Source organism: Corvus hawaiiensis, chromosome Z, assembly GCF_020740725.1.
Source record: "Corvus hawaiiensis isolate bCorHaw1 chromosome Z, bCorHaw1.pri.cur, whole genome shotgun sequence".
NCBI lineage: Eukaryota > Metazoa > Chordata > Aves > Passeriformes > Corvidae > Corvus > Corvus hawaiiensis.
In genome coordinates this window covers 45,496,520-45,640,698 of record NC_063255.1, presented here as the reverse complement: position 1 = coordinate 45,640,698, position 144,179 = coordinate 45,496,520, and the positions used below count along the sequence as shown (strand labels likewise).

At 41.3% G+C, this 144,179-nt stretch overlaps 1 protein-coding gene across 9 annotated transcripts; it reads right to left on the bottom strand.

The window, feature by feature from the left end:
• Positions 1 to 45,112: 45,112 nt before the first annotated feature.
• Positions 45,113 to 138,515, bottom strand: ELAVL2 (ELAV like RNA binding protein 2). 9 transcript variants are annotated; one of them, XM_048291633.1, is made up of 8 exons: positions 138,448 to 138,510; positions 96,631 to 96,721; positions 92,681 to 92,918; positions 71,875 to 71,978; positions 56,371 to 56,524; positions 53,648 to 53,873; positions 48,346 to 48,384; positions 45,113 to 47,867 (listed from the first exon to the last, which is right to left on the bottom strand). In XM_048291633.1, exons 2-8 carry the CDS (start codon positions 96,700 to 96,702, stop codon positions 47,537 to 47,539), a joined length of 1,164 nt encoding a protein of 387 aa, XP_048147590.1. In that variant the 5' UTR covers positions 96,703 to 96,721; positions 138,448 to 138,510; the 3' UTR covers positions 45,113 to 47,536. The 9 variants fall into 9 exon arrangements, with proteins under 9 accessions (XP_048147590.1, XP_048147591.1, XP_048147587.1 ...); XM_048291634.1 differs by lacking the exon at positions 138,448 to 138,510 and adding an exon at positions 135,731 to 135,746; XM_048291630.1 differs by lacking the exon at positions 138,448 to 138,510 and adding an exon at positions 134,381 to 134,504 and having other exon boundaries at positions 45,113 to 47,864.
• Between the last annotated feature and the right edge of the window lie 5,664 nt (positions 138,516 to 144,179).

The following is a 144,179-nucleotide window of genomic DNA, read 5'->3' as shown; positions in this document are numbered from 1 at the left end:
TGAAAAGGGGGAGGGAAGAAGTTAAACCCTCTCCTGCCTCAGTTTCCCCACAAAGCATGCTCAGAGAATTCTGTCTCCCTTCTGTCAGCCCTAAGATGTTCCACAGAATCTGTTTGGACATTTAAAGACTCAGGAGGGTGGCTTGTTTTGTTTTGAAACTGTTCTTGTTATGTTTATCCAGTTATTTTCATTCTCCTTTTATTAAAATAAAACAGGTGAGGTGTTGGGGTCCCTCCCCTGCCATGGAGCCCTGGGAGAGGGGCCCTGAGGGCACAGACACGGGGTTTCCTGCCCCTGCTCAGCCTCGTTCCCATTGGTTGGTTTGTGTTCCCTGCGCGGGGGCAGAAGGACCCTTGGTCCCGTGACTGGAACAGTTCCTGGGCAGAGCTCCAGCCATGCGGCTGGAGAAATAAACATCTCTGAAACAGCTATCAAGAATCTGTCTGTCCATATATATTTCCTTTCCACGGGACTCCTGGTTTGATAGATGCGTGTTGCAGGATCCCCACTGCAACAATTTTACACACTTGGGTAGCATTTTAGTTGTAGGAGGCAATTTCATTCTAATTTAATAGAGAAGAGGTATGCCTAACTTAAATACCCATGAAACCCAATCTGGAGCTTGAAGTAAATTGCTTATTGTGAAGAGAGGTAAACACGTCTGTGCTTGTTAAACTGTTAAAATTAATGTATTTAAACTTTATTTACTGTATACAATTTTATGTATTCTCCAGGGATCCCTTAGCAGATGTTCGATTTTAATGATTGTTTTTAATATCTGTTTTAGAGGAAGTGGAACATGTAGCATTCCTGATAAAACCCACAAATCCAGCCACCCCTATGAAAGTCACTGCAACTCTCATTCATCACTAAAGAATCCTACACCAACTCATAGTGTTTCTACCTTTACATCCAGCTACTGTGCTCCATTATTATATAATTATCTATTGAATTCTACATTTATTCATCAATTTCCTTAACACTATAACTGGTGTTTCATCCTTAATTGCTTGTTAGAAAGCAGTAGTTACAGAGACACATTGAGATAATGGCCTGCTTATACTAAATGCTACATGTGCTACAAGAGATGTCTGAACTTAAAGAATTCATAGACCAGATCACAGGTTTTTCTAAGGAGAGTCAAGGCACTGTATAGAAGCTGCTGTGATGGACAGTGTGATCAGAAAACAGCGTAACCTTGTATTTGTGAATGCACTTTGCTGTGTATATGTTCCTAGTAATGTCAGGTAAGTAGCTTCTTTCATCACTATACTATTATATACCCAGCAGAAAATCTATAAGCACTCTGCAAACTTCCTAATTCCCCTGGAAAGTAGTCTGATGCATAAAGGCACCAAAATTTACCCAACACACTTGGTTGAAGTCAGTCAAACTGGTAGCAATAAAGCTCTCTATTTCCTTAGACAAAGACCACTATCTCAAACTAAGAAATTCCCCATGAGGAATATACTGCCTTTGTCTACAAGGCAGGTGTTTTAAGCACAACAAAACAACAGTGGAGTAAGTGGGTTAAGCAAGTATTCAAGCTTCTTCATGTTTGCCTTGAATATTCTAGTTCTATACAGAGAAGCTGGTATTTCCAATCAGGTCTTAAAACTGACTCATCTGGTAAAGTTTTATCACACTAGCAGATAGAGATCAAAACATTTACCACCATCTACCCTTTATAGCTTCTTTTGGAGACTACACAGAGCAGAAGTTAATACTAAGTAGATACACTATTTTTGAAGAAGAAGCTCTCTGCTTTGACTTCATTTGTGTCACTATGTAGTCAAGAATGGCTCTTAACAGTGCTTGGAGTCACTCTCCCCAGACCAGCTGCCATTTCTACATGTGAAAAATATGATTTTCTTTGTCTTTTTGTAGGTTCTCCTTCATGCCTATAAGGCAAGAATGAGTAGCATCCTGGCCAGCTACAAGCAGCTCGACATCCAGTTACCACAGATACACATTCAACTTTCCACCAGCACAGAGTGCTGTCATTAGCTACATGGTGACTTCAATTTTCTTCTGTGCTCACTGTGAAAATTCATACTTATAAAAATATCTTAAGCCAGGAACAAAACAGATGTAATTACAAGTAAGTGACTGCTTCTCTCTGCATGTGTGCGCACTGATGTAAAAGAAAATATTTTTTACTGCTTCTGGCAGGCCAAAAATTATGACTTTGGTCATGATTAATTTGAAATTTTTACCTTCCTTGAAAAACCACATAATAGGCCAAAGATAACAAACTCGGTCATAATGACATTATTAAGGGCATGCCTATGTGGCACAAAAAATTGTGTAAACAAGTGACATTGAGTACAAGTACCATACTTTAAAACAGGTTTCTATTCCTAATTCATCATCTATGCTAAGAAGCTGGCAATTCTCATGGGTGTAATGTAGAGCTAATTCAGACAATTGTTTCAATTATTAACACTCAGTTTACCTCAGGATATGAGATGGGATGCATGCTATGTGAAATCAGTTTTAGAGATCTGTTATATCCAATAGCTTTTTTTCCTTCTTGTCTAGTCAAACATAATACACAAATTTCCGTAAAAAGTCAATGCATTATGGAACAACCCTACATTGTACTGAGCGGGTTTTGCAGTTGTCTTCTCTCTACCCTTGAATGTATTTTGTTTACTCTTATACTATAACTTGAATATTTTTAATTCCCTTAAAATACCATATACAGATTCATGCCACAAACAAGCTTCACACTATGCTTTTTAGCAGCATTTTCTCTTGCCCTCTTTCAAAGCCTCTCACTAGGGACCAAATAACATCTCAATGTTATTAAATAAACATCATAATACTATTAAATAAATGTACTTTTTAAACATACAAAATTAACTCATTGGAAGTGATAGAACTCTAATTATTCAAAAGGGAAAAAATAGTCAACAAGATGCATCTTTCTTTTCTCTGAGGTTAATGGAATGAATTCTCATTTAAAAAGAAAATTTTTGTCTTTCTAGTTAAGGCAGTTGTTGGGGTTTTAGTTTAGTCTTAGGTTTTCCTGTTAAAGGAATTTTCTCCCATATGCATGTTGCTAGGGGACAAATAGCTGTACTTAAGAAAGACAAAAAGGGGAGTGGGGCGGGCCTGGCTACTCCTTTGTCTACACCTGGGTGTGGGGACAGTTCGCTCTGAGCGTCCGGAGAGAGAAGCTGCAGAGAAAGGAGCTGCTGCTGCTTTCTTTTTGGCCGTTCTTTCTTCCTGCTGGAAGCAACGCCGGGACCCCAAAAGCCGCTTTTCCCTGCCCTGCTGGAGACCGAGCTGTGGCTGTCCTGCTCCGCTGCTGCTTCGAGCTTTCGCTACGCTGTAGCCCTGCTCGCCCTGCCTGCCTGGGCCTCCGTGGTTTTTTCCCATCTGGATACATCTCGTCTGCCACCCGGGATTTGCGTTCGTCCCTGCCATTCCAGCCTGCTGTTCCTGAGAGTCCGGGATCGGCTGCCCAGCGGTTTGTGAAGCCTTTGTTCCATCCTTCCCGGGATCCCAGGGCACCAGAGCCGCGTGCTCCCCGAGCTCGCTCCGGAGCGCCCCCTGCAGCCGCGGGGGAACCATCGCACCTGCCCTGCTCACCGGGAGCCGCCAGCGCCCCTGCCGGCTGCGAGCGGAACTGCACCCGAGGGGAAAGGGCCTGACAGCCGAGAAGGCTGGCACTGGGTTTGTGATTGCTGTTACTGCCAGAGTTGTTGTTGTTTTGTTTGACTGGTTATATACATATATATATAGAGTAAAGAACTGTTATTCCTATTTCCCACATCTTTGCCTAAAGGCCCTTGATTTCAAAATATAATAACTTGGAGGGAAAAGGGGTTATATCTGCCACTTCAAGGGGGGCCTCTGCCTTCCTTAGCAGACACCTGTCTTTCAAAACCGAGACAGATCTTGGCGCCCAATGTGGGGCCTGAGGGCATTAAGAGATAGAGGTGAAAAAGGAATAACAGTTCCTCGATAACTTTATTTTGTGTGCTGGATATTGGAACCTTGTTAGGCAGCACTATGTGGTCTAGTTTACCCTGGTTTGGGTGGCATGTGGCCGTGGCTATATTCTTCCCCTTTGCAGCTCCTTACTTGAATATGGGTCCTCTGACTAAGGCTACCATTGCTGTTATCCAGCTTGCGTTATGGGTCGAGAAGGTGAGGAATTCATGGGTTTTTAACTTCCTCCGGAATGTGGGCACATGGATAAACAGCTATCACACACTGAGCACATGTTTTTGGGGTTATGTTAGCAATGGTACCTTCTGTGAGGAAATGACACCAAGGGAAGTTTTCTCCCAACCCCTCAACCAGTTCTTTGGGCCCACCCCATCAATTTTCGAAGGGTTTAAATTCCCTCTGAATACTAACCATCTGCTGCTGATAGGCCTACTCTATTTAGCATTCAAGGATAAGTTGAGATTGGCTTGGATATCTACCCGGACACCAGCCCCAGAGACTAGAGATCCTGCCCCAGAACCTGACATGACCCCAGAGAGTAGAGTTCCTACCCCAGAGCCTGATCCTGCCCCAGAGCCTGACACGGCCCCAGACACTAGAGATCCTACCCCAGAGCCAGAGCCTGCCACAGCCCCAGACACTAGAGATCCCGCCCCACAGACTGATACTGCCCAACAGTCCACCTCAGAAATGGACTACCCAAACTGGGTGGGGGTACTGGCAAAAGGGATGCAGGAGATGTGCCAGGAGATGGGCCAGGTGCGCAAGGAGATGTGCCAGGAGATGGGCCAGGTGCGCCAGGAGCTATGCCAATTGCTAAGGGAATACACCTCCTCAGCTAGTGAAAAACCCTCTCCCTGCCCCAAAGAGGGTGAGTCCGATGGTGCAGCAGTGGAACCCACGGATGTTACAACCGTCCAGGCTTCAGCTGAACCACAAGGACAACCACAGCCAGCAGCAGTCGCCCCTGTGCAAAGGAGGAAGTATAAGACCAAATCAGTACGACCAGTTAATGATGATGGGCAACCAGGGCCCTCACAACCAGCAGGAGAGCCAGAGCCAGAAGTCATCACTGAGTCCCTGTCGCACGACAGTCTCCGTGCTATGCGAAACGACATTGTGCGAAGGGGGCGTGAGCCTTATACCACCTGGCTGCTTCGGGTTTGGGACCTTATGGGCACAAGCGTGCAACTGGATAGTGGTGAGGCAAGGTATCTGGGATCGTTGACCCAGGACCCAGGTGTGGACCAGATATTTGTGAGGGAGCCAGGGCCTCTCTCTCTCTGGGAGCGGCTCTTAATGAGTGTGAGAGAAAGGTTCATTCACAAAGAAAGAATGCAGGAGTATCATCATAGAATGCAGTGGAAGACACTCGAGCAAGGGATCCAACAGCTAAGAGAGGTGGCAATATTAGAGGTACTCTTTGGGAAGGATGGACAGCATGATAATGACCCCGATAAGGTCAGGTGCACAGGACAGATGATGTGGAACCTGGCAAGGCTAGGGCCATCGCAATACACCACCTTCATTGCAACGATTGATGCTGACAATACCCGAGAAACAGTGGGCTCTGTTGCCAACAGGCTCAGGCATTATGACAGCATGATCAATGGCCCGCTGAAAGCTCATGTCTCTGCTGTGGTCCAGGACCTCAAAGAGGAGATGAAGGAGATGAGGAAGGAAATGAGGGAGGAGATGAGGAGGGTCAGTGTGGCACCAGTGCGAGTCACAGGCCCCCAAGTCAGAGCCCGTCGTCCCCCTGCTAGAGAGAGAGGGTACACCCCACGAGCTGAGCTGTGGTTTTTCCTGTGTGAGCATGGGGAAGACATGAGAAGGTGGGATGGGAAACCCACCTCTGCCCTGGCAGCGCGGGTGCGTGAACTCAAGGAGGGAGGCACTAACCGAGGGGGTTCCGCTAAGGTGAAGGTAGCCTCAGCCTCCCGTGACCGAGCTGCCAGGTATCACAGAAGGGAGGATGATATGTCGGATCCCCTTGAAGGTACCTCGAGCATGTACGCCCAGGGAAAGAATGATAACCAGGGCTAGAGGGGCCCTGCCTCTAGCCAGGAAGAGGCACGGGAGAACCGAGTTTTCTGGACGGTGTGGATCCGATGGCCTGGCACATCAGAGCCACAAAAATATGATGCATTGGTTGATACTGGGGCACAATGTACTTTAATGCCATCGGGACATGTGGGGGCAGAACCTGTATCCATCGCTGGGGTGACCGGGGGATCACAGCAGTTGACCCTTTTGGAAGCTGAGGTGAGCCTGACTGGGAAGGAGTGGCAAAAGCATCCGATTGTGACCGGCCCAGAGGCCCCGTGTATTCTGGGCATAGACTTCCTCCGGAATGGCTACTACAAAGACCCAAAAGGACTCAGGTGGGCATTTGGGATTGCTGCTGTGGAGGCAGAGGGCATTAGGCAATTGAACACCCTGCCTGGACTATCTGAGAATCCTTCTGCAGTTGGGCTCCTGAAAGTGGAAGAGCAACGAGTGCCAATTGCCACCTCGACAGTGCACCGCCGGCAGTATCGGACAAATCGAGATGCTGTGATCCCCATCCACAAGATGATCCGCGAGCTGGAGAGTCAAGGGGTGGTCAGCAAGAGCCACTCACCCTTCAACAGCCCCATCTGGCCTGTGCGCAAGTCTGACGGGGAATGGAGATTGACTGTGGACTATCGTGCCCTGAATGAAGTGACTCCACCGCTGAGCGCTGCCGTGCCAGACATGTTGGAGCTCCAGTACGAGCTGGAGTCCAAAGCAGCAAAGTGGTACGCCACTATTGACATTGCCAATGCATTCTTCTCCATTCCTCTGGCAGCAGAGTGCAGGCCTCAGTTTGCCTTCACCTGGAGGGGCGTGCAGTACACCTGGAACCGACTGCCCCAGGGGTGGAAGCACAGTCCCACCATCTGTCATGGACTGATCCAGACTGCACTAGAAAAGAGTGAGGCTCCAGAACATCTGCAGTACATTGATGACATCATTGTGTGGGGGAACACTGCAACCGAAGTGTTTGAGAAAGGAGAGAGAATAATTCAAATTCTCCTGCAAGCTGGTTTTGCCATCAAGAAGAGCAAGGTCAAGGGACCTGCCCGAGAGATCCAGTTCCTGGGAGTAAAGTGGCAAGATGGACGACGTCAGATTCCCACTGAGGTCATCAATAAGATCACAGCAATGTCTCCACCGACCAACAAGAAGGAAACACAAGCTTTCCTAGGTGCTATAGGTTTCTGGAGGATGCACATTCCCGAGTACAGCCAGATCGTGAGTCCTCTCTACCTGGTTACCCGCAAGAAGAATGATTTCCACTGGGGCCCTGAACAGCAGCAAGCCTTCACTCAGATCAAACAGGAAATTGCTCACGCCGTAGCCCTTGGCCCAGTCAGGACAGGACCAGAGGTGAAGAACGTGCTCTACTCTGCAGCCGGGAACAATGGTCTGTCCTGGAGCCTCTGGCAGAAGGTGCCTGGTGAGACTCGGGGCCGACCACTGGGATTCTGGAGCCGAAGCTACAGAGGATCTGAAGCCAACTACACTCCCACCGAGAAGGAAATCCTGGCAGCTTATGAAGGAGTCTAGGCTGCCTCAGAAGTAATCGGCACTGAGGCACAACTCCTCCTGGCACCCCGACTACCGGTGCTGGGGTGGATGTTCAAAGGAAAGGTTCCCTCCACGCATCACGCCACCGACGCTACTTGGAGCAAATGGATTGCCCTCATCACGCAGCGCGCCCGAATTGGAAACCCAAGTCGCCCTGGGATCTTGGAAATAATTACAAACTGGCCAGAAGGTGAGACTTTTGGGTTATCTTCTGAAGAAGAAGAGGAGCAGGTGACACGTGCCGAAGAAGCCCCACCATATAACGAGCTACCAGAGAGAGTAAGACAATACGCCCTCTTCACTGATGGTTCCTGCCGAATTGTAGGCGCTAGCCGGAAATGGAAAGCCGCTGTATGGAGCCCCACACGACAAGTTGCACAGGCCACTGAAGGAGAAGGTGGATCGAGCCAATTTGCTGAGCTCAAAGCTGTCCAATTAGCTCTGGACATAGCTGAAAGAGAGAAGTGGCCAAAGCTCTACCTCTACACCGATTCATGGATGGTAGCCAATGCTCTGTGGGGTTGGCTGGAAAGGTGGAAGAAGGCAAACTGGCAGCGCAGAGGAAAACTAATCTGGGCTGCTGAAGAGTGGAAAGACATTGCCACTCGGGTAGAGAAGCTATCCGTGAAGGTCCGTCATGTAGATGCTCACATCCCCAAGAGCCGGGCTAATGAAGAACATCGTAACAACAAACAGGTAGATCAGGCTGCGAAAATAGAGGTGTCCCAGATAGACTTGGATTGGCAACATAAAGGAGAACTGTTCCTAGCTCGATGGGCCCATGATGCCGCAGGCCATCAGGGCAGAGATGCCACCTATAAGTGGGCACGAGACCGAGGGGTGGATCTAACCATGGACAGTATCTCCCAGGTTATCCATGACTGTGAGACATGCGCTGCGATCAAGCAAGCCAAGCGGGTGAAGCCTCTGTGGTATGGCGGGCGATGGTCCAAATACAAGTATGGGGAGGCCTGGCAGATTGATTACATCACACTGCCTCAAACCCGCCAAGGCAAGCGCTATGTGCTCACAATGGTAGAAGCCACCACTGGGTGGCTGGAGACCTACCCTGTGCCTCACGCTACTGCCCGGAACACCATCCTGGGCCTGGAAAAGCAAGTCCTTTGGAGGCATGGCACCCCTGAGAGAATCGAGTCTGACAATGGGACTCATTTCAAGAACAGCCTTATAAACACCTGGGCTAGAGAACATGGCATTGAGTGGGTGTACCACATCCCTTACCATGCACCAGCAGCTGGGAAGGTTGAGCGGTGTAATGGACTGCTTAAAACCACCTTGAAGGCACTGGGTGGGGGGACTTTCAAAAACTGGGAGATGCATTTAGCAAGAGCCACCTGGTTAGTTAACACTCGAGGTTCCACCAGCCGAGCAGGCCCTGCCCAATCCGAACCCCTACAAACAACAGATGGAGATAAGGTTCCAGTGGTGCACATGAGAGGTATGCTTGGAAAAACTGTTTGGGTAAAGTCTGCCTTGAGCAAAGACAAACCCATCCGTGGGGTTGTTTTTGCTCAGGGACCAGGTTGCACCTGGTGGGTGATGCAAAAGGATGGAGAGACCCGATGCTTACCTCAAGAGGACCTTGTTTTAGGGTGAACTACCCATGGCTCTGCACTTGTATCAATATCAGCATGTATATTTGTATATAATTTGGGTAATGCATAGATTTATATGGTTAAAAAAAAAAAGTTAAGTTTCATGTAACATGTTAGTATGGGAAAAAATTCAGGGTGGATAATGTTGGGGTTTTAGTTTAGTCTTAGGTTTTCCTGTTAAAGGAATTTTCTCCCATATGCATGTTGCTAGGGGACAAATAGGTGTACTTAAGAAAGACAAAAAGGGGAGTGGGGCGGGCCTGGCTACTCCTTTGTCTACACCTGGGTGTGGGGACAGTTCGCTCTGAGCGTCCGGAGAGAGAAGCTGCAGAGAAAGGAGCTGCTGCTGCTTTCTTTTTGGCCGTTCTTTCTTCCTGCTGGAAGCAACGCCGGGACCCCAAAAGCCGCTTTTCCCTGCCCTGCTGGAGACCGAGCTGTGGCTGTCCTGCTCCGCTGCTGCTTCGAGCTTTCGCTACGCTGTAGCCCTGCTCACCCTGCCTGCCTGGGCCTCCGTGGTTTTTTCCCATCTGGATACATCTCGCCTGCCACCCGGGATTTGCGTTCGTCCCTGCCGTTTCAGCCTGCTGTTCCTGAGAGCCCGGGATCGGCTGCCCAGCGGTTTGTGAAGCCTTTGTTCCATCCCTTCCCGGGATCCCAGGGCACCAGAGCCGCGGGTTTCCCGAGCTCGCTCCGGAGCGCCCCCTGCAGCCGCGGGGGAACCATCGCACCTGCCCTGCTCACCGGGAGCCGCCAGCGCCCCTGCCGGCTGCGAGCGGAACTGCACCCGAGGGGAAAGGGCCCGACAGCCGAGAGGGCTGGCACTGGGTTTGTGATTGCTGTTACTGCCAGAGTTGTTGTTGTTTTGTTTGACTGGTTATATACATATATATATATAGTAAAGAACTGTTATTCCTATTTCCCACATCTTTGCCTAAAGGCCCTTGATTTCAAAATATAATAACTTGGAGGGAAAAGGGGTTATATCTGCCACTTCAAGGGGGGCCTCTGCCTTCCTTAGCAGACACCTGTCTTTCAAAACCGAGACAGCAGTTTATACCTGTGTCCTGTCAGAGTTTTTTCCCTTCCAACTTCATTTAGATCACAAAGTCTTTGATAACTCGTTGCTAAATTTTTGGTTGGTTTGTTTAAGTATTTTTAATGGGGATCTAATAGACAATCCTATTGTCCTGGGGTGATTTTATGATAGTACTGTATTTCCCTCTTGTCTGCTTTATGCCCAGAAATGGGTCCTGCAAGTTTAAGCTGGGTCCAGGAGAGGCGGGAGAAGCCAGGAGTATTCTTCAGCGCGGTTTTTGTTCAAGGATTCACACACTACCCCACGCTCTCACTGCTGCGGAGCCGAGGGAGCAGCTTCCTGCTTTTAGCCAGGCTGTTAGCTGAGGCAAGAAATTTTTCCTGGGACGGTGGATTCCTCTTCTTCTTCTTCTTCTGGAACTGTTCAGCTTTGCTCCAGTCCGAAACAACAGAACATCGCCAGGACCCCCAGGCCGTGGCCTGGAGGGGAGGCTCTGGGGCGCTGTACCCCGGCTCTGGACCTCAGGAGAAGCTGAGCAGAGCCTTAAAAAAATCCACCATCTTTCTCCACAAGAAGAAAGTTTATGATCTGATGCTATTCATTTTTTCTTCCCTCTTGTGCCTGTGTGCACCCTGCTTGTTAAATAAACAGGTTTTTTCACTATCCCCCAAGAAATTCCTTTTGAACCTGTGAGGGAGAGGCTGCCAAAACCCGCCTTCCATTACAGGACACATTTATCTTAGGATGTCTCCTTCTAATTTGTTCAAACTGAGACAACTATCTCTAGGGACTTGATTAGCTTCTAATCATTGGCTTGCCTTTGCTAGACTAAGGTCAGAAAACGACTAAGGTCATAAAACCTTGTAATGCTTAGAATAGTTAAGCAAGAAGAAAATGACTTCTTACTGGTTTGACCAAGTGGGACCAGACTACTTCGTCATAACCTCCAGAGAGATCAAAACAAGAATTCAATGTCAGAAATCAAATACAAACAAACTATGGTTTTCATATTCTTCCTGATTTGTGAATTCTCACTGCACTTTTCACTCATCTTCACAAATCCATAAACAAAAATGTCTTCAGACTTGCTGTGCAGGGGAAAGGCAGTGTAGACTAATCTATCCTACCACCTCTGGGTTGTGCAGCCCTTTCCAGATAGCTCTGGCCTCAGACTCCATCTTCACATGCAGCTGGGACATCACCCATGTCAGGGCTTAGCAACAACATGAATGCAACTCCACATGTTACTTGTTCAGTATCCCTTGAAAGTGGCATTGATTTTGTACTAGAAAGTCCTCCAAGAAACAGGATGACAGAGAGGCAGCCAGCCAGCCAGAGACACGTGCTCCCTCTCTACTCAGGGAGAATAAAAGTAGTTTTCAGTTTTCCTGGTGCTGTAATGGCACATGGAGTCCATAAGAAGCAGTGTTTGAGCTGCTACTCTTGTCTCCTTTCAAAGCACTTCATCTGGGAGAAAAGGTGGTCTCAGGAGAGCAAGGTACACAATCCTGCTTAGGACTGTGGCCAGCTGAGGTTTGCTCATATTGATAAGCACGTGGAGCATGCAATCCCACTGACTTTTGTGCATCTTCATAAAAGAATAGAAAATGGCATTATTCTCTCTCTTTAAATTTCCGTTTGTGCTAATTCATTTTTATGTGCCACACAGGAAAACACAAAAAATGGAAACAAGATTAAGCATTATTCTCTAATGGAGGTCCTATGCTGATGAAAAACTCTTTCTGAAGAAAATGTAGAATCCATCAGACTTATGACTTACTTTTGCTATTCACAGCACACTTGGAGTTTTGAGTCTTTATGTATTCCATAAAATCTAAGAGTGTTTTCTCGGGTTGCTTTTCTGAGAGCCCATAAAGGGATATAATGAGTAGTGTATTAGCAAGTTACTATTCTTTTACATTTAGGAAAAAGTAATGTGAGGAAGAGAACTACTTGTTCTTCTGCTTTTATCTTGTATACTTCAAGGAAATTCTCCCAGGACAGACAAAGATAAAGAGGGAAATTTTATTTTTTAAGATTAAATAGATTAACAATAATTATCTTTAAAAATAAGTTACTATGGACATAATAATATATAGTGCACAATACAAAACTACCAGAAAATGCCCTGCTTATGATATATAGTTGAAACTGCTTGCATCTGTAGTCCTCTGAATGGAGAAATGGAGATTATAGGGAATGTTAAAAAGTATTTGTTCATCATGTCTTGGAGAAAACCATTTAAAAGAAAGTAGCATCTGAAGTTCTTTGCCTGATGCTGAAGGTCTAAAAGTGTAGAGGGTTAAAGCTATCAAATTCCATTATTAAACACAAAATAATTATAAAAAGTATAATTTCCTGCTAAGTTTCTTCATTTAAATCACACAATAGGGTATTTCTGGTTTCACCATTTCATGCTCATTCTCTGAAAATTACAAATATTACTGTTTATTTAAAATTATCCCTTCTCTATTAAAATGCAGAAAAATTGCATCTCCGTTGGTATTTGCCTTCCTAAACTCATTTTGTTCTGTTAAAGAAAATATAGATTAAGTAAATTTTTTTGCTCCTGCGTCTTTCATGTATTCTCTTTAGCTTGAGAACTGCTCATATTCACACTTTGTGCAAGGCCAGTAGTGCCACTCTGAAGGTGTAGCAGAGAAAGAAGACAATCATCTCCAGAGGACAGTACCCTGACAACTGCAGCATCATTTGACAAAACTCAGTGCATTTCATAATTTAGTCAGGTGGCTGTGCTGGATACCTGTTGACAAACAAACAACTGAGATATCTATGTCCTCTAGAATCAGTTAGTAATAACAGAAACTTTGGAAAAGGAAAAAAGTTATTAATGCAAACAATTGACTAACAATTGTGTGGTTTTAATTTGTGGTTTTCAGAATCCTGGAGTTTCCATAATACAATTTAAAGGGTGTCAAATGGGACATAATTTACAAAAATGAGTTTGTATGTGCGATGTAGCAATCCACAAGGATGTACTTTCTAAAGGGTCTGTGAGTTCCTTTGAATTTATAAAAAAAGTGAAAAGCACTGGCTAGATAAATCCACTGCTTTCAGTATTTGCATTACAATAGATTTAGCTAGTTACATTTCAGTCACAGAGCAAGAATGGAAAACTTCCAATAAATTCTAATTGTTTCATATCAATCAAAATGTACCGTTGACAGCAAGGATGAAGAATTACCAGGTCATGGAGCTAACAGATTGTTATGTATTATTGGAGTTGATCAGATTATTGCAGACCATAAATATTCATGGTGAAAGTGAGCCCATTTTGACATATAGTCACAGGCACAAAGTGACTAAATGTGTGGATTCTTATGGTCATTGTTAGCATTGACGCTTTTGGCAGGTCTGTCTGAAGTAGGATTTGACAAACTTGTCTACAAACTCAGTTGCGATAATTACATAAGTTCCCTTCATTCAAAAAGTTCCTGTTTTACCCATAACCTCAGTCCACATATGGCTGTGCCAAAACCAATTTAGAAACATACTATCTGTGAAATAAAAAAATGTATTAAACTCTACTATTCCTCTCCCTTGAGGTCTCCAAGACTTATCAAAATACTTGCGCTGATTTTAAAACACTAAGTATTGGGCTTTTTGGGAATCAATTTCACAGATGTCTTTCTTTTATCTCCCTTTGGATAGAGAAGGGCTATGGATGTCATCCATCTGGACCTCTGTAGGGCTTTTGAGATGGTCTCCCAAGAATATCATTCTCTCTAAATTGGAGGGAAAAGGATTTGATGGGTGGACAGTTTGGTGGATAAGGAATTGCCTGGATGGTTGCATCCAGAAAGTAGTTTTCAAGACCGCAGTGTCTGGATGGAGAGCAGTGATGAGTGGTGTCCCTCAGGGGTCCCTACTGGGGCCAGTTCTGTTTGGCATCTTCGTTGATGATATAATGGCACCAAGTGCACCCTCTGCAACTTTGCAGATAATCCCAAGCTGAGTGGAAATGTTGACACTCCTGAAGGATGGGATGCCATCCAGAGAGACCTGGACAAGCTGGAGGAGTGGTCCTATGGGAATCTCAAAAGGTTTAACAAGACCAAGTTCAAGGTGCTGAGCCTGGGTCAGGGCAACCCCCAATATCAACAAAGGACCAGGAATAAACAGATCAAGAGCAGCCCTGTGAGAAGGACTTGGGGGTGAAATGTAAAAGCTTCAGCATCAATTCTCATTGTTAGATGTGCTGTTCATATCATACACAAGCAATCCTTTCCTTTACAACTGCTCAGTAATCTGCAGAGGCAGAAAATCTTTCACCATTAATATGCAGCTCCTGTACATCAGTTTAAAAAATCCCAGTATAAGTACTGAAAACCATAAACACTTATGAATAATTCTGAAGGTTGAAGAGTTTATATGCAAATAAGAAGAAACGTTAATTGCTCAGATTTTAAATGAAGATATTTCCTAAGATACTGATCTCTAGGTTTTAGTGCTTCTTTCATTCTACTCTTGATAAGTTACAGGCTGCATCCTATAATTTAATCTGATGTGCACATAACACAGGTTATGTTAAACTGGAATATGCTTCATGTGGGAACTTTAAAAGGCAGAAATGGTGATCCATGGAGCAGCAATGGGGGGTAAGATTGCAGTGTGCAACACTTTACTTTGCATTTCAGACAGGTAATTTTTCCTCGAATTTTAAAAATATTGTGGCCAAAATAAGTGCATTCTTAACAGATGCTAACACTAAATATGAAATTTGCCCATAATGTAACTTAAGCAGAGACCTAACATCAAGCAGCATAGCTTTTGAAGCTTCATAACCCTCTGCTAGTTTGGGAGGCTGTTTTACAAGACTGCTGCCTTCTGTCTATACTTAACATGTATCATAAACAGTACTGTTACATAGTTCTGTTTTCAGGTAGCTGTGGGAAGCTCACTGATTTTCTTTTCTAAGATACAAATCCACAGGTCACAGAGCCTTTATTAGTCTTAGAGATAGAAGCCCTAAGTTCTGCAAACTCTCTGAATCAGGGCCAGCCAAGAATGAGGGCTCTTGCAGGTGGTTTCTGTCAGACTGGGAAATCAGTTGGGGAAATGACTTTTAACAGAGCTGTTTTCCCACAAAGAAGGCACTATGTCCTAATTTGTGGCACATAGAAGGAATCAGCATTTAGGCTAGAGAGACATGCTTAAGCAAAATCTTGTGGCAAAGAAACTCTGGTCTTTCAGGGCTGGACTGTCTTCTATGTCAGCTGGCATTTTTCTCCACTTGTGCTGATTCTTTCTACTTCATGTCCATAAATGAAGCTTTTACAAAATAGTAAAGACTGGCCAAACATATTTTCCAACTATGCCCTGTGTATTCCTGGAGAATGGCAGAGAGAAGTTGGAGCATATAGTTTCTGTAATCAGAACTGACTTATTTTCTACAACTATTTTGAGAAGCTATCACCATCTCCTAGCAATACCCTACAAATCTGACACAATAAAGTGTCCTTTACTCTATGCCAGAAGCAGTCCAATGGAGATTACACTGGTTACAGTAATGTTGAACTCACTCAGGATAAGAACAGGTCTTGATCATATACAAACACAACAGAAGTATGAAGTAATCTTGCATTTCAGTGGCATCTAATTGTATTTACTTTATTAATTACAGTTCCATGTGTAATGAAGAAATTAAATATCATGTTTTCCATTGATTTATAACAGGAATTTCTATCTCTTCCAACTACTCTTTTTGGCTGCTTGAAATATTCTACCATCTGAAACTAGAGTGTTTTGGCACTAAAGAAACCTCACAACTAGAGCTGGAGGAAATGATCAAGGTGATCTTTATGAAACAAAGCTGGGTTTACACTTAGGAAACACACAGATAAGATACTTAGGTTTCAAAAGGAACTAAAGACACTTCTTTTCTCAGTAAAACATGGGTAAAACACACAAAGCAAATGTGAACATTTATTATGAACGTATGTTCTTGAGCATGCAATAACTTGCATGCTCAAGAAGAGGCTGAATTTTGTACCTCCCTTAACAGAGGCATAAACAGAGATACCAAGCAAGCAGCTGAAATATTAAAAAAACTATAACCATTTAAAGAAATAAAATTCAAGCTGTCACATGTCTAAGGCAACAAAGAAGAGAAAGGTTCACTGTATTACCTGGCAGTCCATCAACTACCTGGTCCCCCTCTCTTCTATTACACAGAAAAAATATCTTCTTGTCTCTCCGAGTGTATGTGCAGTACAAATAGTTTCCTCAGATCCCAGCCATTAAGGAAATTATCTGAAAAGAGATAAACTTGACATTTCTTTCAGGTGTCACTTATGGAACTCTATAAAACCATCCTACTGAAAGCAGTGAGTTGCCCAGCATCTCTTCAAAGGGATTGTAACAGCCTAAGTGAAAAACACACCTACACAAGTTTTACTGGTAGTTCATGGAAATATAGGAATTTGAGACTGGTCTGCCAATGCCTCTTTCTTGCACACTGCTCTATAGGGCTTCACAAAGTTGTCTCCAGCTCACAAACAAAACAAAACTTCCAGAATACTTTATAATGAAACTGATTTTAGGACACTGACAATACTCTTGATGTCTCCGGTTCTGTTCTAGCGCCAGGTTTTGAAGTATTTCACAAACAGGATGCAATAAGAAGCACTTGTTGTCTCTGCTCCACAAACACCATTTTGGTAAATCCTTCTGTTTTAGAGATGGTTTTTTGATTACAGAGGACGAGATGTAAACATTACCATTTTTGTCCCCCAATAGCTGCCAGAGAGCTTTGATAACAGCTTTATGTCACAAGTGCTGCCTCTTCCACATCCTACAGTACCAACTAAGGTTGCAAAAAGATTATTTAAATAACTCACTCAAAGCAAAATGCCATTCCATATTTTCCTCAAGAACATGGTACAAATAATCTCAAAAGCACCAAGCAGACAAGCCCAATTGAATGTCAGTAACAGGAAATAATAAAATGACTAAATGTTATACTACAACTAGATCTGCAATGTTCTCCCTCCTTTTACTCAAGAGAAAATCCATGTCACCTACGCTGGTATCCTCATGGTCCTTTAACCAATAGTGAACCAAAATCTCCTCCCAGTATTCAATTCAAAAAAGAGTAAATATATCTTATGTGAGAAGACTGTCTTCAACATTCAGTTATCCTTCCCAAGCTGGGTCAAGATAACTTCAAAGAATTTTAAGGAATTAAACAAACTGGAATGTTACTTATTTGTTCTGGGGTAAAGTGCATTCACACACACCCTCTTTTAAAGGGAATAATTTTATTTATCCCCTAGGTATGGGAAAAAGAGCATTAAATATCTTGATGTAGAAATAATTACAGTTATGACTAACAACAGAACTGCCTCTACTATTATGAAGCACAGTAATGGAACCTGTTGCCTTCATAATTTATGACTAAAAACCACTAAGCATTTCACATCCATTTGGAAACAGAAAAGTAATGGAGCTTTCAGACTCCTTGTATCTAATCCTACACCATTGTTAGCGAAAAGCATTACTCACTTCCTGATCTGTATTTCCAGTATAGCTTCTAATCAGTCTATGAATACACATATAAACTTGTCCATCATCTGTATGGAAATGTTTTCTGCAATAGCATCTTATAAAAAACCCCAAAACCAACAACCAACCAACCAACCATACATATTTAAAGCAGCAGCTGAGACTTTGTAAGCATTTAAGAAAAGAAATTGCAGAAAAAGCATTACCACTTTCCTGGAAACTAAAAGCAAAACTACCGTGCACTGTTAATTTATCGGTTTACCGCATATACTTGCAGGAACAATTAGAGATTACATTGTAAGGATCAATCTTAAACCAACATGGTAATCAAAATTTCTCTGTCAAGAAATTTTCGTCTACAAACTTCTTCCCAATTTACATTCCTGCAGTGGAGAAATAACGAATTGGTCTGTAAAACAGAAAATGGAAAGGGTTTTAAATTGCCACATTTAGCATGATTTCTCTTCTTGCAGGGTACTCAAGCCATTGCAATGACTAAAGTACTGGAAGAAGAATATTTTCACATGGATTGTTTCCCCACATGACCTTAAACAACTGTTTTTACCTCATCATGAAATCTGCAAAAGTTGATCACATATGTTGTTTTGATGTTGTACTTAGGCTGATCAGATAGTTTTTACTTCTAAATATCATTAAGGGTCCAAACACTGTCTAAACTTCTTTTTATATATACACCACATATATATAATTTTAGTGAATTTTTATATAAATTTTAATTTAAAATGTTTTCAATTCTATGAAAAATTTTACCTCACCTTTAATTACTTTCTACTAACATATAAAGGCACAAGAAGTTTCTAACACTACAGTTTGCATATATATTCCTTAAGGAGCCTCTCAGCTTTCCTTCATACACTTAGCCCCTTCTGACAACAGGGAAGAAACCCACAATAACTATGATTATCCACTGTTTAATTTAATGAAAAGGCTGCATGCTTGCAACACAGGAGCACACACGCAAAAAATCAGTGAGTTCCACTTCAGATAAAAATAATGGCTTTCTGTAGTTATGTGTCTTAAATTCTACTTTAACAAAAAGTGATCAAGAGGACCAAAAGTAATTTCACAAAATCTTGGATAAAGACCTGATGCTATCTCCTGTCCTCTTCCCCTTTCCTATCTAAACATAAATATAATTTATCTTTTGTGTCACACATCCTTGTTGCTATACACAGGAAATTAGCCTCCCTTGGAATTCATATTTGAGAGTTATCAGAAACCCAAGAATTCAGACACATCAGTAGATTACATCTCAAACCATACTGAGACATAGAATGTAGAAAGACAATATGGATCGAGTTTCTTGATTAGGTTGTAAACTATTTATGACATCTCAAAAGGCTTATTTCACTGATGTGTGAAATAAGTTACAGTAATGGTTTAATTTAGGAAAGTCAGAAACTGTTCCTGGCCAAATGCACTTTCCTTTTTTTCTCATCTGTGGGAATATCTTGGTGACTAAACTAAATCTTAAGAAGAGGTGTCTGAAGCCCCTGAACTGCCAGCAGTTCTCCATGGATGGAAGTGCTCCCCACAGAGCCCTGATCATCCTAACCCACTCAAAAACATCTTCAGATACCAATTATGGTACACGACTAAATTTTTTTTCTAGTTGACAGATGAGAAAAACACTGTGCTGGGAACACTGGCATGTTTTCTTGGTTCCTGTGCAACCTGTCCAGGGAAGGAATAGAAAACATGCAATCTCACCATTTCTGAAGCAGAGTAATCCTCCTGAAAGAGAAGCCAACTCTTCCCATCTTAGTATTACAAATTTTATTTGCAAAGGACTACCAGAGAAACAGCAGAAAGCCACTGCACATATTTTAGACACACAGATCGTAAGCAGGGTTACAAGCCTCTAGATAGGTCATAGATTGCGTCTCTGGGGTTCCAGCACTTAAAGTGGAAAATACAATACCTAAACCAGTCAGACTCAGGGGCTTTTGCTGTTGGTTTCTTTTTCTCTTGTTGTCTCTTAAAGTCACTGTTTTTCAGAGATATTCCTACATCAACAGAAACTTTCATCTTGGCTAAGACATTAATTTATATATTTTCTTCCCTCTGCCACTCACTTCCTGTAGGTGAGCCTTTAACAAATGCTAGCAAAATTTCTTGTTCAGCTGCACAAGGGAAAACAAAGACCCTGGCAACAGAACTGGAAACACTCTAAGCGCTGTGGTAAGAAAACTGGAACACAGCACATCTCTCACAAGTTTATATAAGCCTTGTATCTGGAGGGCTCTAGTCTTCAAAACATAGTTCATTTAAATATATTCATGTATTTCCTACATAAAAACCTTAATATGTATTCAATTGCAAGCCACTTAATGGCTTGACACAAACCACAACTTAAAAAAAGGTAGTATGTACTACAGTATGAGATTCACCTGCATTGTGTCTGATTGAGCTGGAGTTCATTTCCCCCACAGCAGCCTTCACCTTGCTGCACTTTGCAGTGATAGTTGGAAAGGCGTTGATAGCACACCAGTGTTGTGGCTATTGCTCAGCAGCACCTGCACAGCATCAGCGCTGTCTCTCCAACATTCCTGCCTCCATCAAGGGGCTGGGGGTGGGCAAGGTCCAGGGAAGGGTCACAACCAGGCCAGTTGACCCAAACTGACCAAATGGATGTTCCATACCATATGACATCAGCTCAGATGTAAAAGCTGAGGATGCAGAAGGCATTTGCTGTTTACAAGGCATGTCTTCCAGAGCAACCAGTACTCATGCTGAAGCCCTGTTTCCAAGGGGAAAGTGGCAGGTGGAAGTGGTCAGACATCACTTGCTGATGGTAAGTAGGGAATCAAATATTTGGGAGTTTTGTTGGTTTGGGTTTTTTCTTTTCTTTTGCTTGCATGCAAGCAACTTTCCCTGTTGTTTCAAAAAAATTGCCTTTATCTTCACTCACAAGGGTCTCCCTCCTTATTTTGTCACGTCTTTTCTTGCTGAGGAGGGCAGTGATAGAGAGGCTTTGGTGGGCAGCTGGTGTCCAACCAAGGTCAACCCACCTTAGGTCTTTTTGCTGCCAAACTTTGGGAATGAGGAAGCTGAGATAAGGATAATAACTGGGAGATGTAACTGGCAAAACAAGGACTGAAAAATGTTAGAGTGTAATAATTGTGGGGAATTTCTATTGTTGTGAGTGACAGGAAGGAATAGGTGTTGTGTTGATATTTTGATTTTGGTGTGGGGATTTTTTTTGCTGATGGGAGTGAAGACTGTGCGATGAGTGTGAATTTTTAATGATAATTTTTAAATATGTGTTTCACAGAGGTAAGGGATGGAATATATTTGGGTTGTGTGGCAAGGCTTCAGTAGAGAGGGGCAACTTCTGTGAGAAGCTGCTAGAAGGTTCCCCTATGCCTGATGAAGACAATGTCAGATAACTCCAAGATGGACCTGCCACTGGCCAGGTCTGAACCTATCAGTGACGACGCTAGCACATCTGGGGTAACATAGTTAAGATGAAAAAAAGGTTATTGAATAGAAACAATTGCAGATGGAGAGGTGATGTATGAGAATATATGAGAGGAACAACTCTGCAAACACCAAGGTCACTGAAAATGGAGGAGAAGATGTTCCATGTGCTGGAGTAGAGATTCTGCTCCAGCCTCTGCTGTAGACCATGGTGAGGCAGCTATGGTCCTGTAGCCCATGGAAGTCCATGGCAGAGGAGATATCCACCTGCAGCATGTGGAGGATCCCAGACTGGAGCAGGCCCAAAGGAATCTGTGGCTCTGTGGAAAGCCTGTTCTAGAGCCAGCTCCTGGCAGGACTTGTGACCCCATGGGGGTCATGTGCTAGAGCAGTACATTCCTGAAGGACTGCACCCCATAAGGGGGACCCCCACTGCAACAGCTCATGAAGAACTGCAGCCCTTGGGAAGGACTCACAACTTTCTGCAATGGAGTTCTCTCTCCTGTGGAAGGGCCCCCACAATGGAGCAGGGAAAGAGTGAGTAGTCCTCCCCTTTTAGAGGAAGGAACAGCTGAGACAACATGTGGTGAATTGATTGCAGCCCCATTCCCCATCCTCTTGTGCTCTTGGGGGAAGAAGGTAAAAAGTAGGGAATAAAGTTAAGCCTGAAAAGAAGGAATCAAGGGGTGGGGGCAAGGCGTTTTTAAGATTTGAATTTATTTGTCACTAGCAGTAAATTCATTTGCCCAAGCTGAGTCTGTGATAGTAATGGGTGAGTGATCTCTTCCTGTCCTTGTCTCCACCTATGAGCCTTTTGTTATATTTTCTCTTCCCTGCTCAGCTGAGGAGGGGAGGGATAGAGTAGCTTTGGTAAGCACCCCGTGTCCAGCCAAGGTCAACCCACTGCATCATCAAAAAGTCTTTTTTCTTTAAGCAGTAAGTGCAAAACTGATTTGCTTCTAGACAAATATTGTATTTTTAAGCTGAATTGCTTTAAATGCATCTAAATTGCTCTGTTATGGAATGATTTTTTAATTTTAAGACAAGGGTGCCAGACTTGCTCTTTTTCTAAAATGCCCAAAATAATCTCTTAAATAAAAGTAAGCTTTGCTTCGACATTATTTTAAGTATATCTTCTTCAAATATTGAAATAAAACAATGTTTAAGGTTTGAAAACATATTTCAATAAATCTAAGTTTTTGGACATTGGCCTAAATAATCTAATCTGCACAGACAACCATGGAAAATGCAGGAAGTTTGTACACACATTCCAAGTTATTCCTTGTAATAAAAGTATTTGGAGAACCTACAACAGAATACATAGGTACATAGCATTCCCTTCAACCTCATTTTTGTAAAGAAAAACCTCTTCTTAAAGAGCTCAGTTTAAGGGAATGCTTCAGATATGATTTATTGGTCTTGCTTACACATAACTTTTTAAGGTGTAAGTATTCCTTTTCCTACTTCTCCACTCTCAACCATGCAGGTTAACTAAATATGTGACAAGTAGGTGCTCTGAATATAAGTATCTTAGACAGCAGCATGCAAAGGAAGCACTGCCATTTCAAGACAGCAGAATAAAGCTATATTGGTAGAAAATACCATACTCCTGCATTGCAGTGATCAGGTATGATCCCGTAGGAAGAACATTTCTCACTACTTACTGTTAAAGTTTTGCACAATAAATTATTCAGTTGTTTCATGTTGTCAAGAAAATTCTTTGGTGTTATAGACTTAAAGATGTATTCAGTACAATTACAAAAATTATCTTCCAGTGATCATGCAAAGATTAACTTCCACAGGATTCACCATCAGCCTAGACACATTGAAAAAGAAATACAGTTTTTCCTTAAGAGTATTGTATGCTTGTGATCTGAGAAGTGCAAGAGCTGCTCCAAATTTTCAGGTGTCAGTTGGTTACTTATCTTTAATACAGCAATGCCCAAACATTCCACAGCATTACATGTCACATGCACACCTGCCCAGACATCAGCAAAGATATTTTGGTTAGCATCATTTCTACAGTAGCATGTGTGTGACATACTGGCTGTATTATGAAACAGGGATTTTTTTTCTCCCTGCTCCAGGAGTGAGTCTGAATCATTTACGTACTTTGCATAGCTGGACAAGCATGTGAAAACCAGCACTATGTACAGCTTACACGCATGACAGTCAGCACACAGGCTGCTAGAGAAGTAAGTAGCTACAGCCTCTAGGATACTTGTTAAACAGAGATCATTACTTTATCAGACTATGTCCTTCCATTACAACTTCTCTCACTATACAGCACCAGCTTTAAAAATTGTCATTCTTACAAGGGTAACATTGAAAAATGTACAAGATTGGAGATTCCTTTTAAGAAACAAACGAGAAACCTCCTTCCTCAAACTAAGCCACTGATGAAGCAGGACTGCTCTGCTCCAGCTCACAGCCTGACCAGCGACACCCATATGGGTGAGGTCATATGGGAGCTGCTTCCCCCCAGCCTCCCTGACCAATCAATCACCTGCATGGTCATAAAAAACAGAGGAATTACCCCAATTTGTGTTCAGCTGGCAAGTCTGAGACAATATCCATACAGGCATGGATCTTTAAATATCTAAGTGCCAAAGTACTTGTGTTAGGCACCCTAATAATGCCTCTCACTAAAGGCTGCCCTGAATAACCCCCTCCGCATCTGCTCCACCACAGATGAATAAAGCAAACCCAGGCCACAGATCTGTTCGTCAACACAGCCACAGCTGTTTTCCCTTGTTCAAATCATGACTGCCTTCATGGGAGTAAAAGTCACAGTGATGAATAATGCTGCTTTGTTTAATCTCTCTATTAAACATAGGCCCTCACAGAGGCAGAGGCTATAATGTCAGTCTAACAAAAGCTGACCAATGTATTAATGAGAGAGACTTAACAGCAAAATTAGACCTGCTGTTCAGCAAGGGTTGGTGGCATCTCCCTATTGGTATTAGACACGCACTGCTTGGCAATCAGGATGTCTGGAAGAAAACTGGCAAAGATAAATGGAACCCTTCCCTCCACAACATAGCAGCTCTGATTTAAAGGTGCTACAACAAGTGAAGCAACTCATCCTCTGGCTGGCAATCAGCAAATATTTTCAGCTGTTTGTGGGCCCCCTGCAATGCATATGTTTAAGAAGAAAGCTTTATGTATGAATTATAGACTCTCTGTCTGACCCTGAGTGCCACTGCTACATCTGTTAACAGTGCATTTGGCTGGCGTCCTCTTGTCATTTTTCTAAAACACCCATAAAGAAAATACAGACCCTTTGGGCAAATGAAGTAGAGGTGCAAATTGCAATCACACCTTTCTGTCTCGCTGCAGTATCACTTCTTGTCTCCAAAACCAACGCAGATTCACTTGCCTACTTGCGGCAGGTACTCACACTTCACACTTGAAATAGGGATCAGTCACAACACATTATCATTAGGTGTCAAGCTGTACTCTAAGAGACAGGATTCTATATAGCAGAAAATAATGAAGGACATCAACTTTCTTATGGATCTGAATGTGGTGCAGTTCTTTTGAAACTGTTACCCACCCTCACCTCAGGGCTACTGTGCAGGTAGGGAGCAGAGAATGCAATGCTACACATGGTGATCGAGCATCTTGACATCTAATTGTAGGTTTTGCTCTAATCTCAGGACAGAAGATTACATGAGATGTAAGTTCTGATAAATTAACCCTCCAGAGAGAAGAAAATAAGAGAAATCACAGAAAAACCCCAAGCACTTGGACATAAATTATTAAGACAAGGTGATTTTTAATTACTCATTGAAGGGTTCACAAGGCACCCACAATCCCCCTCTATACAGCATTTTGCTTGAGTGACATAGGGGAACAGGCATCCTAGAAGTTCAGGGACAGTTCCTGGAAAACCCTAATGGAATACAAGATCAACACCTTTAAGTATAGTTCACTTGCCAGGAGAAAAAATGACTACCAAAACAACTCTGTAGTTTGGACCAGTGTCTTGTCCAAAGTATGCTCATTGAAAAAAAGATGAAGAAACTTCTTGGATTTTGGTGTTCAAAAGTAGATTTTCCTCAATCTTAAACAAGTCAATTGTTTACTTGCTAGATACTAGTGAGTGTAGTCATAGAAGAAATGTCCTGAATAACTAACTGTACATGAAATAGAAAATGGAGGCGATACCCATGACTCATCAGGAGACGACTTTTGGGCGTTTAGTCTCCTGTGCTCATTAATTCCTATACACACTCTGGTTAAGTGATTTGGAATGTAAGCTGCTGTGATCAGAAGAAGAATACAAGCTCTAGAACCAGGATCCTTTTCAATGTTACTGATCATCAGTTTGTTGGATCAGTATGTATCTTGAAAGAAAAAGCAGGAAAAATTGAAATGCAATTACCTTTGAAGTAATTAGCTGTAGTGCCTCTTTCTTGTGTATTGTGAAATGCTTGTACAGACTTCGAACAAGTGACATTGCTTTCTTCATCTTGGTGAGAAAAAGTAACTCCTTCCAAAAATTGGAACCTATATGAAATGCTCTATTTTCCAGCACAATAAAATTTCCTTTGTGTTTTACAGATAACACAACATATTCACAAATGCTAAAACCAGTTTCAAGGATAATCCATACTTTCATTTACATTCTACTCTCTGTAGATATATTTGTTAGGTATAGCAAGCAGATATGCATAAGCAATTATAGACTGGGTGAGCAGATAGCTTCTGCTTTTTATGCATCATATTCCAAATGCTTCTTTAATGAAGACAAACCTTCTTGCTGAGACTGCAGCCCTTTTTAAAGCATAAATAAATATTTCCAGAGTTTATTGAAACTACATCTTCTAAATTTTTAAACATTTAGCTATTACAGCTGTGACAATTTCAAGGCAAAAAGAAAGGCTGAATTAAAACACATTACTGTGCATGTAATGACTGAGCACAAACATGGTTTTGTAAGCAAGACACCTTTAAAAAGCCAAAAGAAAGTCACACACTAACCATACAAATTATTATTAATTTGGATCCAGGATATCAGAAATTATTAATTTTGTGAAGTCATCTGTATTTTCTCAATATTCTTCAGTTTCAAACAACAAGAGATATTTTCTCTAAGATCATTCCAGATACATTTTCTGTCTTTTATTTTTGAAATTATTTGAAGTATTATGTCAACAGAAATGCAAAAGAGATCTTAACTGGGAAAAAACATCTCTTATAAAATTTAAAATATTATGCTTTAAAGAACTTACATACTGAGAAGATTTAACACAAATTCTCCATCAAGACAAGTATTTTAGAATTTTAAGTACTTTGAGCAGATGTCAGGCTAGGAAAGCTACAGTATGTTACAGTACTTATTAAAGAAAAGAAATGCAACACAGAGATCAGTGCCTGCCCCTCCTCTTCCCCTCACAAGGAAGTTGTAACTGCAGTGAGGTCTCCCCTCAGTCTCCTCTTCTCCAGGCTGAACAGACCAAGTGACCTCAGCCACTCCTCACACGGCTTCCCCTCAAGGCCCTTCACCATCCTCGTGCCCTCCTTTGGACACTCTCTAACAGCTCAGTGGCTTTTCTGTGTTGTGGCACCCAGACCTGCCCCCAGCACTCGAGGTGAGGCCGCCCCAGGGCAGAGCAGAGCGGGACAATCCCCTCCCTTGCCCGGCTGGTGATGCTGTGCCTGATGCCCCCCAGGACACGGGTGGCTCTCCTGGCTGCCAGGGCACTGCTCACTCATATTCACCTTGTCACTGACCAGGACACCCAGGTCCCTCTCTGCAGTGAGGGAGTCTCTCCAGCCTCTCATTCTCCAGTTTGTCTGTACATCCTGGGCTACCCCATCCCAGGTACAGAATCTGACACTTGCCCTTTTTAAATTTCATAGGCTTGGTGGTTGCTCAGCCCTCTTATTAGTGGAGATTTCTCTGCAGGGCCTCATGGTCTCCCTGTCTTCCGGGGAGTTGACAGCTCCTCCCAATCTAGTGTAAGCAGTAAACCTACTTAGTATCGCCTCTGTTCAGGCCGTTTATGAAGAAGTTGAAGAGAACTGTGCTTATAATGGAGCCCTGCAGAACCCCACTAGTGCCAGCCTGAAGGCCTGAGTTTCCTTTCCCAGACAGGTGTAAAACCAAAAGTAATAAAAAAAAATCACAGGTGCAATGCCACCAGTTCTTTTCAAATACGTGAAAAGCATGAAGACTTCTTGACTTTGGTGTTCTGTCACTTTTGCAGCTAAACTAAACCTGAATAGCTAAAGAAGTCATCATAGATTCACACGTGGTATTTCCTTAGAGAGAATTCAATATGAAGTAACCTACTGAACTTCAAGGTAGAACTTGCGTGTCACTTGAATGAATAACCTCCAAGGGAAACTCAGCTTCCTACATGGTATCTTGTTGCAGTTACCTGCAAAGCATAGCTCCATGAACAGTAAGAAAGTTTGTGTGTTTTCTGAATACAGACTAAAACCAGAGGTCAGGACACTAGAATTCAGCTATGGATTTCTATCAGCTCTTTTCTCCAACTCTGCAGAGAGGAAAAAACCTATCAACTGATGCTTATGTTTGTTTCATTTCAGGTGAGAAATAGCAACATCTATCACTCCAGAATACAGTTTTGTACTCAAATACCTTTCTGTGCACACAAGGGAAAAAGGAGATGTTGTGAAAAAGCTGTTCACCTGGCAGTGTGGGCAATTAGTTGTTTTTTGGGGATTTTTTTGGTCAAAAATATGCATTCTCCAGATGCTCAGATGATAAAACCTAGGAAATTCACACAGGTCAATTTGGTTTTGGGGTTTTTTTCTCACACACACATAGTAGATTGCACAGTAAGACCCCATCTGCTCAACTAAAAATTAAAAGCGTAAATTTATCTCATTTCTCTTAGTAGAACAACCAATTTCCAAAAGTATGGAGGCTCGTGGGCCTGCTGGACCAGGAATGAAAGGAGTCCTATGGTGGGATAAGTCCTAGGTCCCTTTCCAGCTTATGGTGACTGAAAATCTTCCCCCAGAATTCTTTGTTCTGTTATGTTAGTGTACCCCAGTTCTGCTCCCCTGTCTGGCTCCGTTGGCCACCACAACCCTTGTTACCTGATACCTCCCCCCAGTTTCTTGATTAGTTCTCTTACCCTGGACCCCCCACTGCTCTGCCCCGGGGACTTCTCTGAAACCTTGCGCGAGTGCGGATGCATTAAAGCTTTCCTGTAAAACCCTATGTGAAAACTCTTCCTGCTCATTCATCGTCGGACTGTTTTAGCTGGCTATCTGGTGTGTGTGTGCAATGTGCCGGCTGCACTGAGAGGCTTCCTTGGAGACGCTTTTGGGAAGGTCGCAACATGATACCAGACAACAGAAACACGACACAAAAGTATTCTCTGAAGTAAACTACTCTGGAGACATAGTGGTTTCCAAACAGAACCTTAATGCATACAAAGCCTTGATGATCTCTGCTGGAACTCAGTGTGTCTAACAGCTGCAAGTGACTGTGCTCTAGCCAATTACTACCAGCAACAAAAAGGATAAACAATCACTACAGGAAGAAGGCTCTCTGCCAGCAAAACATTAATGCATTTTTAGGCAGCTGCCGTATGCTCTGAATCTTGGTTCAAGTTTTCTCAAAGGTAAAATTCCTTCTCCAAGTTGCTGTTCCTCTACCTGTTTTTACAGATCAGTAAAAGGGTAGCATGGTCTAGAAATGATTTAAGGAAATCTTCTGCACTTACTTTTTCAGTCAAAGTTCATTATAGAAAAGAGCTTTTTATTTTTCCTGTTTCAGAGACTTTAGCTTATCTAAGAATATTTACTCTTGTATGTTCTTCATGGAAATATTTTACAGCATTCCATAAGGATGGTTGAAGTTTATATTATCTTGTTCCCTATTGAAGTGTGATCATAACTTCTTAGGAATTGCTCTTCAGTGAGCTTCTGAGAATATTTTCCATAACATCGTGGTGTGCTTCATCCCAGATGAATGTAGCTGCTCTAGTGATTCTTCAGCACTCACCTGCTCTTTAGCAGTCATTGATTAGGCATTTCAAATTAGCGGCACCTCAAACAGATACAGCAATCTGAAGGCACTATCAAAGATGCTCCCTGTTTCAACAGCGCAAGCTGTGAAGAGTAGCATATAACTATGATATCCATCAGGACTCTGAGACATTGACAACTATCCTCTGGATGCAATCACCCAACCACTTCCTTATCCATCAAGCAGTCCACTCATCAAATCTATTTCTCTCCAATTTAGAGGGAAGGCTGTTGTGTACTTACTATACTACTGCTTGAGCTCAAATTGAACCAAATACTCATCATTTAATCATAGAATGGTTTGGGTTGGAAGCAACTTTAAAGATCATCTAGTTCTGACGCCCTGCCATGGGCAGGGACCCTTCCACTAGACCAGGTTACTCAGAGGCCCATCCAGCCTTGCCTTGAACACCCCCAGGGATGGGAACCCACAGCCTCTCTGGACAACCTGTTCCAGTGCCTCACAGCACAGTGCTTTGAGATGATCGATGATAACATGTGATGGACCTAGCCACAGTCATGGTATGGCAAGCATACTATAAAGAATGGTTATAATAATATCCTCACATGATTAATGCACATGAAGGACAGGGGAAATCTGTTCTTCTGCTGGAGAGGAGTGATTACAAGGGTCAACATTTCAGGACCTCATTCCTGTTCTGCACATATATGAGGGCATCATAAACTGGAGCCTTTGCTTGTGTGTGTGACCACATCCGTGGGATGGCACTGGGTTCAGTGATACGGCATTGGCTGAACTCTCATGGTTGATCAGTGCCACACTTTGAAGCCAAGAGGTCTCCTTGGTCTTGGTCAGGAAAAGGAGACACATGGCTTTCTGAGAACAAAGTTTCCCAAAAAACATTTATTTTCATGAATGATTTCTAGTAATATGTAGGCCTCTAGCTGCTTTTAAAAATTTGCCTGCTTCTTGCAATAAGCCCATTATTTAGTGAATCTCTAAAAGAACAAATTGTTATGGAATTGCATATACCTGAAAAAGATTTCATTTTCTTAACCTCTGTCTCTTTTCTTCTCCTTCCTGTTGGTTTAACACAGAATATTTGCATCAGTGTTCCCAGACTACAGAATTTAGCATCAGACTCTTAACTGATTGTGTCAGCTGATTACCCAGCTCATCTTATAACACCTCTTGGTATGCACAAAATACTGTTTTTACATTACAGAAGGGGAAGACTCATTTTGCCTTTGATCTTGCAATCCCAAGAAAACTGTATATAGATTCACCTTCTCATGCTACAGTGGAAATCAGTGTGAAGCCTGGCTTTCCTCTCCACAGTGCAATAAAGAAACTATAAGTAGTGGAATTTACATAATAAAGATTAAAATAAATGGTGCTTTGTTTTTAAACAGTTTATTTTCCTGAAGTAGACAGGGTCAAAAATTTTTTTTCCCCTTGACTATGACAGGAAATAGGAAATCTTCTTACCACCATCAAACCGAACAATTGATAACCATTCTTATGGAAGGGAAATGAATTATTAGTATTACCAAATACCTAATGCTAAACAAATGTATCTCCCCTTGATCCAGAGGCTTGAGAGAGAAAGCATTTTCATAGATACAAGCCTTTAAAGACTAGTTCAATATTTGTGATCTTTTTATACACATTATTTTTCCAGAAATCAGCTTCTTGGTTTCACAATGTTTTCTGTGTTCCATTAACCTCTGAGAAAAATGTTAAACATCAAGAGATTAGACAACCACAGAGGTTAGTAGCTTCATTAATCGTAAATTTAACCTTAATGTTTCAGATACAATTTCTAGCAGCTTTTAAGCATTTAAGTGTCCTACTTTTAGGAAAAAAAATTAAACAGCAGCTTTCAAAAATTTTAATATATTTACAAACTGAGTTTGAAGCAGAGAATATATAAATAACTACAGAAAGAAAGGTTAAGAAACAGTAAAAAATGACTATTATTAGAATTATTTCAGTTCCAGAAAAATAATACAAATTCTACCTCGGTGCCATTTTTCTCTTTTGAAATCATGAGTATCACACAATTTTACTATTTTTTACAGTGGATTTCTGAAATTTCACAGGACAAAGGCCCCTAAAAAACCAACCAAACATAAAGACTATCCCAGTAAGTCGTATTAACATTTGCCATCTGTTTAAACATCTGTTTCCCAAAAAAACCTTTAACAGATGTCTGACAGACATAGTTGTCTATAAACACTTAAGGCTAGGCCTGCCTTACTTCCAAGGTATGTCCCAGCTATCACAAGTGCAGCAGCCCTGTAGCTAGAGATAAGCTATACCAGGGCTTCCAATATCCTCCAACACTAGCTTGACCCTGGATATACAGTCAGTCCTTTTGCTGAAGAGACCAAGCAAACTCTACATTATCAGCCAGAGATACCTATGGTCCCACGCTACCTCTGGACCTGGATTTTGTCTTGCCTTCACTTTGTCTCTGAGGAAAGATGGGGACAAGAGGTGAATGGTTCCTTAAGCGTGCCAGTCCTGACACAGGAGATACCCAGCAGAAATCCTAGCTCTCACATGAGAAGACCAAGTGCCCGGTTTCACCCTTCCCATGTAGCTACTCCTGTATCTTTAGCACTGTACAACAGTTTATGATTTCCTGATGTGTGCTTTTAGGGATCTGCTATAGCTGAATTTGAATTCTTGGAACCTATTCCTGTTAAAAATTCACTGTTTTTTACAAGAGCACATATGCCAGAAATACACTATGGGGGAAGAGTGGCATGAAAACACCATGCTTTCATGGGAATGTGAGTGCTGTTCACACATAGAACATGATGGACTTCCCTGCCTCAGGAGGGATCTCTGCCTCTGTAAGATTACCTTGCAAGAGTATCAATATCAGAGATTGAAGAGGAAGTGGAGCGGCTGAGGACTATCAGGGATTGTGTGAAAGAGACCGGTGGATCCACACCCTTTAATCCCCGAGGGAAATGCAGCAGAAGGAGGCTAGGCAAGAGTCAAAGCAGCCCCAACCGTCTTGCCATCCAGCAAAAGGAGGGGGCCTAAAAGATGGGGGGAATTGAAATAGATCCCTCCTTGGGGTGGCAGAAGACTGCCTTCTCTGCCTCCCTGGCCTTCCCAGGTGCCCTTATGGAATAGACATGAGGCTCCACAACTCCAGGGTCAGGCAAATGATAGTGGAGATGAAGGTCTGTCTGGGGGGTTGCCCAGAGCAAGTCAGTCACTGAGCAAATCCCAACTACAGGTATTCAGAGAGTAAGCATAATTGTAGTTCCCAAGGGAACTGAGGGCACTGTATGCTGACTGGACCCATCCCACAGGGAAGGCTGCTGCCCTCCTAGGGTCTGGATAAGATATTATGAAAAGGAGGGGTGGTGGGGTGACTCTGCACATTAGGGAGGGTTTCAGCTGTACAGAGCTCAGGACACCCCCCACAGGCTGGGTGCCTGGGTGCTGGAAACTCAACACAGTGGAGAGGACGCAGTCTAGCAGATTCCTGGAGTGTGTGGAACATAACCTCCTGACACAGCTGGAGGTGAGCCTACAAGGAACAGTGACTCACTAGAGCTGCTGTTTATGAAAAGAGAAGGGCTGGTGGGAGATGTGGCAGCCAGAGGATGTCTTGGGCACACTGACCATAAAATGATAGAGTTTTCAATTCTTGGTGAAGTAAGGAATGGGGGTCAACAAAACCTCTACCCTGGACTTCCAGAGGTGGACTTTGACTTGTTCAGGACAATGGTTCAGACACTTCCTTGGGAAACAGTCCTTAAAAACAGAGGGGTCCAGGAAGAATGGACATGCTCTAAGAAGGAAATCTTGAATGTGCAGATGTGGGCCATCCCTGTGTGCCAAAAGACAAGCCGGCACTGAACAAGAACAGTCTGGCTGAACAAGGAGCTTTCACTGGAACTCAAGGTGAAAAAGAGAGTTTATGAACTTTGGAAGAAGGGACAGGCAGCTCAGGAAGAGTACCAAGATATTGTTAAGTCATGTAGAGAGAAAATTAGAAAGGCAGAAGCTCAGGCAGAACTCAATCTGGCCACTGCTGTGAAAGATAATAAAAAGTGTTTTTATAAATATGTTAACAGCTAAAGAAGGACTAAAAATCTCCATCCATTATTGGACACATGGTGGAACATTGTCACAAAGGATAATATGAGAATAATGAGGTACTTAATGCCTTTTTTGCCTCAGACTTTAACAATAAGAACAGTTATCCTCAGGGCAACCAGAACTAGAGTTGGTAGACAGGGATGGAGAGCAGACTAGACCCTCTGCAATCCAGGAGGAAGTAGTTAGTGACCAAACTTAGACACACACTTCTGTGGGACTGGATGGCATTTACCATACTGAGGGTACTGAGGGATCTGGAGGAAGAGGTTTTGGCTCAGTTTTGGCTAACCATTTCCAGGACTGGAGGTTGACCAGTGTGATGCCTGAAGGGCTGAAAGGAGGATACAGGGCCTGTCAGCCTGACCTTGGTGACTGGAAAGATTATGGAAAAAATTGTCTTGAGAGTCATCATGTGGCACAAGCAGAACAACCAAGGGATCAGGCCTAGCCAGCATGGATTTAGGAAAGGCAGGTCCTGTTTGACCAACCTGATCTCCTATGGTGAGACCAGGTGACTTGCTTGGTGGATGAGGGAAAGGCTGTGGATGTTGTCTACCTGGACTTCAGTAAAACCTTTGATACGGTTTCCCATGGCATTCTCCATGTCTTGGACAGGTGCACTCTTCACTGGGTAAAGAACTGGCTGGATGGCTGGGCCCAGAGAGAGTGGAGGTGAATGGTGCTCCATCTAGCTGGTGGCCAGTCACTAGAGGTGTTCCCCAGGGATCAGTGTTGGGCCAGTCCTGTTTAACATCTTTATCAATGATCTGGACAGAGGAATTGAGTGTACCTGCAGCCAGTTTGAGGATTACAGTAACTTGGGCAGGAATGTTGATCTGTTGCATGGTAGGAAAGCACTGCAGAGAGATCTGGGCCGACAATAATGGCCAACAGTTTGAGGTTCAATAAGGTGAAGTGCTGGATCCTGCGCTTCATCCACAATAACCCTATGCAGTGCTATGGGCTGGGGAAGAGCGTGCTGGAAATCTTCCCAGCAGAAAAGGACATGGGAGTGCTGGTGAACAGCAGCTGAACATGAGCCAGCATGTGCCCAGGAGGCCAAGAAGGCCAATAGTATCCTGGCCTGTACCAGCAACAGTGTAGCCAGCAGGACCAGGTGACTGACACGCTGGACTTGACAGCTCAAGTCCTGCATCCAGTTCTGGACCCCTCAGTACAGGAAGGACATTGAGGTGCTGGAGCATGTCCAGAGCAGGGCGAAGGAGCTGGGGAAGGGTCTGGAGAACAAGTTTTATGTGAAGTGGCTGAAGGAACTGGATTTTTTCAGCGTGGAGAAAAGGAGGCTCAGGGTTGTAGCCAGGTGGGGGTCAGTCTCTTCTCTCAGGCAACCAGTGACAGGAGAAGAAGAAACAGCCTCAAGATGCATCAGGCAATATTCAAGTTGGATATCAGCAAGAACTTCCACACTGAAAAGGTTGTCAAGCACTGGAATGGTTTTCCCAGGGAGATGGTGAAGTCACATCTCTGGAATTGTTAAGAAACACCTGGGCATGGCACTTAGTGCCACAGTCTAGTTTGACATGGCATTGCTCGGTCAAAGGTTGGACTTGATGATCTTGGAGGTCTTTTCCAATCTTAATGATCCTATGACTCTATGACCACTTGGGTTTTTGGTGCTAAACTCCTTCCAAATCCTCCTTTTAACACTGCAGTAGTGACATGATTTTGCTTAAATGCACAGAATGAAAGAGATTACACCAAAGTTGTGAAAAGTGCAATCTCTTCTTACCTGTAAAGGCCTCTCTGGCAGGGAATCCAGATGAGCTTTCAATTGCTTAAGTGTCCTTCCACCCTCCTCAGTCAATGAGGTGGTTGGATCTTCTTTCTTTGGGTCTTCTCCCTACTGGCACCTTGAACAGATGAATCTTGTCAACTGCATCCATAAACCTTTTAGCAATAGAAAAAGCTGTTCCACATCAAGGTAACTCTCATTCCTAAATCTTACCCCTATTAATTCTTCCCTATTTTTTGGTGAGTTCTATTTTTATTCTGCTTATCTACGGAAGCCGCAGTAGTACTGGAGTACATGATTTCTTCATAACTTGAAATTATGGTCTTCTGATTGCATCAGTAATAGATACAAGGGGGCACTACTGTAATTTTAGGACAGAAAGAAATTAACAAAACAGACATATTTGAGCTGAATGCTGCATTACAATCCACACGTAAGCCCTGGTGAAATATGCTTATCTTGCAAGCTCCTGCTAGTAGCCAAAAGGAGGGAAAAAACACACCAGTGTTTAAAGTGAAACGACACTTTCATATCCTTCTGCTCCCCTCTTCTTTCAGAGTCTGAAAACATTACACTGGCCAAACTGATATATGGATATTAATATACCTCAACATGAGGCAATGCTCTTTGCATAAAGCATTATGCACAAAATATCAGACCAGAGCTGAGAGTGACAATACATAGGGAGTTGAGAGATGAAACAAAAAAAATTCTCCTCCAAATTCACTTTGCTTGATTTCCTAGGAAACAATGATTCTTAAGAGGGTTGATAGAGCCCAACTGGTGATCAGCTGTCTAGATTTAGAAAGAACAGTTTGGAATCTGTAAGGTTTGTGAATATCCAAGACCAGTACCAACATGAATAAAAATGTAGCTACATTCTCAAATCTCTGGTGTGTAAGGAGGTCCATTTAGGTCAAGAAGAGCATATCAGCTTGTCTGATGGAAGAAGATTCACATTAAATGCCTCCAACAGACTCTGTTTCTCCTCCTCCACAGCCAGGCTGAGCTGTCTAGGAAGCTGAAGTGCATCTCTTCTGGTTAAATAGGCTCCCATATTCAAGTACACAGCTGCTCACCTAACCTCATTTTTTACTGTCACTTTGGTGACTTCCACTGCATTGTATATGAATTCTTGGAGAAACACTAGAGAAGTTCAAAGCAACTTTCTGAACCCAAAGTATCAGCTCTTTCCCACCTGTCTTAGTGACCAAGTGAAGCCCTATTATGTTAGGAACGTGTCTCTCCCAGAGCCTGACACTTCTTTCTGGAATTCTAGATTCTGACAAATAATTACAATTTTGCAAGTTTACCCTTTAGCTCTTCAAAGTCTCTTCTGCTGAAGGAATACTTGACAGAAGGTAGACTCATCAGATAATAGGGTTGTTTTGTAAGCAGGTTTTTTGAAAAAAGCTAAAAATCAAAATTTGAGGACATCTGTCACAATGCTGCCATGCTACTGAAGGACCCTTCATGTTTAGGAACCATCTACAGAGAAAATGATGTCAAGTAGCCACAAACACAGTCACATAATGCCGTGACAAGACTCCCTGAAATCATACACCAGATATGCCCTGAATTAGACCTCATAAGGCTTGTTTACAGTTCAAAGTTTATAAAAGCACAAGATTAAGAACTAGACCATGCTATAAGATGATCGCAGCTTTAGCACACTGAAGTAAAACACAAACATTCCCAGCTGGCATATTCATGAAATTGATCTTCATCAATGGAAGAAAGTATCTGGTAGTTTTGAGACAAGAGGTGAAAGAAAGGCTTTGCAGCAGCACCTTCAGAAATTTTCAAAGGTTTTTTTCACTTTCCAAGAAAAGTGAGTTTCTCTTCAAGTCCCTGGTATGGACAACTTCATTGTACTATAAAAGTCCTCATCTAGAGCCACTGTTAAGGTAAAATATCTGTGTGGAACTGAGTATAAAGTAAGTTATTTTTATACTTTTAATAATTACTTCAAATCCCATCATGGGGGAAGAAATTTGATCATGGATTTCTTGTAAGTATTCATTTCCTTTTCTAGGTAATGCTACAGAATTTTATTTAGAATAGAAGCTTAGAGCAGAGGCTCTCAAAGTATTCTCAAAGTTCTCCAGAAATTTACAAACTTCACTGTATTCACTGTGGCAATTCAGCAACCAGACTTCACTTCTAATTTATTTTATTAAAATTTGATTTTATTTGAATTTCATTTCTGAATTTTTAAATTCTTTTTCTGCTTTCCATGCTTTGTGCAAGTTTCAAAGATGCACATTATCAGCTAACAGATCTGCTGAAATTTGGTATCACAATTTGAAAGATCTTTTTCAAGCTTCTGCTGCCTTTGTGTTATGGTTCCATATCTTTTTTAGCTTTGTTTCTGCTTTTCTGGAAAAGCTATCTTGGTAGCAGGAAATTAAATACCTGTTTTCCTTTAGTAAGTCATAACAAGCCCAAAGACCAAAGAGGGTAGTTTTCAAAAAGAGAAGTTTTCATAAGCTTCAGACAATACCTGAATTTTCAACAACTTTGACATCTTTTTCTTTTGCTCCTGCCTTGACCCTTTTGGGATTCCCTCATCTCTTTCCCGTGTTGTTCTGAGGCCACATAAGATCCCAAGGTATCAATTTCAGGTTTGTGGCAAATCTTACTAAGCTATTTAGAATGTAGAAGACCCTGTTTTCAATATGGGAAGTAACCAGTGTCATTCTGGAACGAGCACACTTGAAAGTAAGTTGCTAATCAGCTGTGGATCAGTTTACATTAACTCCTGGACAGGCAATCTAATGGAACTAACTGAACACTAATTTTACCTTTCTGGTCTCCCCTGAAGTCTGTAAAACACATAGATGCCTATATCCCTTTTCCATTGTTACATGCACAAATCTATTTGCATGGCTTAGATGTACAATGCACCAGGACTGGTTAACAACAGACTGGAGCAGTGGGATGGGGGACAGTCATGTGTGACTGTCTAGTGCAAGCACAACAAACAGGAATCTGAGGAAGCCTAAATTCACTTTACGAAATATTTTTCCTATTAGAAAAAAAAAAACAACAAAACCACCCATCACAAACAGACATAGTTTACTGCAAGTATTGCATTTACATTCAAAATTCAGATTTATAACATCTGAGTTAGTGGTAATAAAACTGGATACTGTATCTATTCACAATGAATATGCAACACAACACTTCAAGAAAAGAGGAATTCAACCAGAAAGTCTCTGGAGTCTTAACTCCTCAGAAAACATGAACTGCTGAACAGGGAAGTGGTAAACAGCTTGAAGTGAACGTTACAACTGAACTGTTTTGGATCCCTCAGATATAATGCCAATACTAATCAAGGACAGAAAAAATAAATTTGTCACTCTTCAGCTTGTATTTTGAATGATGGCACAAAACACTGACAGTAGTAGGAAATAAGTTTTTCAGTTTGACCTATCTTCACCTTCCTCTTGATATTACAGGTTGCTACAGAGCACCTTGCAGTTCTAAAAATTAATACCAAACTTTTGAGACGGGTAGATATCAAGAAGTGGTGGATCATCTTTCAAGGATATTTAATTTTTATTAGAGAATATTGTCTTTCATAAATGCTGGAAAATAGCTCTGTTTTATCAGGGCTTTTAATAGAAGAAGCTTTTAACAGCTGTAGAAGCTGTTAACATTCAAGTAAACACTTGAAACGAAGAACATCCTTGCACTCAAAGCAACAGAAATACCAGTGCTGTACTAATGAAGTGCCCTACTGCATATAACTGACTAATTCAGTAAGATTTGCTTCAAAAGAAAGTTCAGCTCTTATGTTTTTGTAAAGTATGCAGTGTTTGTAATCAATACTCTGCCAGCACTTGTAACGACTTCACTTACAGTATTACAAGGTCACTAAAAATGTCATATTGATCTAAACTCAGTTATGTACAGGAATCAGATGATCTAGTACATAAAATAAGAAATCAAGTTTTACTAACTCTCTGCAGTTATATTTGGTTTTTAGAGAGACCTTATAAATATTGAAAAAGATAATGTTTTCCTTGTTCCCATTTATGTCTCAGAGAAGAAAGCTGATTGAATAGGAGAGAATAATTACAAGACAAGACAGTAATCCATCAGACTTCATTGCATGAAGTTAGAAAACCTCTTAATCTACTGAAGTTGCCCATATTGTTCTGAAAATACCTGAAAGCTTACATTGCTTCCTCAATTTCTGCCATAGTTATTGAAAACATGGACAACAATTCCAGCTTTTCAGATTAGAACTGCTCTTCACCCCAACAGCAGCCTTTCCAAGATTATCAGTGTGCTACCTCATCCTACCAAAAGACTCAATCTCTCCCCCAGCTCTAAGTTGTTTGGCCCAGATGATCACTGATGTGTTAGCACATCTGCTGGCTTAAACCATCAGCCATCATGGCAGTAGTTTTGCAGAACGTGCCTCTACACTTAAGTTTAATCACGAAATTGTCGGTGTGAAAAAGCTGCATTTGATTATGAGATGTACACACTGAAATGCTGAGGTCTGAATGCCACAACAGGGCAAAGAAAGCCCAATGTCAAAGCATGTGTGCAAGCACAGCTGGATCAACTATGTGGATGTGGTTGAAATAGCACAATCCCAGGCTAACATTTTATCCATGATGGAGCATCTCTCAAATTGCGTTCATTTCTTAAACTGTCAGAGATAAAAAACCAGAGATACTCTCTCTAGTCATAAAATACATCTAGAATTCTTTTGATAGTAAGTCCTAACTAGTTGCTGCTTTTTAAGGTTTAACTGAAGTCACCACTCCTATACATTTAGTCACCTTCATGTAGTGTGTTTGCAGTGACAATACAAAGGGTTTTTAACATCACTCAGGCCTTCTCAGCAGTACTGATAAGAGTATCCCAGATTTCTTAGCACTTGACGACCTCTGGATGTTAGAGAAACAAAGAATGCTCACTACATACAACCCCAGTGGACTGCAGCCACTTTAAAAATGCATCTTTTTCTTTCATGCTGGGAAAACACTCTTGCCAAAGGAAGGCTTTCCTAGATGCAGGTGGGAAGGTCACCTGTCATGACTGATCTTGTTGCATGTATCTTTTGCAGAAGCGGCCACACAAACCTCAAGCATTTTTTGCAGTAACGAAGCCCTTGCACAAGTGCCCCAGCTAAAACTCCAGTTCCCTCACAGGTATTTAGAGATGTTCCTGGAACTCTTACTATTTACATACAAAGGGAACTAGTCCTCCACCAAATTGCATGAGGCAGCTTCACAATTTCTCCTTTAGTTTTACCATAAAATGTTACTGTAGTAAGGGAAGTACTTTCTTTGTATAAAATGGTCAGCTATGTATAATCAAATTCGTATTTTTCAGCACTGACATTTCCTCTGCGCAACTGTATTTATAACTGCTAATTTTTAGTGTTGCTCCTTGACTGCTGCCTTCTCTGCAGCTAAAAAAGTTTTGATTTCAAACTGAAGACATTTACACAAACATATTTTGTCCTCATTTTCATATAGCAAAATAGTTCAACTATGGCTAGTTTTACTGTACTCAAATTGGTCTAAATTGAGAACTAAAAGCTATCCTTCTGTGAAAGCTGAACGCACATGTCCCTAATGGAATATGAACTCCACATATAGCTCCTCATTTGCTGCCAAGTACAGTGTCTTGCATCCTCTCACTACTCCAGCCACCAAAGCACATAACGATATAAAAACCCATCGGCACACAATATTTCTGTAAGTAGTCAGTTTATCAACACTGGCTATGACTGACATCTTGAGGTGCTATTATCTGTGTGTGTTGTTCACAGACCCTACTATCCAGAAAATCTCAACTCCACCACACTGTAGAGTGATGCTCAACAACACATGTGACGTGGTTTTGTATCAAAAATCTGACAGGAGAGACGAAAAAGAGGTGAAAGAAAACACTTAAAAGCTATACTGCACAATCCACTTTTAGAATTGTATTCTCACTGGTGGCAGTTCACTCTCATTCAACTGAGTGAAGCAAATGAATTAAGATGTTGTGATGGTTTAGCATAGTTAAAGGAGGCTCCATCAGCCATGGAAGTGATTCTCTTGCAAAGAGGTGCTTACAGCTTCCTCTATGACCTGACAGAACCTATCAACTGGCCAGTTTGAATATTGGTAACTTTTTAAGGCAGTTAAGAAGCTTGACACGCCTCTGTGATCCACATTTAAGAACAAACAAACCCCGGGAAAGCTCTCTCTTGCTTCTGGCTTTCGGACAGGTAACTGGGGGGCCCACGCGGCCCAGCCGGGCCCTGCTCAGCCCAGGCCGGCCAGGAGACAGCCATCCTGGAGCCGGGCGGCCCTGCTCCACCTGCAGCCCCTCAGTGCTGGCCAGCTCCTGCAGCCCTGCTCCGTGCAGGCAGCGCGGCCCGGCTCCCCCCGCCTCCAGGGCGGCCGAAATTAATCTGAGGCCGCTGCCCAGCAAAGATCACGTCGCCAACAGCGAGAGGCGAATTCCAGCTGTGGGGGCTGGGTGAGATGAACCCTTTTAGTGCTGTAAATTTCCTCCAGAACAGATGAAGCCTGTAGACATCAATCCTCTCTCAAGTCAAAAGAAAAGGAAGGTGAGGGCACGTGAAGAAAACACCATAAAGACACCAAAGTCAGTGAAGAAGGAAGAGCTGAAACCCTGAGGGAGGAGAAAGAGGAGATGCTTCAAGCCTAGGAGCTGAAATTCTGTTGTAAAGCTATGGTGGTGATGGACTATGATACATCAGAGTACCCACTGTAATTTCATGAAAGCATGGGGGGTGGAGCGTTCAAATTGCAATTGTGAGCAAAAGTACCTGTGCTGGAATAAGCAAATGTTGAAGTAGCTGTGATTTGATGAGAAGCATGAACAGAGAGAGATGAAAGTGAGGATCCCAGGGAAGGAGAAGACCTCTGTTCCTGGAGATGAAGATGCTCCCAGAGATAGCTGAAGAGAACCTTTGCTTCTGAACAGCTCAACCTTAAAATGGTACCCCAGTAGCTCAAGATTGGACCCTTGAAAGCAGTTGTGGAGACAGCTCTAAGTCGAGGGAAGGGACTCTCACATGTGAGCAGAGAACCATCCTGGGCGGCTGTCTGGCTGTGACATTGAATCCATGAGAGAACTGTTTCTTGTGGAGATGTCTCCATAGCATGAGCAAGAGAGACTCCTCTCCCTAAGTGAACTGAAAAAAAAGAGTATCATAGAGGTGGTAAACTGACTGGAAATCTCAAGGGTGGTTTTTTTTTTTATGTTGTCAGTGGGATGAGGGAGAAAGGTGGGGGGAAGAGAAGTGTTCTGAAGGTTTAGTCTGACTTTTTTTCCTTTCTTTCAGGTCTGTTAATAAACCTCTTTATATTCTTTTAAGTTTTGTGCCTGCTTTGCTTTTCTCCTAATTCATATCTCACAGAAGGAAAATAAGAAAGTAATGGATATTTTGAACCAAACCACTACACTTAATTGGTGTTTCTGCCTGGTTTCAAACTGAACCCACTACAGATGTGTATGTACCTCAAAAGGGCAGAAGACAGTTGAGTTGACTAGCTTTTAAAGACTTACTTCAAGTACTGGGAAGGGAAACAAAAACCCCAGAAAACTATATCCAATTAATGGAACCTAGAAATTAATGCAATAATTAAACAGCAAATGGACATCAGGATAAAGAGTAAATCCTCCTCTCTTCCCGTACTTCATAAAATCACAGAAAGGTTCGGGTTAGAACCTGAAGATGGTAACCATCACTTGCCAAGAGAAACAGCCCTGGGGTGGGCACCACCTGAGGCAGAGCAGGGGATCGAGGTGGGCAGGGCAAATTTCTAGAGCTGGGGAAACTGCATTTGGCTGAGCTAACAATGATGGAACAGTGATGGCAGCTGATTTAAACACAACTCTGTATTCCTCCCAGGCTACCTTTCCTTGCTTTCACCCTCTGTAAGCTACCTGTGTTTTAAGTTTGTCCAGGAGCATCTTGTTCATATGTGCAGGCCCCCTGCATTCTTGCCTAATTTCCCTTGCAAGGAGGCAAACCTTGAACACCATCCAGCTCTCCTGAGGCCTCCTTCCCCCAAGGGCTCTGTCCCCTGGTACTCTACCAAGAAGAGGCCAAAGTCTGCTCTCCTGAGTAGTGAGCTTGCTGTGCAACCCCCTTGCTGCAATATGGATCTCAAGCTCCTCTATTTCATGGACAACTGTATCCCAGGCTTTCCCTGAGCTTCACACTCCCCACCAGCCCCTCCTTGTTGGGTGAACAAGATCCACCACAGCACCTTTCCTCCTTGGCTCATCTAGCCAACTTGTAGAGGGAAGTTATCATCAAAGAATTCCAGGAAGCTCCTAATGCAGGAAGTTTATTACTCTCTGCATTGTCCTTTCAACACACACTTGTGTGGTTGAAGTACCCCATGAAAACCAGGGTTTGTGAAGGCAGTCACTCCTGTCTTTCTGTAAAGGGCCTCAGCTGCTTGGTCTTCCTGGTCAGACAGTCTGTAGCAGACTATAGCACACCCCCCACTATAAAGTCCCCTGTCCTTGCCAGCCTCGAATCCTGACCCATCTCAGTCAGCTCCTCATCCATCCCCAGGTGAAGCTCCATGAACTCCAGCTGGTCAGTGACACAGGGGGCAATCCTGCCTCTTCACCTCTCCTTTGCCTGACTTTCCTAAAGAGCCCATACCCTTCCACTTGAGCCACAGGAGTCAACCCATGTTTCCATGATGCCAATGATTGTAGCCCTGCAGGCCTGCACATATCTCTAATTCCTCCTGTTTATTCTCCCTGTTGTGTGTGCGTTAGCAGAGAGGCATTGAGTTGGACCTCTGATGAAGCTTTCTGGCTGGAGTAACTGGAATTCCTTGATGTTGTAATTCAGGTGCTCTCCTGCTGACCTGCTTACCGCTCCAGGCTCTGGGCACCTCTTGCTGACTGGGAAAGCATGTCATTCACACCTTATCACCATTAGACCTGATGATATCCCCCTCCACCATCATATATAGTCTAATGCCCTATCAATAAGCCCCATTAGATCCTTGACCAAAGACCCCCTTTCCCCTTTTAGAGAGGCGAATCCCATCTGAATTCACCACTCCCAGTACCATGCAGGTCAACCCATCACATGAAAGCTACCAAAATTCTGGCAGTGTGGCACTAGCCCCAGAGTCAGGTATTAAGACCATGTCCATCTGCTTTTTTCAGTGTCACTACCTGCACCTACAAAAGCAGAGGGAAAAATAACCTGTGCCCCTGAATACTTCACCAACCATCCCAGGACCTTGAAATCTCTTTACACCAGCCTTTGGACTACGTGTTGTGGCTTCATCACTATGCACGTGGAGGACCAGCAACAGGCAGCAGTAGTGTGAACCAGGCTAGGAAGTTTCCTGGTGACGTCCATAACCCACGCCACAGGGAGGCAGACTTCTCCTCTGTTGGAGAAGGACTTTCGTCCTAATCATCCATTGATTCTCCTACCACATCCAGAGCCTCATACTTATTGTACATAGGCACCTGGGAGAGTGAGGTGAACAAGGAGAGCTTCTGCCTGTTGTGCCGAGCAAGGACTTGCATCCATTCACCCCTTCCTTCTGACCTACCGCCTTCAGCCTGGCAGGGGGAGGTTACATGATGCTCTTGATCTGGGTTTCTTTCTCATCTCTGCCCCTGTCTCTGGAAGGCCAGAGCACAGTGCAACTGGTGTATCTCCTCCTTGGAGTCCCTGATACTTCTTAATCTTTCTACTTTATCTCTTGGAAAACACACTTAGGCATTCACTTAGTTACACTGGACAGCAGCCTGCTAGACACACAGCAAATTAATTTTTACTGAATGTGTTTAATGACTCTCATTTATTACATCAGGCTAAGTATTGAGTGGTTAATGTAAAACTGAAGTGAAAAGATTCTACACTAATTCTAATATATCAGAACTGGTACACAGCTCCACTGTCTTACTTCCTTGTTGGTAACTGAGATCCTAACCTAAATTACAAGCAGCTCAAGAGCTTTGCAGAAACCTTTCACTCAGATTACTTACTCATTAAAGCAGTGGAAAATATGGTAAAAGACCAGCTCAGGACACAGTTTTCCCTTCAACTTTGTTTATTGATGTACTGAACATGAAAAAGTACAAAGAATCCAAACACAAAAGAAAACATGTACAACCTCTTAAATGCCCAACAGAATATATTCTCTATTCCAACAAATGTGAATTAAGTCATACTATACAACTTCAAATAAATACCAGCCTTATATTTTACTAAGTGCTCTGATAAACACTGTAAAGTGAAGCCCAATTTACATGCCTTCTCATCAATGCCGTTAGTTGCTACAGTAGTATAGGAAAGAAGCATGTAGCTACTATTTCTCCCACATTGGAAAGTTTGTGATTTCTATACTATATACAACTTTTAATGCAGAGGATTAGCTTTAACAATCTAAATGCATCTAAGAATGAAGAAGTACTCAGGAAGCCAATTGATTTTTGAATAGCATTGAGTGGGTCAGCATGAAAACTTGCTTATTCACTTTAGCACGCGCTTCACAGTATATGTACTGTACTATACTGAAAATTTTATAACTACAATTTAAAAGAATAAGAACCAAAACCAACTGCAAATATAGTGTACAACTATGTTATGCATAGAACATTGCTTTTTCTAAGGGGAAGCGTATGAGCATCTCAGTTTATACAAAAAGCAGGACGTAACTACATAGTTGTCAGTGCATCCTGGTGAAGGCATAAAACCCTCAGCTTTTTTTTTAAAAATTTAATTATAAGCTAGATGCTAATCAGAAAATATTCTGTATTTGTTTTCCTTAAATTTCTTCAATACATGGTAAAGACCTTTTCTATTTCCCCAAATAGTGACTTAAGCATCATACAAAGTTAAACTTCAATAGCATACAGGTATTTATGGTTTTCATATGAAAAATGTAAGGAAATTTGCTCAAAACATATGTTTATACTTGTTTTTTTTTTACCACAAACATATTTATAAACAAAAATGTTGCATCACCATAAACAGCTGAAGCTAGACTATCTACAGACAAAAATAGCAACAGATCTGATGCACTGTAAATTCAAGTCCTCAGGACAAAAATAAAAAGGAAAAGAAAAAAAAAAAAGGAAGCAGACCTCAAGTAACAATGTTAATGCCATTTACAAAGAAAAAACTTATACAAAAACATTCAAAATTGAACATCACTTGGCATGTAACTTAAAAAAAAAAACTATAATCAAAATTAGCTGAAAAGTTCATAACTTAAGGTCTTATTTACATTACACAAAGCTCAGGTGTTAGCCTTGAACGTAACTTTCAAAATACCTCCTAACCTATCCAACTCAGGTCACTTCTGCTGATTTGCTACTGCGCAAACCATGCTCAATATCTTTTCTTAAGACAAAACAATTCTTCAAACAATAGCAAGTACATCACTAAACACCATGAGCTCTATCTGAAGGGAATTCTTTAGGAAGAACAGATTTTTTTTTTCCCCCATCTCTCAGTATTGTAAGTTTTCTGCTTGCTCTTATATTCTTTTTTTAAATTTTCATTTGTTTCAAAATCACAAATTAAAGTGAGCCACCTATCACTTAATAACCAGGATGATCAATGACTCCACTGATGATTACAAAAAATGAAACCAACAGTGCATCCCATTGACTTTACTTCTTAATACAAAGGTCTCAAAAGTAGTTCTACATCATAAATCTTTCTAAATTTTTTCCCAACAATTGCAAATTTCCTGGTAAGTTTTAAAAGCTCACTAGGTGTCATACGAAGAGATTTCTCAAAGTATTCAAGTCAAAATATTTGTTCCAGGACCAGTAAAAAGTTTCTCCAAATTTTTTATTTTTTTTTATAAAAATAGATGCTTTTGTAAACCCACATCAAAGAGGCTCTTATCTCTTTGGCAAGGTACTGCTTTACGAAAAGTTCTCCAGTATTCTTACAATAAGCTTCTATAATGTGTTCCCATTCCCCAACCCAAATGAAGATGATAAAATAAATACTGCTTATAACTTTATAAATAAAATGTAAACTTCAGATACTTTTCTTGAACAATGAAACAAAACAATAATGCATTACAATGTAAATTAAAGACAAAGAAAATCAAAAAATGACGAAAGAAAAATTATAGTATTACACAAAGCCTTGGTATTTACTCATAGGTTAAAGGCAGCCATGTATAAAGAAAAAAACTTCCTCCCTTAGCTGAAACATTTTAAAAGGTCCACCTTCTTCAAAGAAGGCAATAGAATACGCATTGTGACAGGTAAAAACCCTGTAACTCTTGTCAATACTCAAACACAAAAGATAGTTAAGAAGTTCTAATTCAAATATTAGCAATAAAAAAATCTCACATATTCTTAGGATGCTAAGTAGTCATTTTATCCCCATTTCCACACTGGCATACAACAAAGGCATTTACTAATGCATAGAGCTTCTTGTAAATTGCCTTTGTTGTAGAGTTTTCATGTATTAATGCACTGAGAATAACTTGTTAGGCTTTGTGCGTTTTGTTTGTTTTGAAGGAGACCTGCAATACTCTGTCACCAAGGCGGTATCCATTCAGGCTGGCTATTGCCATAGCTGCCTCATCGTAGTTTGTCATAGTCACAAATCCAAAACCTTTGCACTTGTTGGTGTTGAAGTCACGGATGACCTTCACATTGGTTACTGCTCCGAAGGGTCCAAACATTTGCCAGAGGATACTCTCATCAGCATCAGGGGCCAAGTTGTACACAAAAATGCACCACCCAGTTCCTGCATGTCCAGGGATATTAATTCCGGCCAAACTGGTCATTCCATCAATGGTCATTGGAGGAAACCTACTAAAGAATGAGGGAAAGCAAAACAGAATCATAATATAGCTGTTCACATGGAACCCCAGCAAAGAAATGTCAAAATAAAAGAAGAGAATGATACAGAGCTTTTCACAGAATGAACATGTTGCTCAGACTAGAAAGATAAGATCAAAAATATTTTTTGCCCCCTAACTGCGCAAATACTATGCAAAAAATTATACACGAGTAGGGAGAACAGTACTAGGTATGTCTGAAATGATGTAACATAGAAAATCAAAAGGAAAGCATGCTATAAAACCAGTGAGGATTAGCAAGTCACTTGAAACAGGAATTCCATGGAACTGCTACAAAAGGTTTGTCTATTTCATGCAAAATGCATCAAAATGAACCATTTCAGCTGAAGTCTCAACATGCAAAAATTCAACATAAGTCTTACTGAAAAGTAAGAGTTTGCAAATTACTTCAAACTAATTTGGTTGTTATGAACCAACTAATCCTTTATTACCTCTTTACTCCATAAGCTATGTTGAGCAGATTGTCCAACCTGCAAAACATTTAGCAACATGTTCAGTCTTCAGACTTTTCCACCCTTTAAGAATAAGGAAACTTAGCATATTACTGTCACATCCATTACACTGTATGGAGCCTCATGCAACGTTGAAGAATCACCACTGAAAGAGCAGTGGCACCTTGTTGCACCTGACAGTGAATACTAAATACGCTGTGTAGTAACCACAACCATAAGAAGTTCAATTCATAAAGTGCACCACTGCCGCAAGTTTAGCCTAAATCACATATTGTTACCATAAAGTTACAGTCAGTGACCACATCGGTGAAGTTTTCCACATTACTAACTTGGTTGAGACAGAGACTTTTATTGAGGCTTCTTACATGTTTGCTGGCATGACTGTCAAGACAGATGCAGTATTTTCGACCAATAGCAACTGTGGTAACATGAACTCCAAAAAAAGATTTTTCATATTCCTACTCCTTCTGGCAGTTCCAAAATGTTGTGAGGCAGAAGGCTGGTTTGGCTGAGTAGGACTAAGGCAAAATAAGTAAGTGTAAGAACAGTGGAGGCAAAGTCAGGAGGACATGGAAAGAACACAGAGATGCTGCTTGCCACTAGAGGGACAAAATTAGTGTGGCCAAAGCTCAACAAGAGTTGAAGCTTGCCAAAAACACGGGGGACAACAAAAAGATGTTTTTAAATATGTCAATCTCAAAGAGCAGTCCAAAAATAACATAGGCCAGGTATAGAATGAGGACGGTCACCCCACAAACATGGACACAAAAAAGACAGAGAAGTTTAATGCTTTCTTTGCCTCCATCTTTAATACTAATGATGGGCTAAGAGGGTCCCAGGGTCCTGAGCTGGAGGACCACGGCTGTGAAAATGGTGAACAACCCTAAACTTGTGCGGGATCTCCTGCTCCAGCTGAATTCCTACAAATCTATCAGACTTGATGGGATTCATCCAAGAACACTCAGAAAACTGGCCAATGCTTTTGTGAGGACTCTCTCAATGACTTTTTAATGGTCTTGGGAATACGAAGTTGACAGGAAGCTGGCTAACACTATCCCAACTTTCAAGAAGGGCAAGAAGGATGACCCTGGAAAATACAGGCCTGTCAGTCTCACTTCACTGCCTGGTAAAATTATGGAGATTAATCTGGGAAGTGTTGAAAAACACAATCACAGCCAGCATGGCTTCATGAAGGAAAGTCCTGCTTGTCAAACTTAATTTCTTTTTATGACAGGATAACCTACCCAGCTGACCAACGGAAGTCAGATTTTTGGATTTCAGTATAGCTTTTCATACTGCCTCCCCCAGGATCATTCTGGACAAAATGTGCAGCACACGGCTGGATAAACGCATCATGTGATGGGTGAGCAACTGGCTCATGGGTTGGGCACAAAGGGTTACAGTGATACCTGGCGAGTAACTGGTCACTACTGGGATTCCACATAGCTTCATTTTAGGCTCAGTGCTCTTTAGCATCTTCATAAATGACTTGGATGCAGGACTTGAAGAATGCATACTTAGTAAGTCTGCTGATGACATTAAACTGGGAGGAGCTGTTGACTCCCCTTAAGGCAGAGAGACCTTGACAAATTAGAGGGTTGGGAAATTGCCAACCACATGACATTTAAAAAGGGCAAGTGTCAGATTCTGCACCTGGGATGGGGCAAGCCAGGATGTACAGACACACTGGAAAATGAGACACTGAAAAGCATGGGAAGGGACCTGGGGGTCCTGGTCAATGGCAAGTTGAACATGAGCCAGCAGTGCCCTGGCAGCCAGGAGAGCCACCCGTGTCCTGGGGTGCATCAGGCACAGCATCACCAGCTGGGCAAGGGAGGGGATTGTCCCGCTCTGCTCTGCACTGGGGCGGCCTCACCTCGAGTGCTGGGGGCAGGTCTGGGTGCCACGACACAGAAAAGCCACTGAGCTGTTAGAGAGTGTCCAAAGGTGGGCCAGGAAAAGAGTGAAGGGTCTGGAGGGGAAGCTGTACAAGGAGAAGTTGAGGTCACCTGGCTTGTTCAGCCTGGCGAGTCTCAGGGGTGGCTGGCCTCATCACACTCCACAGTTTCCTCATGAGGGGAAGAGGAGGGCAGGCACTGATCTCTTCTCTGTGGTGAGCAGTGACAGAACCCAAGGGAATGCCCTGAAGTTGTGTCAGGGGAGGTTTAGGTTGGATATTAGGGAAAAGTTCTTCACTCAGAGGGTGGCTGGACACTTCCTAGGGAAGCAGTCATGTCACCAAGCCTGCCAGGGTTCAGGAATTGTTTGAACAATGCTCTCAGGCACATGGTGTGACTCTTGGGGATGGGCCTGTGCAGGGCCAGCAGCTGGACTCGATGATCCTTGTGGGTGCCTTCCAACCCAGGATATTCTATGATGCTATGATTTTCCAGGATGAAGTGTTTCTAGAATACACACACACACATATATATATATTATTTTTAAGATTTCTCCATGTGCTTCTTCCCTCACCTCCCCCAACTACAGAATGGCACCACAACACTAAACCCTTTCAAATTACCAAGCCAATACCCAAAATACACAATGCATACAGCTCCTATTACTCTTATTCCTGGAGTCCCTTAAACTGCTTCTTTCATAAAATGTTTACCCTGAAGAAGCTCTTGTTTCTTCCTGGCAAACCACAAATACAGCAAGAGGAAGTCTTATTACAGATCCTCTTCAAGAGTCATCAAAATATGAGCTTAGGTAAAAAACATACACTTAATTTAGTTTCCTACAGAGCATTGATTCTGCTGCGAGCTGGGTTTGTGGAATACACTGACAAGAAACTACTGAACCCCTAAAAGATCAGAAAAAAGGAAATTAAAAAATGCTTGACTACTGTTGGTGGACTTAGTGTGGATGACTGAGGCCTGCTGTCATTCACATCTGGGGGGGAGAGCAAGGTGAAGAGTGAAACACCACCACTTACAGGTCCTTGTTAAAGATATAATCAGATGAAGACTTAATATAGTAATGGTATCACTTGTATGATTTTTCATCAGTTATCCTGAAGGTTTAAAAATACTCTGGAAAAATTCTCAGGGACTTTCACTGGAAAATTTTTAAAGATGCTTTAAGTTATGCATCTTATAGAAACTGAGAAACAATTATACACAGCTGCTTTTTAAAGTCCAGCTCAAGTTTTCTCTTAATAAGAAAGAAAGGAAGCATTATATTGATCCTGTTGCTTTTACTAGTAAAGCTTAAGCTGTTTTCAGGCCTCTGACAACTATTAACAGAGGCAGGGCAACTGAATCAGGTAATCCTGTCTGAAATGTCAACACCCAAGATTTCTTGCATGTGTAACACATGAAAGATCTAAAGCACTGGTGCCATCTCAACTATGTAGTCAGCACCACACCTGGAATGATGAAACAGTGCAAAGCAAAAAAACCTAAAAGACAAGATGATTTCCCTTACAGTGTAAAGATTTAAAATTTGGTAAGACTGTCTTTTATTGATGAAACACTAGCCTGAAGTCCTTGACAAAAAAAACCCGCCCAAAAAAATCCAATCGTCTGCAACCTCAGTTTACCTTTTGACCAGTCAGTTAAACTTTTTTCTTCCTTCCACATCAATAAATTTAGAGAGATTTTACTCTCTCTCCTATTTACAGAGTTGGTATAACTCAATGCTTTTTGTTATCATTACACTTCTATGTGGGGCAAATGATAGAATCATTTAAGGTGCTTTTAAGCATTACTTTACACTTAGTATCTCAGAAAAAAACCAACAACTTCCCAGTGAAATGGAAATGGACCTTCATAAAAATACAATTCCATTTAAAGAAAAATAAATTTCCACCAGTCAAAACTTAAGGTACAAAGCCTAAAGTTGCAGGACAGGGTTAGTCTACTGAAATTACCTAAAAAAAAGAACCTCTCAAAAAAACCCAAACCCCCCCAAAAGAAACTCTGAGAGCTGGGAGGATTTTTATGAATCATGACAAATCTACCTGGAGTATCAGTGAAATACCAATGCTATCCCCAGCCAGCACCTGAGTGAACCTGAACACAGAGGAGTATCTTGGACCATGGGCAGTCAGAACGACTCAAGGAGTCTGGAGGCCAAGACTTGCCAGAATATGTATATTGTAACACACAGGCTGTTCAACAGCTCACCCATGATCTTATTTCATACAATGCACTTGAGTCTATCCTGCAATTTCTGCCTCTATGGAATAATGGCAAGCCTATTTTTATTCAGAACACTCTTGTAAGGTAGCCTTTTTATTACCTAAAAAAGGGTAAGAAGATCCACAAAAAAAATCAGTAAAATTGGTTATCCCCTCTCTTATGGCAGAACACCTACTCCTCACACCTGTAAGACACCTGCAGCACGTAAGGCCAAAAAGCTGAAGAAAAGAAAAATTCAGAAATTCTGAAGTGAAGTCCCTGAACTCTTGAATATTTGGCTTATAAGCAAGCCTAGCCAATGGAGAGCTTTTGAAATTTGGTATATTCTCTTTGAAGCAAGCTATCAACTGGTTTTGTTTCTTGAAAAATACAACAGTAATACTCTTTGAGTGTATTACTGTTTAACACATTCCAGTCACATTATTTAGGGGCAGAGGGAGGGAAGAAATTATCAAAATCACTGAAAAAAATCCAAGGTACTCATGGTTGTAGATAATACAGTGTTTGTTTCACTTTGTTCTCACCATCTGTTCTTTTCAATACACTGAATAGCACAAGGAACTGTATGCCTATAGTTTCAGCATGATGGGAACATAAATCCCCAAAAAGCACAGGCGGAAAATACGTGAACAATCTTCATTATTAAAGGTCGTAACAAGAAAAGACAAAGTATGGCATGAAGGACATAAACAACTAACTAGGGAAAAACTGAAAGCCAGAATGGGGAGGAAAAATGTAGGGGTAGGCATGAGCAAGCTGGCTATAACATGCTTATGGCTAAGAAAAAACCACTAGATCTCCTAGGTCAATATTAACTTCATTGACTTGCACATTAATCAAGAATAACATAGGAAATGAAAAGTAATCTTTGAAAAAAAAAAAAATTAGTGACTGAGTAGAAGAAAGATGCCACCTGGGTTTAGCTAAGTATGCTTATTAGACACTGAAATACTATCAATAGGATGGCATGCATTTTGGTTTTAGTTGTACTGTGGGAGCATAGCTGAAGTTCAACATTCATGTGTTTCCTTCCCACAGAGAAGTCAGACAAGCAGGAAAACACAGGAGTGGAGGCAAACAAACAGGGGCTGTGGGGACATGCGAGTTTCAGCACAGTTGTGCACATTTATTTGACTTACCTAAAACGTTGAGCCTGCTGAGCTAGAGGTGCGGGATACCTTCTGTTTGGAGAATGGTACAGCTGGGAAAGAATGGCCTGATTGGTTTTTTGGCTTGGATTGTTAGCAAACTTTACAGTGATGGGCTCTGTGGCACCTGGAGGTTTCTGGCCATTCAAGCCCTTGATAGCTTCTTCTGCTTCAATTCGCTTGTCAAACCGGATAAACCCCACGCCCCTTGACACCCCTGCACACGGTGAAAAAAGCATACAGTAATGAATTCACAGATTCCACAATATTAGATGCCAACTTTTTATTTGTGTGACCAGACACTGTTGACGGCCAATTGTTGCGAACACATGGTAATTTTGAGCTTAATAGAACTGAGCTTTTGTGTAGAGTAAGAATTTTCTACTGTAATTTTGACTTTAATTTTTAATTTAATTGATGTAAGACACATTTGTGTAAAAAGTGTGGAGGGTTGAGGGAAAACAATGGAAAAAACCTAAATATAGTGAGTCAAAGAGGAATTTGGAAACAAAGCTATTTTGTTGGATGGAGATGAACCCAACTCAGCTGCATTGTAACCTCTGGTCAGCTCACGCTACTCTGCAGTACCTAAATTCACAAAAATTCTGTAAATAGCTTAGCTCTCTGCTCTCTAGCAGCAAAAAAACCACCTTTTGTTCTCCTGCAGTATCCCCTGAAACTCTCTTTGGAGGAAATATGCTGAGAGGATGATGATGTGCACGTACTATATTGCAATAATGAGAATTATGGTCATGTTTAAGCAGTCAGTGGCAACCTCTAAGTAAAAGATGTGGTTTCAGTATATCACCATACATCACTAGGCATTACTTTTGAAGGAAACTTTTCTTGGCATAGAAAAGTCAAAGGCAACATGCAAGGGAATCCGAAAGTGTTTATGCAAGGTCTTAGGAACATCACACATCAAAAATCCAAAGTGTCTTAGAATAAACACATTGAGCTGTGGATACTTGAACCAATTAACATTAAAGTTACTAACAGCCAACATTACTTGGATCAATGTTTTCTTTGTAGTATTTCTAGTGCCATTTAGAGCCCCTTTACATTTTGGTTCATTAATAACCAGATAAGTTAGACACCTGTCCTCAACTGAGAAAACATTAATAACAAGAAATGTATTCTGTTCATAAACAATGATGATTTAAACCATTGAAATGACAATGAAGAGGCCTAAGAAAGCTTTAAAGCGGCAAATGTCACCAGCTTCAACTTTGCATTTTTTATCTGTCAGTTCGTGTCACAACCTTATTATTTATACCATTGTGAGCCTACTTCTTCCAAATTACCAAGAAGAAGGAAGCAAGAAAGCTTAAGCCTTAATAACAGTCTATATGCCAGAAAAATACGCTGCAAATAGCAGGATTTATGAACATGAATAGAATTACCATGCATGTTAGACGTTCAATTATATTTACTTACTGGTCCATTTGTTAAATTCCATCTATTTCTACGTATAGATATACAGGAACCTACTGTGAACAGCTATTTATTGAACAAAGACCAGGAATCTGTCCCACAAATCTACTACATCTACAGATACCTAAGTCGGTATTTGGCCTTTAGCTTTCCTTTCCAGGCCTCTCTATGCTCTCAAAAATTCACACTATTAAAACACTCTGTAAGTATTAGGTGTCAATATTGAGATTTAACTTAGTGGAACTCAAAGGAGTACATACAAGTTCCTCTAAAGGTCAGCCAAGACTCCAACGTGGGCTGGTAGAAACTTTTCAAAGTAAGACAATTTAAAAACTTTATGACCTTCTACAGTTGAAAGCTGTTTGTTACCCAAGAGGATATGTGACTTTGAAAAGGTACAAGTACAAAATAAAAAATAAATCAAACCTAGCTTATTCAGGGAATAATTATGTGAGTAAATTACTTTCCTCTGTCCCACCCCTTAGTGTGCCGAAGGGGGAGAACTTGGAGAGCCCTGCTTCTTTGTATGTTGCTTTGTACACTCAATACTCCTGTCATGTACTTGGCTTTTTATTCAATTGCTTATTTCTGGCAGAGACCTCACAGCAGGTGATGCAGAAAATTATAAAGCTCCTCAAGATCAGCCATTTGAGACAGCAAAAAAACACAGGCATTACTGTCTGAGTCTGAAGAGTAACCACAAACTTGTCACTGACAACCACATGATTGAGACACATATTGTAATAATGCAAATAACCTGGTACATCTTAGTACTTTAAGGCACAGGTAATCACCAAACTTATCTGCTCCTGAGGAACTCAAAGTTCATGTGTGCACCCAAATTTAATGAGTTAGCCTTGAAAACAGTCTTAACAGCAATTGCCAATGGGGCTTCTGTAATCCTAGCCTCAGAGAGTCAGCTGTGCATAAAATTCTATTTTGACAAAAAAAAGTTTAATAGCATTTTGTAAGGCACTGAGGGACTATTTTCACGCAGCAGCTTGGAAAGGAAGATTATGGCAGCCGTAAATTTATTACAAGTCATCAAACAAGCTTCAAACCTGCACCTTCAGGGTGGAAATGACTCAAGCTGGCTCAGTACACTACACAGTCTATTTTTTTCCATGCATATTTATGAACAGTTCCAGGAGAAAAATGCATTTTCTGGCCTACATACACCTTTTATACATTATAGAGGTAAGACTATTGTACTGAAAGATGAAGTATTTCTTAAAACTGTGAGTCCAAAAATGAGAGGCCATGCAAAATTGCCTACTTACCAGTAACTTGGTCAACCAGAATACGAGAAGTAATAATGCGTCCGTATTGGGAAAAGAGCTGTTCCAGTTCTTTCTGCGTCATTGTTTTTGGAAGTCCACTAACATACAAGTTTGCATCTCTGATAGAAGCTGAACTTGGTCGTGCATAAGAAACCTTAGGAAAAAAAAAAAGAAAATCCCAGAAAATAAACACTTTAAACCCAGCTGAAATACAACAGTGTTATTTGTTCAGAGACATTAAAATATCTCTAAGAGCAGACAGAACAGTTACTTTGCAAAACCAGTTCAGTGGTTTTTTGGTTTTTTTTTTGGTTTTTGGGGTTTTTTTTTGGGAGCTGGCTTCTGAAAACACAGAATGCAACTTAGACCACATAGCAGAAGCTGACTACATGAACTCATATATAAAAACTACTTCCAAATAAATGAGAAAAAGCCAGCTACACATTCCAGCAAGCCTTGGTGGAGAAAGTGTTCTCAGTTAGCTGATTGTAAGATTAAAGTGACAAATTTAAGAAGTTCCATGAATGTCCCATGTTCCGTGAGTTCTCATTAAAACGCACTAAAACATACAAGAAATTAAGATTTTAGTATGATATGTAGGCCAAAGGCACAGAAAGACAGTCTGAGGCACTTAGAGGTTTCCAAGTTTTTTTCAAGTGCTGTGTTTTTTGTACCTGTTGAGCTTGCTACCAGATGACACATAATCACAATCATTGATGAGGTCAAGATAAACTCTGCTACATCACTTTCACAGGCCTAAGAACAAATGGCTTAAGTTGGAATCCAACCTGTATTTTGCCTGTTCAGCCGCTTGTTAATTTCTGCAACAGAGGTGTTAAATGCCATTTAACAGTGAGCTTCTCAGATCCTTTTGGACAGAAGTTTTTTACCTGCTGCCTCGAAGTGTCAGTCAGAAATATTTTAAGATTATCAAGTAGATTCTTTGACCTTTAGACACATGCTACAAAACAGCACATTCACTGCTTCCTACTGAAGTTTGTACAAGTGGTTTTAACACAAGAATGCTTAGGACAGAATATCTGTGCTTCTCAAATAGGACAAAATACTTTATCTAGGCTTTTTACCTATGCAAAAGTAAAAAGGATCGTCAAGAAATAGTCAGATTTATCTCCTTTCCCTCCCTCCCCTTCCATGCACTGTTAGCCAATACTGGGCAACTGGAACTTGATTCTGTCATTCTGTCTTTTGCCTCATTCTTTGATGTTTCTTTTCAAATCCTTCCTGTCTCATTTCCATGCAGATCAGCAGACTCTTAAGACTGCTGCAGAAGCAAAACAGAAGAGACCATGCTGGAGATTAAACAAGCAGTACACCCTGAACACTGCTGTGACCCTTCAGGCTCCACCCAGAGGCTTTGTGCAAGGTACCTTTGTGCTGGCTGAAGAGCACTGACCTCAAAAACTTGTAGCTATCCAACATGGAACCTGGTAAGACACACTGCCTTGTTCTTTCCACATGAGAACCACACAAGAGCTAAAGCCCTTTGTTCAAAGTTACAGGAAAACAGAGAGTAAAGTTTGCCTCCATTCAGCCAAAGAAGCAACGAAGACAATGACAGCTACCCTTTTCTAACCAGGCAGAAAAAACCAATGGCTAAGGAATGAACAAACTTGCTCAACTTGCCCATTTGGTTCCTCAAGAAATAAACTTCCATGCCTCACTTGCCAGGATGGCTTTAAGGAGATGCAAGGCCAAGGAATGGAGACATATTTCCTATGCCTGGGGAATAGGACTAGTCCCAGTAAAATGATGAATTACCAAACCCAAGCAGTTCTGAATAGCTACTTTAATGTTTGTTTTCCAAAGAAACCCTTCCACCTCTTCCACACCCTCTCAACCCGCGAATCTACATGGTAGGTGGGTACAGCAACTAAGTCCACTCATAACTGAACACATTAAACTGTTTCACAGTTTTTAATTCCATCTGGAATTGAGATACATTGAGTAGTGTCCTATCCAATCCTTTTTTAAGCTGTCAGACAGAAGCTTTTCTTTCCATACGCATTTGTTCTGGTCCTCTGGAGAAAATGTCCAATTCCTGGAGTGACCATCAGCGATGGAAGGATGAAAACCAGTGGCTTATCTTTAAATTTAACAAGAAATCTATGCAACTGCTGGCCAAACAATGTTTCATAACTGAAAAACCAAACCCCCCGCCGTTAGCTGAAGATTAAGGAGGTACTCTGGACTTCACATTACCTGTGTTGAACTCAAATACCTGTTGTGAGGATGCTTTCTAAGCACGCATGCTTGCAAGGACTCAGAACAGAGGCTGCAGAGTGTAAGCCTCACAAGATCTTTTCAAACAAAACAAAAATGTCTGTAAAAATAGAAGACACCACAGGCCTGCCAAGACCCATAAGCTATACCTTGTGGTGCTACTGTTTTCCCAGTCTCCTAACTATGTAGACTTTGCTCTAGAAGTAGTTCTATAGATGATGATAGATCAAATAGCTCCACTTTCTAAGCAATCCAACACAGTAACTGGACTTTACAATGAGTAGCTTGCTCATAACTGTCAAAATCGTTCTAATTCAACACATTAGATGGAATAAAATAGAGGAAGTACAACATAAGCAGAAATAACAGAGTTGTGATCTGTGTGAAAAGACACCTAAAACGCAAAGAAAAACTTTTAAACTAAAATGAGTGACCTGTGAGGTAATGCTTAATATCCAAAGCTTTTGACCCCGCCTCCTGCTGTCGCTGGCACTGAAGTAGGCTAGAAGCAAGTAAGTAACTCAACAAGGTCTGCTGATCTGCAGCTCAAATTCAACAGTGATGAGAATGAAATGAAAATTCTCCCTTCTTACCCACACATTGCCCTGACTTCCCTGATGATTACAGCAGCCCAGCAGCACAGGCATGGATACCACAGTTCCTACAAACCAAGCTGCTAGAACAGCTTCTAGGTCTGGAAACCATGTTGACGTCCCTGCTTGCCACCTCCAGCGAATGAAGGATCACCTCCGACCCAAATCTATCAAGCGAAGGTGTCTGGGGACCTGCCTGGATGAACAAGGAATTAACTCCAACATAAACCCAACGTGTAAAGGATGTGAAAACAAGAATAGAAATAGTTTCCAATCACACATAGATGAGGTTAGAGAAAGTAAAACCCAGCTGGATTTGAAACTGGTGAGAGACCTGAAAGGCAACAAAATGATCTGTCAGCAAAAGGAAGACAAAGGAAAAACAAATTCACTGCTGAACAGGACAGGAAAACTGCTGACTGGGAACACAGAAAAAAAGACAGGACATTAAAGTACTTTCTTGCCTCAGTCTTTACCAGCAGAACTGACCTCCAGGGATCCCGGGCCCAAGAGCAGTACAAAAGCCTGAAACAAGGAGCACATACCCTCAGTGGTGGAGGATTACAGTGAGGAATACTTAAACTGCACGGAGAGAAGTCCATGGGGCCTGAAAGGCTGTGCCCACAAGTGCTGAGGAAGCTGACACATGCTGCTGAAAGGCAACTCTTGGTTGTCTTTGTGTAGTGGATTGACCCTGGCTGGGCACTAGGTGCCCACCAAGCTGTTCAATCAGTCCCTTTGCCAGCAGGACAGGGAAGAGAAATATAAGATTCTAAGCTAAGGCAGTTTACTAAAGCAATTAAAAAAAGCAAAAGTTTGCATGCACATAAGAAAATGGAAAAAAAAAAATTTAATCTCTGCTTCCCATTGGTGAGCGATGCTCAGCCACTTCCCGGGAAGCAGGGCTTCAGCGGGTGGAGCGGCTGCTCTGGAAAGCAAATACTAAAATGACCAATGCCCCTGCTCCTTCTCCTTCCCTCCCTCAGCTTTTACACCTGAGCTGACATCATATGCCATGGAATATTGCTTTGGTCAGTTTGGGTCAGCTGGCCTGGTTGTGACCCTTCCCTGGACCTTGCCCACCCCCAGCCCCTTGATGGAGGCAGGAATGTTGGAGAGACAGCGCTGATGCTGTGCCGGTGCTGCTGAGCAATAGCCACAACACTGGTGTGCTATCAACGCCTTTCCAACTATCACTGCAAAGTGCAGCAGTGCTGTGGGGGCTATTACAGGGAAATGAGCTCCAGCTCAGCCAGACCCAATACACTTTGAAAGGTCGTAGGGAACAGGGCTTGTTTCTGAGTAGTGGAAAGAAGCAAGTACCATCGGCAAGAAACTCTCTTGCCCTCTGGATAGATACAGGTCAGTCAGACAACTCAGTCCCTGGAAAGGTGACTGAGGAACTAACCATGGAAGTCTCCTTCAGTCACATGAATGACAGAGGTGACTGAATGCAGTCAGCATGGATTTATAAAGACAAAACCATGTCTGACCATCTTAACTAGATCCTTCTAGAATGACATGATTGCACTGGTGAACAAGAGAAGAACACTGGATGTTATTTAAATCATCTGTTCAGACCTGATGCTCTCCTGCATTATCCTCACCAGATGCACATCAAGTATACACTTCTGTGTAGCAGTGCAAGTGGCTGCAGCCACCCTGACCCCTGAAGATCCAAGAGACACCAAGCTGTGGTGGTCAGGCACCGAAGCATTATGCCTCTCTCCTTGGTTAGGGTGAGAGCCCATAACCCTCCGGTTCCGCATTTTACATATTTTTATGTGATAGGTTCATGTTTTCCCCTCCCTGTTTTATGTATAAGTTTGTTAATATTCATTTCCCCTAAGTTAATACATATTAGTTCTATAAAGTTCTGTTGTACTCGACACTCCATTGGTTCCTTCCCTAATTCCCTCCTTTGTGTTATTTCCATTGGTTCCCTTGCACTCAACCCTGTGTCCTGTCAAGTATCCCATTGGCTGTATCCCTCATCCCCGCCTTTCCTATCTCCACTGTAAAATCCCTGGACACCCTCAGATCTTTGGCTCTTCGTCTTCCCCCCCCATCATTTCACCTGAAATAAACCTTCTGTGTGGAACTTGTATGGAGAGTCCCCTCTCTCTGCTTCTTCTCTTCTGCCTGTGTGCTCTCACGCTCTGCTCAAGGGACGGCTCCCTGGGGTGAGGAGCGTCTCCCCTCTGATCCTTTTGTGTGTGCTGCTTTAAATCAGAAGCTGCATGGCTACGCCTCTGGGCTTCTCGTCGAGCCAGCACGCGTGAATAATATTTTTATACTTCTGTGTGCTTAAACACATACTAGTTAAGGGGGAAAGTGATAAGACTGAAAACTGGCTGAACTACCAGGATCAATGGGTCACAGTCAGTGGCATGATGTTCAGTTGGAAGCTAGTCCCTGGCCTCCATCGACACTGGATCCAACATCTGCACTAGATGATGGGGCAATGCAATGCCTCAAGTGATGATATAAAGCTTTGAGGAGTGGCTGACAGGCTGGAGGGTTGTGCTGCCATCCTGAGGAACTTCAGTAGACTGGACAATCAGGCAAGCAGGAAACTCAAAGACGTTCAACAACAAGAAAATCAGAATCCTCCCACTGGAGAGAAAAATCTCATGTACCAGAACATGCTGGGAGCTGACTGGCAGGAAAGCAGCTTGTCAGAGAACTTTGGAGTCCTGATAGACATAAAGTTGATGATAAGCCAAGAGAATGTACCCTAGCTGACAGTCACCTAGGCTGAATTAGTAGCTTCACCAACAGGTGAAGGGCGGTGATTCTTCCTATCTAGGCAGCACTGTTAGTCCTCTGCAAGTGTCTTATCTCCAGCTCTGGGCTCTCCACTGCAGTAAGGTATTTCCAACCTGAGTGAATCCAGTAAATGGTCGCAGAAGTGATTATGGGACTGGAGCACCTCTGATGCAAGGGAAGGCTGAGAGTTGGCATTGCTCAGTCTGGAGATAACATCTTAGCCATAAAAATCTGATGAAGGAAACAAAGAAAATGGATCCACACAGTTCTTTGCAATATCAAGTGACAAAACAAGAGTCAATGGGCACAAACTGAAACGCAAAAAAATTTCATTTGGATATTTTTTATAGATTTCATTCTATAAGGAAACACATTTTCATGGTAAATAAAGGGTGATCAAGCATTGGAAGAAGTAACTCAGATTGTGAAGCCTAACTCTGAAGGCATTCAAAATCCATGTGGACACAGGCCTAAGCAACCTGCTTATGGGTGTACATGCTCTCAGAGATGCCTTCAACCTCAGACATTCTGTGATTCTCCAGCAACACACAACAAATCTTCAGGAAATTTTTAGACATGGACTTCACACAAAGATGGGATGTAAGAGAGGACAGGACAGGGGATTCCCAGTCAGCTTTTTGTATGAAACCAGCAACACCATCATTTTCTTCCTAGTCATTCCAAGAGGAATTCAAAATAGAGACACTGTCTTTCAAAGGGGAATTCACACTGCTGGACACATGCTGCCACATATTAAGAATATAAACTCAGAGTCTATCAAAAGAGAAGAAATCTACAAAAAATATTTGCTAACTTACTGCAAGTTTACCTTGTGATACAGAACTGGCATCTGTCAAGATATAAAGCAGTTTCTGCAAAACTCTCTCACTTTCCTCTGGTAAGTGAGTATGAGTTCTTTCATGGTGACAGCTGATCCAGTATTGCCCATGCCCTGGCTGGTAAAAGACATTTCAAATGGTTTGACATAGGAGGCAAGGCCTACACAGAATGCAATTTCGAGAGTGCAAATAAATGAAAGCAATATTCTAAGCAGTATACACTACTCTTACATATCCAGTTTCAGTGTCATTACCTTCAAGTTCTTGAAGCATGTTTACAAGCTATTTTTCATGTCTAAGAACATTATGCTGATCACTGATTACCCTATATGGAAAGCATCCCAGTGACTACTCCTGACACATTGAATTTGGGCACATTAGTAATAGGAATAATGCGTATTAAACCAAAACCAGTGGTTCATCACCAACATCTGAACACTGTATTTAACCATCTTGCTAAACACCAGAACTACTGGCCAGGCAAGAAATCTGAAAGAAACACGTAACTTCAGAAACCCAATGTAATTTAAGTTGGGTTTTCCTTGGAAAAACATTACTAGTAATCTGTGACTCCTGCAAGTCAGTACCACTAGAAAAAAACAAGGACACCACAAAATATTACTGGTATAACTAATTCCCATGCAAAAGAACCTTGCCTAGATTATGTGATATACATGGGACATATCCCTCCTCATTTTTGATGTCAAAGTCCAGTTATTTCACTAGTGATACTCATTTAAAGCAGAGACTCTCCAGACTCATCTCCCTACCTATATCCTGTCAGTCTGCTCACTCAGAAATTACTTGCTGATAGTTCTAGATTTAGACTGTTTAAACAGTTTTTATATGGACTGAATTAACAGCCGTACCAAGATTTTATTTTAATTCCACAGCTAATTCAACAGGTGAACATGACAGTTATGCAATGTCAAAACCACCGAACTACAAGGCAAGCCAATAAACTGCCTGAAAGCCTGCAGTTTTTAAATACTGAATGATGATACACACTGTACAACACTGAACAGCACTACCCTGGAGATACCAATTTAAAAACAGTTTTACTGAAATTTTACACTGCAGTTACTAGGAAAGACACTTGTTTCTAGAAATGCAAACATTACACCACCAAATCCAAGTATTTTCACTGCTTTAATATTTAATTTCCTAACATCAAGATGAACAGATTTACAATTTTCAAGTGAAAACTGTGCAAGTTAGCAGGTTAAACAAAGAACTTACCAAAAATAATGAAGAGATACAGTCCCCTACAAGTGAGTGTTGCAGTTTCTTACTATCTGCTACTACATACGGATACCTCAGGTACTGTACTTTGAGCTGTTTTATCTTATTATTAATAGAGGACAAAGTATTAGCATTCCCTCAAAAAACTTGAGAATTTAATATAATTTATTCCTAAACACCTCTACTTAATGTATTCACCCAGGTCTTTAAATCTGAAATCTTTAAATGCTAAAATCAGTATTTCACTAAATATTTACATTCACGAGCTTCAAATGCAATCTTTCTGCTTAAAACACTACTTGCCCTTCAGAGTAGTGTCCAGTTATTTTAAAATGCATGTTTCTGTGGAAAAAGAAACTCCAACAAAAAACTACCATCCAGTATGTGCAGATGAAAATGGGTTAAACCTACTTACAAAGAAGACAGTTATACTGAGAAAAGGAATACTTTAGGAACACGTATGCCTCCTTGGCAAGCACAATAGAAACAAGGAGATACTGCTTTTTCTCACAGCAATGTTCTCAGAGGCCATTGTGCAAGGCATGTGATCTTCATTTGCACTTAAATTTGTATGAGATACCACGACTCAAGAACTCTTCTTAATTTGATTTCTAGCAAGAAGATGCTGCATCACACCTCAGAGATGATGTCTCAGCTTGTCACTGGCCAGTGACAGCTTTTTTCCTGAAACAGGAGAGTACATTGCTGTATATTCATCAAGTTTACTTCCTGTCTCCCCTCAAATAAACATTGTTCCACTCCAAACAAAGCTTCAAGGCCACTTTTCTCAGTACACAAGACTACCTTGTTGAACGTGTATATGCTGTGCTGAGTTCATGGTGGAGGCCTGCAGTAGCACGTTTCTGTGGACAGAGCAAATTGGAATTCCAGACTTCCCTCACTAAAGGCAACCCTGTGGAACTAAAAAAGCTCAACAGAGCTTCATTTACAAGTTTAGATTAAGCTGGTAAAAACAACCATATCCCATAAAGGTCCTGCTTTTACAGCCTGCTGTGCAATAGGGAATGCATTGAAAAAAATAAGACACTGAAGCAACAGCCTTTCAGCATTATTATCAGAAGAGGTTTCTCTATTTTAGCCCACATCTCAAAGTGTTCCAGCTCTGACAGCTACAACCCATGCCAGAGTCCCAGGCCTCAGTCCCAGGGTCATGGGATCTACATCTGTTGCCACTCAGCTGAGGGAATGAGTGGACCAACATGACAAATTTAGACTTAAGACCAGTCTTCTATATCTGAGAGGACGAGGACCAGAAGTCTTCCTCCGGATATAACCAATTAAGGACAGCACACTGCTCAGATAGGAAGACCTCATAAAATGTTTCTGTTCATAGCACAGAGGAACACCAGCAAAAGGCTTTCAGAAGACTTGTTCTAAAGCAACTGACACCCAAAATGCCACTTGGTGAGCAGAAACAAATGCATGCACATGCTAAGAACAGAAACCAGCTGGAAAGCCTGCTACTGAGAGAAACGGAAGCAGAGGTTTTTCCAGAAGACCTCAAGATACTGTGACCGTTTTAAATCAGGGTCATAAGCTTCTGATAAAAGAAAAACAATAATCAAGTTCACTGACATAAGATACGAGATGCTAATTATGCACTACGATCACAGAACAAGGACCAATACAGAAGAACACTTTAAAATGTGCAGTCAATAACTATCACTGTCTTGCTAAAAATAAGAAATACTTAACTTAGAATTTAAGTACAAATAAAATATATGAAAAGAAAGGAGAACAAGTCTCCAAACATTTTCTATTTCATAATTTTCACATTCTTACAGTCTCAAAAGACCTTCCCTCATACTTTACATTTATGATTCTGATCGCCATTCATGTCCAAACAATGAGGGCACAGGAATTTCAGATGCACTAGGAATAAAATAAAAGCAGTTACCTTTCAAGGAGGACAAGAGTACACAGTGTAATATTAAGCCCTCCACATGAATAATACAAACAGGAATAAAGTCTTAAAATGCAAGACGTCAATTATCCTCCTGAAGGAGGATAATTATCCTCAGGTTGTACCTAAGGAGCTGCTACTACTGAGAGAGTCTCTGGCAAGCACAACACTTGGCTATCTCTTGCAGTATTCCACAGGCGTATCTAGAAATGCACAAAACACATCCATTGCAACTTACAGTTCACTGGAATATCTTACAACCTTTCTGAAAAAACTATTACTTAATGGATTAAAGACAAAAGAGTCAACATATGACAAAAAACTTGAAAGCTGCTAGCTTAACAGAGGTCTATTTGCCTGAAGACTGCCATAATTTCAAAAGTAAGCACAACCATATTTACAATAATAAAGACCCTCTTATAAAGAAAACAGATATTGGATTTAAAACAAAATAAAATAATTAAAAAAACCCAAACAAACAAACAAAACCCCTCAAAACAATGGACAGATCTCCATGCCTAGCATTTACAACATTTTGAATCCATGCAGAAAGCCACAACGTTTTTAGAGGACTTTGCATAGCATGGGGAGGGCAGGGTACAAAAATGCAGCTTCACTATCAGTAGTAACAAGCGTTTTTTTCTCTGTTTTGTTGGCTTTGTTTGTTTGTTTTTAATTGCATAAGACTTGGCTTTCGAGCAATGGCTGCAGACCTCCACCAACTCTACACAGTATGTCTGGCCCCTTCTAACATCTCCTCTGTGTCAGGAAACCCCTATGCAGCTCAGGAAGGACCTTACTGAACCACTGAAGTTTTCTGGCTACAAACCTGCTCAGCAACCTCAGGGTGAGCTGCACTGGTCCAAGGATTCTCTCCCTCAGAGAAACAGGGATGGACTCTTGAAAGACACTCTAATGAGCAGCAATATGGCACTTTGGGCTCAAACAGAAAGCAAGCTGTGATTGCTGAAGGTGAGAATAGCACATTTCATGGTTTGGCCTGACACTGTGTGTGAATGAACAAACAACCATGTGGTCATAATGTGGTCTACAGGAAGTGACAGCAATATGCACTAAGAACTGAATCCTCCTCTCAGTATTATTCAGCTACATGTAAGACAAGCAGCCAGCTTAAGCTGGTTAAGTAGCATTCAAAGTCTGAGGAGATCTGAATTTCAGTGAAGAGAACAAATTTTACCTGGGGGTAAAAAGACATGTGAGTGTGTAGTATTAGAATGAAAATGCTGTCAGAACTTTAATTGTTAATATAGCTAAAAGACTGCAAAATTATCATTTACGTAAGTCCTGTAGAAATTTAAGGAAAAAAACCACCTTTACCTTTTCTTCCAAGAAAAATTGTTCTTCCGTCTGCTAGAGCAGTTCAATTTGACCTTAAGAATACAGTCCTGAGGTAATTAATTACCCTGTCAAGACCACTAAATGCTCTGGCTCTGCTGAGAGATCCTCTCTCATCCTCTGCTGATTGACAACATCAGTAAAACTCACTAGCTTTAAATTAAACCTCCACACAGATTCCCTTATACTCCTTACTAAATCAATGTTCTTTAATATTAGTGGAGGGGTGGGCAGGAATCAATTAAAAAAAAATAACAAGAAGGTAAGGAGGGTTTCTCTCACCTTCACAGCTCACCTCTGGTATTTTAATAGGCTTTTTACACAACTCATTGCTACCCAGGGATATTGCCTAATCAAAAAATTACTACAAAGAAGTGACACTACCAAAATTTTTCTCTACAAACATCAGTGGTGAAGACAGGAACAATATAAATCTTTTTTTCCTGCTGCACTAAACTCAGAAATCAAACCAGCATGTGCCTTTTTTTTTTTTAGTATTTTGCTATTTTCCATTAAGTGTCCAAAGCATTTTCAAGATTACTATAATTGGTAAAATTTCTTAAGGGTGCAGCTACTGAACAGTTAAGTTACAGGATAATTCCTTTACAATGAATGTTGTAAATCTAAGTAGTGATTCAAGGCACCAAGTGAAATTGCATTGCATAATGCCAAGTTTTAACAACAATGACTCAAAGAACACTAGTGAGCTTGAAGCACACCCCTCACTTCAAGTCTTCCCTTGCTGTACTGCACTTTTTTGGGCATTTGCAAAGCTGACTGCTTAGTATTCACTCTTCTACTGAAGTCTTATCTAGCTCATCTCATGACACAACTTTTTACAGCAGAGCAGTCAACCAGGTGATGATGGCAAACTAGGACATCTTGTACTTGTAGCCAAAGAATTTTTCAAACTTCATTCCAGCAGGAAGTTGGAAGAATGTTACACATTAATCCTATTTTTATTACATGCAAAGTTATACAGGAGTGGGAAGAAAACCTACAGATTTAATTCTTCAGATAAAATATTTCTTAAATTTCTACTCCCCTGACAGGTAATAATTACCCATGTAAACATTCCAATAACCCAAAGAACTTCAGAGAAGGAAAATTTTATTAAATCTGACTTTAAAGCAGCTTTTTTTTAGTCCACACTGAGAGATACTCTTATTCAGATAATCTCACAATAAATTACTTGGATTTTTTTTTTCTTTTCTTTTTTTGGCAGTTTTCTCATAAAAACCCCCTAATCAAGAGGAGGGGAAGCCATGGAGCATTTCTCCTCTCCCAGGCAAAAGCCAAGACAACAAAAACATGCACTCAATTTTATTATCCCTATGTGTAAATCAGTGACCCTCATAACCTGTTTGTTCCTCTGAGTTTTCCACATTTGGGAAGAATTGATCTTTCCAGGACAAACCAAATAAAAAGAAAAGTCATGGAAAAATAAGCAGGTAAGCAGAAAAATCACTCCAGGAACAAAAATCAACATTTTTACTGTCTCTTAAATAGAACAGAGATAAGGAGCTTGTCAGCAGCATTACCTTCCAAAAGAGAAGCCACACAAAATATTTTAGCTTTTATAAGATGCAACTTGTTTTCACACTAAAGTTATATATTTCAACTAAAGTTGCATAATTCAATGAAGCCCAAACCTCACAGGCTACCTGCAGTACACATAAGCCTGTATGCATTGCAAATAAACAATAAATTATGCCACAGAGGGCACTATGTAAGAATGGAGGCATATCATCCAGCTGAGCAGGGCTCACATATCTAACACACCCATAAGTGGCTTCAACATCAGTGTATACACCCACCCTAATGTTTCACTCTTCAGTTAAATCAGAAGACAATACAATTGACACCAGGTTAGACAAGACTGCTATGACTTGATTTGGAGATATACACCTGAAAGTTGGTTAAGATACTTTGCAAAGAATTCAGTAAAGGATTCCATAAAGCATTCCACAGGATCTTTTTTTAAAAGGTAAGAGGTAATAGAATTTTATATTGTTATCAGTATAAAAAAAAACCAAAACCAAACCCTTAAGCTAGCATTTTGCAAATCCACATTTTTCAATGTACTTCACTTCAAGAAAACAGTAAATGGCATGCCCTTAGGGATCAGAAAAATATATCCAATGAAGAGCAGGCTAGCACAGAAGCTGTGGATCAGAGGTATCTGTCACATCCCCGATCCAGAGCATCACACATCAGGGTCAGGACAGTCAGTTCCCTCTGAGTAGGATCACACTCAGTTAAGTCACAATGTGAGGATACATCATGCTGTGATGGAATCAACCAAGTTCCTTCCAGTTTTATACACTAATGGGATGCCAACTTGAACCATCAATCTGGTAAAGTACTAAGCATTCCTACAGAAATCCTAAAAATGTACAGAGAGAACAAATACCTAATTTTTTTCTTTTGAAGCCTAAATACACACTAACACTCCTATTCAGTAATTTTTCATTTGAAGGTATATATAAAAATTTCAGTTACACTCATTTTTTAGCTGAAAGTTAAGAATTAGATTCTGAGTTTGTCAAACAAGTTGGGTTTTTGTTGTTGGTTTTTTTTTTTTTTTGGTTGTTTGAGTTTTTTTGTTTGGTTGGTCTTTTGTTTGTTTTTCTTCTGTTGTTCACTTGGGGTCTTCTTGGTTTTTTTGTAGTTGACTTAACTCTGGACAAACAGGAACACTGGTCTATAAACAGGAAGTATCCTCTGCTAAGGTCCTGGGACTGAGACCTCATAAGTGACTTCCTCCACCCAAGATGTTGCCTCCAAAGGCAGAAAATACCTCAGACATCAACTTAACCTCTGCTCACCATTGCCTCCTGGCTGATCTGAAGAATATGTAAACTACAAAGTGCTTCACAGTAGGTTGGCCATTTCTACTGCTTCACAGATAAATGTGGTTGGCTGGGACTAGATGGTCCATTTAAGGTCCATTCCAACCCCTAAGATCCTGTGATTCTGTGATCTTGGAAAATCCAGTCACAAAAACTTGGCCTGAAACCCAGTGTCCAAGAAGGAAGAAGAGTAAATAAAGATGAAGAGAGTAAAGCAGTTTTTCCACTCAAGTCATGCACACTAACATGGAAAGGTGCTGCTGAAGTTCAACAGGCCTGCATGTGGGTAGCTGGAGTCAGAATTTTACTTGTAACATTAACAATCAGCATTTAAAGATAATCTCTGTTTAATTAGAGAAAAGTATCTTTACTTTTGCAAAGAGGCTATCGTTTTGGCTTGTGACAACTCCAGAGTTTCAGCTTTGCTTCAGCTAAAGATATCTAATGTACTAATACCTGAAAACAAAGACATAAGGTTTAGTCTCACTGCAAGGGTCATTGGTATATAACCTACGATTCCACTTTTTGGTCCTGGAAAGGCAGGAAAGAAAAAGCATCACGTTATCACTCATATCTGTCTATTCAATTTTCACCTTTTTTTATTAACCACTTAGCAAGGTGAAAGAGGATTAAAAATTCAAACATGGGGACCATGAAGTAAGTTACCACAATCCCCCAGAAGGGAACATTTTGATTTGGGAGACCTGGCTTGATTTTCTATAACCACCTCCTTTTTTTTGACTATGTAGTTAACAGAGCTTCCAGATTACCACCCTGGACCATACGAGTCATGTTGGCTCAATCCAAGGCATTACATGCAAAACAATACTACTGGAACACAAACAGATTCCCTTTCTCACCACCACCCAAAAGACAGCTTCAAAAGTCCTGGAGCACAAAATTACTTTACTCAGTTTTCCCCCGAAGTAGAAAATGAGAGAGACTGAACAAGAAGTCTGCCAGAAACACAGAGGGAGCTTCCAGCAGCAAAGCTATCTGTCCATGTCTTTCATCCATTGTACTTGTGTGCCGTGAGTCACCATTTGTTACAAAGCAGTATTTAAGTTTCAAACAGCGTAATCCACTTTATTAAATTTTATGAATCCAGAACAGGTAAGGCACTTTGGCCAAAATTACTGACACCTTATTTTTGTCTCAGTTGTCTTTCAGTGGTTCTGCACTGCTTTTTAAGTACAAACCTTTTCAGAGGTGAACTTTATTTCATGGCTCAAACATGCTCCTAGTTGGAAGGCAGCTGCCATCCAAGTGATCAGCTAGCAAACCCTGTTGTTAATAAGGAAGAACGGGCTGGTTGGAACCTATACTGCCTTTAGGCCTACAAGACAACTAGCAACATAAAACCTGAAGTACTAATAAGGAAGTTACATCATTTTTGAGAAAATGAGGAAGCACATGGTATTCAAACATGCAATACTGCATTTCTTCAACTAAAGCATTAAACAATTCTCAGTTAAAACAAGTACATCTAAAGTGTTAAGTGGGTTAAGAAAATGAAGTTTTCTACACTCTCTATACTTAATCTAACTCTAAATCTAAACAGACTACAAAAGACCATTTGATACATGAAATCCTAGTTATTAGCAGAATGCTTGTTACACTTGTAAAGGTAAAACAAATCAGGAAGTCAAAACAGTTCAGTTCCTTGAAATTATTTTAACACTACATACTTTTATAGTCTTAGTTTGAAGTCTCAATCCATTCAGGGTATTGATAGCTTTTTCGGCATCCTTGGGATCAGCGTAGTTCACAAAGCCATAACCCAAGCTCTGTCCTGATTAAAAAGACAAATAAAGTCATCATTAGTACTGCAGTGCCACACAATGGATAGCTAACTATTTAAAACCTACAGACACACACTGAGCAAACATTGCTTATACTGAAGAACAGTACCCACTCCAAACAACAAAAATTGCAAAAGGTCACAACATCCAATTTTTCCACTAGCAGTAGTAGATTTCAGGTAGCTTCATCTGTTCTTGTGTTCAACACAGAAATTGCTACATTCAGTTTAATGCAAGACCTAAAAACTGATCAGCAAAATAGGTTCAGAAGTATATTATGATCTTTTAGACACTAGAGGATGTGCAGAAGCATCAAGTTTTAAGTGACATCAGGAATCCACTCTTAAACTTTTTTATTGAACATAAATAGTATAGTGACAAAATTCGGGACTAGTGCTGGAAAACGAAGTGCATTTGAAACTCACTCAATTTCAGAATTTGAACCTAATTAGAAACCAAAAAAATTTACAAATGTTATTCCTGCACTACATACAGCCTTCTTAGTAACAAGGAGTTTAAAGGCTCATTTTATTCCAATATTTAAAACAACAGGTACAAGTATCTGATCAAGAGCTAAATATCAGCTGAAGATGCAGTATTATTTTCAGGTTTATTAAGTGTTGGAAATTCAGATGACAGATTAACATAAAGCATTTTTAATTAGTTCTTATCTCTGAACAACAGCCCCCTTCTAACTATTAATTCTGCCTTAGCACTTATTAAACACTTGATTTTAGCAGTAGTCATCTTTTGACAACTTCAAAACCTACAGTATATTATCCCTAACTAGCATACTACTTTAGAAGTACTTTTAGCGCATAAGAAAGCAAATAGGTGTAAAATTTTAATGCAGTGAAAGGATACACTTAGCAAGAATACATCTGACATCCTTTATTAGTATAAATCTTTCCAGAAACATTCCCATACTCTGGTTTTTTGTTTCTTTTTTTTTGTTTTGTGTTTTTTGTTTGTTTGTTTGGGGTTTTTTTTAAGACACCAAAACAAGGAAAAAAAATTGTCAACAGGCCATAGGGAAGCATCTGACATATCTAATTCACAAAATGCTAGTTAGAATGATTAGCTTGGATACACAACAATATAAAAGGATAAACAACATTACATAAAGCACAAATGGCAAATTCATTTATTGCCCAAAAAAGATATAACAGAACTCAAGTTGTATCAAGTTCTTGTACGGTATGTACACAGTATGCATTTAACGGCATGTAATACAAAAAAACAACAGGAATTTTTGCACTTAGTTAATGATGAGAGGGTTTACTTACAAGCCCATCACCCCTGGCATTTATAATTTTGCACCAATTATGCCTCCTATGGCACCAAAGGTGAGAGGACACCACTACCACCCCACCCCCCAAAGCTACTTCCACTCTCTCCCATCTCCTCCTCAAAACACCACAGGCAAACACAAATTGCCTAGATGGAGCCATGAGCAGGTTAATTATATATAATTAATACATGCATTAACAGAGAATCCAAACCTCAATGGGATAGAAGACTGAGCATCTGCCCTAGAGAACCCTGCCCTGAGCAGAGGTTAGACTCCATGTTCTTCATGCCTTCAACCTCAGCAGTTTGTCACATTTCTGTAACAAACCATAGGGAAACATCCAAAAGCATTTCTGTACTCATTTACAGCTCTACCTAGATATTGCTAAGTTTCTAATCCTAGAAGCCTTTTTCCTTATTAGTTTGATTACAGTAGAGCAATTTCTATACCTGTCACCTCCATCACTCCCACTGTCTGGAGAAACTCTTCCCAACAACATCTCCAAAAAAGAGGAGGCTCTCTTTGTGCATCACTGATTTCAGTGTTATCTCCCAATACAGAAACGCTGATTTCAGGTGTTTGTTATTAATCTCCTGAGGAACCCTTTGAAATGACAACCTTTAAAGATGTTAAAAGTCTCAACAAGAAAGCTATTTCATACAGGATGTTCCCAATACAATACTCACTCTTTCCAGATTGAACAGAAAAAGAAATTATGTGAATAAATTACTTCTCCTATGCTTCTCTGTTGATGTGATCCACTTTTCATACTAAAAACACCCAGACTGCTGCAGACAAAGAGCTTACCCAGCTGTTATAAAGGATTCAATTCATGACCATTCTTCTGGAGACACTCTATTAGTTAAACTTGATAAATATTAGGACACTAGCCTAGGAAGGTGCACCAAAAGGCCCGGTAATTTACTCAGGACAAGTCTGAAATAATTTGTGCAATTTTATTCTATGATTTTACAATTAAAAAAAAGCTTTCACCATGAGAGTGGTGGAACACTGAAACAGGCAACCAGAGGGGTTGTGATGTTTCCATTCCTAGAGATACTCAAGAGTCTGACTGGTCCTGAGCAACCTGCTGAAGAAGAATCTGCTTGAGAAACAGGAATGACTAGATATCTCCAGAAGTCCTTTTCACCCTTAGTGAATGTATGAATGAGATTTTATTTACTTCTGTTTTATTTAGGTTATCATCTAAAATTCAAAAGCGTTCTCTAAAGTCCTTATTTATTTAGAAAGATTAAGAAAACGCAGAACTTCTTAGACATTAAAATTATGCTTGAAGATTAGTGGTTTAATTACACATTATCAATAACTGAGAGTCAAAAATCACCTTCTTCACAGCACGCAAGAAAGATAAATGTTGACTTTGAACAAGCAATGCAAATAATTGTAAATTGAACCTGATTTCTGAAATCGGATGTTTGAGGAACCACTCTTAAATCTTCCTGCTTATATTAACCGCTTGTTAAGAGGTTTGTCAGTTCATACACAGATGGCCGAGTTCCAGAAAATTCAGACAAGCATGTAATAAAATGCAGTAGAAGCAGCTACTTGAAACACGCCATCAGTACGTCAACTATTCCAAGCTATGTCTGACAGGTGGTGGGAAAGTACCAAGCAGGTTACAAGGAAGAACTGAGTTTCTAAGTTCCACGTAAAAAACAACTTCAGTCTAAAATTCAAGTATCACTATGGCTATACAAGCCAGAGAGAAGTCTCACCCTACTGTGGATTTCAGACACAGAGACCACCACACCCATTGTGCACAAATTTTACTCAAATAAAATTAGAGGCAACTGGCTAGGATAACTCAAACCAGTTCTCCTTTTGTGAAGCTTTTCCTCATTCTTCATTGTCTGAACATTTGCTTTCAAGACAAAACAAGGAGAAGCTAGACTTAAACCAAATCAGCCACCACTTAGGCTATCCAAGATGAACTTCATTATTTAATAAATGTAATGACTAGTTTGTATTGCCAGAGGGACTGACCTAAACAATGACAGAACTGGACTCTTCCATCTGTGCCTCTTCTACAACAAACGCCACTTGCCAAGAGAGCAATGTCCTGCAGAACACACATTTGTCCCTTAGTACCATACTTAAAAATAGATTATGTGTTTGAGTATACAAAAAGGTGATGGAAGAAAGAAAGTAAATCTATAGCTATCCACAAGTTAAAAAATCTCCAGATTTAACTGTGTATCAAAAAGCTGCTTAGTCTCCTACTACTTTAAGACAGCTCCAGTCCGCTCTTGCCTCAGCTTTGTGTTTCCAATTTGTGCTTAATGACATTGTCTGAAAAAACTCTTACACCTCTCCAGGTTAGCTGTCCTGGTGCTCTGTCTGATATTATGTGTTTATCCAGTTGAATATCCAGTTTTGCTTTTTGAGGTTCTTCAAAATTGAGGCCTACTCTGCCTCAACACAGACAAGACACTGTGTCTTCAGCTCTGTATCTCAAAACTCAGATCTACAAGTAGTATTAAATTTAGCTTGTCCTAAATAAAGGAGTGTCAAGAATTTCTTATTTAACTATAAGCTGAGCCTCATCTCCTGGATAGTTCTTGTGGCTACTTCTCAAACCTGTTTAAAGTTGTTTCTGTAAATCTCCTTCTAGATTTTATGCTTTAGACACTATGACTATTATAGAACAGGGTGCAGAAAAACCCCAACAGTTAGTTAAATGATTGGTAAAAGAAAAAGTCACCTGAAGTAGGAAAAGTAAAATTGATGAAATTATCTGGAAGGAATGAGGAAATAGACGGGGGAAAAAGCAGTTTGACTTGAATTTTTCTTCAAAAAAATCTGAAAAACCAAAAGCCACATAGTAGAAGTGGTGCATCTCACAAGCCTGTAAGACAGCAATGGAGTTAGAATAAAAGCTATGATTTGCAAGTTTGCATTGGAAGTTCACAATTATTAATTACATTTTGTGTTTCATGTAACTGACACTAGTAACAAAGTCAAATTCAACCACAAGTAGCAGAAAGTCTTTTCAGTTAGACATCTCTTTGAACCTAGACATGCTATATCCACTATTAGTGACTGACAGATGTTCAGCCTCTATGGCCTACAGTTGCAGAAAGCACTATGCTACTTAGTTTAATAGGGGAAACTGTTCAATTTTTATTTCACATTTTTAAGCTTCATAAATATGACTTGATTGCTCACGTATGATGATCCAAATTAAACAGTAATTTATTAGATAGTGTCAAGTTGCTTTTTGGCACTACAGTCAATATATGGAATGGATTTTGAGAGGGGAAGGGCAAAAAGTAATTGCTAACAATTCTAATCAGTCTTTGAAAAGACTGCACAAGAGTCTGACTGGAGATCCAAGTGTACACTAGAAAAGCATAAATGAAGTAATTTACCATTAAAAAACAAGTAATGAACACACTGATTCAGTATTTAGGAAAGGAAAGCAGACCGACTTCATAGGCACTCATCACCTGAAGATCAAAGAAGTTTCAAGTTGAAAAAGAAATAAGTAAGTAGGAAGTCATAGCTATGGTCACAATGCTCCTGCATTTACTATTGTGCCTTGAAAGATGCCATTTTTTTTTAGCTTTAAAAATACACAGGCTAATTCACAGTACTTATCAGAGAAGAACCACAAATAAACTAGTTGCACGCTACGCAAGCTGTTTCGTGTTTCCTATAAACTATAAATAAATAATTCATTCAGCTATAAAAGCCTGAAGAAAATCCTGTGCTATCCAATATTCAGAACAAATAGATGCTATCCGCAGAGAAAGGAGGTCATGTAAAGTAGATGTGATAGAGGTGGCACTTATCCATTTTTAATGTTTTGCTTTTAAAAGTAGCAGCAACATTCCTTAAAGCAGGATGGAGGCCTCTCAGAAAGCTAAAGAATTACATCTGGCCAGGGATGTCAAGGCGAACAAGAAAAGCATCTACATAGGTACCTTGGTGAAAGAAAAGGTTAGGGAAAATGTGGGCCCTCCCTGCCACAGAAAGATGACCTGGTTTCCAGGGATATAGAAAAGTCTGAGGGGTACTGAACAACTTTTTTTCCCCACAGTCTTCACCAGCAAGTGCTCCAGCTACACTGCCCAAGTCGTAGAAGGCGAAGACAGGGACTGGGACAATGAAGAACCACCTACAGTACAAAAGCATCAGGTTTGAAATCATCTAAGGAACCTGAAGGTGTGCACAAGTCCATAGGCCCTGGTGAGATACATCCATGGGTTCCTAAGGGAACCAGCAGAGGAAATGGCCAAACCACTATCCATCATACTTGAGAAGCTGTGGCAGTCTGATGGAAGTTCCCACTGACTGGAGAAGTGGAAACATAACCTCCATTTTCAAAAAGCAAAATAAAGATAAAAAAAGTAGGGGAACTGTAGGCTTGTCAGTCTCACCTCTGTGTGTGAGATCACGAAGCAGATCCTCCTGGAAATTATGGAAAGGCACATGGAAAGCAGAGAGGTGACGACAGCCACCATGGTTTCACTAAGGGCAAATTGTACCAGACAAATTTGGTGGCCTTCTACAATAGGGTTGAAGTGATAGTGGATGAGGGAAGAGTGACTGATGCCATCTACCTGGAGTTGAACAAAGCATTTGATACTCTCCCACACAATGTTCTTGTCTGTAAGCTGGAGAAACATGGATTCGATGGTGGCTAAGGAATTTGGCTGGATGTTCACACTCAGAGTTGTATTCAACGGCTCAACGTCCAAGTGGACACCAGGTACAAGTGGCAAGTAGTGTTCCTATGGGGTCAGTATTGGGATTGGCACTGTTACACTCTGTCACCAACATGGACAATGGGATCAAGGACACCCTCAGCAAGTTTGCTGACAACACTGAGCTGCGTGGTATCATCAATACGATTGAGGGAAGGGATGCCATCCAGAGGGATCTGGACAGCTTGAAAGGTGCATGCATCTGTGAGAACTCATGGAGTTCAACAAGGCCAAGTGCAAGGTCCTGCACCTGGGTCGGGGCAATCCCAAGGACAAACACAGGGTGGGCCAAGAATGGAGTACATACAGGCCTGCGAGAAGGATTTGGGGGTGCTGGTGGATGAGAGGCTGCACATGACCCAGCCATGAGCACCCACAGCCCAGAGAGCCAAACGTGTCCTGGGCTGCATCCAAAGCAGTCTGGCCAGCAGGGTGAGGGGTGAGATTCTGCAGCACCTCTCCTCTGAGGACTGCCTAAAAAAACTGGTTTTGTTCTGCCTGGAGAAGAGAAGGCTCCCAGGAGACCGCATAGCACCTTCCAGTACCTAAAAGGAGCCTAAAAGAGAGCTGGAAAGTGACATTTTACAAGGGCACATAGTGATAGGAAAAGGGGGAATGGCTTTAAACTGGAAAAGGGCAGGTTTAGATCAGGTATAAGGAAGAAATTCTTTACTCTGAGTGTGATTAGATACTGGAACAGGTTGCCCAGAGAATTTGTGGATGCCCCATCCCTAGAGAAGTTCAAGGCCAGTCTTGATGGGGCTTTGAATAACCTGTTCTAGGGAAAAGTGTCCCTGTCTGAGGAAGGAGGGTTAGAACTAGATGATCTTTTAAGTTCCCTTACAATACAAATTATTTTATGTTTCTAAGAGTTCAGCTATCGAACTATCATTTTGCATGGAAGTGTTCAATAACTATACATTAAAAGACTTGAAAGGTAGATGAATATGACTTTTAACCTGACAGTAGTTAAATAAGCTGTTTCAAGAGAGGTCAAGTCCCTCACAAATGCACAGTGAACTTAAATGCTGCCTTTTCAGTAGTCCTGCAACATTTTATAGCTCCTGAGAAGAATGGATATTGCTTTCTGCCTAACACCATGATTAGACAGCAGCTGATTAATATTGTGGTTTTATTTCATGACTGACTAAAGCATCTTGGTATTGTACTAGGTCTTCTCTGAATGTTTTCTGGGCAGAAATTTGCACAGGTTTGACCCTAGAAATTTCTGGCCTATATAAAGCCTGGTCCTGATGTCTCCTGCTGTCCAGCTATCTACTAAACCTGTATTTCCATATTTCCCTCTTTACATAGCTGCTGCTAAAGATAATTTTCCTACATGCATGACTGAGAAGCTTGCCCTCCCTGACAGAATCTAGAGCCAGTACTGTAAAACTACTTCTTCACTTGAGCACACAGCTGGTATCTTTTTTTTCCCCCTCAACCTGCTCCACTAGTATACAATGGTATTATTACCAGATGACTAGCAGGTGCTGAAAGGACAGCAACTTCAGTACTAGACAAGTTTCCACTGCTGCATTTCTTCCTGCAGTCAACCACTTTCAACACACACTTTCTACTCACATGAACAAGAGCAGCCTTTTGACAATGCAGCACAACGCTTTTGAAAGCCTGGGACACCCACCACACGAGGGAGTCCTTGGCTGCTGTTTCCCATCAGAGCTATGGAATACCCAGTGCAAGGGCTGAGCAAGCTAACTTTTGGAAGCAATTGTTAATTACATTAGTAGAGTACCCAGATAATCCTGCATCTTGTCTGTAATTCTTAAACATTCCTGCAATGTCTGAAGGTCAAACAAAATAGATAATTAACAGTATCAAAGAGCAAATGGAAAGGAGGTAACACAACAAACAGAGTCAAGACGAAGTCTACAATCAGTCGAGCCCTCAAAACCTTTTCAGAATGTACTAATCAAGGAAGAGTGAATGAGTTCTATGAAATGTACTGGTTCATTTTAAGGAGCAAGAAGAGCTGTTGTGCCAAAGTTCTCATTAACAGGTAAAAGTAATGTAAGAAAAGCAGCCCCACTAATTGAATCCTATCAATGCTAAATCTTGGAAGAAAAAACCCAAAACTGTCATAAATGACCCTCCTTACAGACATGTCAAACAAAAAGAAAAAACAAAACAAAAACCCCCGTAACATTTACACCTGACTAATAATAGATCTTAAAATTAATACACACCACTAAGGTATAAAACTAGTTTCATGGTCTAATACAAAAGCTAAGCACAGACTAATCATACTCTGGCAAATTAGAAGTCCAAACAGCAAATAACACATTCAGGCATTTACAGAGGACAACCAAAAATGATTGATAAGCATACATTTAAAAAATGGGATTTTTCTAAAGTAGACACTGAATTCACCATATCATTTCAGACATATAGGCTATTTCATCTTCTGCAAAAAAGATCTTTTTGCGAAAGACTAAGTTATAGGAATATAACCAGTATTACAGAAGAAACGATAAAAAAACCTACCTTGAACAAAACCACTCAAATGGGACACACTATTTGCATCAATATTACAGTGAGGTTAATAAAGTCTAGGAACTTTAAGTCATTGTCTACAAGTCTACAGAAACAGAACTCCTAAGAATTCCAGAAGATTGAGGACCTTATTTCTTTTTATAACTTAACTTCATATGCTGCCTTCAGTGCTAGTTCCTTCAAAATGTCTCATCCAGACCTTGACTGAAAGAGAATAGTCCATTTTTTACTGAATAGTAATGTATTTTCTACTTCCAGTCACGTAAGTGTTCGTTTTACAAACACTGTTTTCAATAAACTAAACTTTGTTTAAAGCTGTAAATGTCTGTCTCTATGTATCAAGTTAATTGGCAAAGATCCGTTAAGCCACTGTAAGAACCAGTCAGCTTCATATTTTTGTAATCAGGACCAAGTCAAGTTCACAGCAAACTGACATTAGGTTTTACTCTGCCCTTCATCATTCCAGAAGATGTACACACTGGTGGAAGAACGCTCTTATAAGAAACATCCATTACAACATAAGAAGACCATACATAAAGCTCTCAATAGAATTCATCTCATGGACTCATACAATTTTTTGCAAGTCTCCAAAAATTTCAGAGTGAAGACGTGTTCCATGACCAGTACACAAAAGCAGAAGTGGCGCTACAGAAAACCCACAGGATTATGTTAAGATCAACTTACAAGCTGCAAGCAGTAGTCTGTGTTGTCCTGAAAGCAAGCCAGTATGGCCACAGAAAAGATAACAGTACTTCTAGACTCCAGCCCAACTTCAGAAACATAAGAAGTTTAACAAAGTTTCAGATATAGGAGTAAGAAACATTCAACCCTTTTGCCTGTGTGAATTTGCAATTTAAGACATTGGAATGCTCTACAATATGCTAGTGATCCTGCAGAGTGACAACCCCACAAAGGACTTGTGAGCCAAGTTAAGATACAATTCAGCTGGTACCAGCTCTTTTACAAAAAAGTTACTGCATCTTTGTAAGTCACTACTGTCATCTGTGATTAATGCCACGGAGACTGCCACAGTATTATCTTGACAGCAAATAAGGCTAGGAGCACACTCTCAGACATACAACTCAAATATTTAAGTGTAGAACTGTATCTGGCTGTGGTTTAATAAGAAGGACTAAATGAATAAGTAGAGAATACCATCTGTGTTACCTCCTTTCCATTTACTCTTAACATAAATTACTCTCCAAGATTCAAACTACTTTTTAGTTTGTGTTAAGGCTTGAATTGCATTTTAAAAGCAGCTTAGCAAAATGAGGGAACCTGCATAAGTCATTGAGCCATGCCCAATTTAACTGCAGTTTGCTTATAGTTCCAGTAGATGGATTCTATTAACTGAACACACAACTCACACATCACAGAGCAGACAAGGCTGGGCAGCTTGCAAGAAAACACCTGTAACTGTGATCACTTCTAGATTTCAATGTTTGATGCTTCAATGCCTTTCTCACAAACCATTTCTTAGTTATCGCTCTAAATCTGGAATAATGAAGAATGAATGAAAAGGATCAAACACTGACCAAAGTATCTGACAGTATATCCTGCCATACATTAAGTAGATTATGTCTAATCTTAGCCAGGTTCAACTCTTTATTAATTTGGTGACATCCTCCTGCCTTACAGCTTATGGTTCTTCACGTGTTAGGAACAGCATCATCCGCTGCTCATGAGCTGCTTCCTCAATAGAAGCTTGTTGTTGCTGGATACAAAAACGATGGTGCAGCTCTGGTTCTTCCCTGCAGCAAGTGGAGAAAGCCAGTGGTAGGGGGTACCATGAATGTTAAGCATTATATGAACCTGATAAAAGATGTTAAGCAAGCCAGAAGAGACATCAACTGAAAGTTACTAACAGAGATACACCATGTCCAAATAGGAAATCTGAACCCCAGAAACCATGGTTGAAAGCAGGGACTGCATGGAAAGGTACATGCTGTTGCACAAGCAAAAGAAACAGCAAACGCTTATGGACACTAGAGGAGGAGGAACACTGAGAATCTTGCCCTTTACTGCCTTGTGTTCAAACATAACAAGCGACAGCCACAAACTACTTGAAATAATGAAGACTGCACTAGACACCCAGGCTTTCTTACAAACTAGCTTGTCATATTACAAGGAGAAGCTCCTTACCACTCCAAAGTGAAAGAACACCGTAGAATTTGCCAAACCAACTTACTTTTTGAAAGCTAGCTTTACCCATTAATTTTTACTGTTATTAGTAGTAACATATTCTAGGCACCTCAGTTTTTTCTTTTGCAGTCAATTTGTTCCTTGTCAGGAATACAGCTAGCAGTTTTAAATATTCTGCCTTATTGTACCCACCTAGTCACCTTGAACAAGCAAGTGGATGTAGAGCACTTTTTTCTACTGCTGCGGTGTTTCAAAACCCGCGGTAATGTGCTCACCCAAGCAAAAAACTGGAATGACACTGTTGTGGTTTAAATCCAGCTGGCAGCTAAGAACACAGCCACAACTAAAAACACTCCCCCTCACATCCTGGTTTAAAAGAGGAGGAGAATTAAAATCTTGCCAGTGAAGACCAGCTTAGCAATTAAAACAAAGTAAAATGTAATACTACTAATAAAAGGAAATAAAAAAGGAGAGAAGCCCCAAGAAAAACAAGTGATAGACAATAAAACTGCTCACCATCTGCTGGCTCATAGCAAATCCTACCCTCTATCCCAGGTTCAAGTCCTCTGACCTGGCTATGCTCCCACACCGGCTCGCTGGCAGAGCATGAAACACTGGACAGTCCTTGACTCAGGGTAAGCACTGCTCAGCAACAGCCAAACCATCAGTGTGTTATCAACATTATTTTCATACTGATTCCAAAACACAGCACTGTACCTGCTGCTGAGAATAAAGGAACTCTTATTCCCAGCCAAAACCAGGATACACCTGAACATAAATTCATACCCCAAACTTCCCAGAAACACATACTACTTTGTAATGGTTGTTTTGATTTGGTTTTTGTCCAGGTTTTATCTGCTACTTATTCTTAAAGTTTTGAAAGATATCTGGAAATGTACCATGATCCTAAGTTTGAAAAATATTTCCCTGCTCCAGAGAACTTTTTTCATAGGTTAACTTCCAATGTTGCTTTAAATCAGATGGTTTGTCTGGGTTTTTTTTCTGGTCTTTACTGATGAATAAAAAAATGTAAAATAGTGATAAATTGTCTTCAAAACGTAATTTCTTTCCCCAGCATAAGTCTTAGCTGTCAACTCAAAAAATATGTGCTTGAAAGTATGTCCAAGGGGAACATCCTTTTTTCAGTTTTAACAGCTGTAATTAACAAACAAGAACAACTACTAATCTGCAATACTGAGTAGCTGGGAGAAAGCCATTTCTCTTGCAGTTGGTAAATGCACATAGGAAAAAATTATGCTGAGAAAAGCTGACGTTTTCATTATTTGAAACTGAAGTATGTCTCCACAAACAATTAATTCTTACATGAACACAGCAAAATTCTTCCATAAGTAAGCCTGGCTTTTTTAGTTTAGAAGGTGGTGGGGAGGAGTGGGGAAGTGAAATAATCAATGCATCCTACTCTAGATGCAAGACTTCATAACCATTATGCAGCATTATTAGGCTCCAAGTGCATTTCAGAAAGAGCTTTGGCTTAACATGCACAAAGCCACAGCTACCAGAAAGACTACAAAAAAACCAGCCACTCATCTTCAATAGATCCAGAAACTCAGAAGACAGGAAAGAATTCAGATTAAAAATCCTCTTCTGTTTTAGTAAATGGTACTAAATGCTTCAAATAAGCAAAGGAAAAACCAAAGTAATTTCAACAGCTGGTCAATAGTGTAGAAATCCTGAAGATAATGTGGCTGTGTCCTTGATAACTGCAGGAATTAGTAGATTTACAAAAAAAAAATTAAAGGAATCCTAAAATGAAATGCAGGATCTGAGCCCTCTCAATTATTTGCTCTTTACTGTGGATTAAAGTATAAGGTCACTAAAACCACAGGCTTGCATACTTTTATTCTCTAGCATTCTACAGCTTTCTATCTACTTGCACTCTGACTTGATGTACTCCAAGAAGATAAAATTCCATAAAGAGTAGTATAATAAGCCCTTTTCTGGAGTTGTACACAGAAAACCACAATGACAGTCTGGCAAATTTTCACAGTAAGAGCTGCCAGATGAAGTACCGTGATAGAAGAAAATAAAATGTAGATATATATATATTTTACAGAAAATAAACACATGCAGCTAGAAAGTTCTTTGCACATCTTTTTAAGGTCTTGCTTCTATAACACAATATACTAGCTGCTTCAATACATAATGGACCAGCCATTAACCTGTTAGAGGCATCTGCAGTTTGAAGTCTTGTTACTCAGCTTGTGGAGGCTGAGATAAAGGATCTACTTTCTCTAGGGACATCCAGGTCCTTATAATCCACACAACATCCTTGGAGTGAAAGCTTCAGGGTGTGCAGGTCAGTTACATCACTACCCAAACTGAGGCAGACGCTACTGAAACATACCTTTGTTATAAATATTTTGCTCTAATCTCACAGCACAGTTACCCTGAGGGGCCAGTTACACTGTAAGAACTTCAAGTTACAAAAGGTCTCTCTCACACAATAGCTCCCACTAAAATCCACACTTATTCAAGCAGCTGGCCTAGGATCACTAAGTTGTAACAGCAACATATACCTACATACATATATGAAAGAGCAAACAGTGGTGAGATACACCAACTTGGCAGCCTGGGACTCCCAATGTAGAAGCAAACACCACTACCTTAGCTAAAAGCACAGAAAATAGTCCACATCACTACAGGACCAATGCCAGTTTGCAAACCCCAATGCTTCCACAGGCTTCTTTTAAGTTATGGCAGTCACTGACAGAAGTGAACAGTAATCTGCAGAGAAGTGCAAGATAATGTATATTGCATTAATCTCCAACAAAAAGCAGAGTGTTTGCTGAAAAGCAGAGTGATCCAGTGATGTTTTAATTCACTACATTCAGAAAGGTCCCTAATCTTATTCAGTCATATAAAAAGAGTTAAATGTTTAAAACATCAAGGCCTTGCTTATGCTGTATATTGAGATCAACTCATTAATTCAGGCTAATATATGGATGAATAATCATTTTAAAAATAGCTTGTTTCCACAAAGCTGGAAGTGTGAAGAGTGAATCCCTGGCAGGTTTAGTCAAACAAGTCTTTTCTACCTTTTTTACTTGTAAAAACAAAGCCTATGAACTTCTGAAAAGTCAAAACAGTGTTGTGCCTGCATAACAATGAAAATCATATGGAAGTACAAAGACAATTAAGTGCTATCTAGAGTAATACAAGGGGAAACAATTTCCTTCATCCTCACCTGTTTACATCACTCATTTCCAGAAGACATGCAAAGTTCAATAAATTACGCAGTTTACTCTGAAAAGGCACAGTAAATGCTGCTAAATCCTTTTTAGTAATATTAAATAGCAATCAGAAGTATAAACCACAGAATGGTCTGGGTTGGAAGGGATCTTAAAGACCATTTAATTCCAACCCCTTAATGGATTTAAGATGTTTAGTTGTGCTCTGGATCCACACATAAGGCTTCTTTGAAACTTAACTCTTTCAGGATTACCCTTGCAGTCCAAACAGGATGGTTCTTCAAGCACCCAAGCTAGCTAAGTAAGCCAGTACTCTGCTGCTGCACTTTTCTCCAACAGGCACACAAAGTTCAAAATCACTTTATTAACTTTGTGCTACAACTCACCAAGTCCCCAGGCCACACCAGAGACTGCATTTTAAAACATGAACTTGAAAATTAAAAAGATGATTTTAAGATCAACCCTCCCTGTCCCCAAAAGATCTGTCCTTCAAGGTCTTGAGCAAGGTGCTCCAGAGAGCAGTCAGTCACCACACATAAATATATACAAGTTAATATAAATAGAAATTTGCCTTCAATCCCATTTGGTTGCTACTCGTGATTTCACACTTTAGTCAGGTTTTGCATAACGCATTCTGCTGGCAAGGCACAGTTTTCCAGGCAGCACCTTTTGTCCACATCCCTGCCCTAATCAGAAATTGTAAGGCTGATGAACTCACTCGTCTCAGCACACCACTCAGCAGCAGCTAGCAAGTAACCCTGCATATCACAAACTCAGCATACCATAAAAGCACAGGCAGCTTCCTTTAGCTGCCAAATTACTCTACCCTCCCAGCCAAGTGCACAGAACCCTACAAAAACATCTGATACATTAGAGTGATAGAGGACTGCAAACATCAAACACATTGGGAGTAAAGACTGAGAAGGAAAAAGAGATGGGGAGTTTCACAAAAGTAGGAAACTGCTCCTGAAACATGACAAAGTTGTTGTACTCTGTTCATTCATGTGGTCCTCTCTGTATCAGGCACTTGTACTATATGAGCAAATACCTGGAATTCCAGCTACTCATTGCCCTACTATGGTGAAATTTTTCTTTTTTGTCATGGGAATACTTAAAACTTTCTACACTGTAAATAAAGTAACTTTGAACACTAAGCCACTCCACCAATATGCTACACTGTCTTCCTCTGGGACATAAAAAGGAAAATGACCCACCTACCTGGCCCCCTACCTTATCTTCAAGGAAGCAAGAAGCCCCAGATTAAGAGCCTCAGATTAAGGCATGATCATATTTTTTTCCCCATCTTCCTGTAAGGTTTAGATGCCCTAAAATTAAAAATTCCATTAAGGGAAGTGAAAGATTTATTAGAGTTGAAGAGAAAGCTAACACTGCTCAGAGCAACAGTGACAAGAGACTTGAAAGAAACTGGCAGTCCAGCCTCAACTGAGATCACTTTCAAAGTCAGGAGTTTTAGATGTGCAGTAGCACTGACAAGGCATAAGGTTTCCAACGGCTCTGCCCTTGCCAGACACTAACATTCACAATGTTATGATAGAAAGAGAGAACACTACAGAGGTTAACAAGTGTCACATGTTCTAGATTCAAGCAGCCAGTCAGATAACACACTTTGTATTGCTTCCACTGAGGACATAAATAGGTTTCCCTTGATTACCAGAAGATTGCTGAACAAGTCACAGCAAGCATAAAAGCCATCTCTAAGAAATCAGCATTTCAGCTGTGCTCTGTTGAAACAGGGCACTTACCCCTCAGAAGAGAAAATCCTTCTCCAAGTCACAGCCTCAGCTGCTTTGGCAGACTATAAATCAGCATTGTGACAAGTGTTTTCTCTGACTCTGCACCAGAGAAGACTGAGTGCTCCATAACCAAGGATCTGATAGAGCAGACTCCCTCCTAACACTGCACTGACTATAAGCATATACACGGCCCACACTGAACTGTGACCAGTGTTACCACTGTGAACAACACACACACCATCTGATGACACCACGTACAACTCTAGATATTTTTTTTTTTTCTATTTCTCTGACCAACTCAGAATCCTTTGCATTTATTACCATGGTACTTCAATGAAAACAGAGAACATGCATGAGAACTAAAATTCTCTGTACAAGCTTTAGTTGCAAACATACTGACATAGCTGCTTCAACAATTTTATGGAAGTGTTCAACTTTCAGGCAGTTTTTCTACAATGACAGTTCTAGACATCTGAATTGTGTGCTGCATTTTACAACTTCACTTTGTGAAACACAGGAATGAGAGAGTACTTCAAAGTATCTGCGAAACTATTATCTTCAAGAGGACAAGATTAAATTTACAAATCAAACAAGATATCCTGTTAGCTTTAGTCTTACAGAAATAGGTGTAAGAGATAGAAATGTGACCCTTCCTCTACATGAGTGTCCATTACAATGTACTGTAGACTAGACTACAGCACTCTGGATTGTACTCTAGACTGAAAAAGTCTATGAAATTTTTAAGGGGTCACATAAGACTTGAATTTTACCCCGTGAGCCTATAATGTTCACCGTAAAGAAATGCCACCACAATGTGATGGACAGTTACCGGCCACAAGCCAAACAGGAACACAGATTTTTTTGAAGAAGGTGTGTAAGAGGATCAGGCTTTCAACCAACATGTAAGCTCCACAGTAAGGCAGCTGGATCAAGTCTGAAAAACATGCCATGTAACAGTGATCAGCAGGAATGTCCTAAAGCAGACTTTATCTTCAAGCAGAGATGGTAGAAGGCAGCAGGAAATAATGAAGTTTTCAGGTGCAGAGCAGCTGTCTCCTTGTACTAAAGGTAACAGTATTACCACAGCTTCACAGCTCATACACAACTCTATGAATGTGAAATACAGTCCCAGGCTAGGTCCCTAAGCACATCCTGTCTCACTTTCTAGACAGACATCCTAAACTGCAAATGAAATCCACATATAAGCATTATTAGTAGTTCAAACACAGTTAAGGAGACAAGAAAACCAGACCTACTCACAAGCAGGTTCTCTTTTAAAGCAAATGAGTTGTGAATTTTATGAGCATATACCAGAGCTTTGAAGACAAGTTTAAGACATCCCAGTTAGCTGCTTTCTGAAATTAAGGATTCTATATTCCACGAGTTTCAGTTTAGCTAACAATGCCACAAGCACTTCTGAAAACAGGGAGATTATTCCATGATGTGAAAATTAGGCTTTAATCTTCCACACGTACAGCTGAATTTGTACTAAAAACAGTGGGAGGTAAAAGAATGTACTTTGTTGGGTTTTTTTTAAGGAGACTACAGTCACATTTTTACCTATATTCAAGTTTCAGAAAAGTAGGTCCAGAAAATGTTTACCATACTATGGTATCTCTCATATTTTAAGTGGTAGCTACTACTGTCTTCTATTTTTTCAAAAGCTGCTAAATCCATCTATCTTGTGCAAGGAGAAAGCATGTGCTTTCAAGTGCCTGACCAGGGGCAGTTCCAATAATTAAGTTTCATCCCATTTTACCCCCTTCCCTAACATTTAAGAGGATTTTTAGGTTATTTTTTAAAATTATACATGCCTAACATTAGATTACATAAAACGTTATCATTATATGATAAATGTTATCTCTGCTGCCTTAAACATGTAGCAGCACTTAAGGTAAATTAAACAGCTATCTAGAGTGGCTGACTGGTATTCAGTTATGTTGCTTTGCCGAGACCAGGGTCTCCTACCCATTGTACAACCACAATTAACTTAAGCAGCAGTTTTGTAATTTGCATTGACATACATCTGCATTAGTGAAAAGCATGTAAGAGTTAACACAGACTCTAAAATATCTAGGCACAATGACTCATTCCTGACAGATTCTCTGGTTAGTAAGTGAAGATAAAAGTGACGTTCATGACCCACTTATCAGATGCTGTTGTCAGTGGGATTCTCACATGAAGAGAGACTTCTTCAGCATCCTTTAAAATCTTCAATACCATCAACATTTAATTTAATTACCTTCAGTAAAACAACAAAACACCAATCAGCTATCTTAATTCTTACTGATAACACTTGCAATGGTTTTCCACTAATAGAGAAAGCAGAATTCATTTCAGCTACTAATGTTGCCCCAACAGAAAGTTGTGCTCATTAAGTACATGCTTGGAGATGACCATCAGGAACCTTCACAGATGAGCTTTCTCTCTTACCTTATTCACAAGTAAACCCCTAGCTAAAAATCAATAAAATAATCAGGATTTGGACTTCAAACTGTTCACAAAAAATCAGTAAGTGAGCTCCAGGGTGCCTCCTTCCCCTTCAACAGGTTCTCCAGAGCAGGAAGGCCTTCAAGTTCAACTCCTCTCAATCCTAGAGTATGCAGACAGCTTCAAGGAAATGGGGCAGTTCACTTGTAAGTGGGAGGTGTCCCTGCCCATGGCAAGGACATTGGAATCAGATGCATGTTAAGGTTCCATCCAACTCAAACCGTTCTGTGATTCTATGATAATGCATGTGCACTTCATTGTTGCAGATGTGATCACAGAGTGAGTACTAAGTAATAGGGTGGGAGATAACTTGGTTCAAATCCACTGAATGCTCATGAATATTTGGGTCAAGGTAACAGTGGCTGGCCTCAAGATAACACATGGCATTGGCAATCCAGTAATCATGGCTCTAACTCTGACTCTCAGGACAGGACTGTGGTTTCTACTGGGCACAGCTGCAGAGATCACACCTCACACAGGGTCCCAGTGGATGCCCTTTGGGGTACACAAGTTGATCTCTGCCCCAGAGATCTGTGGGCTGTGGTTACTTCCTCCCTATTGTTGGCCTTACCCACCAGTGATAGTGGCCATGAAGCGAAACACACTCATTGAAATCAAGCTTGCAGGATGGTACCACTCTAAGCCAAAGACAAGACTGGACTGGCTCTCATGTGCTGCCACCAAACTCCACTCTGTTTGCAAACTAGCAGGCACAGAGCGGTGGAGACACAAGCCATTACAGACCTCGGTGATAGTGTAAGTACAGGAGTGTATTTCAACCTCTGTGCTACCCTAAATTTATCATTTAAATGTACGCAACAAGTAACTAGCGCTCATGACAATTCATTTAAGAAGGACAAAAAGAATTACATTTTAACAGAGGAATTAAACCAATAAAACTCTGACATTCGTGCCAAATCTCTTCCTTCATAGAGCCTGGTAACAATCCCTGTTCTGGATTTAGAAGAAAAATTTTCTTTTCAAGAACTCTCTGAAGAAAACCTGAAAATGAGTAAGAACAGGACTGGAACTAAAGAGCTTTCTCCTCAGCATCTGTTATCTTGCTCCAGGCTACTTACATCAGAAATATGCTCCCAATGCAGTTACAAGGTCAGGCACGATATTTCTCAATCTCCCTTAAAATACTAAAACCTTTTGGAATAAGACTGATGCAGCATTTTTGCTAACAGCTGAAAGTATGCCTCAAAGCTGAGGAGCTGCTCTCTGGTAAGCAGAAAAACTATCTCCATTAGTTTCAACTCTGGAGTTCTCAGCTACTGAGAATGTAATTTAAATTCAGGATCCTTCTAAGACATCAATTCATGCTGTATAGAAAACAGCGCACCTTGAAACAAGGTGACTACAATTAAGACTAGCTCCATTTCCAGGTAAGGAGTCTTTTGAAACTATGTAGCAGCAATGGTGGCTTCTGGCAAACAGAACATCAGACCCATTGTGTAAGGATGTGGACACTTTGGACATTGATCATTAAGATCTTGAGAGTCACTTCTGTGGGCCTGCAGTAGCTTCTGAAGTAATTCCTAAGCAATTTTGACAAGGAATGCTAAATATGTGGGATATGCCAGACAGAGACGAGCTATCTTTGAATAGCCATCCCATTAACTGATGAAGTACCAGTTACATCTTTCCAGTCCCAGAACAAGAGGTCAGGAAACACCTAAGGAAGGGACATTTTGTTTCAAAGCATTGAATTCATCACCTACAGAGAAAACAGGCTTGTTTTCTCCATCAACAAGATTTCACCTGAAGACAGCAAGTTGTGGCATCAGCCCAGTCTGGTTTCTTTGGCATCCCCAAGAACATTCAGTATTCTTCACACTGAAGAGCAAAGATTACTCTGAGGTTTAGTCAGGCCAGAACAACTAAAACCAGTGATTTCAGTATCCCAGACTAACATGCTAAAAGCAGGGTACTTCACAGATTTCCCCATCCCACTACCTAACATCCTAAGAGTAAGTAATCTGCTGGTTATTCAGAGGCATAGGGGAACCCAACAACATTATGCCAACAGAAGTCAGCCAGAGACTGTTTAATAAGAAGGAAGCCAAAGAGCACAAATTGATTCAAGTGGGCATCCTAAAGAAACTGTTCAAGCGCTGCAATGCAAAAGCAGCTTTACCTATGAAGTAAGGTAATCTGCCCTTTTTCCAAGGTACAAGCTTCATTACCTGCATCCCTGAAAAGAAGCAGCTTTGCATCAACAAGAGCTGAAGTCAACTTAAATGAGGTTGAATTAAAGTTCAAGGAAACCTTATATCTGCTTTTCCACATGTGAAATCTTCTTTCCTAGTACTGCAAAGCACAGGTTTAAATGTCCTGTTAGCATTTATAGCACTCAAATTAATCTAATGAAATGCCAATACAGATGCTTAATTTTGGGGTATATAATCCAAAAAATTATTAATCTAAGTTCCTTCTGAGTAGCAGCATCAGCATTGGTTCCCTCTGCCTTTATTCCATTACTTAAGAGAATTGCGGAACACCATCTGAGAGTTCACTGCTTAGAAAAATGAAAAGATACAGAAAACTCCAAAACAAACATACCTGTTATTTTGTCCCTGACCAGCTTGCAGGATTCTATCTCCCCAATGCTGCCAAACAGACTCTTCAGTTCCTCTTGTGTCATGTTCTGTGGAAGGTAGTTGACTATTAAATTGGTCTTGCTGTCTTCTGTGTTCCCAGAATCAACTGGTGATGAGCAATTGTTTATGGTGGCTGAACCATGGGCTGTGTTATTACAAGTTGGTCCATTAGACAGTTGTGTTTCCATGGCAGCAATTACCTGATGAAAAATATAGAAAACAAGAACCATCAAAATTCATATTTCAGCATCTAGTAGGAGAATCCAATCAAGAACCTAAAAGACCTGTCACTAGGCAGAAATGGTACTGCCAAGGCCATATACTGCCTTTACATGCATGAAAAAACCCCAAACAAACACCAATACAGAAGGATGTTAAACTGTTAGTCAAGAAAATACTTTAAAAGCTTGCAGTCAAATAAACTGTATCTTTTACAAGCTCACAAAATAAAATTAGCACTCAAAGCTTAGTTTCCATCCTCTGCCATTCCCTTCATTTAGGGGAATCACAGCCTTTCTCTTATAGAAGTTACCAAACAAAACTGCACTGTCGCAAGAGTAATCATTTCTATAAACTTACAACTGGTTCCTGAAATAACATGAAACACAGCTTTTAAGGTAATAGCACTTGATTATTTTCAAAAAGAGGTGGGCATTAACTGTATCCAAAGAGTATATCTCATGAGAAATAGCAGAAGTCAAGATTAGTACTTTAAAGAGATACTTGAGAATATATGAATGTGCTGCGATGGAAAATACACTCTTCCTTGACAACATCCATGCCAAACTTCTGTCACCACAGGAATCAGGTTTCTAAATGCTTTCAATTGACAAAACTGACAATTCCTCTTTCATATTTCTTCCCTTCCCTGAACTCTGAGAACAATTAAATTTGAATCTTGAACTTGATTTACTTTTAGATCACTCCAGAACTACTCTGTGTCTGGAAGATCACAGAAGAGATCCTCCTAGAACCTGTGCTAAGGCAGATGGAGAACAGGGAAGCTGTTTGAGACAGCCAGCATGGCTGCACCAAGGGCAAGTTCTGCTTGACCAACCAAGTGGCCTTTCTGTGATGAAGTGACTCCATCAGTGGACAAGGGAAGGGCTACAGTTGTCATTTATCTGGCCTTCTGTAAAGCCTTTGACACATTCCTCTACATCTTAATCTCTAAAATGGGTAATATTTATGGGTAGATTAATAGATGGATAAGAAAGTGATTGGACAGTAGCATCTAGAGGTGGTGGTCAATAGCTCAGAGACTCAATGGACATCAGTGACAAGTGGAGTCCCTCAGGGGTCCATACTGGAACCAGTGCTATTCAGTGTCTTCACTAATAACACAGACAAATGCGTTGAGTGTACCCTCCACAAGTCTGCAGATGACCCCAAGCTGCGTGGTGCTGTTGACACTCCTGAAGCTCAGGATGCCATCCAGAGGGACCTGGACAAGCTCAAAAAGTGGACCCATGGGAATCTCATGAGGTTTAACAAGACCAAGAACAAGGTACTGCACCTGGGTCAGGACATTCCCAGTACCAGCACAGGCTGGGGATGAACAGATGGAGGGCAGCCCTGTAAGAAGGATTTGGGAGTGCTTGGTGGGTGAGAGGCTGGACATGACCCAGCCATGAGCACCCACCCACAGTCCAGAAAGCCAAACAGGTCCTGGGCTGCATCCAAGGCAGCGTGGGCAGCAGGGGAGGGAGGGGATTCTGCCCCTCTGCTCTTCTCTGGTGAGATCCCACCTGGAACACTGCATCCAGCTGTGGGGTCCCAGCACAGGAAGGACATGGACCTGCTGGAGTGAGTCCAGAGGAGGGCATGGATTAGAGGCATGGAGCGTGTCTCCTGCGGCGAAATGCTGAGAGAATCAGGTTTATTCAGCCTGGAAAAGAGAAGACTTTGGGGTGGCCTAATTGCGGCCTTTTAGTACCCGAAGGGAGCTAACAAGAAAGATGGAAAGAGACATTTTTGAAGAGCATGTAGTGACAGGACAAAGGGGAATGTCTTCAAACTGAAAGAGAGTAGCTTTACATTACATATTAGGAAGAAATTCTTTACCGTGAGGGTGGGAAGGCACTTACCCAGAGAGGCTATGGATGCCCCATCCCTTGAAATATTCAAGGTCAGGCTGGATGGAGCTTTGAGCAACCTGATCTAGTGGGGGGTGTCCCTGTTCATGGCAAGTGCATTAGAGTTAGAGAGTCTCTAATGTACTTTCAGCTCAAACCATTCTGATTCTACCGTGTCTCACCCCAAAGTAACTGACTGTATGACTGCAAGATGCAGCAGAAATAATTTGGAGGACTTGTAAACAAGTACTTGTCCACAAGCTGCCATATATACAAAAGGCTCTCTGCCATCTCAGTCAGTGACTGAATGGCAGCAGCTGGTAAATACAATGGATTTTTAATGGCATGCTAATATCTAAGATTTGGGCAGCCTACCCTGTTTGAGACCAACTATCCAGGACAACATGCAAGAGAAAACTATGTAAGTTAATTCTCCAGAAATACATATTTCAACACAAGAAGTTCACTACAGAAATCCATCAATCACTGAAATTCAACCTCATAATTAAACTGCTAAGAGGAGTTCAAGAAAAACCCTCTTGTAATATCACAAAGCAGCATCAGGACCTCTGAAGGGTCTGTCCTAATAGTCCTGTTTAAAGCACCGTATGGAATCAGTGCATATCCAAACAGCTGATAAGGTCAACTGTGTTCAGGGACTGCATAACTGAACTTCCTAGTAACACGAGAGGGGGTAAGTTGAGTTTCTTATTAGAAGTACAACTTAGACATTCCTGGGAACACATTTCTGTGTTCTGCATACAGAAGTATTTTTCAAGAGGTTACTTCAGCACAACGCAAAAAAGGGATACATCTATTAAGAACACTCATTAGAAAAGCATGATCTAGTTTTTCTGAAGAGCTACAACTGGAACAACATTTTCTTCCCTTGTGACAAACTCCAAGGGGTAACCTGCTCCTGGCACTGATGAAACAAGTCCACTGCAAAGATGATAAAGTAGATTATCCCAATTAAGATAAATTACTTTTCAAAACGTTAGCATATCTGTTAAAGGTAGTAGTCACCAATGCTGTGCTCTGAGGCTCTGCAGGATTGCCTTTTTCCCCTTTTCGTCTTTTATTCTCAAATTTGAAGTGTTCATTGATCAAAATTAGCAGGATTTAGCAAGGACAACAAACAATTCTCTCTTAATTGCACATTTATTTTCATGTTCAGGTGGCAAGAATGAGATCCTAAGCCAACATTCAAGTGAACAGCTGCAGTAGCCTGTGTGTGCTGAAAATTTCAGCATCTCTCAGCTATAGAACCATCTGCTCTGAATAAAGTGATACTAATATGTTTTACAAATAATGCATACCCCACTAATAGGCTAAAGAGAACTGTTCATAAAAGACAAAGCACTAAATATTTTTCACTCAGAAAAATAGTTCAAGATAAATTTACAGTTTTTAAAAAATTCTTAGAATAGACTGGCAAATATACTTTTAAAATAGTAATCATAAAAACACAAGTATACAGGTTTTAAAAGTTACTGCAAGTTAGTATTCAGACCATACCAAAACCATTTTAGTACAATACTACTCTTCAATTATCCACCATGTATTTTCAATTAGTACTAAAATCTAATTGACATTAGAAGAAAGGCAAGCCTCTGCAGTGTAATTTCTACAGGAGATCACCGTATTACAGAAAAAGTTGTCTTGGTATGCCCGTGTGCTCTAGGCTCTCACAGAATAGGAACACCACCTACAGCCTATAATGAAACATATAAGCGAGTTAGCATTCCAAATGGAAGGTTATAAGACTTTGGTATGGCCTCAGCACTATTAACATGTAAAAAAGTAGCCTACAGAATTTAAGAAAAGTCCCACAGACCCCAGTCCAAGGCTCTGCTGCCCACGAACCACTTCTAAGCAGAGAAGCCACATCACACAGTCTGACTGCCATGTTAGTTTGGAGTTGCCGTCTGCAATATGGACACAAAAAGTACCGTATGTTAGATTAGCAAGATAATGCAACAAATCAGTTTGTACAAATTTACAGTAATTGCATTTATATTCCCAGCATGTCCATGCAGTGTGGCTTAATTGGATTTGAGGCAATTCCAATCTAATCTTCACAAATTCAGATGTAAAATTATTCCTCTTACGTGAAATAAGATGCTTATTTTTAAGAAGATTTAAAAGATAATGCAGTCTAGTTACCCCTGCATCTACCCTGGGAACTACCTCCAGAACCACATCATGCCTAAAAGAAACTATACCACGAAACAGATTTTTAAATCTTCAAGACTGAAGAGGAAAGAAAGGAAATACAGTGAGTTGATTTTCCATCAGCATATAAGATGATCATGCACTACTGAAAGACAGCTCCCCTTACATGTCTTTCCCAGCCCACAGGAAAAAAAAAAACACACAAAGATGACAAATGACTTCGTTAGAATCCAGTCCGTTCTTAAAAATCCTATGTTTTAAAAATTAAGTAAATTAAAATCTTGTGCAGATGGTATTCACTAAGTTTCCTTGCAATACATGTTTAAAAGTACCACTGCACGTATCACCAGTGGCAGTGGAGTCAAGGATTTATCAAGTGGAATAACTGGAACAAAACATGCAAGTGTTTTTCATAAGAGTATTTTGGTAACCAAAAAGATTGCTCTTTAACTAAAACATCACTGAAAATCCAGTTGGATTTACATTGAACAGTGCTAGAAGGATACCACAAAAGCTAATAGGCCATTTGCAGATGACTACAGGTAGTCCAGATGTGAAATATAACCACAATAGGAACAAATAGAAAGACTCCTGACCACTGTCAAAGCTTAAGATTGCTGTTAGTAAAGAGATCCTTCTTGCCCATGGTTAGCAGATGAGGTAAGTCTAAACTTGATAAAAAAAGACTTAGGTTTCAGAAGGCTGCAGCATCCAGGGTTTATAAAGACGTACTTCAAAGCTTATTTCTGGTTTAAAATGGTGCAAATTACTTTTCATGTCAGTTTGCTACCAAAGTCCATATGGTTAGCAGACTTCATGTCTGGTCTTTATTTTTAACTTAGGTTAATAAAAACCTTCAATCACCTTTTCATGCAAAATAGTGAGGCTTTGGTATCAACTTCAAGTTTGCATGCCATTCGCTGTGGTCTCAACCCAAAACCAACAGTAACAACTTCTCAAGCTCTCCATTGGTTCATAAGCAAGTATGTTGATAAACTGCTTACTACCATGAATAAAATCTGGAAGTCCCAACTGACTTAAGTTGAGACAAGCCTTATTAAGAAGATTGCTTTAAAACAGTGTCCAAAACGCTGTCCTACAAAGACTGTAGTGACATATGCAAGATAATGTATTTGGATCTCCATGGTTCTCAGCAAAGCAGCATGACCCCACAGATTGTTTCCTGTGAACCACAGGCTGCAGATAGAAAACTTCAATAGGACAGCTTACTTGTTTGTACAGTACTTCAGTTTACTCACTAGAGACTCCACTGTTCTCTCAAACACTGCCGCACTTCTCAAAGAAAGCCAAGAGCACCTGTCATTTGAGGTACTTTCAGCTTGCATAACACATTTATCTGCACTGAAGCATTCTATACAGCACTTGCAATCAGCGTGCAAGTCAGTTCTCTGACTAAAAAAACCATTATGTCTCAAAAATGTATTTTGCTCTACCTATTCTTCTACCATTTTTATTACATTCGAAGACATACAGACTGCTCTCTTATGTCTAATTTGGAAAACTGGAGTTCTTACCATTTTATTTACACTTCTACCTGACCTAAAAACAATATTAACTATAGCTAATTACATTCTAGAAAAAAAAAAAAGCTTTCTGAAATGAATTTTCAGCCTTAACACTGTACTAAAACAGCACATTAACACAGAATTTGAACTGTGACTTTTCTTCCCCCTTCCCCCAAAAAGGCTTTAAAATACTGAACTACTGAATAATCTCCAGTACCATTAAAAAAAGCTAATTCAGTTTTTGACTATTAGCCTCAGAGACAATATTACACTTCAGGTTATTAAAACAGCTTAGCAGTTACTGCATTCAAAACCTATAAAACCATTATGTTCAAGAAACAGGGTTCTATACCTACTAAGGAAAAGTTTGTCTTAAAATACATTCAGATTAAGAGGAGAACAATAAAGTCAAGTTGACCAAGTAAATCTGCTTTCTCTATAATGCTGAAAAGAAACAGAACTAAAGACACAGTTGTTCAGTTCAGCAAACTGAGTGGCTCTCTTTAACACACAGTACATGGCAGCAACCTGTCTTTCAATAAACTTACTTCTAGTTCACCAAGCACAGGTAAGATTTTAAACCCAAACACTCAAACACTGTTTATGGCATTAACGGAATGCCAGTTTCTAATTAGCTGCAGTTCAAGCAAGTCATGAGTAAGGTTTGCCTAGCAGAGAAGCAAATAGGCTTTTTTTGTTTTTCAAGAGAAAAGACATCGGAAGTTCAAAAGCCATATGGTTTATGTAATTAGTTCTGGTTGCCATAGAACAGTTCCAATTATAACAGCAGATTTTTATATGAGAGCTTTAGAAAATATAGTGGAGCAAGGAAGATGAAGACTGGCTAAACAATAGTCACAGTGGCTTACTAACTTTCTCTGCAACACAGGTACTTTGGGCATAACATACTCAACTATTCATGCTCAGCTGAAAATGCAGGCTGACGCTGGATCCTGGCAGTGTTGAGACAGAACTAAGGAGGTGACAAAACAGATAAGCCTTCAACCACCTTTACCTCCTCACATGCATACACATGCTAGGGAGAAACGTTTAGTGCATGACTTCTGGCCAAAGTCTTTCTACCACCTGTTTCAATTCATACTTGTTCATCCTGGTCATTGCTGGGCAAGAAATCATTTCACATAGGTTTTATAGTCAGAATTTAATTCTACTTATAGACAACAAACCAAAAAATCACTGCAGAGATGCCTGCCCCGATTACACTACATACTTCTAAGTGGTATTATTACAAAAAGGTGATTACACTCTGAATTTAGACCAGCAGATACTAAACACATCTGCCTCTTTCAATATGTTACCACTGTTCAGGGGCAACCCAAGCTAGACCACGAGATGCCTCCAGCCTCAAGGGTCACAGCTCATACAGTGCTCTTGATGAAGTCCTAAGAGATGCTAAACATGCTCCTGAAGATTCTCCTAAAGGCTTACATACCAGGAAACCTTCAGAGCATGCTTTAGAATTTAGTGTTTGCCCTTCCATCCTGTTTCCCAGTGCAATGGAAGCATGCATCAATTACAACACCACCATTTGCACAAGCAAATACTATAGATTTTGTTTTCATAATACCAAACTCCAGAACACGAAACACCTCTGGCTGCGTACAGTATTCTTTATTTCTTCCAGACAGAAAGGTCTAAACCAGAACTTTGGTCTCTGCTTGTAATGAAGTTGTTCTCTTTCCAAAGGATTTATTCCATCTACTTTGACTTACAACAGTAGTTAATGCATTTTAACAAGGCTAAGTTGTTTCTTGTCTGTGAGAACTGTTGCTAAACATGTTAAGCAAAAAAAAAAAAACAAAAAAAACCAAGCCATCATCATTATTTGAGGGGTCAGAGAAAGGTAAGATCTGGCACAATACAGATGCTGAATTTTGCTTTAAAAAAATAGAACTCACCAAAAAAAAAAAAAATTTGGGGTATTAAAATTTTAAGTGCAGATTTATTAATACTTTGAATAGCTGCAACTCTTCATGCTTCCCCTTAGTGATTTTTATCTTTACTAGAGTGTTAATTTGAAGAACTCCTTTTTTACAAATGGTCAGGTATGTTACAATCATGCATGAAAGAACAGTACTAATTCATGCACGCTCAAAAAAGCTGTACAGTAAGAGATAACATAGGTTTTATAGTCAGAGACTGTTCAATCCAGCGTATGCAAAAGCTATTACATAGGTTGCTAGAACATCCCAAAGCCCTGTATGGGTAAAGGCACACACAGGCCAGAGGGCATGTCTTCAGTTAACAACCTTGACTGTCAGAACAAAACACTACTCACTCTTTCAGTTTCCCTACAAGAAGAATAGTTGTCAAGGAAAGCTTGATGGTTACTCTGAGGTCCACACATTAACAGCACATCTTGTGCTTGGTGAGTCTGCACAAACAGGGTAAACAATGCTTATTTCTTTGTCTCTATTTTCACGTTTTCTTCATTAGCATAAATCGCCATTTCTCCATTAGCAGCCCTCCCCACCTGCATATACATTCATTTGCTGTTCCCTCCACTGCACTATTTAAAAATCTGCAGCACAAACTACATAAGGATATTGCCTGATGAGAACTCATGCAGCTCAGGAGAATGAACCAGAACAGTATCTCTTGATCTATGCTAAGTTATATGGAAGAACTTTGATAAGATAGATGAAAGACAAAAACTGCACAGAAAACTTAGAATTTTTCTGATAATGAGGTGGTATCAAATTTTCAAGTAACTTAAATAGTTACTAATGTAAACAAAAGCAATTAAGATAAGACAGGTTGAGTCCTTTGCAACAATAAAAAGCAACTTCTAGCCTCTCAGAAGTGGTAGCTTAGAAGGGGAACCTTTTCACACTGCCTTTTCAATGAATCACTAAAGAAGTAATACCACTTAACATTTCTGTATCTTGGCCTCAAAGTCATGATGAGTTGAAGTAAGTGAAGAAAATGAAGATGATTATGAAAAAAAAATTATATGAAATTTAGGCAAAAGGATTGTAATTCACCCTTGTGATTGCTGCTGCAGAAGTTAATCTGCAGAAGATTTCAGCAGGAATGAAGAGGCAGCCAAAGCAGACTGTCCTATTCCAGGTAAGCAGTGAGAAGAAAACTGAACAACTGCAGACACTTGAACAATAAACAGCTATTAATAGAGGCATAAAAGAGCTTAATTGTGCTGGTGACACTAAAAGCAGGAAGAAAGTGCAAATTATTTACTCAATGTAAATATCTGCAGGAACACTAAAAATGTATACATATATTAAAAGAAAAAAAGTCTTCACTCAGTATGAAGTGCTTTTGGAAACTCTTGACATTCCTACAAGATACTGAAGAGTATTAGGATACTCTAAACAATGCCCTACTAAAGCAACTATGTGTTAGGAATGAAGCCAACAAATACTTGTAAGCAGTTCTGAAAAAATAATGCATGTACAGCAAGGCAAGGACATTGCTTGACAATGGACTAATCTAGAGAAAATACAGGACTACTTCTGACTGAAATTACTGATTATCCTATCAGGTAGGGTCAAAAGAGGAAAACACACAGGGTAACTTAAGTTTTCCTAGAAACCACATTAGAAAGATCAACTCTAACAGTCTTCTGTAAAGAAAACAAGCACCTCCATTCCATTAAGGTATCAGTTCAAGTGAGACTCCAAAAGTGTAACCATTTTTATGTTCCTAATTATTCAGGTCAATTTAGACACACAACCACTTCTACCAACATAACTAATTCCCTGAGCAAGATAGCATCAACATGCATTACTAATTAGCTCATATACTAGAAAAAACCTCCAAAACTCAGCACAAAATTACACTCTTTCTTTTCATTGCCCTCCTTCATATAAAAGAAGTTCAAAGCCAGCTAAGGGAAAATGATTACTTCGGTTATATTTGTAATTTTAACTAAATGTCAAGTTGAGGCTGTTTGAACACAGCCAATACTGATGTTCAGAAGGAGTTTCACCAAAATTTGACTGGATCACACAAACTATTCAGATCTCAATAAATAAGCTGTGAACAACTCCAGACTTAACCAATACTTTAAATAAGACTGATTTTTAACAGGAAAGATTTTTCAACTGCACTCTACCAGTCACAAAATCTTGCCAACTGTTTATTGCTCTTATTTGCTGTCCTAGTCTCCTGTGTTAGCTCTCACAACCTTCTAGCAAAGTGCTCTCCAAGGCAATACGGCTCTGTCAAAATGAATATGTATTCTTCAAGAGGTAACTGCATTTTATTGCAGACATTTCATTTCAGCCTTATACATCTGCAGTCCTCTGGAGCCTACTAACACAACAAAACAGAAGATTCAATGAGGTGAAAGGAGACAACTTGATGACTCTTCAAATATAGAAATTTGATAGGTTGAAGGGTTTCAAAGTCAACATCCACTTGAACTGGCTAGGATGCCTACTTCAATTTTTCAGCATTTACCTCAGTATTCCAGTTGGGCCATGTAAAACTTTTCCCCCTTTCATACTGCAATTACATCCTTCTTTGCCACTGACAATTTCAAAAGCTGATGTTTTACCAAGAGAGAGGAAGCAAACCAAGTTAGTCTGACTGAAGAGATATACAAATCAAAAAACACAAGTTAGAAAAACAGGCTCCTCCTAATCAGGAAAGCGTGTCAACTTCAAGGCCACACACTACTCCATTTACTCTCTTCCTGAAGGACAACACACCTACATGGTTTTGTCCCTCATGCACTCAACTTTCTTCCCTGCAACAGAGGGCCCAACAATGGATGACAGGATTCATCTTCCAGGATAAGGAAGACAAAGTTAGAGGAACAGTTCTCTTGTGCTTGCTTTTCATGGCAGCACTCCTTGCTCAAAGCTCAAGGAAACCAGAGAGATAGGCCCAAAACGCACTAGCATTCACAGACAATCCATCAGAGGTGCACCTCAGCAGATCCACAGGGCATGATCTTGGTATCTCCATCACAGCCCTACCCTTCAAACTGCAGGATGAATCCCCTCAATGTCCTCCCTTCAGGGGAGTTTTTGTTCTCTAACAGGGAACTTTTAGCTCAGATGTAGTTTAGACGAGGGAAAAGTTGCATGACTTAGTATCTGCACCCCTTAAACCCTCATGTATATTGTTAGTTAGCTCAAAAAATGACATCCTCAACACCAGACAAAGAGGGGAAAAAATGCAAGCAGCTGAAAGTCAGAAACCAGTCATCTCCACGCCTCTCCCTTCCTCTATACCCTTCTTTACAAGTACTTTCAAAGTGGTATCAGGCTGGACAGCAACACAATGCCTACACACTCAGACGTCTCCATTAGCCCAGACCATCAGTGGCCTGAGAGACTGACATGTCACAGCATCCTTCTTTCAGGTCCAAAACTCATGACAAGCAAAGCTTATGTGCAACACAAAAAGGTACTCAAACCAAACTGAAACATGCACTATTAACCACACATTGAATCAAGTCATTTTTGCACAGGAAACATTAATCTTTCCATTGAGGAAACCCTCTGGGGAAGAAGAGATCTTCACTAGGACAACAGCTCAACTAAGAATATAGGATAAGAGGTACTGGGGTTTGCCAAGTATTCTGCACTCCAGCAGATATGACAACAAACAAGCTACCTGAACAGCCTTGGACATGATACCCAAAATTGCTAAAATGGCCTAGGATCACATCTTAGATGTTAAGTAGTATTCAAATATGGAATACTTGCTTTCACTCTTTGGTGAAGGGCCTCAATGTAGCATGTAAGGCAAAAATCAGGGACTTGTGGCAACAACTGACTTGAGCTGCCATTTTTTTTTTCCACAGCTGGGAATGAGGGTTTGGAAGAACAGAAGGAAACACTGTTCAAACTGAAACACTTCCATTCAGCATATTCTGCGCTCTTCAGTCAAGAGCAGATGACATTTCACCTACAGTTACAAGGCTTCTATTTTATCGCTTCTCAAAAAAAGATTTCAGATCAACAAGACAAAGTGAAGACATCAACAAGCCATTCTTATTAACAATTCATAGTGAACCAATATGAAAAAAAACATGGCCAAGGCCAGTTTGCTCTGAAAATCTGCTACGGATAAAGACTGACTATTCAGTCTCCAGGATGTGTTCTTAGTGGTCTCAATAATCACATCTTTGAGTAAAAAAAAAAAAACAAGCTTAACAGGAGCTAAGATTTTTCCCTTCCTGCGCCACCTGGAGTAGGAAGTCACCATGGTTCCATGAAAGCAGTACAAAGGCTTCCTATAGCAGATGAAGAGAACTTTTATTTCTTAATCCTGATATACCATGAGTAATGAATAATGCAACACAGCTATAACATGACAGATCCATATGCTGTGCTGACTTGCGTGCAGAAATCTTTATTTCTATAATCCAACTAAAAATGCAGAGCAATGAATATTTAAAGATTTTCTAGTTTAAAATAATCTTGCTCTTGCTTTCAGTCACCACAGAAATCTTGCCCAGGTCTTAAGGTTTCTGACCTCTGGGGATGGGAATTCTCGCACAAACATGAATTCATGAACAGAGAAATACAGAGGCCAAGATGTCAGAACTCCTCATTAAAACTCTCAATAATTTAATACATCATCATTAATACTGCTAATCATATTTTCCTATTATGCTGTCCATAAATATGAGTTTATGGGGCCACTTGGCTTCTACATGCTCTAGCTCTTTCTTCTAACCTTTTCTTCATAGAAAGTTGCAGCTAGATTGTCTCCCACTCCTAGTTTTCTCCAGTAGACCAAGTACCATTAAACTATGTATCACTAAATTGCCTTAATACACCTTTGCTCCTTTCATGGGCTAACCCATATATTTTAATTTGACTCTCATGCTTTATTCTTTCATGTATTATTCTATGCTAGGTATTATACACAAACCAATTAAAACTACAACTTGATATATTTATGCAGTTAACATTTCTATTATCTGTTTCTTAACATTGTATATACATATTACCAAAAAGTAAATTTTGTAACAACAAATTCTAGATTAGGCAATTTTCTTTCAAATTAGTTTTGAAAAGCTAATTTCACTTAGATATTTATCATTGCATCAAAAAACTGAGCTAATACCCCACTTCACCATAAAACTAATCTTATGCCTAATTCAATAGCAAGAGAAACACAGCCACAGAAGTACACCACTGTAACAGACTCCCAAATACCTGAAATTGTATCTTTGCCAATTCATTTATTCCCCTGTGTACATCCTCAAGTTTCAATATCAAAGGAAAATCAAGAGAATTGTTTGCAAAAGAGATACAAGAAGTCTTATAAGATAGCATGACAGCATAAACAAAGTCAGACCAACAGCACACAGGTCTGAATTAACTCAAAATTTTCTGCCCTTTATCAATGCATTTCAAGTTCTAGGAGGTCACCTATGCCCCAAAAATCTCCCTGTAATACACACTACAGTAGAAAGAAAGAGCTTGGAAAGGGACATACACAACAGTAAACCAAAACATTACTTTGAGAACATCAACAGGTGAAAAATACGATGCTGATGCTATTTACAATATGCTTGCTTTCTATATGGGCTAATCTGGATAATTTTACTACCATTTCACTACAGAAATGCACCAACTCTGAGGCACCACAGAAGGGCTTCTGCTTTCACCCAGCACACAAGTTTGAGATGAGAAAGTTGTCTTATTTATCTGTAGCATCCTTTGAAGGAGACCTGTCAAATCACATTATTTGTCATGGCACCCAAAGGCTGACTTATCAAGTCTTAAAAGAATACCTCAAAATAAACTAGATGGATTTTATACTGCAACATATAGTCTAACATGGAGAGAAGAACCCAGGTTTGGACATTTTAGCCTTTGTTTCATAATGAAGCAGACTTCTAAAACAGAAGAAGGTTCACTTTCATGGGCTGAACACTATGCTTGGGCAGAGAACTGGATGTTTTGTGAAACAAGGGAATCAGTAAGTTAATGAAGACTGTTTTAGAAACCGTACACGTCTTCCCTCCTGGCACTTTATCTTGCAAAAAAGATGACAGTGGTTTATGTTGCACCACCTAAACTACAGGGTACTTATATCTATACTTAACAAGGAAAGTCAAGAATGTGTTTTACTACAGTGAGAAAAAAAACCCCAAACATCAAATGTAAGCTCTGGAGACATGCTGACAAGAAGTCAAAAGGCATCAGTGCTTTGGAGGAATCTGAACAGAGTGTTACAGTCAGTATCAAAAACCTTGCTGATATCAGATACAGACACTCACTGTCCTACCTCATATATTCCCACTGAATATACACAGGAATACAAAGCAGTTAAAAAGACAGAAGTTACACTATTTATGTAGTTTGGTTTTGTTTGTAGGAGTTGAACTTCCTTAGATGCCATTGTCAAAATAGTGCCATCCAGATTACCCTGGAACACATCATTCAAATTGTAATAGATGCAGATGAGTTTGAAATGGTCTGTGTCATTGGATGTCAGCACATTCTAGCTCTAAAACACAGCACATCAGGAAGCGAAGTATTTAGTTCACACTATTCAGTTGGACAGACGTAATTTAAGTTTTTCTGCCCACAATTTAGATGTAGGTAGTTAAAAGAACAGCGTAACTAAGAACATAAAAACATAGCCATAAGAATCACCCACTTCTGGAAATGAAGTTGTAGGCAGGATAAGTAAACTTTGAAAGGAGTTAGTTCCTGTGAAGAGCTATATTGTCTCACAGCCATAAAGCCAGGACTTTTCCTTCTTCACACTGCAGATAACTACTTTCCACCAATTTCCTAAACGAAGACCCACACCTATAAGTCCAGCAAATCCGGTATTAACAACACACATATCTCTGCCTCAAAGATCAAAACTGTATTTCATTGTCCCACTATATAGATGCAATATTAAAGAAGACATTATTGTTAGGTTATTTTTAAACCAACAAGTCAAAGAGGATTTTTATCTCCTTAATTCACTCTGCAGACATTTTATACCATTCTGTATTAAATGCACCTTTCAGTCAAGGTTCAACTTTTAACCTTCAAAAGTTTATTCTTTGCTTTGATTTTGGGCAAAATACTAGAAGAGTAAGTTCCTAGAAGCATCAATTAAAAAAAAAAAAAGGAATTTAAGCTTTTCTCACTGCAAAAATACTGTACAAAATGCAGTCACATGTTACTTGCAAGTCAGTTCTGCAAAACTCTTTCTCAGATGAAAGATGTCCAAGTGCTCAGACTTTGGTGAACTACAGCTCTTTTACTCTATGAAGACAGCTCATCAGGACTAGTTGCCTAAGGCTAACTGCAACTGCATCTGCAGTAAATTATTTCAATTTCTCCTGAAGAAGCTGCAGCTTGGACATATATATATAGAGCTTGGACAGGTGCACTAGGTTAAGAACTGCCTGGATGGCTGGGCCCAGAGAGTGGTGGTGAATGGTGCCACATCCAGTTGACAACAGTCACCACTGGGGTTCCCCACAGCTCAGCGTTGGGCCCAGCCCTGGTTAGTATCTTTATTCATGATCTGGATGAGTGGACCAAGTGCACCCTCAGTTAAGTTCTCAAACGACACCACGTGGGTGGGAGTGTTGATCTGCTAGATGACAGTAATGCTTTGCAGAGGGACATGGACAGGCTGGATCCACAGGCCAAGGCCAGTGGCATGCGGTGCAGCAAAGCCAGGTGCCAGGTCCTGCCTCGGTCACAACAACCCCACACAGTGCCACAGGCTGAGGAAGACTGCCTGGAAAGTGGCACAGCAGAAAAGGACCTGGGGCTGCTGGTTGGCATTCAGCTGAACATGACCCAGCATGTGCCCAGGTAGCCATGAAGGCCAATGGCATGCTGGTCTGTATCAGACATGGTACGGATCCTTGAATACTGTGTCCACTTCTGGGCCCCTCACTTCACGAAAAACACGGAGATGCTGGAGCAAGTCCACAGAAGGGCAAAGGAACTGGTGAAGGGTCTGGAGACTAAGTTCTATGAGGAGCGGCTGAAGGAGCTCTGGTTTAGTCTGGAGAAAAGGAGGCTCAGGGGCGACCTTACCACTCTCTACAACTACCTGGAAAGAGACCATAGCCAGGTGGGGGTCAGTCTCTTCTACCAAGCAACCAGCAAGAAGAGAAAATGGCCTCAAGCTGGGCCAGAAGAAGGTTCAGGTTGGACATCGGGAGCAATTTCTTCACTGAAAAGGTTGTTATACATTGGAATGGGCTGCCCAGGGAGGTGGTAGAGTTCACGATTGCTGCAAGTGCTCAAGACGTGACTGGACATGGCACTGGGTACTACAGTTTAGGTGACATGGTCATGTCCTGGTCAAAGACTGGACTCAATAACCTTGGATGTCTTTTCCAACCTTAATGATTCTAAGAATTTGTAGGAAAAAATATTAAAAGAACACCAGTTTAAATCTTGTGACTGCCGAAGTTCATTTAACCATACCAAAGCTCTGGCGTTGAAAAGACTTCTAAGAAGTCAGTGCATGGAAAGGCTGAAAAAGTCATGAGGACAGAAGCATGTACAAGTTTAGCTTTTGCTTTCTTTACTGCACATCTTGAAAGGAAACACAACTGCTCTGTGAGAATTATTCTATTTCTATACAACAGCTTACTGAAAAATGGACTCAACATAAGCAAGTATCAAATATTCTGTTACTTCTCTCAGCTATGTCTAAACTCTCTACAGGAGAATGAAGAACTACTGAAGTAGGGTTTGGCAGGCACATCTCCCAATAACCTCCACTGAACCTACAAAATCTCAGTAGGTTGTTAAAAGGTTGAACAACTGTAACAGAAAGGTTTGAAACAAATACAGCCTGGGGTTAGTCTTAATTTGCTGCATTTTTCACTGGTGTAACATCAATTTATTTATTCAGCTCATTCTTAACAGAGATCTAAAACACACCCAGCAGAGAGAACAGCACAGAATGCTGCTGTAACCATCCCCATTAAATTCAGAGAAAACAACTCCCTTTTCTTCAACATCTTTGGACAATGACAGCAGCTCTCATTTAAAGCCATATGACAACTTCACTTAGATAAGAAATAGCTAAAAATGTTTAGGCACAGAAAGTGCTTAAACACAGAAAGGTTCTCAACTAGCAGAGGCTGTCCTCACAATAAAGACATCCCATATGGCAACTCTTTTTAGACTGTTAAGTATCAGAGGTTAGAGAAATCACGTCTGTCTACAAACTACCAGTTTCTCAGCTGATTTTTATCTCTTGCATAAAGAAAAAAGCAATTTGGGATAATTTTTAGAACTAACATAGGTCAAACTCAAAAACCGTGTCCCCTTCAAAGTTTGTTTAGCTTCCGTAACTACCCATTCTTTCCAGTAAGGGCCTGAAAAGAAAGCAAGCCTGTAACTTTTGACAAACATACCTAGAGCATTCAAAGCAGATCAGCTGAGTTTACTTAACCTGGTTCTAACTCACTGCAGCTGCATCTAACAAACCGCAAAGAAAAGCTTATTACTGCAGTAAGTGACAGAGCTCAGTGGCTGAACCCCCAAGTTTCCAGCATTGTTCAGTTGGCTGTGCTCAGCACCAGCTACCAAATGATCTCTGTACTGTGGCTAAGCATGCAAAACCAACAGACAACACCACCTCCCCCCACCTTTGTAAGCTCTTACATGTATTATCAAGAGGATATCAGACAGGGTATGCTACCAGACATGTTCAAACAGTTGGCTGCTGGCAGAGAATATCTGCATTCACTGATCCGTGACATACTCACCTCATTTAAACACTGAACAAGAGTTACAGAGTTCTTGTAACGATAACTCATACACAAGCTTTGACATCGGAGTTTGCAACCTGCCACATGGAGGACAGGAGAACACCCTGAGCTGCCAGCGAGATTTTCAAGCTCATCTTTACAACTAGTGACTATGGGTGATCTAAAAAGGTCTTGATGAAACTTGGCTAAGTATCAGTTAAAAACAGACCTGTGAATTACCTCTACATACACAAAAATAATTTAGGGATTCCCACATAGAACTATGTCAAAGTTTTATTTAAAATGAGCAAATGTGTACAGTGCACAGGAAGTCTCAGTGACAGATTACTAAACTCAAGTTTAGTTCTCTAAAATATTGTCTGATATATTGGTATGTTTAAGTTCATATTTTAACACCAGGATTCCATCAGGAACTTCATCCATATCCTTCTCCAAAGTTTCATGTGTACTTTTCCATGTGCAAGTTTTCCAGTCTCAAACAGAACAGTATGAAAAATGAATAAATCAAAAGGCATAGTGAGTAAACTGAAGTATTAAAGATTAAATTAAATGCATTTGCTTCACCTTCTTCCTCTTATGTGAAAAAGGAAAGAGGGAAGTGAGAGATGCAGTGCAGGAGAAGGGTCAGAAGCTACTCAATGCTTTCAGCTTTGACAAAGATGGATTCATACCAGGTACTTCAAAAAGCCCTGTCTAAGAAAAAAAAAAAATCAGTAAGATTACAGGTCTCCCTTCCAATTCTGGTAACAGAAAAGTGACACACTGAAAACAATAAACTTCACCAATTTACTCAACAGCTGCGCTCCTGTTTCACAGAAGTATACAGAACACATGTAAAGATGCACAAATCCACTGGGGAAACAATGACAGAGAAAAAGCATTTTGTTTCAGGAAGTTAAACAATAAATTACTTTTTTTTTGTTTGTGCAACAGTACAGAGAGTGTTGAGCTTTCTACTTCACTTATCAAAGAAAACGTACAATTAAGTCAACATTCTTAAGTAAACCCTTCAGAAGGAAGGTGGATAAACCTTAAGGAAAAGGCATAAATTAACCACACACCAAGTTCTATAACACAGCGGCAGTGCCTTTAAATAGTCTTCCAGACAAAGAGATGGTAACAGGGATTTTGGAAACATCTTAGTATGCTCAAGCACTAGAGGCTAAAATTAGAAAGAATGTTTCTGCCAGAATTTCTCTTGTATTTCTCTCCCCCTTTAATTTTTCACACAGTACCTTTTCACACAGTACCAAAACCACTTAATTCATCGAGAATTTCAAAAGAGAGACAACTGCTCAGTGAAGCCCTTCCTCATAGCTGATTTACAACACAGGTACCAAGGATTTCTCCCCCACACCACCTCCCAGAGGTTCCCAAAACCCACAGAAGTGTCAGGTGAGAAATAGTCTTTGAATAGTAAGTCAAAAACTAATATAAAATGGCAGAGGAGAAAAAAAAAATCTACAATAACTATTCTTGTTTCCAGTATTTCAAAAAACAGTAAGTAGTACAGTCTCACAAGTGTCACACCAGTCTCTTACACTCTATTTTGCATATGCAAAATACAGATCGTTGTATTTCTCTACAGAATCCACTACAGTAAGTGGATTAGCTATACAGAGTAACATTATTAGCAAGGCTCTTCTCTGAGGCACTAAGAAGAGGTATGATTCCTAAGGTGAATTTCTACATGTATTGAGACAGCACACAGAAAAGAAGCATCAGGAATCTTTCAAGAGAACTAATGAAGCAGTAAGTGGAAGAAGTAATTCAGCTGGCAGAGAGAGTGCACTTGAAAATCAAGTGGAGAAAAGTGGCATCAATTGTTTTGCAAGCCTATCACAACTGGATTACCTGATCCAGAATAAACTGCACCAGTGTAAACTGACCTAGTAGATACTGTTCACCTCAGGGAGCAACCTGCTTCTGGGACTGCTTGTTCCTTCTGGTTTTCAGCCAAGTGTCTGTGATTCAATGACTGAACAGCACATAATCATGGGATCTTGGGAGTCCATTACAGAGGAAAACACTTTTACTACCACCTCCATGAAACAAACTCCTTCAGCCTGTGAAGCTCTGTCCCCCAAACACTGATGCTGCACAAGACTACAAACCAGAAAGAATATTACTCAAGTTTTTCTAGCAAAAAACAGATGCTCCTGAAAGCTTAAAAGTAAAGGAACTGAAGCCTCAACAACTAAGCATTTTCTTATAAATATTTATGGAAATCATCAAGCAGAGGATATCCCAAGCTAAAATTGACAAAATGTGAAACCACATCAACACAACCTAAGAGGTAACAAGAAGAAATCAGCAAAATCTTCATCAGGTGAGCTCAAGGATGCTGGGAGCCCTCTATTACACACAACCATGACTTCCATATTTGAAAGCTTTATTTACATTTTTCAAAAAAGCTATCAGTTATCAACCCTTACAGACTGCTCTAATTGGATGTGTCTCAACAGCTTTGAGGAAACGCCTTCTAGACATACAGTAGACATCCCAACATTGTCAGTGCTACTGAGTGGTCAGTCAAATCACCTCGATTTGACTACTTATCTTCTCTGAAAACCCTGACTACACACCATACTTTTCCTCTAGCCCTAACTAGTTAGTTTTGGAGGACTTTCTAAACTTAGCACATCAACTTTGTATTCTCACTAAATGAGAAAAAGACTAATGTCCTTGTAAGGAACATTAGTACTCAATCCTATTGTTTATTATGCTCACCTGCAAAAAAAGCAGAATTCAAAAAGTTTGTGGGGTGGGGTTTTTATTGGGTTTTGTTGTTGTTGTTGCTAGAGGAATTTGAATTATTAGAGATGATTTAAGAATCTACATACAGAACACAGACAACAAACTTTTCACTTGCAAGCCTGGTTTTCCAGACCTTGCCATGTTTCAAATTACATTGCTGCCCCAGCAATTACATGTGCTGTTTCCCGAAGTTTTTTGAAGTTGAAATTCAGCTCAATGAAGCATCACATACACTATTCTTACAATACCTGACCATGTAAACCACAGACTCACATGATCATTCAGGGTTGCAAGTCACCTCTGGAGACCACTGGGTCCAACCGCCCTGCTCAAACAGGGCTAACTAGAGCCAGCAACACAGGACCATGCCCAGGCAGCTTCTGAGGATACTCCACCACCTCTTTGTTTCATTCCTAAAAACTCAACACAGAAATCTACCTCAAGAATTTGAGCAAGAATATCTGAAAGTATGTCAGTGGGTATGAAATCCTATCCATGTAAGGTGGGAGGTGATCCTTCCCATCTGCTCAGCCCTAGCAGAAGCCACATCTGGAGTGCTGGGTCCCATTCTGGTTTCCTCAGTAGAATCCAGACAAGGAGCTACTGGACAGGTCCAGCAGAGGCCACAAAGATGACCTGGGGTCTGGAGCATCTCTCTCATGAGGAGAGACTGCAGGAGCTGGGCCTGTTCAGTCTGGAGAGGAGACAACTTAAAGGGGACCTCATTAATGCACAGAAATATCTCAAAGGCAGGCATCAAGAGGATGGTGCCAGACTCTTTTCAGTGGTACCCGCAGACAGAATGAGGAACAATGGCCATAAATTAAAACACAGGAAGTTCCACCTCAACATGAGGAAGAACTTCTTTTCACTGAGGGTGGCAGAGCATTGGAACAAGCTGCTCAGGAAAGTCGCGGAGTCTCCCTGTCTGGAGACATTCCAAACCCATCTGCATGCGTTCCTGCGTAACCTGCTCTAGTGACCCTGCCTTGGCAGGGGGTTGGGACTGGATGATCTCCAGAAGTCTGTTCCAAAACTAACTGTCTGAGATTCAGTAAGATACCACTGGCTGCTACCTTAGCACTCTACTAAAATTTACATCATTTTAAGAATGCAATGCTACATACTCACCCCTCCACTATCACTCCCCAACTACTTCACCATCAAGAGTATTTTGCTCAACTTGAAGAGTTAATAACTCACAAAGAGACTGTTGCTAGGTTTAAGTGAGAAGTAATTTTCTAACTTTCTATTATGGGTGAAAAACATCTGAACCACCCCCCTTGGCAGGATAGATAGACTATCACCCATTTCAGAGGTTTGACAAATTCCAGAATAACTAAACAGCAGTCCTCATGACCTACTTGCAAGGGACCGTTCCCTAAAAGATGGGCAGAATACAGACACACCTGATTTCAGCTGTTAGCAATGCAATATCCAAGACACCCAAGATGTTATGTTTGGCTTTACTAACACATTCATCCAACAGCCTCATTTCTCCTCATCCTGAGTGCTGTAAAAGCCCTTCTTTCACTCTGCCACACAAGATCTCCATTGTGCCTACGGCACTGTGCTAAGGGCCAGAGCTTGGTAAGGACACCCTGACTTGTTATGAGCAGTACACATGCTCCAAAAGATACAAAACAGGAAAACAACTCCCCCTTCCCCCCATAACTATGGGTTGCCTAACCAGGGCACTCTCACATGAGACACTCAGCAGCCTTGCAGTTCTCTTTGTCTTTTCATAGCAGTAATCCCTGACATCCCACCTGCAACTGTAAACAAAACAAAAAGGCAACTCTTTTTACACCTGAAGTTTCAGAAGTCCAACTGTACAGTGTTTTCACAAATATGAGAAATCTCAAATTTGACAGTAGTAAAAAGTAGCCATCTACAGGCAGCAAAAGTTAATGGTAATTACCAGCATCATCAGTTTTATGTCTCAAATCTATGGCAAACCATTTGCTTCCTGACAATGCTCCAATAAACCTCTGGCACAAGAAATGCTGCAACAGACAAGCTGTTTCTTCAAGTAGGTTTCCTTTAATCTTTCATATATCATACCAACAATCTCATCCAATTCTAAGCAAACAAATTATCACGTTAAGAGACTTCTAAAAGCTCCTCTTTTTATTTTCTGTGAAGAAAAATAAAAAAATCACCTTTAAGAACAGCTGCTTTCATACAGAAAGAACTGGAGTTCAAAAATAAGCAAGTCCAGACCTATATTCATTCCAGCTTTGAAAATAATTTGTTCTAATATTATCTGCTTCTTCACAGTAATTGTATGCATTCAACACCAGGTTTTGACACACCAGATACCCAGCACACTGTGCAACCTACTGCCTCATGTCTGAAAAGAAACTTAACCAAAAAAAAAAAAAAAAAAAACCAAAACAAAACCAAAAAAAAAAACCCCACAAAAAATAACCATGCCAGGCTATGTTAACATGCTACATCAACATCACTTTTCCCAAAATACCACCCTATCCAGTCCCTTTATTAGATCAGTTTTTAGAGTCTGTTTCACGCATCAAGTATTCCACTGGCATTCAAGTTTGTTTATATTGAATTTCTTTCAATCCATTGCCTCACTGAGTTAAACCCTTACCTTCCTCCTCAGCACAATCTGTCATACAGGGGTAACACTGTCTCACAACCAGGAAATCTCACATAATGAATGATTCAAACTTATCGGAAGTGTTAATGGGCATGAGGCGCAAAATAGTAACTTTTCTTTAGCTCATAACACTTCATTTTTGTACAGATTGCCACAGTGCTTTTGATTCTGTTTTCTATTCTTTGCATCTGCTCAGCTCAACTGGTACACAGGACTCAAAATTTTGGCATACAATGAAGTTATTTAAGCACTGACAGTTATAAACAGCCTAAAACAGATGGCCAGTTCTCCTCTGAGCTTATGACTTCAGAGAAAGTCATGAAAGCTTGGATGTGCTCACTGGACCTGTTTTTCCTGAAGCTGTAAGTCTAGTAGCCATACTCTGAAAAACTATCCTAACACAGGTTCAACCTGTCTCCTACCTTTTCATCACCACCTTCTACTACAGAAATAGATACCAGACATTCACTGGTTTTTGTACTTAAAAAAAACCTGTTTCAATCAAAACCTGGTAAAGCACAGGAGTTCCCATCTGTGTCGCAAAAGCTAAGCCAGCCATCTCCAGGAGAGCAGAGCACCATCCCATATAATGGTTACTTGAGAAGACAAAAGCTGTAACTGCAAACATTCTTCACCCAGCTGTATGTACTGAGCAGAATGTCATATGGTCTGGAATATCCCTTTGGTCAGTTTGGGTCAACTGTCCTGGTGGTGTCTCCCCCCAGGCTCCCAGGCACCTCCAACCTCCTCACCAGAGTGGCAGTACGAACAGAAAAGGCCTTGGCTCTGGGTAAGCCCTGCTCGGCAATAACAAAAACATCTCCTCTTGGTATTATCAACCCTACGTTCAGCATAAATCCAAAACACAGCCCCATACCAGCCACTCTGAAGAAAATTAACTCTATCCCAGACAAAATCAGCACACTATCACACAGTAACAGCCCAGAATCTATGGTATTTTCTTTGAAGTCGTCCCAGAGATACAAAGATACTTCTTAACCACCATGTCTTTGGTATGCTGTACCATTTTCTTTCACTCACTTCTCAACAGCTAGAATTATCAAAATAGAGTGGGATGCCATCCAGGGGGACCTGGACAAGATCGGAAAATGGGAATCTCATGAGGCTTATCAAGACCAAGGTATAAGGTACAAGAACAAGTACAAAGTGCTGCGCCTGGGTCACAGCAAGCCCAGGTATCAACACACGCTGGGGATGAACAGATGGAGAGCAGCCCTGTAAGAAGGATTTGGGAGTGCTTGGTGGGTGAGAGGCTGGACATGACCCAGCCATGAGCACCCACCCACAGCCCAGAAAGCCAAACAGGCCCTGGGCTGCATCCAAGGCAGTGTGGGCAGCAGGGGAGGGAGGGGATTCTGCCCCTCTGCTCTTCTCTGGTGAGACCCCACCTGGAACACTGCATCCAGCTCTGGGGTCCCAGCACAAGGAAGGACATGGACCTGCTGGAGTGAGTCCAGAGGACGGCCACATGGTTTGTCAGAGAGATGAAGGACCTCTCCTACAAAGACAGACTAAGAGAACTGGGACTGCTCAGTCTGGAAGAGAAGGCTTCGGGGTGACCTAATTGCAGCTTTCCAGTACCTAGAGGGAGCCTATCAGAAAGATGGAGAGGGACAAGGGCAAATAGTGACAAGACAAGGTGAAATGGCTTAAAACTGAAAGGGAGTAGGTTTAGAATAGTATTAGGAAGAAAACAGTTACTGTGAGGGTGGTGAGGCACTGGAACAGGTTGCCCAGAGTTGTGAATGCCCCATCCCTGGAAGTGTTCAAGGCCAGCCTAGATGAAGCTCTTAGCAACCTGGTATAGTGGAAAGTGTCCCCGCCCATAGCAGGGGGCTTAGACCTACATGATCTTTAAGGTACCTCCCAACTAAAACCATTCTATGATTTTAACAGGGGTGACTTTGACAAGTACTATAAAACCTTGTTGCTGAGCTCAAAGTCTTGTGGAAGTTTATTTCTAGTCTCATCAGTAGTATTTTTATCCTTTATTTAGAATTCATTTAATTTAAGATGATAAAATGCTTGAGTTTGTCAAAAATAGAGGAGTGATACTAGAGCACTGGCTCAGAAAAGATACCTAGCTATTTCTGTAGCAAGAAAATTACTTGTGCCTTTAGTATTATCTGTAATTTTTACTGGTACATCCGTTCACAGACAGAAAGCCATAACGCAGCATCCTCAATGTCAAACACAAGTAAAAAGAGCAAATGCTACAAGCAGAAAAGGTAAATGCTAGCATGCAGACAAAATTTTCAAGGAATATTAAAAATCAAGGTTCCTTCCATCAAGTTCTTAACTAAAACAAAAACTTACGAAAGGAAACAGCCATCTTTCTAAATAAGAATCATCTAGTATAATTTCAGGCTCCACTACAATTCAAACAGTCTTGCATGTAGGTTAGAACTCTGAGGATTATGTTAGCAGTAAAGCCTGAACACAGTGGAAATGAACTCCTCTAACAAACTTATGCAGATAGAAGACCTCTTACCCCCAAAACATTTTCAGTCAAAGGCCACAAAAATGATGAGGAGACAGCTGTGGCTAAAGTGTACCCTGAGATTAGCAATAGCTTCTATTGTATCAAAGACAACAAGCCTAGTACAAATTTACCTAGCAATCAATTGTCTTCAGTCTTCACCATTTTATTAGAGGATGCTGCCGATGACAAATAACACACTTTACTCCTCCTCTGAAACACACAAGTTATTTTTTTTCCTCTATCTAAACAACTGTTTAGGTAGTGCAAGGCTTTTCTACTAAAGATTTGAGATTAAAATCAAACTCTAGACATATTTGACGGTTATTTGCTTTATGACAAGGTGAAAAAGAACTTCATGTAGACCTCCTACAGGACACTTTTTTAGGCAAGTCCTTGAAACAAGAACTTAGATAGTACTGCACATTCAAAGCTTTTCCAAAACCAGATCTCTAGTAAGTATTGCATCCTTGTCACACAACTCAGAATATGGAAAGTAAAACACTGATTTAAAAAAGAATACCTAACCATGCACTCTATATCACATTAAGTCTCCAACTATAGCCTAACATCCTTCAGAAGAAACAAAAAAGGGTGAATACTCATGGTGTAACACAATTTTAAACTACTGCCCAAGTTGCATCTTTAAACACAAGTATATTAACTGCTCTTAGATGATGAAAAGCATGTTAACTTTTCAGTACATCACAGGAATTTATTTCATAGCTCTTTACTCACAGCTCTTGCTGTTAAGAGTGTGAAAAACAGACCTAAAACCAGCCAGTCACATAAACTCTTTAAAAATCAAGCACCTGTATCTTAACATAGAGTGAGGAAAAATCATTCTGTACATTTTTTTTAAACTGCTAGCAAGCTGGCTGGTTACACAATCTGTACTTTAAAACTCCTGAAGTTAATACAACTTATCAGCATTGCTAGAGACTTATGTCAGCTTAAGAAAGCTGTCTAGAAAAAGAAAGGCAGAAGAAAGACTACAAAAAATGAGGGCCTTCTGCTGAATGGGGCAGAGAATCTGGTGACAACAGACATGGGAGAAGCTGAGTTTATCTATCTTTAGCCTTGATCTTTACTGGTAAGACCAGTATAAACACCAGATGGAGGGGAGCAAAGAAGGTTGAGACACTCTTTTGAGAGGTATCCAGTGTCAGGACAACATATGTTTAAACATACGAGGACTTATTCCCACAGCAAACACTGACAAGCACAGAACAACACCCACAGAGAAAACAGACTCTCTGGGCAGAGCAGGAGACATCCAAAACCCAACTGGACATTGACTGGGGCAGCCTGCTCCAGGTTGACCCTGCTTTAAACTAAGGATTGAACTAGAGTATTTCCTGAGGTGCCTACCAATCTAAGTAATTTCAGTCATTAATATAACTTAAGTATGTTCGACAGTTTTTAAAATATTAAAAAAGCTAAAGTATGCAGTAGAGGGCTATTAACCACTAGCATCAACTCCAACCAATGAAAACAGCACCGAACACAAGAATACATCACATCTGTGTCCTTCTGTTTTCCTGCAACTACAGGTCTGCTGAGAGGTTTCCATGTCATCCTATTATTCCACCTGTAATGACAAATAGTGTTCACTTATATTATATTTCATTAACATTCAAGAGCATTTGCAGTTACTAGAATACATTATGGTACACCTACACATCTACTTTTACCTTCCACAATTTTGTCAACAGCAACACTGTTTAACAGGCAAGATAAGGCAATGAGCAAAAGCAGAAGAGAGCCTCAAGAAACACCCAAGACCTTATTTCTCAGACCAAGGTGCTTTTAGTATGTTTTTGGTTTAGTGGTTTTTAGTGGTTTTTATTTTCAGTCAATCTTCCAACTAGCACCGAGATATAATCCACATGAACGTTGAGATAAGAAGATGACATATCACCCATACATCCTGTGGATCTATTGAAACCTTTAAAATGACCCTCAGAGAAAGCACCAACAGTAAAACAAATGATATACTTGTGTTATACCATTAACCAGCATAAACAGAGAAAGAATTAATAAACACAGGACTCCAGAAAAATTACCTGGCAAACCAGCATTCAACTTCTAAAAATCAGCTCAATACTGCTCTTTAAGAACTCATTATATTACAACTCTTTGCACAGTTTTCCACTTAACATGCAGTTCCATTCTCCAGTTTATCAGAGAAAATACATTCTAGATCATGGACAAAACCAGTGTTCTGTTAAATAAGCATCACACTTATGCTCAGGAGAATAGCCCATTTTTTCTTAAAAAGTCCCACTTTTCCCCCAAGCTTACAGATTTGCCACTGTTACCAGCATAAAGAGGTAGGTAAATGCAAGATCTGTATCAAGACAACATTTCTTTCAAAAGAGTCCTGACAACACCACATTCATCTTCTTAGGAAGTCGATGCAAACAACGAATTACCAGACTTAGCAAAAGAGTTTGGAAAATAAAGCTTTAAGCTTCAGAATTTTTAATAAAGATGCATCTCCTTGAATATCAAATTGGTATACCTCCTGAGCTCTGTTCTGACATTTCTACTGCAGTCTACATCCTCAAGGCTGTTTGTGACAGCTTCTTTATCAACCAGAGACAGACAAGATGTGACATGCCTTTACAGTGGCTTCAGAACTGAATTCTTCAATGCTAAGGAACAGCTGTATGCAAGCTATAAAAAGAAGGGCAAAAGCACACATGGGAATGAACTGAAGCAGAAGGAAATTGCCTCAAACAGCAACTGTTGCATGATCCATTGTAAAAGTTCATCATCACTGTTCTGGCTTTCTAGGATTTTTCCCCTGCACACATCAGATCTTGCCTATGTAATTCCTCATCAGAGTTTCTACCAGCATCTCCTGAAAGCACTGTTTTACAGCTGTATTATACTGAAGTAATCCACCATCACCATGCCCATCTGCTTAATCCTTTCTTGCTTGGAGCACCTGTTAGACTAAGCAGACCCGTGTTCTTCTGTCACAACCACCCCTCTGACTTCATTTGCCCGTTGACTGTGGTATTGCTTCAATCCACCACCCTCCATACTGATGGACATCACAATGAGAAATTTTAAAACATTGCTGCAAAATGCTGAAGGGCACAAATACTGGAAAACGGCCCAGTAATACCACTCGAGTCAGACATCTTCTGATTACTTCTAGCTTAATACCTACAACCTGACTTTCAGCAAATACCTACCCCAAAACACAGATATGTCTATTTAACAGACCCATACCAAGAAGCAAATAATTCAAGCTGAATGAATCAAACACTATGCTTAATTCTGCTGGTAATTCAATGCACTCTTGTTTTTCACATAGAATATGGTTTTGCAATGTCACACACATTACGCACAAGGAGGCATTAACAACAGAATAGAAAAAGTCCTGCAACATAACCAGTGCTCTGGCTTTCATAGCCCTACCAGCGTCTTGGTGGCTTGGCAAATGTTGGAGGAGGAGAAAGAACACATAGCAGAACCAGCCACAACTATTCACAAGAGGCCACCTCTGCTTCTGGGAGCTCCACACAGCAGAGCAGGTCCATGAGAGAACACCACCACAGCTGCATATTCCACTTCTTGATTTATCTTGCATTAATTCAGGAGAAGATAGATATGAAAAAATGAAGACAACTGGTATCTTAACATGAACAACAGTAGCTTATTGCTACTGAACTGAGGAGTATACAACTACAGGATCAATAGCTTTTTCATCAGTAGGAGGCCCCACAGCAAACACAGCTACCTGAAGTCCTCACAGGTCCCACTCCCATCTCCAAATTGGACAGTATGACATGTAAGTTCAACAACTTCAGAGAACACCTGCTACCTGCTTCTCACAAATGAGAGTGGGCAATATGCAAAATCCCAGGGTCACCTACAACCCATGTTAACACAGTTCATTTTGTACCCAAGTATGTGTGACATGGAGAAAGAAGGGAAGGAAACAAACACAGGTCTGTGTGTTTTTGCATCATTTCCAATGATATTTTACTGTTACACAGCAGCAGTACTGCAACATTCAAGGGTAAATACTCTTAGCTTAACCAAGTTTCATAATAAAATTTTTTAAAAAGGCAGGAAAAGATTGACTAGACAGCAGAAGGCTGTGCTCTGGCTACACCTATACAGTACAGTAAATCATAAGCTTTTCCTAATCAAAAAACAGCAAAGCAGTTCCAGGAAAGTATACTGCAGATAACTGTCATGAAGTGTGCTTTTAGAGAAAGAGCCACAGAGATTGCCAGCTGCTTGCCATCAAGAGCATTTAAAGTGCCACTCTCTTTAATACATTGATGGCATTATCCCGGTTTGCTACAGAAGCGGACCTTGAGGAGAGGCTATTTTTAACTAAGCTGTAAAGCTATTACAACTCACTGGACTAAAAAGATGTTTAAAAATTCATATGGGCTTCTCTAGAAGAGGGTGATCGAGCATTCCTTTTATATAATTCCTTCCTGATGGTACTTGGAAAGGATGAGATTGAAGATCTCTCCTAAATATTAGAGAGAAGCCTCTATGGCAGAATAATCTCAACTCTTAGTCACATAATACACATTAACTAAGGACATGCAAGAGTTTCATGTGAGTACTGCACAACAGGAGATTTTATCCGTCACTACAATATCAGTCTCTATTCAGGCTTCTCAAGTTTCTTTTGTACTTGTTCATGACTGGATTCAGCAGCTTGGATAGATAAGAGTAAGCTTCTTCATATCATCACTCCCACACTTTATCTGCATAGCTGGATGTTTGCTAGCCCCACCACCATCTCTTTGGTCCACCTCACTCCAGCGCATCAAAATTACTCTCAGGATTAAATCCTGAGCAATAAGCTTCTCCTGAGAAAATCAGAATCAGGGAATCAGAAAGGCAGAGAAAACAAGACTATCCCACTAATTCTTTTAGGCCAAAACATTAACTGAAGTTAATCACAGAGTGGGTGAGATTGGAAAGGACCACAGCGAATCACCTCATCCAACTTCCCTGCTCTAGCTTCAACCTAGAGCACTGTTGAACAGGATTGCATCCTGACAGTTCTTCAGAGTATCTGTGAGGGAGACTCCACAACTTCCCTGGGCAGCCTGTTCCAGTGGGCAGTCACCTGCACAGTAAAGAAGTTCTTATTCAGGTGGAACTTGCTGTGCATCAATGCCTGCCCACTGCCTCTTGTCCTATTGCTTGGCACCACCACCTGGCTCCAATCTCTTGGCACCCTCCCTGCAGGTACTCATAGACACGGATGAGGTCCCCTCCCAGTGCTCTTCTTGAGGCTGAACAGGTGCAGCTCCCTCAGCCCTTCCTCATAAAAGAGATGCTCCAGTCCCTCAATCATCTTTGTCACCCTCTGCTGGACCAGCTCCAGGAGCTCCTTGTCTGTCTTGTGCTGAGGTACCCAGAACTGGACACAGCACTCCAAATGCAGCATTACCAGGGCTGAGTAGAGGTGCAGGATCACCTCCCTCAACCTGCTGGCAATGCTCTTCCTAAGGCACCCCAGGATGTCATTGGCCTTGGTCACCAAGGCACTGCTGGCTCATGGAGAGCTTGTTGTCCACCAGCACCCGCAGCTCCTCCACTGAGCTGCTTTCCAGCAGGTCACCCCCAGCCTGTGCTGGTGCCTGGGCTTGCTCCTCCCCAGGTGCAGGACCCTGCATTTGCCTTTGCTGAATTTCAGAAGGTTCCTCCCCTCCCATCTCTCCAGCCTGTCAAGGTCCTTCTGAAGGGCTGCACAGTACCCTGGGGTATTGGCCAGTCATCCCAGCTTTACATTGTCAGTGACACTGCTGAGGAGGCCTCTGCCCCTTCATCCAAGTCACTGATGGATAAGTTAAACAAGACTGGGCCCAGTACTGAACCTTGGGAGACACCACTAGGAACAGGCCTCCAACTGGACCCTGTCCCACTGATTACAATCCTCTGGGATAACACTACAATGGCTAGTTACTAGCAGTCCCACATGAGCTGCTTTAGATCCACTTAATTCCTCTGACTGAAGGAGAAAAATTTCTTGTTCGTCTTAACATACATTTTAAGATGTAGCATGACTACAGAAGACAACAACCATTATGGGTTTAATCTGCACAGACAGTACCAACTGCTACTTGGAAAAAATGGTTGTGAGGTAGAAGGCATGAGAAGTGCAGTTCAGGATTGACAACACCAAGCTGTATGGTGTGACTGACATCTAGGGATGGATAGAACACTGTTAACAGGCTGCCTGGAGAGGTGACAGATACCCCATTCCTGCAAACATTCAAAGTCAGATTAGATGGGACTCAGAGCAAACTGAAGATGCTCCTGCTCTTCGTAGGGGAGTTCGACAATGTGGCCTTTAAAGGTCCCTTCCAACCCAAATCATTCTATGATTCTTATTGTTCAGTGCCTTTAGAGGCCACTCACATGCCTTCACTCCAAGGACAGCAGGCAGGGAAGAACACATCAGTATCAAGGTGAAGCTGAAAAACAACCTCATGTGCAGTCATGTTTTCCAATCCTCTATAACCCTCCAGATAGTTACCTGGTTTTCATGACCACTACTATTTATCCCACAGAAGACACTGGCATAAGCTGCTTAAACACATATTCTATTCCTTCCTACCTAAGAGAATTGTCCATATAATATTTCAAGTTAAATAATTTTGAAGAAAAGTGAAGTAAACACAGAACAAGGGCAGCTAGCTGTTATTAAAATCTGTGAGCCAGAAGTAATACCTTAACTATCTCCTCCCCTCACTTCTTTTCCTGGTCCGGAGTTCCTCACCATATCTCTGCACCCTAATCCTCCTGAGATCACCCAGTATAATATAACACAGAAAAATGGACAGCAAGCAAGGTACTGTTGATACAAACAAGTTGTGATCAGTTGGTTGCACATTGTTAATTGACAAAGACGCAAGTCTTTCACACATTACCAGCCCATAACTGGACAAAGAAGTACGTGACAAAAGCATTATCATCAAAAATAGTCTTAGACAAAGGTATTACAGTTTTTAGTTGCTATACAGAAGTCCCCCTTGCATAAAAGTACATATACATACCTAGTCCTTCTCCTCCCCTCTTTAACTTATCATTTAAATATATAAATGCCACAGCTGCTTCCAGAAACCAGGAAGCTAGAAATGCAGCGGAAGTTACATGTGGATAAACAGGGATATTAAAGTCTAACACACCACAAAATAAATCAGATTGATACTGCTGCATGAGAAGGCTTACTTAGATCTTTACAGCCATTTTCCATCTCCTGACTCATTAGCCACATCTTCCCATTTTTCATCTCCTTTTAAGCCGCATTTCTTCTCCTACTCTACCAAAAGCTGTTCTAACAAGCAAAGACAGGTATTACCCACACCAAGACACCCTGATCCACAGGACATCATATAACCTGTCTCTGAAAAGCCTAAACGAGGTGAAAGCTCAGACATATTCTCCTAGAGGCGTACCCAAAACATCCTTTGCCATCTGAACCAGTATTCTCAAAAAAAAAAAAAAAAAGGCAGCAAACTTCACCTTTAAACTGATACACAAGCAGCAGCTCCAAACATCTACTTTACACACACTGAGCCACTGTTGGCCAGTAGCTTGCTTGTTACAGCACACCTCTTATACAGAGAGGCTATCACTAACACCATCACACTACTCATTCCAGTTGTTAAAGGACTGTTGTTTGGCCCAGAACTGCCCTTAAGGATTTTCAGAGAAGCCTTCTGACAGCCACTGCTCTCAAGTGGTTCATGCAAAGGTACATACTTTTAGCTCCCAGAGGGCTCTTAAGACTACTTAAAATCTAAATATGTGTGCCTCTAGGCTGATCCCAACCAGGAAAACAAGTTCAGACAGATCACTGTTTATTCTTTTAATAAGCCAACTTACACAGAGGAAAAGACAACTAAATTGCTTTCTCTCAAAAGAACAGTGTCATACAGCCCCTAAAAATTAAGTAAACATTTGGGTCTACTACCATTCATGAAAAAGTTTGTGGAGAAAGTGCTGACTGATGATATGCACTAAGAGTAAAGTAGACTCATAAGGGCAGCAGCCCATATACTATGTAACAATATTATTTGTCCAATTACTATCGCAAATACCTACAGACTGAAGGACTGGGAGAGCGTCAAAGCAGTATTACAACTGCTAAAAATGTGCAAATGACTAATTTCACCTTGAAACGCACTCGTAAGAACAGCCAGTAGTTTCATACTGTACTAGTGTTTCTGGTTCGACCGCAGATGAGCTTGTTTCTTTTTTTTTTTTGGTAAGACTCAAACTCTGCCATGCCTCAGCTCTCTGTCCAGTAAATGCATTTTATTTTGCTGGCAAAAGTGGTAGACAGATGTGTCATTTGGGTCAGTAGGAATTTCAGGTCATCTCCAGTCTCACCCCCCACTCACAGCAAGATCAGCCATGTGGTGTGACTGCTCAGGGCTTTATGGGCTGAAAAGCCTACAAGGAGGGAGACAGCACCATCCCTGTCTGTGGACACCAGGCCCACTGCCCAGCAGTTCTTGTGGAAGGAAAAGCTTTCTCTCATCTCCCGTCTCTATGGCCCAGCTCAGCTCACTGCCCACCAGGGCTCAGGGCCTTCTGCCCCTAGTCCTGCTGGCATCACTGCCAAGCCTGCTGAGTTTTCAAACAGCATTGAAAGTTACATGGAGTCAAGCATACCTTAAACAGACATCTCAGGAGGCTGATTAGCTTTACAAATTCATAAATTTGGGTAACAAGCACCACTCAAACTATTCATATTTCATTCAGATACGAAAGATATCTTCGTCTCTGTGGTACATCCACAAAACTTTTCATTCTTCACAAAACTGAGCCTCTTATTTCCATTTATTAATCCTGTTGTACAATTCCCATATTTTTCTAAGGGGGACTAACTAGCTCTTCAGTCCATACACATCACACATAGCAAACATTTACCACTCACATTCAAGTGTTCAAAGCTGCTCAGGCAGTATCATGCTGTTCCTGAGTGCTCCATTTCATATCCTTTTGTGCAGGTCAATGTGAAATCCTGCATACATGTACTGCATTTGACAGCAGTTTACTCAGAGTTATCCTAATTTGGACTAAGCATATGAATAACCACATATCTACAGCTCTTCTTAATAGCCTGACCATCCAATTTTTTGAGATGTATGGAGATAAAAACAACACAGCCATCTCAGTCAAGCAAGTTATGAAAAGATACATAAATCAAATTTTAAAAGGGCAAGTCAGCCCAAATTATAAAACAGGAGGACAGGTACAATCAGATGGTGATTAATTTCAATATTATCAAATTCAGTATTTGAATAATTCAGCAAGTAGTACCAGCAGCCACAAAAATTAGGTCCCTGATCTTGGACACTCTCTCAATACACACAAAGATTACTCAAGATTGATATGCAGAACTGTAAGCTAAATCTGATACTACACAGTTAATTTAAGTAAAAAAAAAAAAAACTGCTCCAACAAAAACTATCAACTCATTTTCTGTTCTCATGCATTGCTTCAAGCAGGAAACCTGATGCATTCAATCATTCTGTGCAATTAACTCCAAAGACAGGCAATTTGACTTAGTATTTCTTCAGGAACACTGACATTTCTCATTTCAGAACACCTAAAAATGTTTCAAAACAAGTAATCCTTACTCCACTTGGTTACAGAACACACAACATTTGTAAAGATCAAAAAATCTGTACCCACAAAAGAAAAACAGGTTGTATTTTTGCCACAGCAAAAGTCTGCAGTATCAACTCCTTTTGCAACAGCTCTTCTACACTTCTCCTAATGCTACCAAACTTGCACAGAAAATCCTTCTGGATTCACAGATTGATTCCAACCCAGACCAATCTTCAAATCACCTAGTTCCAACACCTGTGCCATCAGCAGGGGTATCTTCCACTAGATTAGGCTGCTCAAAACTTTGAATGGGTCATCTGTGTTATACCACTCAATGTGGAAAGAAACAGTCACCATCTCAACCATCTTAGTTGCACATGAAACCTTCCACTCAAAAAAAGAAAGCCTACAGCCCAGTTGTAGTATCAGCAGAGAAAAGATTCTTGATCACCAGAGGTATGTCCACAAAAAAATCACTGGTCTCCACCACAACGGCTAGTTTTATATCGTTCAGCTGCACTGGTTCAGAGGAATTTCACTACAAGAACCACGCTTCTTATAAAAATAGCCTTTAGCAAAAGACAAGCATGACTCCATTTAATTTTCTTTCAGTTTGCTCAACTGTTACAGAAAAAATTCAGCTACTCAGTTGGTTAATGAGGCTGTAATTCTCATCCTGCCTACCAAGATCTCAACCATGGATGTAATCCAAGGCAAGTGCTATTGCTATGCCAAGTTTCACAGTTTAGCTATCTCAATGCAAAAGCAGCTTCTACAGTCTTCTTCACTTTATGCAGTTCACTTTGTCAGCAGTTTTCCAGTTCCCTTCAGAATGGGTCCTCTGGCCAGATTAGCAATAGCAGTTTTAGGTCAGGACCTCAATTTGGGCTTGTAGCTCAAGGTACAAGCACAAAAATTAAAAAGTCAAACTCATTAATACACTAATTTCTTCTCTGCTGCATGCATGCAGTACATGCATAGTCTGTTACAAGTAGCATATGGTGTTTTAGAGTTATGACTTTAGTTGTCCCTCTTTTGGAAGCAGAAAGCAGCTTTGAAGGCTTATTTGGGTAGAAATGAACCACGCCAGGATGTCTGATGGGATTTCTACACGTGTTACTAGAGGTAAAAATAATACACTTAATTACAATTACAGCAGGTACTAGAATTTTAAGATTTAAATTTAAAATATTTAAAAGCCCTTCTTAAATCAACTGTCCTGTGCAACCAGTAAATGTTCACCTCTAGTTATGCTTGCTGGATCAAGACTGGAGATGAACAGCAGATACAGAAAATTTAAATAAATCCCAAGATCTTGCTCTGCGTTTAAACTGGGATGCACATGAAATTTAATGCTAATGGATAAATAAACACAGAGGTCACAGAATTAATTTTCCAGTATTCCAAGAGGACAAACAAAATGGATGGCACTGAAACAAAGACTCCACTACAAAAACAAAATGGAAACAACCAAGGTGTGTATGCTACCATTCCTGCAATATACTGCCCATTTCAGTGCAATGGCTATGTATGCATATGCCCAAAGCAACTTCAGAAATCCAAATACCCCATTAACAATCTTTTCCTCTGACAAGACAGATGGCCACAATACTTCCTTCTTCCATCTTCCATCTTCCTTGTCAGAAACACTCCTTACCAGACCAGAGATCTAAGGGACCACCTTCTCCTCCTCCTCACCACCTTGCACACACTTCTCACAGGGTCACCTGAAGCAATGCTGCAAGGAGCCTTACCAACTTCTGTAGGCAAACAAGTACATTTGCGCCCCACTGGTTCCATGAGCTATCAGAAACTATCTCGCCATTCAGAGCACCTTTCTGCAAAGATGGTGCTCAAGTCCAGGCATAGCTCTTCCTGCAGCATGTAAGGGATAAGACCATAACTTCAAGAATGCATCCAGAAAGTAAGTTAATCACAAGTAAGATTTGAAGAAACTCTCCACTTTGGTACTGAAACCAAAAATCACATGCCACAAACAGTTACAAAACTAGAAGTGGCGAGGTTACAAGGCCAAGTTTGAATAGCAGGCAGACAAACCCTTGCCCTTTTTCTGGTGTTTAGATATTTAATCAATAATTTTTGATACCCACCACACCAAGTCTAAAGCAGTGAACAATTTCTTGAAGGCACTTTATAGCTACATTATTAATAATAGACACTACCATGACATTTTTAGCCGATTTTATTTACATTAAGGTATTTTAACAGTAAGCTTTCTACAACACTACACAGAAACAACCTCTTGCATGCCAAGTCTGACTTTCCAAATCCCAATATATGGAGAGACAGATCTAAGCCCAGGACTCAAAAGCACATTTTTCCCTAAGAGACTCAGGGGCCATGAATGTTTCTGCTAGGAATGTACCTACTACTCATTTAGAAAGTAAGACACAAAGCCAGCCCAAGCAGCCCATTTCAAATGTTTATGCCCCATGACATGTAGGTACTAGTCTGAGTATCTGCAAAACCCACTGAAATCTCTACCTCGTCATACCAATTCAGCCTGGTGGAAATGGCACAGAGTATCCAAACTGTCTTCTGACCTGCCTCCTCCTCTACCTCCCTCCAGGTAATACTGCATAAATTTTCACCAGTACCAATAATAAACAACAGACAATTGAAAAAAGGAAAATACAGGAAAGATTACTCCAGCCACCCCTTTTAGCACTTAGTTCTACTTCTGACAAAGTATGTAATAACAGCATGTAGTAACATGGAAAAAAATACAATCAGCAGGCACACTACTGGTAGAGAAACTTAACTTATATTACCTTTCCCTTTCCATGGCTGAACCTCCTCTCTCTACCCTTGCAAAACAAAGTGACTAAGGCATTTGCCTATAAATACTTATTTGAATTTCCAAGAAAAATTCTGTTCATCCATTCTGCAAAACAAATCCTACTAACTTCCTTTCTGACATCAAGACTTAAAGCACAGAAGAACATCAGTATTCCAGCAATCATGCAATGGCAGTTTCATGCCATAAGAATACGTAAAGCTTATTCAGCTAAATCTAAGTAAGGACTTAGCTAAACAAACTCATCCTGAGGAGTCTGACAGCAAATGCAGCTAGCACAGACCTACAAAAAGGTCAACACATCACAGTGAATACTCCAGGACACCCTGAGTACTCTTTCCTACCTCTGTGTAGACTGTCTTACAACATATTTGAATGTTAAAGTGTTCCCTCTTTTGCCAGTACTTAGGTAGTAAGTATTCACAAGACTGCATATGCACACTTTACAGTATGTTACAGCAATTCAGTTACTTTCCAATGTATAATGCTTTCCTTCTACCTCTACTCCACACTCAGCTGAAGAAGTAACTAAAGTGTCTTAAGTCCATAACACGATCATAAGTGCTCTACCACCTCAGTATTTTTCTAGCTTCTGCATCATTTGGGCAGCTACAGTGGGTATACTGGATATACCTGTTTTTTTGCTAAATGCAGCAAATCAAACTAGTCATTCTTGCAACATTTTACAGCCTCATCTAGTCTAAGAATCTCTGCAGTTTCTGATCAGCAGCTGGACTATTTGAGCCATCAGCAATATCGCAACTGCGTGAGGGAATGAAGAATCGGTATCACCAGTGCTTTTCGTGAAGTCCAAGACTGCCTAAGATTATTCTCATTCTGATCCTCGGAGGGAATGCTCACTGCCAGCACATTTAAACACCAATCTCTCATCCCAACTTTGATCCCTCGTTACATCTGGGCTTACTATGACTACCAAAACAAATTAAAACCCCTATTGCTTAAGTACAGGAGTACCGTGAGGAACAGTGGCTCAGACGCAATAGAAAACTGTGTGACACTAGTTTAATCTCCATATGGAAAACTCCACCTTGCTGCCAATTCACAATTTTCACATGTATGAAAGTAAGAGCTTCCCATTACAGTTTTCCACATTATGTAATTACTGCTCTTAAAACTTCACATATTTTGCCAGCCAAGTCAGATTTAGACTGTGAGCTACTTCAAAAACTTAACATGGCATTTTAAAATAAGTTTCTGAGAAAGCATACTTAAGATTTCTGCCGTGAGCTATTTCTCTTTCGCTTGGTTTTAAAGCAGAAAACCTGCACTCCATATAAAAACACTGACTACTAAAGCCAAGTGTTTCAATGAGCTCATCTTTCCAAGATGTACTTTACTGCAGAGCTGTACACCAGAAAGTCTATGTGAAACACGTGCTCTTCCAAATACAGTAAAGACCAACAACTAGCACTTAGTTCTCTTATCACAGATTCTGTCAAATTTAGCACTGCACTTAGTTGTTCTGTAAGTATTAGATGCAAGGAGACCCTACAAATAAACAGCAATTCTTATTGAGCAAAAGCAGCTTGCTCAGTATTGGCAGTTTCTCTGAGTTTCAGTGGGAATGAATCAAGAAGCCTACTTGAATTATTCAGCCACCAGAGACTCAGGGTAACTTTCAGAATTTCAACATGGATTAGGCAACAAAACATCTTGATCTCACCCACCAGCTGTGGTAGCTAAAACTTACAAATTGTCTTATGCCAGCTTCTCCAGAACTAATCCTTCTGAGTACGTCAAATTAGGTAGATTTTACATAGGCAAAATCAAAAAAACACATAGCAGCTGCCTTCGGAAATGGAACTACAGATGCCAAAACCCAAAACACCATCAGCTATCCTGCTGCGTAGTGCTGTGATTTTTCAATTGATTTGGGGGCTGTCAGAAAAAGAAATGTCTGTGCACTAAGGCAACATTCTCTCACACTTTTCAAATGTTAGCAACAGCTGGGAACACTCACTGCCTTCTGCAGATACTAGCATCTACTAGGAAAGCATTTCGGGAGAAGTGAAGATGGCATTAAAGCAATATTGAAATGTATATTCAGCACAAATTGAGTTTACCCATTAGCTCACTATCAGCTTTATTGCTATGAAGAACATCACTGGCCACAAATAAAATCAAAAGCCATCATGTCTTATGACAAAGTTTTATCTACAAAAGCAGCATTTCTGCATCACTGTTACTAGAAAGGAGCTTGTGCTTGCATCCTTGCACTATTTTTAACTGCAAAGTCTACGTCTGCAGAGGCATTGACTTATTTTAAGAAGCACAGGAAAGCTGAACTATTCCTTGGGCTTTTAGAACACTAGATCATATGTCATCTATTTCCTACCTAGTCTCCAAATAAAGGAAGCTTAGCTTTATCTCTCAAAAATTCTAGCTTAGTATTACAAGACTTTAATAGAATTCAGCCTGGGCCTTCACTGTAGTTTAAATATTGTCATCTAGAAACCTGGGACATACTCTGCAAGCTTTTTTATATTGTCTTTTTTTTTTTTTTTTTTACCTAGATCACCTAGCTCAATCACGCCAGTTCACAATTTTTGAAAAGGCAGTAAGTACATCTTTCCCTCCCATTTAAAAACCAGCATTTAAAAGGAATCCAGGAAAAATAATAAAAATCAATGTTCACATTAATATGGTAAAGTCATAATAAATTTACTTGCAAAATATTATACTAGCATGATTAACCTAGAAACAGGAAGAGATTTATGCAAATATACTTAAGACATACCCATCACAAAGACTAAAGCAATTAAAAATCTCCACTGCATATGGAAAAGATCAACCACTTCAGCAAAATAAAACCACATAAAATAAAGACATCTATTGCTGAAGCAGAAATATCCATGTGGGTACATTCAGAAGACATCTAAAAGGGGCATTAAAGATGTGCTTGGTCAGATTTTAATACATCTGATAAAATTCCTTAGCAGTTTCAAGGGCATTAGTATGTGTCCGTAGTTATAAATCCTTAATAATGTATCATGGCAAAAACTTCAAATATCGAAGTTTCTCCCAACTAACCACTATTCTGTTTTACATACAGTATGTAGAATCACCAATTTTATATTTGCAAACAAAATTATTTATGCATAATTGCTATAAATGAAGCTATAAAGCTATCACCCTTATACAGCATTTCTGAAGGGTCAGAGAAAAGACATGAAAAAAACTGAATGCAATTTCAGGATTCAGAATTCATGAAACTAAAAAAGGAAAACTGACGCTCTAACTAATGCTGTGGTGTTTCCTCAACCAAGTGTCCCCACTCACTGGAACACCTTCTGGCCTCCCTCCGTTTAATTTAAAATTGGCCATCAAAGCAAAGTCAAATGGCATGGAGTTTTTCAGCACAAAAAAATCAGGACCGTATTAATTTTCAAGAAAATACACACATCCTGAAATACTCAATTCATCAGGTGTTACCACTTTATCCAGTATCACTTGTAAGAACGCAAGACACTGAAGTCCTATGTAGCTACTAAACCTTATCAACCAAGGCTGTCTTCAAAACTTCAAAAATATGGCAACACCTTTTAGTCTTAGAGACTTCACTTAAGTAAACTACAATCAAAGACTGTTTAATAAATACAAATTTTCTTGCGCGTTTTGGGTAGTTTCTGGATTTTTTTTTTTTTTTAATAACCATCAGTTTTCCCATTCTAACAAGTTACACCTGTATTTAAACGGGCGTTAATGGGGGTCACCGAGCTGCCTGGCTGCTTCAAGAGTTCTCACCATCAGCACTACTCAGTTGAAGCAAAATCAACTCACTCTCTAAGCACTCAAGGCAAGAAGGGTACTTTTTTTCCTGGGCAGGGCAATCTGAAAAGGCAGGCAATACAGCGAACCTCGGTAATGCTCCGTGCAAAAAGCAGTGATGACGGGGCGACGATCCCTCAGCCTGACCCAGGTCGGACGCTTGGCTTCTCAGCGCGACGTAACCCCCGAAATAAAATAAAAGCATTTGAGTCACGCACCCTTTCACCCCCATACCCCACCCTCCGCTCCCCTCCCCGGCCGGCACAGCTCACTCGCACCGCCTGCCCCGAGGCGTGGGGGGCCGGAAGGCCAGGACCAGACGGGACCGGGGGTTCCAGCGCGGCCGCCGCGCCTTCTCCATCCGAGGGAGCGCTGTCGCCGGCCACGCAGCCCCGCCGGCCCCACCCGCGGGCGCGGCTCGGCTCCCTCCGCGCCCCGCAGCCGCACAGGTGCGCTGGGCAGCCCTGCGGCCTCCCCGCCTGCCAGCCACAGCCCCCGCGCGTTCCAGCCGCGCCCGCCTGCTGCCCCACGGCTCCGCCGGGCCGGAGGGCGCGCTCGGAAGGCGACATAAGGGCTCCGGTTAGAGCAAAGTGAGACGGGAACATGAGGGAAAGGAAGGTGCAGCTTGCAGGGAGAATGGGAGCGACACTCGAATGGTAGGGCCATGCTAGAGATATAGGTGGGGTGAAAGTCATTCAGAGGGATGCTGCTGACTCGACAAAGGGTTTATTGAACTGTGTTTTGTTCGGAGGACAGGTGTTTAACCGTCCGATTAGTACCACACTAAAAACGGGGGAGCGGGGCAAAGGAAACAGTCAGAAAAGCTGAAAGGTTAAAGCAAAAACCATGTAGTATCAGAGAGAAGGGGATGAACCGTTCGCAGAAAAAAAACCCACTATCAGCGACTGTCAAGAAGCCCCTCTTGATCTAACACCACCATTATCTTGGAGTTTGGAACCCAGACCGCAACAAGCCGGTACGGGCGGAACGCCACCGGCCACCTATAGCAGCAGGGGATGGGGAAGGCCTCCGCACATTCCCTGATCTACCCCTATCTCGGGGGGTTCCGTGGCCATACGCCGGCGGCCCCTAGCCCAGCCTGCCCCTCGCCCAAGCCGCCCCTCCTTCCCGCCGTGCTCCCCGCGCGGGCTACACTCCCGCTTCGGGTCCAGTTCTCCTCCTGCTCCGGGGCGAATCCGGCGTCCCGGCGCGCCTCTGCCAAGACCACATGGCTCCCAATAAGCCTTGGCTCCGTTCTCAGCCTCTGGACCCGCCATTCTTTCAGCAGCCTAAGACCCGCGGTCCATCTGCTCGCTGTCCTACAGGAGCGGCGAGCTTCGCGAGCGTGGTTATCGCTGATGGCACCCGACGCTGGGAGCGGGTGCGGGAAAGGTGTCCGCTGCCCGAGGGAGCGGCGCAGCGCCCCGCAGCCACCTCACCTTATGGCTTTGGTGCTCCCGCCACCCCACCGTCCTGCAGTCGCCCAGCCGCCAACAGAAGGAAGTAGGTCGGTGACGGGCAGATAAAGGCCCCCACAGCCCGCCCCCGTAGCCACCGCCTGAGTGACGCTGCCGGCGGCCACTCAAGAAGCCCCGCGCCCGCGGGGCCGCGCCCCCGGGGCAATGCGGGCACTTCGCGGAGCCAAGGCCGGGCGCGCCCCACTCCGCGACTACCGCCGAGCACCTTCGGCCGGCAGGGAGAGCGACGCAGCGGGGTCTGCTGAGCAGGATGGGGCAGGAGTTTGCCTTCCCCGTCCCCGGTGGGGTCAGAGGAAGGGCACCCACAGTGTTTGCTCGTCTCCCTAAGGCTCCGCGACTGGGCGTCTTGCCCTGTAAAATATCAAGCCCCGGAGGCTCCACGCTGCCTCCTCTCCGGAAACAGCTCGGCGGGGCGGACGAGCCCCAAAGCCGCCCGCCCGAAGGGGCGCAGCGGAAGCGAGCGCTCCGCGATCTGCGACGCGCATTAGCCGCTCCGACAGCGCCGTCCCGTTTCCCAGCGGCATCCGACAGCGAGGGGACCCCTCTTCACTCCCCGCAATGTTCGGCTGCTGCACTCCGATACTGCGCTCCTTCGGGCGCCTCGTTGCGCGCGGGTAGCGCTCCATAGAGTGCCCAAAGCGGTGTCACTGGGGGGAGGGGGTCCCGTCCCCTCGGGAGCGCATGGTTTAGTGTGTCCCCCACCCTCTCAGCGCTCCAATGACTAGTCAAAATACACCGTCTCACCGCCGGTCCTTGGAAACGACTTGAGGTTCAACTATTCATTTGCCTCGCTCATATAGATCGCACATTAGTTATTTTCGTACGCGAAATAGTGGGTACGGTGTAACGTGCTAGCAGCAGCATAAATTAAACAACAATGGCAGTGCTCGCGGCCGGTCTTTGCCGGTAGCACACGCTGCAGCACCAGCGTTTACCATCGCCGCCTCCTCCTACTGCCCAGACCCTCCCACCGCCGCGGGGACGGAGGGCGAGAGGACGGGAGACGCGCCCCAGGACGGGACGCCCCGTCCGTCCCTTTGCCCGGAGCTCCGCCGGGATCCCTGCCGCAGCTGCCGGACGCAAACTTTGCCCGCGCACACCGGTGACTGCTGTCCGCGTCCCCCGCCACCCTGGTAGGACCACGGACAGAGATCGGGGCCGCCCCGCCCACGCTGCCCATGCACTGCCGCGCAGTGCCCCGACGCCCCGAACAAAGGGATGCGTCCCCTCCCGCGGCGGGTTATTCATCCCCACGAAAAGACACGGGTCCGCCCCCCTCCCCCCCCCGCCCCGCTCTACGGTAATAGACTTCTCTCCGGGAAAGCTCAGCGGCTCTCCTCACCGCGCTGCCCGCCCTCCGCACCCGCTGACAATACGGCCGACCGCGTCTTTGTGCGCCGTGGCACGCAGCCGCCTCCCAGCCCCGCAGGAAGCCACAAAACGCCGTGCGGCTAATGCAGTTAGGCACGGAGAGCCTAATCCCGGCTAATCTGGAAATGCGGTTTTATCTCTTCAAAGTGATACCTAGTCTCCCTTCACCCGCGTGGTGCGTGTCCGCCCCCTCGGATACTACCCGCAAGGAGACGTATCTGGAGCTGGACGGGCGCGGTCACGCTGGGAACTTTGCAGCCGGGCCAGCCCAGGTAAGAATGCGCACGCCGTCCTGCGTGGGCGCGGTGCGGTCCCCCAGTTTCAGCGGCTGCCCTCCCCACGCTGCAAACACTTCCAGCAACTCAGCTCCGCGGGCACGCTGCCATACCCACGAACTGCCTCACTTAATGCCGTCGGCACGAACCGTGTCAATACGGAGCAAACACAGGTGATCAGCGTAATTATACAAGGCATGCACCTCTGGAATGGGTCGCGTGGACCCTATCGCACGCGTACAATAATGGAAAGAATCAAGCCATAACTTACCTTCCTCTCCTCGGCTTACCAAAAAAAAAAAAAAAAAAAAAAAAAAAAAAAAGTAACGGTGCAGCTCTCCCGAAAAGGAGTAAGAGGCAGACGGATAGATCGATCAAGACAACAGACAAGAGCTAAATTGCTGACAGTTCTAAAAGGAAACAAATAAAAAACAAACCAAAACAAAACCAAAAAATTCCTTTCCCTCCCCCACCCCCACCAGTCCGACACTATGGGGGAAAAATGAAAAATAAAAAAAAAATGGAAAATTAAAAAATGAAAACGGGAGAACTCAAAAGGGAAAGAGTGACAGGACGATCCTCCTTTCACAACCCAGTGGAACAAAAAGAGGGGAGGGAGAAATGAAGGAACAAAGAAAAGAGGGATGGAAGGGCGATTTTAAAGACGCTCTCTCTCTCCCTCTCCCTTCCTCCCTGCTGGTCACTTCCTAGCGGCTCGCCACCCGAGCCAACTGCAGCATCGCGGTGTGTGCGGGGGGGGGGGGGGGGGTGGGGAGGGGGAAGGACGCCGTGCGGTGCGGTGCCGCGCCGTGCCTCACAGGGAGGCGGACCGCTCCGAAGATTTATAGCAGCCCCGCCGCCCGGCTCCTGCCCGCCGCCGCGCCGGGGTGCGTGCGTCTGCGTGCCGCACCCGGCGGCGCGGCCGCGGGGGCGCGGCGGGGGGCGTGTGTCCGTCCAGGGGCGGCCGCGTCCCGTCCCGCGTCCGTCCGTCCGCGCCCGCCCCCCCCTGCGCAGCAGCCGCCCCACGCCTACCCCGGCGCCACGCGCGGCAGCGTCCCCGCACCCCGGCGCAACGCACGCTGCTGGCGGCGCCGCGCGCCCACATTGGCCCGGCCACCGCCCACTCGCTCCGCCCCCGGCGAGGCGGCGGCCGCCCATTGGCCGCGCGGGCCGCCACTCCGGCAGGGCCCATGGCGGCGCGCTTCAGCGTGCGTTGCGCCGTGCGGGGCCGCCTCCGCGCGCGCGGGCGGGCCTGGGGGCGGGCGGCGGCGGCGCGGCCCCGGCACGGCCCCGGCACGGCCCCGGCACGGCATTGCGGCCGCTGAGCGCCGCTCCCAGCGCGTCCCGCGAGGTGCCGGGCGGGCGGGCGGTGCTCCGGTGGCGCGGGCAGCTGCGCGGGGGCGCGGCCGCTGCTGCCTGCTCGGCCAGCCACGTGGGAGCGGGGCGGTGCATCACGGCACGCCCGGGGCGGCCGGCTCACTGTGCCACCATTCCTTCGCCAGAAGTGCTGCCGAGAAATCTGCCTTTTTTTTTTTCTTTTTGTATTACCGTCTGTTCCGTTTTGTTTGGGTTTTTTGGTTTTCCTCTTCTACTTCTTTTTTTTTTTTCCCCCTTTTTATTTTATACCCCCGCTCCTCCCAGTTCTGGCCGCACCTGTGCCAAGTTTGTTATTACCGGGCACGGTCTGCTCTTGCTATTTGCCCTTCTGGAAGTGGATATATTAATGAGTGGTACTTCTAACAAACATTCTGAGATGGAGGGATAGGAAGGGAAGGAAGGAAGGAAGGAAGGAGTTTTTATTCATGATGCAGTCAATTCCTGTCTTTCAGAGCAAAGAAATGTTTGGAAAAAAGAAGTGGTGTACAGAAGAAACAATTCTGCATGGTATTCCGAAGCACGCCTTTTACTATGTATACTGTTTGACCTTCACTGCACTTGATCACTTCTTTTCAGAATCAGAAGTGCTTCCTAGATGTGGCTTTTCTTCTGTCTTTTCTCACACAAGTGTGTGTCATGTATTTCCAATAGCAAAGCACTTACACCCTGCAGAAAGCAAATGTTTATTTAGAATATTCTGGCATTTGCGAGTAGCAAGGCACAAAAATAGAGGCATGTGATTTCGAATAGAGACATAGTGTTTCAATGAGAGTGTCCCTGCGTGTTTATAAATGATTAATACAATGAATCGTGTATCATCTGCTACGTATGATCTCCCTATCCTACCACTGTGACAACAACTGAGAGTTATACAAGGACTGATTTTACATTTTACATAATTAGTTCTATGCTTAAAGGATCTGATGTTTTTCTAGAACACACAATCTGGCCATTAACAATGTATCAATGTTTTAAATCAGCAGCATTCCGAAAAGGTGAATAACTCCCTGGTGGAACAAGTACCAAACTACTGGCTTTAAGGACTGAGTAAAGAACGAGGGTGGGGGTGGCTACTTTCTCAAAGCTGTTTATACAGAAGTCCTACATGAAGTCATGTCTATTCACACAGTTTGTGGATGCATGTGTAAATTGTGCTCTTAGCAGTGTAAGTATTCAAAAAGGTCTACACTGTTTTTCAGCTTATGTCTGAGGCTCACACTTGTTTAATTATGGCAAAATTTACCCTTTGATAGAGAAAAACTGCTTCTGAAAGTCTCCTAATGATACCAAAATCAATCTGCTCAAGTTCTTTATGCTATAGGAGCATTTATCAACAAGTCATATATATATATATCTATATATCTCTGAAAAAAAAAAAAATATTTGTTCTACCAAGTAGAAAGCATTTATAAAAACTGTGCACTATGTTGCTGTCTTCAGAATTACTAGATGTAGTTGCTCATTACTTTCTTGCTTCATGTGGTTCCTTAGAAGAACATCATCAATGTATGAAAAGGGAAAAAGGAAGAAAACAAAAAAAGTTATTTAGATGATTTGTTAAGCAGTTTGATGCATTCACTCAACATCCCCAAATATGTCAGGCCCTTCCCCCCCCAATTTTAAAACAGTGTAAGTACATAGCTGTTTTTATAAGTAAAGGAATTCTGTTTAAAGTGGATGCCAAAATGTATGCTGTTAGAAACCAGAAGCATGTCTTTCTGAACTTTTAGGAAATTAAAGGACTCTGCTCTCAGCAGCTTCCCAGGTCTGATATTCAGGACTCCTGATTCCATCTTCCCTCCACCACTCCCCAACTAAAAGGAACAATCTTCCAGCTATAATTAGTGACCAGCTTTTAGAGACAAAATCCAAACTTTATGCATTGCTTTCGAGGCTTAATATCTCTACCAATAATGTACTCACATCTGTCATGTTTGTCAATACACAGTGCTAAAGTGAAATTAGGTAGAAAATAGCTGTTTTAGCAAATTGCCTTGTCATCGGCCCTTCTCATCTCTGATGTGTATTCAGAGGCCCTTGATTCCAGCAACGGCAGAAGAAGGAAAGCTAAATTCTCCGTTCTCCCTGGAAAAGATGCTTTCCTGTGAAGTTCTTTGCTTAGGTAGTAAGTCTGAAAATAAGTCTTTGTGATTAGCGGTAGCTGGCTGTCTGGACATAGCCTTTAGCTAAAACGTGTATGGGTTATTAAATAGGCGTTGGATATGGAAAGCTGTAGCAGGAGAGAAGGGCACTGGTTGTTCGGGCGTGCTGAACCCTCTTGCATCCTCTGGCCGGGGCTGAGTGATCACCTGCGAATGCCTGTAAAAGCAGCAATTGCAGCAAAAGCAGCAATTGCAACGCGCTGGAAGGAAAATTAGCACAGAGGGGATTTTTTTTTTTTTTTTTTTTTTTTTTTTTTTTTTTTTTTTTTTTTTTTTGTAGTGAAAGGGAAAAAATTAAGAAATCAAGCAAGCGAAGAAGCGCCTGCAGCCCACGGGAGGGGCTGGCCCGGGAGCGAGCCGCGCGGTCTCCGCCTCAGCACCACGGACAGCGGCGCGGCCCCGCCGCGGCTGCGGAAGGGCCGCTCCCGGGTAAGGGGAATGTCTTGAAGGTTCTTGACTCGCGGCGTTCGGATGCCGTCATAGGGATGCGTGTGTGTGTTGTGCGTGCGTGTTACTGCACCCCCGGGACTCTACGTGTTCTTTTCCCAGTGCTAACTTACATTTGTTCCCATTACTTTCACAAACAAACGGTAACAGGTATGAGGGCTTCAGAACAGGTCTTGAGACACACACTTCCCGGGACAAAACATACCTGCATGGCCTTCAGTATGGGTGTGGGATTGTTTTATTTACTTCTTCTCTGAGCCTCTCTCTGTCATAAGATACAGACATTGAACAAAACTAGAGTAGTATGAACACTTCACCTGAGACTACTGTATCATTTTCTATTCTATTACACAGCAATGTCTGAATATTAATAAAAACTATTTTCAAAAATAGGTTAGCATTTGGGTGGGGAAAGGAAAGGGGGGTGTTTCACTTTTTTTTTCAATTGAGACTAAAAACATATCTCCACACAAGGTAACCACAGCCACAACTGCTCAGATTTTCTACAGACGACCGTGGAACCTTCATCTGGAAAAATTTAATACCTGAAAGAAGTCATCTATTTATATAAACTATTATATCTTTGCTTTTTTCCTACTGCAACCAGGAAAAGACAGATTGCTGCTGCATCACAGCTGAAGTAACTACTTTTATTGAGGACTTGTATTTCCAGTGGTGTGAAACGCACATTAATTGTAATATAAGACTGTGTCACCTGCCAGTCAGTTGCTGCCATCAACCTCTTTTGTGTTTGGATCAAATTATTGCACAACAGAGAAAGTGACAGCATCAGGGCACAGTGACAAAGCTGTAGTTTGCACGGAAAGAAGACCGAGGCCCAGAGAGACACTGCAGCTACAGAAACAGCTGTCTTATCAGCACACTGCAGAGATAGAGATGGCTCAAGAGGTCCTCAACAGATAATGACTTGAATAGCTTTGCAATGCGCCAAACTTCACGCTTGATAAGACCAGCCCAGTATAGAGAGCAGCAGAGATAGAGCTCTATTCTATCTGTGCTGTAAATTAAGAAATTGAAATTCAGGTGGCATAGCAGCCAGCATGTTGCTGATAATCCAGTGAAGTAAACTGTCATTAGGATATTTTCAGCAAAGAGAAATAGGTTTCTCTTACTAGATGCTGCTTTAATAAAAACGCCTTAACATCCCCATTCCAAATCGCTGTCCCAGCAGTACCTGAACTGGGGTACGGGTTCCTTGTCTGTTTTGCTGTTGTGACAGATCTTTGAATCCTGGAACAAACCATCCATTTGGCTGTCAAGTTCTTTACAAAGGACAAAACACTTTCACTTTGAAACTGCAGTGGCTTATTTTCAATTCTCCATTTCCTCTGCAGGAGAAGGAACTGCACTGTGATTTTTAATAAACAACAGTCAAGCTCACATTAAAGCACACAAGCTCAATTCTGTAGCAGATAATACAAGCATGTGTTTGTGAGCACAGCTAAACAAAAATTGATTGCTGCTATGAAAAGGATCTGTAATGACCTTTGGAATTATTTACCTGAAAAAGTATGAGCCACGGTACACGCATTAATATATTTCGTAGGAGAAAAAAAAATCCTGTTTCAAACTGTGTTTTTAGTTTGATTAATGGCATCAGATTCAAATACTACAGCTCCACCTTTTTCCAGCAGAAATACTTACTTTAGACTGAGTTCAGCTTACCTTTGATCTGTGTTTTTTTGAAGAAAGCTTTGTAGAAAATGCAATTAAAAGGAATATAATTGGAGCATATAACCTAAGGTCACAGAGCATTATTTTCTAAAGAAGGGTTTGCCACATGCACTTAATTCCTTGCGATTGCTTCTTGAAGAGCCAGAGTAACTGTATAGGCTTGTAAGCCATTAAGTTATCTAATTTTGGCCACTAAGGCTATCTTTCCGTCTTCTTCAAATAATAAATTAAGACAAGATTAACTATTTCTTAACAGAAGACAAGGTACTTAAGCCAAAAGAAACTTGAACCTGAACAGAAACCTACAGACTTACTGCTCGGACTTGTTAAATGGAGGGCAGAGAGGCGAGACTAGTTCTATCCTGTGATAATCTAACCCACATATATTTGGCCTTAGCCTGTCACTTAAACATACCTGATACCAGGAGCTAGCAAGAAAGAAGTAACAAGGACCCAGAAGATGAGTAATTTATTTCATATTTTAAGACAGCAAGCTTTGTCAGAGCCAAGAGGAAAGGCAGAATCAGGGGAGAAGGGAAGCACCTTTGGCAAATGCACTTTGCCAGATACACCTTTTTGCTTGTCCCTGAGATCTGGGGGCTTTTCTAATGATGTGGCAGAGAGCAAAACCAGAGTGTGATGTGAGAGAGCGTAAGGCAGATGTGGATAAGGTCAAACTTGTTCAGCAACTTAGGTCTATTGTGCAGTTTTAGCACACACGAATTGCTGCCAAGTGGCTGTCCCTGAATCAGAAAAACACTTAGTTTTTCAGCTGCATTTCGGAGTTCACAAGTAGGCAGGTCGTTCTGATAAAATTCAGAAGCCAGAGCACTCAACTATAACAATTTGCCCTTGCCCCTTCTAACTTGTGGGGAATACGTAAACACACTCTGAAGTGATTGATACCCTTGCCAGCAAAACACTGCGTAGATGTGAGGAGAAATAACCTTGTGTAAAAGAGACAATGAAACGCAAGAATGCAATCAATATTTTTAATGCTGCTTTTTATCCAAAAATAACAAGTCCCTTTTAAGTTCTCCAGTGAATCATCCCAAATACTGTCAATTCAGTTAGACTGGACTT

Excerpts from the sequence above, each read along its gene's own strand:
- ELAVL2 (XM_048291629.1), bottom strand. The coding sequence starts at position 134,496 with ATGCTTTTATTTTATTTCGGGGGTTACGTCGCGCTGAGAAGCCAAGCG. Across the intron at positions 92,919-96,630 it reads CAGCAGAGCCTTGGACTGGG|GTAATTGCTGCCATGGAAAC; the intron begins GTCTGTGGGACT and ends ATTTTTCATCAG. Across the intron at positions 71,979-92,680 it reads GGTCAGGGACAAAATAACAG|GACAGAGCTTGGGTTATGGC; the intron begins GTATGTTTGTTT and ends CTTTTTAATCAG.